We start from the raw sequence: 144,179 nt of genomic DNA, 5'->3' as shown, positions 1-144,179 counted from the left end.
CATGCTTTCAAGGATTTTCCCAATAAAGTGATAATCTCCCCAATGGTAAAAGCACTAGCAACCACTTTAATGATTTATAATTTGCCTATAGAGGACTACCGCGACATGAATGAATGCATGTATAATTACTCAGAGAACTTCATGAACCATCGTATTACTTCATTCATGATTACATTTCTTGTATCTACATGAGAGAGATGATTGTGATTACGATATGAAAAGGTGAAATTGAATGGGTCCAAAGTACAAACCCACATAAATGCAAAGGCATGCTAGAAATAAAATCCCATGAGGTACATGTAATGCCATACTATATCATACAATATGAATATATGGAACCATGAATCAATAATGAGATCCACGCTCCAAGATCAAGGAGTGAAACATTAGAATCTACATGAAGCACTAGCATTTGCATCATAGGCTAAAAATAGCATGTCACCAAAAAGATATGTCAATGAAGAACCACCAGTAGAGGGAACATATGAAACAACAAAGTAACGTGTCGAGATGACTCGGACATGTACCCAAGCTGGCACAACACTAAGAAAATATATCGACAAAGCAAAAAATCATCACCATAAAACCATGCCAAATACAATCTTAGCAAACTACATCAATCAAGCATGGATGGTCGATAATCCTCCAAAGAGAACACCATCATATCGAAATGATCCACCATAGGTACTAGAGCAAGAGTATGCTTATAATGATGCATTACAAAAAGTTGCTCACCCCATGACTGGTCATGTTGTTAGAAGCACCTAAATCAATATTGTTACGATCCTTACACGTGGCAACATGTGGGACTTGTACATTGTTACGTGAGATTTACATGCCAATAATGCGTGGGAAAACCAACGTCGCCATACTATTGCACATCATCGCTTATAATAATAAGTGTGAATGGGTAACGTTCGTGGGTGACGGTTGTAGGCCAAAGACCTAATGATCTGTAGCACAGCGAGGACAGAGGGGCATGTGCGTGGTGTGTGGCCGAGAAGGCACACACTGGATACTCGAGGTCACTGGTATATATAATGGTTGGGTGGTTAAACATGGTATGCCAAGCTAGGTTTATTTTGGCTATTCTTGAGGTCTTGTTCTTCTCTCTTAGGTTTTTTTGCATGAGGCTAGATAGAAAGACCTTGCCTACTTTGCATGGAGATCTTACATTTGGTATCAGAGCCTAGACTTTGATTCTTGGTTATGGGGGAAGCTTTTGAGAAGCAGATTGAAGGAGCTGGAAAAAGCAGAAGAATCCATCGCTGCTGCAGCCGTTTTCGTTTTCGTTAGTTTCGTCAACGCTGCCGGAAATCTGTCCGTCCATCGACATCTGTCGCTGCATCCGTCCGTCGCCATCGTCAAGCTTCCTCCAGGTAATCACCTACAGGTCGTGGTGTGGTGGCCAAGCCACATAATAGCCAAGACTCCTCACGACTTTGCTGCAGCCGACGCTCACGCTACCAACCGGACGTCGCCTGTCCGGTAACGAGGTGCTACTCTTCTTCTTTGACTGCAACACCACACAGCAAAAGCCGACGCCACGCCTTCGCCGCCTCCGTCTGCAGCGCAAAAGAAAAAGAGAGAGAGAGAGAGAGAGAGAGAGAGAGAGATATGAGAAAACCCACGATTTTGTCGCCTGCAGCGCATAATCAAAGCCTAAGGTCATATTTCAAAGGTTTCTTGGAGGTAGGTCACACGCATAGTTTTTCGACCACAAATTCCTCTTGTGTGGACCGTTTCTTCAGGGTCTTGGCCTGATCTTCTAAGTTGTTGCTCTCCATGGCGTAGACCCACATCGGCTTCAATATTTTTATCATCACGGGGCTCACTTATCCCTTCTCTTTTATATTCTATGTCGTTTTGGTGTTTTTTTTTGCATATTCATGATTTAAAAATGGATTCTGACCATTACCATTAACTAATTATGTTCCTCTTTGCCAACAAATACATGATTTGTGGGAGAAAATGAATTCATTTATGAATGATATCTCTACCATGATAACACCTACAGTACCTCAACCCACCGACTTCAGATTCTCATCCCTTGGGTAATAATCGTCGTGAGGGTACTCCAAAAAAGGGATAAAAGCAAAAACTTACATTTAAAAGATTTGAAGCCACTGAAGTACACTAGCACTTTACCTTCTCGCACAATTGATGCAACATATTAGTGGCTTTCTAAGTGGGAGCAATGCTTTTCTTTATTTGATATATCATAAATGAGCACATCAGAATCCAGCATGCTACATATAATTTATAGGATATGGTTCATTGTTGGTGGAGAAAAATTAAAAAGGACAAGGCAATTTCAAAAACTTGGGAGGAGTTTCAAGATGTTTTTATTCATAATTTTGTGCCTCCAGATGAGCAAAGTAGAGTACTTGATACTTGGTTTTTTATTTCTTAGAAGAAACTCATAGTTCAGGAGTATGCAAATAAGTATCGATAGGTGCTTATGAAGATTACACAAGTTTGTCTTTGGTTTAAATGAGAAACTTTGACCACTAGTCTGCCGTGAGAAGTGTCAAACATTATCTAGAGCTATACAGATGGCTTTAGTTTATAAAAATGGTCGAAAAGGTCAAAGTCAGGCAGTGGGTCAAGGTTCAAAGTCTCATTTTATGCGACCTACTTATGAAGCTTCTAGGTACACTAGTGGGAAAAAGGGAAAGGCATCTATGTCTAGTGTACATTCATCTACAAAAGACTCTTGTAGGAGTTAAGAGAAAGGTGTCAGCAAAGAATGACCACACATCTTCTCTCACTCCCGAGTAGTTCGAGAAAGCAAAGAATGAGGGCTTATGCTATGCTTGTATGGGAAAGCATCAAAGGCATGATTGTCCATTAAAGAAGCAGCGCATAGCTGTAAATATGAACATTGAGCCTATAAATTCAAATCACAGAGATGATCTCGAGGAGGATTTATTGGATGATACTCGAGAGCAGACACCCCAACATTCTACTAGGATACTCTCAGTGTCCATTGAGAAACGGGTACCCGGCTGTAGATAGTCTTCAGAGGCTAGTGTTTACCAGTTTTCATTTACATAACTTATTGTAATGAAGGGTTTGGTTGAAGGGAAACCAATGAGGGTACTCTTCGATATGTGCTCTAGTCATAATGTGGTTAGTTCTCGACTTATCAAGAAGATAAAGGATCAACAGGTTGTAGGCCTTGGTCTCATCATTCAATCCTACTTTGAGGAGCTCATTACTCGACTAGCACGTTTTGATGCTGTGCTAGGGAAAGAATGGCATGCATGGAAGAAGCCTCTTATCGACTTTGCAACAACGCATGTCTATCAATTTATGCATGAGGGGAGGACTCATCACATAAGAGGTGAGCGAGATCTGCTTAAGAATGCATTAATTACTGCTACAAAAATGCTAAGAATATCTTATAAGTATCTCTTTTTAGGTTGGGTTCCAAAAGTTCCAAGTGTAATAGAAACGCATGAAAATGGAACTCCAACTTGTAATGCCACAAAATTTTTGCAAGAGAAAATTCTAACGGATTTTTTTGATGTTTTCAAATTTGACCTGCCCTCTTCCTTGCCTCCGCGTAGAAATGTGGAGCATGAAATAGAGCTTGTTCTTGATGCAACTGCGGTTAATAGACCTCCATGCGGGATGCTTTTGGTCGAGGGGAGAACAAGGTGTCGAAGGTGATTGAGGAGTACCTAGTGAAAGGTCTCATTCACCCCAGTAGGTCTTCAATAAGATAGATTTAAAAAGCGGATATCATTAGATTCATATTAAAGAAGAAGATGTATCTAAGACTACTTTTTTGTACTTGTTTTGGTCATTATGAGTACCTTGTAATGCCATTTGGGCTTACTAATGCACCTATCACATTTATGATGTTAATGAATGATGTCTTTAGGCCATTCATGGGTAAATTTGTGGTGGATTTTATTGATGATATTTTGTTTTATAGTAAATCTTTACTGGAGCATGAACCACACTGGTTTTCAGTATTTGGCATGCTCAGGGAAAATGTGTTATATGCCAATAAACAAAAGACTTTCCTTTGTAAAGAGGAAGTTGAGTATTTGGGACACTTTATAAGCATAAAGATGGATCCAAATAAAGTAGTAGTGATCTTGGCATGGCCTCTTCCACAAGATATCGCTACGCTGAGATCTTTCTTAGGACTATCTGGTTTTCATAGAAAGTTTATTATTTTGTGTTCTGAAATAACAGCGCCATTGACTAATGTGTTACAAGTTACTATTGTTTATGTCTGGACTGACATTCAATAGCAAGCAGTTGCAATTGCACCCGTGTTGAAGATTGTGGATCCATCATTACCTTTTGTTGTTGAGACAGATGCTAGTAGCATTGCCATAGGAGCTATGATGAGCCAAGAAGACCGACTAGTAGCTTTTAAAAGTAAGAAACTCAGTAGTTCACAACAAGTGGTCCACACATGAACTTGGATTGTATGAAGTTATACATGCACTAAAGGTGTGGATACATTACTTGTATGGAGCTGAGTTTAAGGTATACATGGATCATGATACACTAAAGTATTTTTATAACCAGTCGGATTTAAGAGGCAGTCACGCAGCAAGATAGGCCAAATTGATGCAAGAATTTCACATGGAAATCTTGTATAGATGAGGAAAATTAAATTTTGTTTTTGCCGATGCATTGTCTCGGGTAATGTATCAGATGAATTTCTGTATAGTCGAGAATGAGATCATTCATAGAATACGTGAAGCTCAAAAGATAGATATGTATATTCAATCGTTATGGAAAAAGGCTAGCCAAGTACATGAGGAATCAGCTTCGTCTGATTTATTATCTGGTAAATGTAGATTACCATTGAGAATGGAATTCTCAAGAGGAACGACAAGATATATGTTTTGGACTTAGATAATTTGAGGGTATTAGTGATGCGAGAATGTCACGATAGTCCATGTGCTACTCAGGAATAAAGAAAATAGTTGAGCTCATTAGACGTGTCTACTAGTGGCCATAGTTAAAGAAACATGTTAATCATTATGTGACACATTTTTTACAGTGTCAGGTTACTAAATTCGTGTGTGAAGTCACCCGGATTGTTACATTTGTTGCCTATTCCAGAGAAAAAATGGCAGAGTATTTCCATGGATTTCATTACGGGTTTGCCTAGAACTAGTTGCCTAGCCAATGATTTTCTTTGCTTTGCCTCTTGAGCTCTCTTCATGTGAACCAACGCTTTGATACCATGAGAAGGATATGGGGGAGAGGCCCTAATCTTAAGCTCCTTGCAAGCAAACACACAAGAGTAGACAAGCACACACAAGAGAGATGGATGACTGAATTTTTTTCTCTTCTCTTCTCTTCTCTTCTCAACAACTATAACATAAAGATAAGAGTACATACTATATGAGAAATTACTCTCCTTCTAAAATGTATAAAGGTCGCTCCCATATTTACATGAGTTGGTGCTATAACTATACTATAATTCTAGTGAGCCAATGTGGTAGACTGTAAACCACTAATGGCACATAACCCATAATCATGGCAGTGGCATATGTGTGGAGGTGTCACCTTGGTGTGTCACCCATATTCGCACTAGCTAAAGAGCTCAAAGAACCTTAATTTGTTTTTGATAATTTTCATCAATCTTGTGATCTTTGGCCTTTCTCTCTTTGGGGCCAAACTGCTTCACGAGATCTTCCTCTTCGTAGCATGATCGATTTTCATTACTCATTCTCTATCGGTGCTTGAAGACCTTGACATACATGGGTGAACTTGAATACCTCGACATATGTTGGTGTGAACTGTTGCTCTGATGGTAGAGTGATTATGCTAATTTTTGTAGCTATGCCTCTTTGCCTGCAGGTTGTGATGTAGTTCTTCCCATGGCAAATCTACAAACTCTTTCAAGCTGGCTCTTGCAGCCATCATTCAGTTACATGTGGAAGTTGCATGTGTCACATGGGATACAAATTTGTGATCACATCCAAGGAACAATAGGGCTATAATGTTTCAAAACTCGTAACTTAAACCATGAATGATTTTCACTGAGTACATATGATGAAGTCTTAATAGAGATTATACAGAGCAAAAGCTAAATTTCACAGTCTCAAGTAGTATTTAATTGATAATATAATGTGGCATGGAATGGTGTCTCTTAATCTCGACACTAAAGGACTCTGGCTAGAATGTTAATCTCTTATTCAAGTTTGATGATCATGTTACTTATATAACATTCTCAATAAAACACATAAGGTCCATGATCATGTTACTTATATATCGTGTGACTGTTGGATAGGAACGACTCGTAGTAACCGAGATGGCACATGCCTGCCAGTGGCAACCTACCGCACCTATGTTACTTATATATCAGTCTCTAGCTAAAATGTTTATCTCTTATTCAAATTTCATGATCATGTTACGTATATATCATTCTCAAAAGTCACATAAGTGTTGTGAATGAAAGATCATATGTGAGGAGGATATGCAGTTGGTGTTCTTGAGAAGTTTGGAGCAAATTGTATACAAAGATGAATGCATGGAAAAATCCTCAAGACATTTTGAGGAGCATCAGCATCCACATGCAAGTGTTATCGGCGGAAGGTTTGGATAAAATTTTATATAAGGATGCATGCATGGAAAAATCCTCTAGAATTACTGAAGAAATTTTGATGGGCATTGACATATCTACTTCGACTTTATAACCATGAGATGAGAGGGGGTGGTGGATTGAGTGTGCTCGGGCATATGTGACAAACATCTCCATGTTGTTGTGAGTTCCTCTGAGGTAATTTGATATCTTGCATGTTTGCCTCCCTATGCGATGTGGTCCTTTATGCATTGTTAAGGTGTGGATAAGTTGCTTTAATCTTGGGCATTTGTGCATAAGCTTATGTGTGGGGAACCAATGTTGGGGCACATGAGCAAGTCTATGGGTAGACTAGTGTAGACTCAACTAGGATGTCCCTAGTAAAGTTGGCTACTCTAACCCCCCACCCCCCCAATTCACTCATGAGAGTCATGTGAGGCAAATTGGTGAGGAGCTCATTCACCAACTGACTCTTCTCAAAAGCTTGCAGCTCCCAATGAGGAGGTGTCGGGTGCGAATCTACCCACTCCCTATAGGGAAGTGCTGGCATGTAATTTCAATACCAAACCTAGCAATAAGAAAAAGAGAGAGAGAGAGAGAGAGAGAGAGAGAGAGAGAGAGAAAGCCATGCAAATACATATTCCAAACCCAAAGTTCTCATTTTCTAGTGCAAGGATGTGTCAATGTTCAAGGCTTGTACCTTGAAAAGTACAACAATTGAACCCTTAGCAAAATAATAAGACAATGTGCAGGCTACCAGTTACCCTTCAAAAGCTAGAGCAGTAAATTTCAAATGGATCTGAACTTGTTGTTATTATTATCATTATTAGAGCTGGCTGTACAATGCAGGATTCATCAGTGCTTGAGGCCTTCACCCAGGTGGTCTAAAAACCACATACAGAGCACAAGCACCTTTGTTGTTACAAATTCAGAATTACACTTACCATGTGTTTCCACCAGAAACCTGGCTCTGACAAAGCAATTCAAGTACTTAAAAAAGCAACCACATTGCCACTGTGGGGGGCAATCTGACAAAGCAATTCAAGTACTTAAAAAAGCAACACTGTGGGGGGCAACATTAGTTGGCTAAGGATGAAGGTCGGAGAGGTGGACGTCCATCCTTTGACAAAGACCTCCTAAATGATTCTGAAAACTGTGCAGGCTCTAATTGTTCCAGCCTCCTACTGTGTACACCGCCACCATGTTTACCAGCCTCCAGGAAGCTATCCCTCTCACGATGCCGGTGACTCGGTTTCTCCTTGCGTGAATCCCTTGTCACCACTTCCCTGTTTGCTATCATGCTCGATAAGTGGGATAAGTCCCCACTCTGAGAATTAAATGCAGAAACTGACATAGATTTTGCTGCACGAGGTACAGGTCGAGCTGGAGCCATACGAACATCTTCACCACCACCAAGCTTTTTCCTCCGTGATCCAGCTCCCATGGGACCTGAGCGTGAAGATACAGTTGAGGGTGCAACATGCCGTGAGGCCTGCACAAAGGAGCTGCTTTGATTTTCAGCAGATATCTGAACTTGTCCAGGAGGCTCCATTAGAAATCCCACTGCACCATCCTCATGCGGAGGAGGAAACTTCTCGCTCTTGCTTTTGATATTTGAACTTTGATTAGCATGAAGAGCAGCGATACGCCTCTTCTGCAGAAGAAAATTAGACCACCCTTAGGCATCTCTCTCTCTCTCTCTCTCTCTCACACACACACACACACATACTAGGCATGTGGTGTATTCTCATGAATCATACCTGAAGGTTGGCTTGCAGCTCTGCATTGGCCTCAGGGGCAGGAATGGCTCGGCTTGTGCGATCCCTATTGCTTGCTCTTTTAGGAGCATCACCACGAGTTTTACCAGCTACATTTCTTTGCCTGACAAACATGCAATAAAGCCTCTAACATGAGAAGTAGTAATTTGTCCATATCATGGAGGATCAGGCTTGGCAAGAAACAATTACCTCCTATTCTCTTCATCGCGTAGTTTTGCATCCATTTCCTTGCTTGGTGGGTATTGAGGCAGACTTGAAGGATCACATGCATATGGCTTTGTGGTGAAAAACTGGATGCATCAACGCACAAGACCATCAGTAAGCCTTCTATACAAGAAAAACAGTTCAAAGGCTAGCAAATGAAATTTAGATATAGGCGCCCAGGTTCATTCTGAGCTCATTGAGCTGTGAAGGGCTGCTGAGACCAAGCTATGCTTTTCATGCAAACCAACAGGGAATTACTTCGCTCTTCAATGCATCCGATGCAGTTCCACGATTCACTGGTTCAATGGCAAGAAGCTTGTGAAGGAGAGCTAAAGAAGAAGCTGGAAAATCTTTAAATGTTTCTGCAATAGAGCGTTTATAAGGCTGCTGAGGCTTGAAAATAGTTGCGTGTGGCAGCTTTGACTTCTTCCAAAAATCTTCTGATGGTGAGCCACACAATTTAAAAATCTTATGCAACTGCTCAACCTACAGAAAGGGCAGTAAAAGAATCACTTTAAAATACAAAATAGCCACATTTTCCTATTGACATAACCCTCGTCTCTCTCTCTCTCTCTCTCTCTCTCTATATATATATATATATATATATATTTGGTAGCAGAAGCTAGACAATTGCTAGCGGCGGATTGACGTGGCTGCAGTCATTCGACCTCCCCATGCTATATGAGTGGATGCACCTCACCTCACCCTTCCACTGGGCTTCCACCAAGGGGACTGGACCAATGTGATCTCGCCTTGACGTTGGCAGTCCGGCTTATGGAGAAGAGACCAAGGCCTTCTCCAACCAAGAGCCACACCTTCATTCAAATATTGCATATATATATATATATATATATATATATATATATATATAGTTGCAGTAATATTTAGGGGATAAAACTATCTCAAATCAAGTATAGACTTGAAACCCAAGTCTCAAGCAAATACAGCTTTACAAATAAAATGGGGATGCAACTGATGGTGAGCCACACAATTTAAAAATCTTATGCAACTGCTCAACCTACAGAAAGGGCAGTAAAAGAATCACTTTAAAATACAAAATAGCCACATTTTCCTATTGACATAACCCTTCTCTCTCTCTCTCTCTCTCTCTCTCTATATATATATATATATATATATATATATATATATATATATATATATATATATATATATATATATATATATATATATATATATATATATATATATATATATATATATATAGTGGCAGTAATATTTAGGGGATAAAACCATCTCAAATCAAGTATAGACTTGAAACCCAAGTTCTCAAGCAAATACAGCTTTACAAATAAAATGGGGATGCAAGGAAAGCACCTCTGTTCTTCCTGGCATGATAGGTTTCCCTGCTAGTAACTCTGCTAGAATACAACCTGTGCTCCACAGGTCTATACCTACTCCATATTCGGTAGCACCAAGTAAAAGCTCAGGAGGCCGGTACCATAGTGTTACGACCCGACTTGTCAAAGGCTGGTTTTGATCAGGGCGAAAGAAAGTCGCAAGACCAAAATCAGCAATTTTTAGAAGCCCAGAATTATCTAGTAGGAGATTGGAGCCTTTGATGTCCCGATGCAACACTCCTTGTGTATGGCAGTGCTCTAGTCCCGAAAGCAACTGATGTAAGTAGCATTTCACCTGTTACAAACCAAAACTATGTCTTTACATCAAATGCACAGCACTCTCATCTTTGTCTCATTTTGTACTTCATGCACACAAACAACAGTGCTGCTCTACTTTGCAGCAGTACAAACCTGTGGCTCTGTAAACATAATTCCCGGACACGCAGCAAGTCCAGCAAGATCATGCTCCATATACTCGAAAACAAGGTAAAGACTGCAGGACATCCTGGATGTTACAAGACCCTCTAGTTTGATAACATTAGGATGATCAAGACGTCGCAAAACTAGAATCTCCCTTGCCATGAACCGCACACTCTCAGGCTCTAGATTGTCAAAGCGGACTTTTTTTAAAGCAACAATTTTCCTGGACTCCAGATCCCGGGCCTTGTACACATTGCTGTACGTCCCTTGTCCAATCTACAAAAACAATACAAATAAAGTTAACAGCACCTTTGTTGCATTGCCCACTATTCTTAAATGCAGTGCAAGAAAAAGGTGCTACATACAGTCTCATTGATAATCCAATGCATCAATACCCTTAAGCATAGTGCATATGGTGCCATCCAATATCCCAAGAATAATGCATGTGTACCATCAATAGCTCTAGCATAATGCACGTGTGCCGTTAGTAATGCAAGCATAATGCATGTGACATAATTATTCTATCCGCATCAATCCCACCGGTGTGTTCTCATGCAAGCAACCCTACAATAATATTAATGTTCTAAGAAGTACCCCCAACCCTTAGTTCTTACAATACAATTGAGTACCCATTACCAACACACCATGGCATGCATCCTAAGCATCCTGGCATGCTTCTGTTATAATTGTCAGAATCCTAGCATCCTAAGCATGACATTTGTCTCCTGCTCCATAGCCTAAAAATTGTTCTGCTCAGCACCCCATACAAACAAACCTCTTCAAACAAGACTTATCTCATCAATTTAGATTAACTACATACATAGTGATACACAGAATGTCAAATTAGGCAATGAAGATGCTTCAGCAAGGACTTTGAAGTTTCACCTTGTCTAGCTTCTCAAAGGAGTCAGCGCGCCTCGGGATCCAGCCGTGAATGGCCTCTCCTGCAAAAGCAGAGAGCCAGGCAGGCCATCCTGCAGCAACCTGCTCTCCTTCATGGTGTTTGGGGAGGTTGCTCAGCCAGGGATTTTCCACATGGGAGGGTGCCCGCCTTTCCCTTCTTCTAGCAAGGGAAGGGTCAGTTACTTGCACAAGGGGGCCTGAGGTCGGCGGATTGACCTGACCGCTGCTATGGTGTTGCTGCTGTTGATGTTGTTGTTGTTGTTGTTGTTGTTGTTGTTGTTGTTGTTGTTGATGATGATGATGATGATGATGATGCCTTCTTCTCTCTCTCTCTTGATCTGCCACCGCTATCCCACCATTGCAATTCAAGGGCTGCGAGACATTGAGTTTTCCAGAATACCTTGCTGATGCTTGGCGGGAAGATTTGATCTTTGGGCTAGGTACCGGCTCCTCTGCCACCTCTGGCTTACTGCACAGGCATCCCATCGCTACCTTCTTTGGATCACACGCAACGATTGGGCGCAAAAACCTTGGAAAACCTCATCATGGGCGCCAAAACATTTGCCCAAATCATGAATATCTGATAATGGGCACTCAAGAGCTGGGCCGAATTAGCTTGATTGGCTCTCTAATTTCGCCCAGAAAGCTCAGATATCTCCCAAAACACACGTCAAGAAGCTCAGAATGACTCTCTCTGCGCCACTTTAACCGATTCTTGAGTTAACTCCGACGATGATCTAACTGGCAACGCGAAATTGAGATGCAAGATGAGGTGTCGAGCGTCGGATTAGAGACCTAATTGGCCACAGAGTGGAGGATTAGTGAGGAAATTAGGAAGTTGTGAACCAGGCGCGAGCTGCAAAAAATCGGATTTCAACGCTGGCCTGTCAAAAATGCAATGTCATGCTCAGCGTCATGCCATGCCAAATGCCCCACGGCCGCACCTTCCAAGCACTTAATTAAAAGCTCCTGCATTTACCACCCCTCCTTTACGTGCATTTGACCCTTGAGGTCCTTGGGTGTGTAATTCCTTGGCGAGCTTTACATTTATATGTGTATGCCCTTTCATATGCGGTGTGCATTGTGTATCTTGGCCCATGTGTACATACATACATGTATGCCCTTTCATATAAAGTGTGCATTGTGTTCTCGAAGCTCAGCCCGTGTGTACATATATACAAGCGTGTATTTGTGTGTGCACAGTACCTATAATGTGTGTGTGTGTTCATGTATGCATTCGTATCATGCATATACGTGTGTGTGTGTGTGTATGCACGCGCTCGTGTATGCATTCGTATGTGTATATGTATGCATGTGTATCATGTGTATACGTGCCCAGTGCACATGCATACATATATGCCCTTATTCTTCCATTCCATTTGCACACAAGACAAATTGAGCTTCTAAAGGACTCCTTATTTTGCTAATGTGTTACCGTGGGCTTTTTACAAGTCAACAATAACTTTCACGATCAAAGCTTCCTCCAACTCTCTTTGTGGGGACAAAGACTCAATTCACCTCTTCAAAGTTCCCTTCCACCTCCCCTCCACTCATGGCAATACTCCATATGTGGCAGATGCTTCTCCATGAGGTTTCTAAGTGCTAGGCCATAGTAGTGACTATCCTTCTTCACCTAATACCGATAATAGTGCTAGAAAAAGGCAAGATTTTTTGTTGTTCTTAATTTAGGGAGATGATACTTTTACATTGTAGTTTAAAAAAACCATCATTTTTAGCATGTGGTCTTATAACAAAAACTAGTTCATTTATTGAATTGCCTTATTTAATTCATTTTAAGAAATAGTTTTTTATTAAGCATAGAAGCCAAGCCCTTTATAGCGGGCCAACTTCTCCAACATAACAAGCCTTACAATGACTTGTCTCACCCACCCTCACTTAGAAACTTTAAGGACAAGTACTAGGTTTAGACTCTTCAAAGTACATTCTACTAGAGCTAAAATTAAAATTGATTGAGATTTTACCTCACTTTGAATTTAAAGAAATGTCCAACATATGTATATTTTTCAATGTTCTCTAATGGTGAAAACCAAGTTGCTTAAAGATTTTTTGTCTTTAAACTTGTCTACAAAAGTCTTACTTAGAGCATCAATAAGGATGCTCAAAGTAATGACATAGTATAAGAAACCAAGTGCCCTTGTACTTTTTTACTTGGACCCTACTTCCACACCTAGAAATTGTAAATGTGCTTGGAAAAATTATATTTCATAAGGAACTACGTATTCTTCTTTTTTACTCCCACTTGTCCTCCATGCACGTCTTGAGTTCCTTCTATGCCCAAAAAGTTTCATGGCATGTGCAAGGAGCACAAGAAATTCTATACATCCACATTGACCAATTGAGGCGCACCATTGGGGATCACATAGGTAGCTAGATAAATATTAATATGTTGTGCCCCTTCTATAAAAGATCTCGATAAGATGTTTTTCATCTCTTGTGGAGGCTCATTGATTAGTCCTCTTTCAAGGGTATATCAAGATTTGGCTTGACAGAGCAAGAATAGAAGAGGCTTTCAATTGAGGAAACAAGCCCTCCTAGGAGAGGCACCAAGAAGTTGAATCGTGCTTTAGTGAAAGTGTGGCAATGGTACAAAGAAATTGCCATGAACACCATTTGGGAAGCTCACAATTACATGGTGGTTGCAAAAAAATCATGAGTACAATGTGAGAGGATGGTCCAAGTGGAGAGAATATCCAAAAGAAAAAGTAAAGAATTCTCCATAGGAACTTTTGGAAACAATGTTGCAGCTATGTCTACAAGGAATCTGCTAGTAAGAGTAGCCACTCTTGAAGCTATGTCTACAAGGAATCTGCTAGTAAGAGCAGCCACTCTTGAAGGAGACACATGCTTTAAACCTAATGTGATGTAAATATCCCTTTTTTCCTTAAATAAAGTATACTTCCTTTGGAAAAAACAGGAATCTATTTATCAACACACCACTTACTTTTCATCTTAGATTATTCTTTTAAGTAAAAAAAGGAATCTATTCACCCACCAAGCCACTTAATTAGTGCGCTTTTCACCTTAGATCATTCTTTAAGAAATAAATTATGCTTTTTTGGCTCAACAAATGGTCTCTTCAATCAATCTCAAAGTAGATATACTTAAAAAGATGCAAGCACCAAACCTCTACTTTGTTTCTAAATCTTTTTGAATAAACTCATTTGTGAGTTGAATATATTACAAGGCTCTTTGAACACATGATAAAGTCATCAGAGGTGGTATCAAGATGAAAGCTAATATGCATATCACACATCATGTAACAGCTACATACAAACCACTTCATAAGAAAAATGATGCAAACATCTTCCAACGTTTTGAATAGCTCAAAGGTATCAAACTTTGTTCTCGTGGTGGGGGATTTTACATTCATCACAAGTGATGTACTTTTTACATTATATCGTCAAATCATGATCACCCACATGGCCAATAAGTTTTTCAGCCCACCATCTTGCTTGGCCACTTTAAGTTGCTACCTATAACCTTGATGAGGACACTCATGACCATTCCATTTATGAAAGAGCGTTACATGAGGGGTGGCTATAGTGCTTGAAAATGAGCACAATGCCATTACATGGTGCAAAAGTTTTCCACAGATAGGGGAAATATAATAATATCTTAGGTCACTAAAAGATAAACACTAATCCCACACAAGGAAATACTTCTTAGACATAAAGCTTACATTTTTCTGTATAATAAAATTAATCTCATTATTACCACCTCTTTTTAGTTGTGTGGGTGAGCATTGATTGAGGCAACCAAATGTAGTGGAAGCAGAGGCAGATGGTAACTTGGTCATTGATAGTAATGCCTCATAGCACATAAATTAACAATTTTCCATCTTAGTATCCACGAGAGATTCATGTGTGTGACGGAGGGGAAGGGGTGACAAAGAGGTACTTGCAATCTAACCAATGCACCCTCTAATTGGTGGTGTCGGCTATGGTCAAGAAAGTATTAAAGTATCCTTCAATGCATCCTCTTTGTTCATGCTAGCTTGTAAGTCTTGCAATCTAACCAATGTCACCCTCTAATATAGTCAAGAAAGTATTAAAACTAATTGGTGGTGTCGGCTATGGTTTGCCACCGTTCATGACCCTATGGAGGGAGAGGCTTGAAGGTTGTTGGATCCCGAAGGAGGTGGTTATGTGGGGTTTTGGGGTGGAGAGGAAGGAGGGGTGCTGGGTGGGATGGTGGAAATGAGGAAGTTGTATTTTGGCACCACTCGATGCCTTCTGGCGCTATGCTCATTCCCTATGGACACTTTTTTTCATGCTTGGGATTGGCTGAGGCTTCTTTGTCACCCTTTGGGTCCTCATACCTAGGGGACTTATTCTAAGCATTCTTATCATCCACCAAGGCGATGTCATCATCAAGCTCTTTGCCTTCAGGCCCATGGCTCAAGAGAAGAAGGCATAAGACGACTTTGTGGCTTCATCCTCCCCTCGAAGAGATCTTCGAGGTATGCCACATGGAAGGTTTCAATGGTTGGCCTCTCTAATGGCTAGGGCTTGCTTGAAGTGTAAATAATTTGGTATAGTCGGAGGATTCCCTTTGGGTGGTATTGGTTGTTGTGGTCATGTGTTGCAACAACTAAGCTAACTTCACACCTTGCCGAATGAAGTTTTTCATGTCTACCAAGGCAAAGTGGAGTAGATCTTCTTCAATTGGTGGATAGTTAAAGTCAAGGGTGGATGTCACTTAATTGGTTGTTGGTTAGGGCATGTGCTGGACTGGTGGTTAGGGTGACTTCACACCTCACCGAATGAGGGTTTTCATGTGTGTCAAGGTGAAGTGGAGTAGATCTTCAAGTGGATAGTTAAGGTCTAGGGTGGGCATCAATTCAAGAAAGTGGTCTTCCTCTCTTCCTTCCTCTGTAAAATCAGATGTCACCAAGTGGCGAGGTTGGGCATGATCTGATGGGATGCAATGGAGTAGATGAGTGTAGGATCCACGAATCTAATTAATTCATCAAAGGAGAGGAGGGTAGCCAGGGTAGCCTTGAGGTGTTGATGTACTTAAGGATGTGCTAGAGAAGGTGGGGATGGAGATTGGTAAGAAGATGTTTAATTACAGCAGGTATAGGGAAAGAGTGTGCTGAATAAGGGTATGTAGCCTCAACAATTATGTGCTCATGCTTAAGTTTGTAGACTTCTTCTTTGGCTTTCTTGAGCTCGCTTCTTACATAGCCACTTTATCCTTAGCTTTATAAGTTGACAGCTATTACGGGAGTGAGATTTTTGAAATATTTTATTATCTAATTTTTTTAAAAGAAAGCTTGTAGAGAAAGCTTGGGCTTAATAAGGGTATGTAGCCTCAACAATTATGTGCTCATGCTTAAGCTTGTAGACTTCTTTGGCTTTCTTGAGCTCGCTTCTTACATAGCCACTTTATCCTTAGCTTTATAAGTTGACAGCTATTGCGGGGGTGAGATTTTTGAAATATTTTATCATCTCATTTTTTAAAAAGAAAGCTTGTAGAGAAAGCTTGGGCTTAAAATAGCCATGTAATCTATTTTTGATGGAATAAAATACTATAAAAATACTCAAGTGGGGATGCTTTTGGCATACGCTTGGGGGGGCAATTGGGACCCAATCTGGTGTTCTCTTCAATTTTATGTATTTGTGGTTGCATGCACTTCTCGAGGTTTGTGTATTCCCGTTTCAGTGGTATCAGAGCTTGGCTATGCCGCTCCAGGCACAAGTCCCAACTACGAGACACTGGTCAGAGCAACAACAAGGGCACTCAACGCATCGTCACACCGGGCATCGACCGACGATGGCACATGTGCCATAGGTTTGTGTATTCCCATTTCAGTGGTATCAGAGCTGATCTGTTCGTAAAAAGTTGTGTGTGGGGCACTTAGACGGCTCGGGACCAACAAGTCCATGTGTTTAAGTACTCAGAGCAACGTTGGCATGATCCAACTACTACGAGACACTGGTCAGAGCAACAACAAGGCACTCAACACACTGTCACTGGGCACCGACCGACAATGGCACATGCGCCATAGGTCGACGGAAAACGTTCAACACACCCATTGAATACGGCAGCACATAATGGTGACGGACGTTGATAGCACGCCTCAAGGCCATCACAAGACGCGTGGATGTCTCCTCGAGAGAAGAAAACAAAAGTTGAACTTTTCTCCTCTTATACCCTTACGCCAGGTGCCAAAAAACATCATGTGGGATAAAAAGCAAGTTGTGTGTGACAATGTGAGATGAACTGCGAGAGAGGAGAAAAAGGAGAAGAAGAAAAGGAGGAGGAGGAGGAGGAGGAGAGAGAAGAAAGACAAGGAAAGGAGAAGGAGAGAGAAAAAAGAGGAGAGAAGAACAAGGAGAAGGAGAGAGAAGAAAGAGGAGAGAGAAAAAGAGAAAAAGAAGAAGGAGAGAGGAGAAGAAAAATAAGAAGAAGAAGAAGAAAAATGAGAACAAGAGGAGAGAGAAGGAGAGGAAGAAGAAGAAGAAGAAGAAGAAGAAGAAAAATAACAAGAGAGACAAAAAGGAAAAGAAGAAGAAAAAGAGAGAGAAAGAGCTATACTTTCATCATTTAAACGTTGACTCTAGATGTGTTGATAGATATGTGGATCACTCTAGTGGCATCATGAGAGGAGATCAATTTGAGCGTTATTGTCAAACGATTATAATCATTGTTATATGCTTTTGATCAATCGTTTGATTCCATGCTTTTAGTTATTTTCTCACCTCCATTAGGGTAGACTTTCAAATTATACACCTAACCTGGACAAACATTATTCTAGGCTGTGTGATTATTACTTAAGCAGTTTATGTCGTAATCATGAAAATAATAGTCTTGAGTTTATGCATGAGTGTAGGCCTCATGTTATGTGTGGTGTATGCATGATGTGCCAATGATCTCTACCATGGAGCTTCCAACAATTTTCATCTCGACTTACACACGATAAGTCCTTATCTTTATTGAGAATACGTTTTTAGTTATTCACAAATTATTTTAAATTCTCTATTTCTCTTAGCCTTTTCATTTTGTAGCCAACAATGCATCAAGCTAAAACTCTCTTACTTTTGGATTTTATTTTTCGCCATCAAGTTTTATTTAATATTTATTATTTCACTTGGACTCCATGATGATAAAGAACAAGACTACCACGACGACTACTCCGACTCTTAGGGTAACATATTCATTTGTTTATCTTTGTAATGAATTTATTTAAGACTTTTTGCAAATTTCAAGGAGAGTTCTAATGTATCAAAAGTAGAACTTCTCGGAGGAACTGGCCCTTCCATCTTGAAATATACTTTATGAATTTTTCACTCTATGAATTAGTCTTGTGGTATGGGACATGAGATTAATCCCGTGTGAAGTATTTCAATGCATTCTTATCTCTAGATTTGTGTGGGATAATTTTTGGTGGTATGGGGGACACTAGAATTAATTACACATAGAAGTCCTTGATACAATGTCTTTTTTACGTCTACGAGTGATATTTATTTGTGGATGGATAAATTATCACAAATTGAGTGTTGGTTATGAGTGAATCCAATCAACTGTAACATGTGTGAGTTTGATTGTGAGTGAATCCGATCAACTCTTTTGAATTAATTCTTGATGATGGTAACCCAATGTGATATAAGAATTGAGAGTGAATCTGATTCTTTAGAGGGTGACCCTAGTTGGTTGTGATTGAAACCAGTTGTGACATGTGTGACATGTGTGGTATACACTGTGAATACGTGTGACGCGTATGAAAACATTGTGAGTGAATCCAATGTAGAAGTTTGATTGTGAGTGAATCCGATCAACTCTAAGACATGTGTGATGTATGTAAAGGTTATGGAAGTTTGATTGTGAGTGAATCCAATCAACTCTAAGACATGTGTGACATGTGCAAAGGTTCTATGAGTTTTGATTATTGTGAGTGAATCTGATCAACTCTAAGGCAAGTGCGACGCATGTGAGGACATTGGGAGTGAATCCAATTAATTGTTCAATGTGGGAGTGAATCCAATTAATTATTGAGAGTGAATCCATTGTGGGAGTGAATCCACTTAAATATGTAATGACATTGTGAGTGAATCCCAATGTGGGAGTGAATCCACTTAAATATGTAATGACATTGTGAGTGAATCCAATGTGGGAACGATTAATGTGATTGATCACTCGTATGTGCTGATAGTTACAAACTGAGGATGATTGTCTCCTAAATCAGGAGGACTATCATGGGAGTGAGATTTTTGAAATATTTTACTATCTAATTTTTGTAAAAAGAAAGCTTGTAAAGCAAGCTTTGGCTAAAAATAGCCATGTAATCTATTTTTGATGGAATAAAATACTAAAGTGAGGATGCTTTTGGCATATGCTTGGGGGGGAAGTTGGGACCCAATCTAGTGTTATCTTCAGTTTTTTGTATTTGTGGTTGTATGTGCTTCCTGAGGTCTACGTATTCCTGTTTCAATAGCGAACGCGAGAGGTTACTACTCTTAAATGAGCTTGTCACATGGAACTTGGGTTATTCTTGTTGGTGAAGCATGTGTTTCTTCAAAGATTCAACTACATGGCTAATAAGGGTGACCCCCACTGACTTAGTGTCAATTTGGGAAATGATTAGGTAGCTGATGGAATCAATAGTGTCCATAGTGAAAACTTGACTACATGACCTGGCATTATAACTATGCCATAACTCTAGTACACCAAAGTGGCATGTTATCATACATCTTGTAAACCACAAGCAGCATATCAATTGTAATCTCACCAGCCATGCCACCGGCATAAGTATGGAGTTGTCATCCTGGCATGTCACCCATATCCACACTATAGTTGAGCTTGATATCTCAACACTCCCCCCAGCTCAGCTCCATGCCATGCACTCTAAGTTTCTGAACCTACGGAGCTTCTCTGTATTACCCAAGTTTTCTCAAAAGGTTAACCCCCCCAATATTATTTCTCAAGTTCTTATTATACAAATATCTTGCATGTGCACCCACAACATTCAGGCAAAATTCTTAGGATGGTTACGGGGATATTCAAACCACCTCTCTATGGCTAATAGAGATGATTGATTCCTCCTCAGATGATAAAAAATTACTCATTTTAAACCCTCATTGATTTTAAACCAATAGAGTAATCCTTTCTTTATTTTCCCTTATCGCTTATAGTCCAATGTTGGTACAAAGTTGCTAAAAGGAGTGTGAGGCCCCAATGGCATAGGTCTCAATGTGGCTGCATAAGGTTGGCTTCAAGGTCTAAATCAGACATTTGCATGTGTAGGGGTAAGCTTTGTCTTTCAAGATTAGCCATTCTTTTCTTTTTTAACCTTGTGCTTATACCATGATTTTTTAGGTTTAAGTTTTCACGGCCGTAATTTAAGAAGTGTGATTGAAGACGTGATGGAAGTGATCATGGACATGAACTTTAATGTTTTTTCACATCATGATTAGTGACATGGCAATCATGCCCTGATTATGGTGACATGGTCACGACCGTGATCGGTGATGTGGCATCGTGATTTTTTACTTTTATCTTTGCACAACGTGATTGGTGACGTTGTAGCATGACCATGATCAGTGACATAGCACCGTTAAATTTTTTATTTTTTCAAGATTTTTTTGACATAATTAGTGATGTGGCAATAATCACATCGTGATTGATGATGTGGTAATCACGGCCGTGATTGGTAGCATTACCATGAATTTTTTTTTCACAACATGATTGGTGACATGGCAATCATGGCAATCATGGCAATCATGGCATTCTTGGTGATATAGCAGTCAACTAGGCGTGATCGGTGACATGACACCGTGATTTCTTTTTTTTAATAGAATTTTCTTTTCATGGCATGATTGGTGACGTGGTAGTAACATTGTGATTAGTGACGTGTGGTAATCATCACAGTTGTGATCGGTGATGTGGCATTGTGATTTTTTAATTTTTTGAGATTTTTTTTTCACGACATGATTGGTGGCATGCCATCGTGAAATTTTTTTCAAGATTTTTTTTCTAGGTTGTCACATGGCATGCACGACCCTACTTGTGAGTAGTTTCCATTTTGGTTAAGGTGGTTTCTTGGTTTTCACAAGTGGGAAAGTTCAAAAGGTGGTTTTCCCAAAAAGGTGAGTAGGACAAGAGTCAACACTCCCTCTTATACCTCATTCAATGCACGTGACAACTTGCAACCTTTTCTTAGTTTATGCTCATTCCCCTCTTACACATCTCTTACACACCTCTTACTAATCTCTTACTCATCTCTTACACATGAATTGAATACATAACAACTAAGCTCCAATTAATACTAATGAGTTGTGTAAAAAATTAGCTTAAGCACTAATCAAAGATTAACACATGCTAATTTTTTCCTCTTTGTGGCTCAATTTTTAGGCTTTAATTAATCCTTAATCATGCATTAATTTACACAATGTTATATATCATTAAATTAATAATGAAATTACTAAATTGTTTGCATAGTTTATTGTGTCATTAACTTAATAATAAAATATTAATTAAGGATTAATTTATTAGTGTAATGAAGCAAAAGAGAGTAAAATCCACCAAATGATAAAGAAAATGATGTAATTGGGTATTTTGATGTATGTAAACGCTCTCAAAACACTAATTTCGACACCCTATATGATCACAATGGACATAAACACTAATTTCGACACCCTATATGATCACAATGGACATAAACAATGGACATAAACACTAATTTCGACACCCTATATGATCGAAATGGACGTAAACAATACATTGTTTCAAATTTTCAGCTCTTGAGATTCATTAATCACTCCTTAATGGAAAAAAACATTCCATTAAGAGTAATTAGTGAATTTCAAGAGTATTTTCATGGTTTTTTGAAATTTTTATGATGATTAAGCTTCTTACAATAGTTGCTAAACATAACAAAAAACATAAAATTAAGCAAAAAGCTCTATGTTTATCACAAAAAGAAGGGTAATAAACACAAGCCAATGCATTCCTCCATGTAATGAGGACGTAATTGACCTTAAAAATTACTACTCTTAACAAACACAAGTCTACCACTCTAATAATTTATATGCCAATGCATTCCTCCATGCAATGAGGATGCCATTGACACTAGTTTAGCATGCTTCTAAACACACACAAAAAAAGAGAGTGAAAGAAAGAAAAAATTACACCATTTCCACACAAATCTCCATCAAATCCCACTCTGTTTTTTGTGGCACCCCACTATTCAAGAGTGTGAGCGCAATGGGTAAACTGTAGATTAGACAAAAACAAATGATAAAGCCAAGGGATTGCTCCCCAGCAAAACGATGCCAAAAATGATTGGTGATGTTAGAAAGTATGGTGCCCTTGGCCCATAATGAGACCAAACAAGGGGTACAAATTGTTGAGGATATGACAAGACCATCACTCCTATGCATTTACTCTCGTTTACCACAAAGCTAGTAGATTTCTCCAAGACCATCACTCCAGTGCTTTTACTCTTGTGTACCACACAAGGTAGTAGATTTCTCTGTCTGGAATACCTTGTCTACACCTGTCGACACTTTGAAACCCCTATGTGTGTAATGTGCATTATGCCACTTGTTCAAAGACTATCCGAAACTTAAAGTTACAGAACCAAAAAGTTTATTCATTATGTGTTTTTTTGTGAGTGCATTTTGGTGCACTAGAAGAAGTCATGTTTGTGTGCTATAAGGAGAACCAAGCAACTATTTTTATATCACCTAGTTTTCCCATTTTTTATATATCTCTAAACCACTCACCATGCGAAGTATCATGATTGAGATCATGGCCTAATTATTTGAGGGGAAGAGGGAGAGAGAGAGAGAGAGAGAGAGAGAGAGAGAGAGAGAGAGAGAGGGAGTGAGAGAGATAAGAACATGATGCTACTATTCAAAACATACAATAAACCAAGACTTTGACATAATTAATCAGAAAAACAACATCCCAAAATTTACCAAGATAATTAATACAAAAGACAAGGTGATCTATAGTTGAGACCACTTTATTCCAAAAACGGTTATTCCATGGGCTACTGCAATCTAACATTGTTTAAAATTGAAAACATACTATAACTACTTACGGATCCTACAGCTATACACTTTTTTCAACTACTCTATTCTTTTAACTCCTCATGTAGGGGCTTCTCCTTCTCTTCAGCAATATATCCGAAACTTCTCCAAGTGCCGATAACGCTTCCAATCTTCATGTTCTACACGAACAAATCTTTAGAATCAATAGGCTCATTCGCTAGCATCTTTGTCCAAAGATTGCGGGCCTCTGCAGTGATGTTGAGATGTTTTGTTGCATCTCCGCCCGTTTTGTTGTATAAATCTTTGCAAACCCTTTCTAGGATTTCCTTCATAGTATATCTAGGGCCATTAGAAGAAGCCATTAGAGATGAACAAAGGTAGTTGATGGGGTGGTGAGAGTTGTAAGGAAGAGAACGATAGTGAGGGAGAGAAATACAATGAGAGGGAGAGGGAGGCAACAAGATTTGGAAGTGGGGATTAGAGTAAGAGACAGGGGTCAAATTTATAGATACACAAAGCAAAAAGAAAAAAGCAAAAAGCTACTTTGCATGGTTATCTAATAAATTTAGAAAAGTAGATACATGGCTTTTCCCTAAATTTAGAAAAGTAGATGCATGTCTATTCACTTTATTTAAAAAAGTAGATGAATGGAATGAACGCATTCAAGCCATTGACATATAACCATATTAATTGTCCTGCTAAAACATTAAAAAAACGAAAAGTAAATAGTCCTTGCTAGAGAATTGAGACATCGAACATTTTATTATTGTAACATTAAGGATCTTTTCAAAACTACAGTACAATGTCATCAACAGTACTAGGTCCTTTTCACATTGTTCTTTTGCTTGAACATTCTCATTAAGGCCTCCTTTTTTAGAGTGGGTTGATGTATAAACATATTGTGGTTCACATCTAACCTAAAGATACGCAAATATACAAAGTAAAGGTGCTTGCATGCACAATATGGTCGTCTAGAACCTACCCTAATTTGAAAATCGGGACATGTGCATGATGGATTCTTTCCCATAGTCACCCGATATTTTTCATTGTGTACTAGTGATTCCTCAGTCATCTCAATTACAAACACTTCCATTTGCCCGATCTTAATGACCAAATGCTCAAAGACCGTAGCTATACTTGAAATTGCTGAATCTATTCTCTTGGATGCCATATCTGATATGCCACTTTTGTACCTTGTTGACCATTGGCCTACATCATTTGCTTCCTGACATTGTCCTTTTACAACACAAACCCACCAGCCTCCAATTCTCAGATCTCATCCATAGTCAAGTTTGTACCTCGTTCCACTGGCCAAACAACCGCCGGGGGTCTAACAGGTGATTTACAAATGGTGTTACATACTCTCCAAGTATGATCCACACTGATGTTACAAAACCACATGAATTGATGCCTTTTCCCCCCAAACCATTCTCTCATGCCATAGAAAGAAGGAGCTAGAATACCTTGCTCGTAGTTCTTGGTGCTCTTTTTACACTTACCATCTTGGCCACCTAACCATCCTTGGCAAGTTACCTTGCTGTGTAGGGATGTTCGACGTATAGCCCACATTGAATCCTGTATGTCACTCTCCACAATTTCCTACACCTTTGCTTAAGTTGTCTCTCCCTCTGCATTGTGTTGACCACCTCTAGTTAAAGGAATAGTGGGTGGAAAGCTTAATCTCCTGCCTTGTTTCTTACATGGCTGGTCTTCTGTGACATACTCTGGACGATGTGATGAGTTATCTTCCTCAAGATTTATAACTGTGGGTTTTCGATGTGCGGGCTAACAGTAATGTTATCACAAAAAAAGTTTGGTTGCACGTGCATTGGTGTGCCTACTCACTGCTTCCCCTACCAATCTGCTAGTGCTTGACGAACTTGGAGCTTTTGATCTTTTTGCCTTCTCCATCGACTTTGTTATTGTAGGGCCTACTCCGTGATATTTACCTTGCATGAATGCATGCTTCATTGTGGATTGCAAGGGGGAATTAGCGAGGTCTAAAATAGTTTTATCATATAAACAAATGGTTCTCCTAAAATCCTCTCTTGCTAACGAACTTGCATGTTTTGTTTCTGCTAGATTGGTGGTCGGCATGTGTGGCACACAAGCATCGTCGACATCCCATAATAAGAAATTAAGTTAATTGCAAGATCCAACCACATTCTATAACCAAATGGTTAAGTTGATAATTTAGATTCAAAATACAACCTATTCTTTTCGAGAACCAAGAAAATAATACTTACCCCTATAAGATGTTTCCTCCAATGGGAATATCTAGTATGCCACCAACTAAGCCAACAATCCATGGTGGCTAGTAAGTTTGTATCAGTGACTTTGTCATTTGTCCACCACCACGATCTAATGTGTCTATATTTTAAAAGTGCCTCTTCCTCACTCAATGCACAATGCCACTGATGACATAGTCAGTTGTTCCCTTCCTGAAAATTTCTAACTACATCATGTACTGAATGGATGTTCAAGCTTTGTTCCCAATCAAAGAGACGTGAACGATCACGACCTTCCAATATATTCTCTGGTCCATTATCATAGACTGTCCTAACTGCCCTCCAGTTGGCTTGAGCCTCATTAGCCCCATGAAGCCGAAAATTTTTGGCTTCTTGGAGAAGCCTTTTTGGACCATAACATTGTTAATCATCTCCTAGAAAAATACTTGTGCCACTGTGTCCTCCTCTTTCATTTCACAAGTTGCAATTGTCATGAGCTCTTGCAGGCTGCATGCCATCATATGACAATTGGAAAAGTACTAAAAACAAGATCAAAATTTTTCAAGAACTTTACAAGACCAAACTCTACCTTGGATCATATATATGTGCATCCATTGTTGTCCATCCTTGCATATGTGATCAAAACAAACCCAAGCCTTTCTCAAATCCCTGTCGCATGTTTGGCGCATATAGTTTACCATATCTAAACCTAATGCAGGCCCTGTGGTTGACATTTTAAACACATAACACTAGTCTGACTCATCCAAAGCTTGCCCAGGAAAATGACTACCATGGAAGAACTCAAAAGCATATTGTCTCTTTAATTTTAGGATACTTGACTCTTCTCCTTGCACTAAACTGTTAATCTTAGACGCACGCACCATCCTCTTGAATCTATAAGAGAATCGGACAACTTAACAAACTATGTAAATGTCCATTCACAAGAATTACCAAACAATTAAAATCAATATGGAAAGAACATTACCTTTGACATTGAATTAGGGAATGCATGTGTTCCAATAATAGTGACAACTCCATGTTGCTAATATTTGATTCATTCTTCGTATGCTTCCTGAGACAACTACATCCAAAATGAGTTGTTTGGTGATATCCATTTGTATCTTCCTTGGCCACTTGCAGCAACCTTTGAAACTACCTCTTGCACAAGTTCTCTTATCTTTTGCAATGTCTGCCTTGATGTGCCCTTTTGCACCTCATGCAGATGTTCCCCTTGATGTATCATCAATCTTGACATATGTGGATTAACAGAGGCATACAATAGTACACCATAGCACTACACATTCTTCTATATACATGTTTGTTCTTACAATAGAAACAAGCTAGTGATCCATATCCATCCGTTGTTAAACCCAGAGAGGGAAGTTTTTGTGTGAGCTTGCCTATTATGTGAAAAATTACAAAGTTTCAATAAATACTCTTATAAATCAAAGTTTACTTGAATTAAGCCAACACAATAAGCTTACCAATCCATGGTGTTATATTCAGTGTGGTGTTCATAGTTTTGCTTCCACACCAGGCATAAGTGCACTCAAATAAGCCTCCATAAGAACTCTTCCGTACAACTCTAGGAAACTTCACATGACTCTCTACTACAGGTTTCACCCAACAATGGCCATCATGTGCTGCTTGCTCCATTCCTTTCATTTGAGAGGCCTAAGGATCACGTACATTTGGCAACTCAAAAGCCACATTACCATTATAGATTTGAGGAATCTCTTCTACTTTCTCAATATGTGTGCTTGCTAATAAATATAAAGAACACCAGCATGAGATTCCTCAAACAATAAGTATTTGACCACACTCTTCTGAAGTGGTGTCCCTGTGGGAGAATCTTCTATTATAAGGTTAATAATGACTTCTTTTAGGGTGCTTATTACTGTGGTGTTGCTTGACTCTCCTATTATATATTTGGAATAACAAGGTATTCTGTTGTTATATCTTTATCAAGGATATAACATGGTTCCTCTCCAGCGGGTCTAGCTGACTGGATAGATATAAGATGATCTACACCATTATCTTGTGGTTTGATTGCAAAAACTTTCAATCTAGAGTGAGGACATAATATTTCATCAAAATCATCAGCTTAGTAATATAATAATGACCTTGTGCAGTTCTAACAATAGGATCGCTCTCTAAACCTCCCACAAAAATGTGAAAACAAGTGCTCTCCATGGCAAGAAAAGCTCTCAGAAAACCAGCTCAAAAACACACAAGCTCTCAAAAAACTCACAAATATACAACAAACTAATGACAACAAATTCAAAATCTAAACATGAATTCTATACATATTAGAATTTTTTTAAAAAATTATACTCATTTTCTAAAAATAATCATTATAAATAATGTCATTAATACACAAAATCTAAAATTTGTTTTCAATAATTATACTATACAATAAATACCTGCATAACTACCTCTCATTTAATGATTATTCCATAATTAACTCCTATATAATGATTATTCCATAACTAACTCGCATATAATGATTGTATAACCTTTATATCTCTGTTGTGATCCCAATTTAAGTTATAACCTTTTTGTCATCTCTTTTTATGATTCCATCCATTTTTATTTCAAATACAAAGCACATCCTTGTATTGCCCAACAATGTATGGGAGAATTTGAAAAGTTTCAAAATTTAACATCTGGGCATGTCTATCATCATTATGGTCATTGTCATCATCATCATAATAAGGGTCTCTCCTTTAGGTTTTGCCACAGTTTTTATGTAGGTTGGGCGTTAGTAGCCTTCCAAACGTTCTTATGCTTACAACATACAAACTTATAAAGGCCTTCACTTATTTTCGACATAGAGATACAAAAAGGCTAATCGGTCCCATCATACTCTTCCATTCTTCGAAGGTCCTCAAGTTTGTAACTCAATACAGCATCACCATGTGCACATGCATAATTGCAACTATACATGTCATGCTTAGCATGTTTGTGTAAGTATGAAAAACATCAAGCATTTTCAAAATATCATAACTTAGAAGTATGGGGGGGGGACTAAGGGTGACCTCTCCCACGTAAGGGCGACCATCGTCCTTAAGTGGGAGGGTACCCCTAGTTTTGGAGACCCCCACCCCCCACTAAAAGGGCGATCGTCGCACTGGGGGGGGTGACCCCCACCCCCCCACTAAAAGGGCAACCATTGACCTTAGTGGGGGTTGGACTAAGGGTGACTGTTGCCCTTAGTCACCCACATGTTGCCCTACTAAGGGCGACCGTCACCCTTATTGGGGGTGTCTACTTAAGGGTGACCATCGTAATTAGTAGGGGTGCCCACTAAGGGCGACGATCGCCCTTAGTGGACACCCCTACTAAGGGCGACGATCGCCCTTAGTGGACACCCCCCACTAAGGGTGACGATGCCCACTAAGGGCAACAGGGGTGACTAACTGGGGGGAGGACACCCCTCCCCTCTCCCCCTCCATTAAATGCTTGAAGCCTCTCTCCTTCCCCCCTTCTTTTTTGCAATGCAGCAGCCCTCCCCCCCTCCCCCCCTAAAAGCAGCGCGGCATTCCCCTCTCCCCCCTAAATAAAACGTCCCCCCCCCACTTTGCAATGCGACAGTCCCCCCTCTCTCTCTCTCTCTCTCTCTCTCTCTCTCTCTCTCTCTCTCTCTCTCTCTCTCTCTCTCTCTCTCCCCTAAAGTAATGTGGCAGTACCATCTCCCCTCTCCCCCCTTAAAATCGAAACGCCCTCTCCCTCCCCCCTCTCTCCTAACAGCAAAATGCCCCTCCCTCTTGCCCTCTCTCTCTCACAGACTCTCTCCCTCCCTAAATCCTAAAAGGATAGCCATCTCTCTCTCTCACGGAACTCCCCTTCTTTCTCTCCCTCTCACCAACCCTTCCTTCACTCTCTTATTTCCTCTCTCTCTATACCTTTTCCTCTAATCTCTTTTTTGCATTGTTTCTTCTCTTCTTCTTTGTTTGTTCCTTCTTTCTCTTCTTTCAAAACCATAATTTTTTTAATTTAATATTTTTTCCTTTATTTATATCTATCCCTCTATTTATATCTATTGCTTTTTTGCTCTATTTTATCTTTTAGGACTCTTTCTTCCTTGTTCAATCTCCTTCTCATGTTACTTGTCCGTCCTCATGGTGTCTCCCCAATTTCAAAGAGGGACACAAGTATCCTTGATGTTCAGTGATACCAAGGTAGCTACTGGGACCGTCTTGCATGTAGACCCCACCATGCATACTATCCATGGAATTGCTTTACCACTTGGTCATGTTGGCGTGTCGATAGAAGATGTTGAGGTGGGAGAAGTTTCTCTTCCTTTTCCGCTCAAAGATGGTGATATCAACAAGTTAAATTAAACCAAAGGATATATCATTGTGTGGCCAACCAGAGATTGTGTAAGTCTTATTCTATCTCTCTCCACCTTTCCAATTATGCTCTTTTTTAGTGATTTTTTTGAGAGCAATCTGTCTTGTATATGTCGATGTGTTTAGACTGTTACAAACACATCAAAGGAAACCCCACAACCAAAGTATGCAAAACGTGTAATAAGCTTGCTTGCCAGGTAAGCAAGCCAAGAAGTGACAGGTGTACCAAGAAGAGGAAGAAAGTGCAAGAGGAAGATGATGATTGGAGTCCTCCTTGAAGATGATGATTGGAGTCCTCCTTGAAGAATCCAAGTTAAGTTGCTAAGTCTTCAAAGAAAGGTGCCTCTTCAAAAACCATTAAAGAAACTAAGGAAGTAGGAGAGGTGGATGAGGGAATTGAAAAAGAAGGAAATAATGAAGAGGGTTTCATGGTGACTCCTACAACTCACTTGCGACGATTAGAACTCCTACAAGATAGTCTTAACAGAGTGAAGGTAATTGTTAACCACTTTTTTATCAAATCTTACATAAGGTATCTTTTGGATTACCAAGCATAACATGTATGTGTGTGTGTGCATTGCAAGTGGTGAAATCCACTCCTTTTCCACCTATTCCCTTGTGCAGACTTGTACCTAACCCCTCTATACAAAGAGTGCGGTTTAGATACAAGAAGCTGGCAAGGGAATTTTATACGAATTGCTATGTTGCCGACAGATGCAGATTCATTTTCTCCATCTCCTCATTCCATAATACTGTTAGAGAAGTGACTTAAGATGATGTTATTTCATGGGATGACATTTGGCGATTAAAAAACAAGGATTTCAAGAATATGATCAAAGGCATAGAGTGGAAATTCATGAGCAACAAGATGTTGTATATGTGGGACGGAAATCATCGAGTTGTAGCATGGATGGAGGAGATTAATAAATGCGAGTCTACTTAAATTGCCTACTTTTTTGAATGCGGTCTTTTGTTTTATAAAATAGTTTTGGGACTAATTGTATTTGCATTATCTAACTGTAGCATTCAAGAATGTCACATCAAGACATCCTTGTGTTGATGCTATCCTTATTCAATGAGGATAGTGAGAGGGAGGTTCTCACAGCAGTGATCTCTTGCTTAAACAGGTAAGAGAATATCAGCAGTGATCTCTCGCTTAAACAGGTAAGAGAATATATGTTGTAAGACTCTTTGAATAAGGAATATTTGACATATTATATTTCAATCTTTCATCATAACCTTAAATTTGTTACCATAGGATGAATGAAGTGGGCTATGTTTCTTCTTCCCTTGTGGACAAAGTGTGTCTCATTAGGGGGCTTAGGCTGGCAAACAAAGAAAAAATTATGAAGCACACTAGAGAGATGAACAAGGGATGGATGGACAAGCATGCCTCGACACACAGAAAAAAAAGGTCCACTCATCCTCGTATAATTACGAGCTTTCGGAACTTTCCCAAATAGTATTCCATGTAAACCTTCAATCTTTAGACACTTGCAATATATGATAAACATTTTCATATCATCCACTAATGTTTTAATTCGTGAATAATAGGATGAGTACCTTGCAGTCACCTGAGATATTGAGCTGCTCTAGTAGATAGTTTGCCTGCATAAGAGTCTGAAGAGAAATGGAGAATCGCATTTTATAAAGATGAAAGAAAGTGGAGGCATGCTATTAGCGGTGATTGTAAACCCTGCACAAGGGGAAGGTTTCTTTGAGTAAGAAATCCCACACTTTTTCCTTTGTCTATTTTGTAGGCAACAACATTTTATGGTTTTAATGTTGCAGTTTAATTATGGTGTTGTGTTGCAAAATGACTAGTGCAAGTTAATTGGGACAAGAAATCGGATTGTTTAACAAAGGATAGGCTATATAGCTTGGCATCTAGCTCGTTGTTGCCAAATGGCCACAAAGAACAAATTTTGGATATTTTTATTGATGATTATTTGCAGAGGCTGAAGAATTCACAAATCCCTAAAAATATGTAATAATTACTTTTCTTATCTTCTTGATATTTACAAAGTACTCTATTTTGTTGTTTGAATAACAATTACAATAGCAATGCAGCAAATACAAGTTTATTCAAGGATTGGCTTCAAAGAGAAGTCATATGGCATGAGATTGGAGCACTGGGTGTAGCCATCCTTGCAAAAATATAAAAAAAGTACAAGGTAATTTTTCCAGATACATTCCTGGATTACCTCGCCGATCTTAAGAGAATGTATTTTGGGAAGCTGTTCGAGAAAATGGTGGGATTCCTAAAGAAACAAGGTGTGGTAGCTTCAAACCCTACTATTATCAAGGCTACCAAATGTGTTGTGTTCAGGTGCATAACATTCTATAAAGCGTACTTACTACTTGGTTGTACTCTTATAGTTGTAAACTGAATGAATATAATAATGTGTAGATGGATTTGTAACTGCCATGCGGAGAGATCTATTACAGATGTGCCTGCAATCTTAAAAGAATGGCATAATCCAAAACATGAAAGCACTATGTATACACAGCACGACTTCAAGACCTTTGGAATGTAAAGATATACAAGAGATTCACATTGTTCCTTGACTTTCCAAGTGGCAAATTTCCCAAGAGCAAGAAGGAGATGTATACTTGGGCTTGTAAAGCAAAGCAATCAATCATGGTATGAACTATACAATTAGATATTTCACTTTAATTTAAATATTGTTTCTTATATCTTTTCAAATGGTGAATTCTATTGTGAAGCCTAGAAGTCTATGTGACAAATGTTCAAGACAAAGGTAAAGGTCTTATGAAAGATGAAGGGGATGATGAAGATTAAGAGGATGATAATGATAAAGGGAAAAAAGTGCCAAAAGGATGCAACAAAGGGAAATGGAAAAGGAAAGTCACTACTATAGGAAGAGGATGACTCTAATACCTCTCCATTAGAATATGACGAAAGCGATTCTGATGATAGCACACGCAAGATTGAGGTAACCCCAAAAGTTGAAGAAGTTGGTCATGCAGCAACATAGGCAGGGCACTCTTTTACTTATGGTTCATTGGTATTATTGTTACATTGTTTACATACTAGCATAGATTAAGTTATGGATTCAAATAAGCTTGGCAAGAGGTGAAGCACCAAATGCATCATTGCGACCAATTAATCCACCTAGCCTAGGTGACTCGACTCCAATCCAAATGAATTTGCCAGGTATGCTTTTACTCATTAGTAATTATAATGTAAAGTATTTGTGTGGTGCATGCACTTACAAAATGTACACTTTGTAGGAGTGTCTTACTATTGTCGATTGTGACCACATGTGAAATGATTGTAAAGGTGTGTCTTTTATATCCTGTAATAACAATTAATGTATAATTCTACTCAACATGGTGTGGCAGGACATCATTCTACAAAGATGATGGCATGTGTTGGGGATCCTTTGAAGATAGGCCGTGCACTTCTAAACTAACAGTGTCCATCGGAGCTAGAACATGTCTTTGATATGTTGCTGAAGGCCAACATGGGAGACATGACCTTGACTATTAAAGGTGTCAATATAAACACAGTGTGTGATTGTATTGTAGTGAGGTTGCCCACAGGAGGTTCTATTTATGGTTACCCCGGTGACATTGTCCCACCATGGAATCTCTGCACATGTGAGTGATGAGATTATTTTCCCTTCATGAAGACCTTGTGTGTTTTTGTGTATATGTTGCATGTGTGTATGCCATGCTTACATTTTTTGTGAATGTCATTCTAATTAATGCCACGTAGATGGAGAGGAGCATGCATTGCTTTAGATTTGTGAGACCATCTTAGACGACAATGGCTCTATTATTGTTCATCATTACTTTGTATCAAGTGGCAGCCATTATAGCTCATGCCGAGCGTTCTAGCTTCTCCTTGGACACCTTGGTGAATGTGCCATGTAAAACGTAGATTGGAAGGGCCTTTGGATGAGAGGTAAGCAACACTAACCATAGAGGTTGCCATTGAGCATCACTTTTTGCTATACAAAAAATCATCTCATACTCTTGTGCAGATACATACCCTTGTCGCTCCTACCTTCATGAGCATAGTTGGACAAAACCATACACAACCTTTCTCACCTGATTATATTATTGATCCTTGCAACATGATGCACTAGGGCAGACGCCCAAATGGGACATCATGGCGAGGTATGAAGTTAACTCTTCATGTGCTCCTAAATAAGGGCCTTATATTTTTTGGTGGAATTAAGAGAGATATTTTCTTTGCAGGTGGATCTCACCGTGGATATGACTTTTAGGATAGCTTGTTGAGCTGTCATGTAAAGCAAGGGCAAGTGTTAGTAGAGCTTTATGCTAGATGTGGAGATTGTTTACAAAGAAAGGGGCTGAAAGAGTGAGAGAGAAGGGTAGAGAGGAAAGATAGAGAGAGTGAGCAAAAAAAAGGACTGAAAGAGAGAGAGAGAGAGAGAGAGAGAGAGAGAGAGAGAGAGAGAGAGAGAGAGAGAGCAAAGAGAAGGGTAGAGAGAGAGGGGGGGGATATAAAGAGAGAAGGAGAGCCAAGAAAAGGATAGGAGGTAAGAGAATGATAGAGAGAGAAAGAGAAGGAGATACAAAAGAGAGAAGGATAGAGAGAGTTAGCAAAGAGAAGGATAGAGAGATAGAGAGAGAGAGAGAGAGAGAGAGAGAGAGAGAGAGAGAGAGAGAGAGAGAGAGAGAGAGAGAGAGCCAAGAGAAGGATAGAGAGAGAGAGAGAGAGAGAGAGAGAGAGAGAGAGAGAGAGAGTAAAGAGAAGGATAGAGAGAGTGAGCAAAGAGATGGAGAGAGAGAGAGAGAGAGAGAGAGAGAGAGAGAGAGAGAGAGAGAGAGAGAAGGGGCATAAGAGGTAAGAGAAGGATAGAGAGGAGGATAGGAGGTAAGAGAAGGATAGAGAGGGAGGGTGGGAGAGTGAAAGAAAGGGAGAGTGAAAGAAAGGGAGGGTGGGAGAGTGAAAGAAAGGGAGAGAAATGGATGGTGGTAATAGAAGAGAGAGAGTGTGTGTTAGCAAAGAGAGACAAGGATAGAGAGAGGGAGAGAGGGAGGGTGGGAGAGGAAAAGGTAGGGAAGAGAGAGGGCGAGGGAAATTGTGGTGTGGGCTGGGCGATGGTAGGACAAGGAGAGAAAGAGAGGGAAGAGGGTGGAGAGGAGAGGGAGGGTGGGTAGGAGAGTGAAAGGGAGGGAGAGACAGGAGAGAGAGGGAGGGTGGGAGAGTGAAAGGGAGAGAGAGAGAGGGAGGGAGGGTGGGAGAAGGAGAGAGGAGGATATAAAGATGGATATAGCCCACACGAGACTCTCTCTCCTAGAGAGAGTGAGAGAGGGAAAGGGAGGGAAGAGAGAGAGGGGGAGGGTGGGAGAAGGAGAGAGAGGGTGGTGTGGGCTAGGCTAGGCTGGGCTGTGGGCTGGGCGGTGGTGGTGGTGGTCACTAGGTAGCATATCAACCATAATCTCACCAACCATGCTAGTGGCATAAGTATAAAAGCTATTACCCAGGTAAGTCATCAATATCTTACAGCACTAGTTGAGCTCGATATCTCAACATGGGTTCACGTCTCTAGGCTCACGTCTCAAGGCTCATAGCTCATGGCTCATGTGTTTAGTGTTGGCATCATAGAGTCTCATATGCATCAAGGTAAGCCATTCATATGCATGCTTCAAGTAAATAAGATCTTGAGCATGGTTAAGCATATAAGTTTAGAAAGATGATTAACATAATGACAACATGATGGAGAGGAGAATGAATCATGTTTCTTCATGAGATGTGTGCCTCTTAAATAGGCCAAGTATAATCCATAAGGAGCCAAATCAACTCCCTGATTCTCTCCCTAGAATCACTCCACACCCCACTATTCTCTCCCTAGAATCACTCCACACCCCACTATTCTCTCCCCATGATTCTAGCATCCCTAGATGCAAGGTGGGCTGATTTGGCATCTACTTGGCCACTTGCAAAAGTAGAAATTCCCTATTAACTAAGTAGCTTTTACAATGATGAAATAACCTTGGACCATATGACCCTTACATATATAAAGACCAGGGATATTTGGTGTATAATTCCAACAAATCCCCCCTTGACAAAAATCCCATTACCTCTAGTGGTCAGTTATCCCAGGTATACCACACTACGGGTTTGAAGATAGTTTGTTGCCTCCTAGTATACTCAAAGGCATATGTGAGAGCCCATGCTATAGGGTAGTCAACGATGAGGGTCATGGTCCTAGGCTTCTTTATAAAGCCTAGTCATCAGCAACATAGTTGGACTCATGTGAGGCCTCCTTCTCTTGGTCTTCTTCAGGTTCTTCTTCTCCTCTACTTGAAGAGATCTCTTACAAAAGGAGATCTCAAACCTTGTTCTTCACAGGAAGTAGTTCTCGTTGGTGTGGTTGTTCTTTCTACAAAACCAATAAGTCTTCTTATTTGAGGTGATGTAGCCCTTGGAGTTCTTGCTGGAGGAGCCTTTTTTGTCATTGTTGAAGAACTTTTTCTTTGGGTAGAATTCCTCATCATGATTGTGGATTGAGATTTTCTTCTCTTGCAATCTCTCATGCTCTTTAAGTAGTGTTGTCTCCACATCATCTAGCTTAGGTTGTGGTAAGTTCTTCAGAGTGGACATAAGATGTGGACATAAGATGTGAATAGTCCTCAATAGACATACTTTTAAGAAATACTACTATAGCATCTTCTTCATACACTAGTGCACCTATAGCTATAAGTTGAGCCATAAGGCTCTTTATTTTACAATGATGAAACTACCTTAGACCATATTACCCTTACATATATAAAGACCAGGATATTTGGTGTATAATCCTAACATCCAAGTTCACATCTATAGGTTCATGCCTTCTTTTGTATGAACTCGGCTTATGTCCTTCCCTCTGGTGTGAAATAAGCTTATCTAAACGCAAAAAATCTAGGAACTTGGAATTTATAATAGTTGGTGCAGATTTTATGATAAGAATATCTTCCAAGGACATAGGCAGTTGTGTCTGTTCAAGTTTTTATGGCTGTAATAATTGGTATGTACTATATTAGGTGTACCTACCTCCAAGCTCACGGCTCACGTGTCCAAGCTCACGGCTCACATCCCCCAGACTCATGGCTCACGTGGAGTAGGCTCATGCATCATGTGTCTAGGCTCATAGCTCATGGCTTACGTGTCTAGAATCATGCCTTTTTACACGAGACTGTGGACTCACATCCCCTACTAGAGAGCTGGTTTGGCTTGTTTTTTGTGATTTTTTGGCCTTGATGGGGTGTGCTTAGTATCTCTAATCTTTAAAAAAGGATTGTAATGTAACCAATTAAGTGTTTATTATTATTTTTAGATGATTTAGCATGCATTTATCTACCAATTCCACAATGCATCAACAAATTATGAAAATTTATGAAATGTATAAATAAAAATTATCAATTTCGAACTAATTTAACCTAATGGAGCTATAATCCAACCTAATAGAGCTCAATGCTCATGTTTTCAAAGTGGATTTCACTCCTAATAACAATTGCTAAGCTAATTCTTGGATCAAAGCAATGAAATCCAAGCCTCTTGGGCTTCAATTTCATGTAAATCACCAAAAAACCAGGGTTTTTCCTACCAATAGATAAAATAGAATGCCCTAATGCAAAATAAACTTTAAATGGAAATCAAAAGTCAACAAAAAACACATCCAAGTATTTAAAACCACATATGTTTTGGAGTGTGACCTCTCAGCATCGGGTGATATTGGGTGATCCTAGTTTCTTGGAATGGAGAAAAAAATGGAGCTAAACCATAGGCTAGTCCCCAGCATCGGTGCCAAATATGTTCAAGTCGGGAGCTTACCTTAGCCTTGCCAAAGCATGTGTCATTGGGTCTTGCCTTACATAATCTGTAACTTCCTACATGGTTGTGCTAGCTCAACCATCACATCCTCACTATGCTCCTTTCCAAAGGGGTGAAGGGAGAGCTCTTCAATGCCTAGATGGAGGTAAGAAAATATGGTCCTTCGCGATGGTTCTCTCTCATAAAAGACAAGAAAAGAAGAAACTAATGCAAGAGAAAAACCTACAATTACATGTATCCAAACAAGCATTCATTAAGCAAGTAAGAACACAAAAGCATGCAAGCAAGTAAGAAGAGGGAAGGAGAAGAGCTCACAACTATTACAAGGGAATGATTGTGTATTCCTTGTTGCCAAAAATGACTTTTATATAAATGACTAGTTTTCACACTAGGTTGGCCAAACTTCAAAATGGTATGGCCTCTATTACTAGTCCTTAAGCAACTATGTACACTAAGTCTATAGACTTAGTGTACATAGTTTTCACACTAGGTTGGCCAAACTTAAAAATGGTATGGCCTCTATTACTAGTCTTAAGCAACTATGTACACTAAGTCTATAGACTTTTCATATTTGACATTAAGCACATAGTAAGGCCACTTTATATATTCCAATGTTGTCTTACAATAATTATGTGTCCATTCTCATGTGGGTAAGATGGTAAGGCACCTTACAATAGATCAAGTGAGTGAAACTATATTAACCAAACAGAGTGATTAACACATGTCTCTAGTGACCATAGTGTCTTTACAAGTTTTTCAAAAAAGGGGTTTGTTGGTCTAATTAGCTGTGAAGAAAAATCTACCCATGCAAGGTATATCATTATGGCTACTAGTTATTGTTCTAAATGGGCAAAGGCCAAAGCCACTAGCAAAGTTGCTACATGGAGTACGACTAAGTTTCTTTATGAGTACATTATCTTGAGATATGGATGCTCACTTGAACTAGTAAGTGATAGTGGAACTCATGTCATTAATGACGTAAGATCCCAACCCCTCAACAGGTATGGCCAAATTCTTCTAATATCAATCCCACGCATATCATTAATGATATGTAAGATCCTAACCCCTTAACAAGTATAGCCAAATTCTTCTAATATTTATTAATTGTGTAGAGAGTGAGAGAGTAATAACTAAGAGAGAGAAATAAATTTTTATTAACTATCTAAATAGAAAGTTTTCCTTTGATCCTAGAAAATCAAAAGGGCAAGCAAATTGCAAAACTAAGACTGGATTAGTAATATCTTGAATACTGTGTTGTAGGTACTGCTTATAAGGAGCAAGGTTTTTTATTAAATTACTTAAATATCACTTTTGAAGTTTTGTAAGCTATTAAACTCTTTATCAATATAATATAGAAATTTTTAAAGCATTCCAGCCAAATAAACATTATATTTACCCTATAGAAAAAGCTAGAGAGAGAAAAATATTCTAGAGAGAGAATGTGAGTTTGACAATATGTCTTAGCAAGATTCTTCTTCTTGATTTTAAGAACTTAAGTGTCTAGTTAGAATTCAAATAAAAATCCATCAAGCAAGGAAAGCTAGAGATAGTCTTTCCACAAAATCACCACCCTTGTGCCTTCATTTCAAAAAATGTTTTAATTTGGCTTGGAATAGGCATTTTTTAAGGTTCCCAATGGATAATTTGTTATCTATCTTTTTTTAGGGGGAGAATTTAAAAAGGGAAGCTTACCATTCCCTTGAATCATGGTATGAGAATCACCCAAGGTTGTTCAACTTATGAGTAAGTTGGGCCAATTAAGTGGAACTATAGGTTGTATATTAAATATGAATTATCGAGTCCTTGCATTCAAATACCAATAAATCTTGGATGTCATAATATTTAGGGCAAACCATTGATTCATAAGTTAAAGCAAACCCCCTCAAATTTAAGTTCTTACATCAATGCACTGCTAACTTATTACAACATACATCAACTCTCTAGAACGTGTAAATCCATTTCCAAGTAGAGGTCTAGGTTATGTGTACATCCCAAAATAGTAAATACCATGCAAAATCAAAGGGCATTACTTTTAAATGGCAAGACAATGAAATGCACTTGCACTTATGTGGTCATAACTTTTACGAAAGACTGCTACTAATATCAATGAGTGAATCACCTAAATTACATAAGAACTTTTACAATAGCACTTTCAAACAGCTTTGCCATCCACCTCCACATTTCTAGTGAATTATTTGGTGCAAAACTTGAGAAAAATGACGTGTCACTTATGTAGTCAGAAAAATGATGGATCACTTATGTAGTCATAACTATTGTGAATGAAGAATCATTTGTGAATAAAAGACTAATACTGACGTCCAATGAGTGAATCGCCTAAATCATAAGAACTTTTACAACAACACTTCCAAATAGCTTATTGTCCACCCCCACATATCTAGTGAATTATTTGAGGCAAAACTTGAGAAATTTTATGTGTCACTCATCCCTTTATAGCTTCTTAGTAGCATTGCTTAAGGAGTTACCATCCATCCAAATATTTTATAGTGAAGGCAATGATACAAGGCCCCCAAATAAGCTCATTTCTACTACCTTTATAGTAACATACTACCTTGCCCCAACATCTTCTTTGTGATAATGATAGCATTCTACAACAGTGTAATTTGACTAAACAACATTGTCGGCTAAATTCATGTCTATATTAGATACCTATCAGTCTATAAAAGGCTTGATAGCTTGACTAAATGCTAATAGAAGAAGGCACAATAAGAATGCAAGAAGTTGAAGATATTAAAGGCGTGAAAGAAGCTATATCTAACTCCAAAGATGCATGCCTTCATGCAAAAATAGACTTTGAACAAATCAGACTTTAAGATAGATTTGTCAGTAAGATCACATTTTCAAAGCCACTAATTCATTGGCTCAAATGGACCATAAGAACTGCTTGCACCATCTCTAATGCACCATGAAGGAAGAAAGTAGAACCAAGAGCTATACTCAGAAATGGTGCACCAAATATGTATTTATCAATATTGCTCAGCACTTGTATGTCTAAACCACCCATGTCCTATGGAACGTACTCTAAGTAATACATCGGTTTTGATACCCCAAAGTCGAAACCCTAGTTGTTGTTGGTACAATCACGAAGAAACCTGTGTAACTATAAAGATACACTACTTGGCCTATCCTCCCATCATGAAGAAGATAAATCTAATGGCATGCCCTCTTGTGGTGCCTCCATGACATCAGACACTAAAGATTTTCCACCCAATGAAAACAATAGCTAAGAAGAGTCCTCTTGAATGGTGCTTGAAACTGAAGAAACTAGCACTAAAGCCAAAGATCTCCACTAAGTGAAAACGGTAATTGTGAAGACTCTCCCTCAAAGACCTATCTAAAAACTTCCTTTGCTTGAAAACGGTAATTGTGAAGACTCTCCCTCAAAGACCTAGCTAAAAACTTCCTTCGCTTGAAAACGGTAATTGTGAAGACTCTCCCTCAAAGACCTAGCTAAAAACTTCCTTCGCTTGTACCTGTGGCTTGATGTAATGAAGCACCATGGGGGGGTGTACTCAACCTGAGAAATGAAAAAAGCTAAGATGCACCCACATACATTTCCTTCACACTCATCCTCCAGTTTTGAAGGAGCCTAATCCTCAAATTTATCCTCGTATACTGAAGAAACCTCCTCCTAACACTGCTCCTCCAAAGTCTTTGGACAATCCTTAATGATGTGCTCCTCCAAGATCTTTGGACAATCCATGGTGATGTGCTCAATGGAGTCATAATATAAGCATTGTCCGAGCAGCCATCTTGCCAAGACACTCTTCAAGGGTGAGGCGAGTCACCAAGGCTCTCCCACTTGCCTTGTCCTTACCATTCTTGGCCTTGGATTGGCTACTCTTATCTTTGCCTTTTTGCTACCCTTGTTGTTGAGTCCTAGACTTGGAACTCTCTTGTGTCTTCAAGATTATATCAAGATGAACTACATCTAAAAGATCACGAGCTTGAAGGGCATGAACGTATGTGTGCAACGATGGTTTCAAACCATCTACAAGAACTATTGTTCACTCTGGGCTAGCACTTCCCCTTATAGAGAAATGCCATGTGACCTACTATTCCCTCCTATAGCTCTAGCAATTTGCCTATAGAGAAACACTCTGTGAATACAATGTTGAGGAAAGAAGAAGAATGTAATTATTTGGCTACACATGTATATGTATACACTAATGCTACTATAGTCGGCCCCATCAGTGCAGCCACTTGTACCCAACGCTGATTTTTCACTTTATGTGAAAAAGACAAATAGAGGGATCATGCTATTAGTCATCTATGTGAATAACTTGATTATCACTGGTCATAGTGATGTTAACATACAGGATGTCAGGAGGCTTTTAAAGCAGAATTTTGAGATGAAGTATTTGGGTGAGCTGCGGTATTTCTTCGGCATAGAGATGGCGAGATCACCTCATGGCATTTTGTTATTGCAGAGGCAATATGACTTGGACATATTGTCCAAGTATGGTATGACATGCTATAAGCCTATTTTAGTGCCATTGGATCATAACACAAAGCTTTCCGTAGATACATGTGAGCTTTTGGAGGACCCACTACATACATGCGCTTAGTGGGTAGCTTGATCTACATGACCATTACTAGGCCAGACTTGAGTTATGCTGTTGGACTTGTGAGTCAGTTTATGCACACCATGAGCAGCATACAATTGGCCAGTAACCCACTACCATGCTAGAACAAAGCACATTGAGGTGCACTATCACTTTATGAGGGAGAAGGTTCTAGCAAGTGATGTAGATCTGGTATATGTCAGCACAGAGAATCAAGTGGCTGACATCTTTGACAAAGGCATTGGACATAGAGAAGCTCCACAAGTTTAGGAGCTTGGAGTGTAGTGTGTGGAGTTGAGCTCGAGGGGGAGTGTTGAGATATCAAGCTCAACTAGTGCTAGGCAGACATTGATGACCCGCCTGGGTGACGCTTTCACACTTATGCCACTAGCATGGTTGGTGAGATTATCGTCGATATGCTGCCAGTGAATGACAGGCTAGTTGACAGCCACTTTGGAGTACTAGAGTTATGGCATAGTTATAGCGCCATCTCATATAGTTAGGTTCACACTATAGACCGACCACTTTGCATGTTGTTTTAGGAGAGTACTTACCCTTTATGTATATACTCTTATCTTTTAGTTATATGGTTGTAGAGAAGAGAAGAAGATAGAAGAAAATTTAGCCATCCGTCTCTCTCTTGCAAGGAACTCAAGCTCTCTCTCTCTCCCACATTCTCTTTATCTACACCTACTAGTATACATGTGTATGTGATGCCGACATTACACTTAGCTCGGACATCCCTTGTTTACATTGTGATGCACTCATTTGAGTGGGAAAAAAATTAATACATGAAGTGCTAAAAAACCCACTCAAGCGGACAAAACATTGCAAGTGATCCAATTACAGTAATCTGATGATGTCAATCATTTGTTACGCTTAGACGGCCTTTGAAAAATTAATTGGTGGGACTGTCTAAGCCAATTGCCATTGGAGATAAGATTAACATTATATAAGAAAAGATGAATTTGCAAATATCTTAGAAGTGCAATTCCGAATAGCATGACATTTTGCTGCAATGTGACTGCAGCAAGGTTCTCCAAGTAGTAGGACTACAATAGGTAATTGCTCACAAGGTTCTCCAAGTAGGACTATAGTAGGTAACATTGTTTGATGATAATATAGAATTTGTAAAAAAAATGAGAGGAATGTCAAAGACTTGTTGTACCATAGCAAAAAGATCAAACTTCCCTCACACTAGTCATAGTCACATGACCCTTTATGAATTAGGGAATTGAATTTGTGTGACCTATCAATCTTGCCACATGACAAACCCATGCACCGACATTACATTATTATGGCTATAGATACTATTTCACTCAATGGGTGTAGAAGCTAAGGCCTCAAGGAAAGTGTACGCCATATGTACATAATAAAATTTTTGAATGAGCAAGTCATTTCTAGATTTGGTTTCCCCTTATAGTGATCAAGGATCACACTTCATCACCAAAGAAAGGTGCTATTATTGTAAAAATTGTTGAGGTTAGCCGAAATGATTGGGAACATAAGCTTAAGGCTATGTGCTTTGGGCCTACCGACAAATGCCTTACAAAGTTACAACTATATACACCACTTCGATTAGCATATGAAGTAGACATAGTGATGCCAATGGAGTAGTACATTATGCCAAACTTGAGGATTGCCAAATCACTGAACAACTACCAAGAATGCAAGCTAAAAGGTTGATTAACCTTGAGAAACTAGATGAAACCAAATTGGTAGCATCACACAAGTTGATGTTTGAGAAGTTTTGTAGGACAAATGGTTTAACAAAAATATCAAAAATAATGAATTTTAGGAAGAAAACCTAGTCCTTATGTTTGGGATTAGTTCAAAAAAGAAAAAGAAATTAAAATATTGGGTATGGGAAGCTCACTTCACAAGCCACAGTGAGAATTGAAACCCTTGACATTGTCGAAATGGAATGATACATCAATAGGAATAAGCTAAAAAAGCATTATGGACCCTTGACCCAAGACATGCTAGTCCAAGTACACACAAGAAAAGGCTATAAAAATAAGAAAAGCAATGAAGAAAAACATGCCAGAGACGAAGCTAAGCCCCATGAAGCTATTGCTAAACAAAGCTATACATATGAACATGGTTGCACTCACATCACTAAAAGATGAGGACTTGAAAATTGAACCAGCTAGGCTAAAAGTTTAACTCTCCACATCTAGTAACCAAGTCTCTAGCACAGCATTTATTGATATGGGAGAAACCCCATTTATGGCATGTAGATGATGTGAGATCCCTGTCTCCACTGCGCAACGAATTCAGGGTGCTAGCAGCGAAAGTAGCACTTCTTGCACCGGGCAGGGTCCCACACTCGGGGCCTCGCCCACGGATATTCGGACAAGAGACTAATCCATCGGTTCTCCCAAAACCGAACCCTAAAAAACTTCGGGCAATTCCTCTAGGATAACTTTTCTCTAACATAGTCAAAAGCCTTAACTAACTGAACTGATCTGACCGAACCCATAAGTCCCATAGTCAGATCACGGAAAAGATTATACTTAGATCATAGAGACCAACGCTTTTTTCTTCATTGAGAGGCACAGCCATTGATTCTTTTCCATAGAACAATTTTTATCCGAGATTTACTTCATCTATTGTACCATAACAGAATTGAGTCTCAATTTAGGGATCCATCAGTCCAGCCTAACCCCATCCAGTCCTATGGGTTAGCCAACTGCCCAACCACTGTAGTGATGGGATCCAATTAAGAATTTGGTTAGGTTTTGTCCCGGGTACCATCAGGGAAAAGAGTTCCCAGGCCCCCTAGCCGGATATTCATGCAAACTTAAAACTAGTCACACCACTTATACACCCAATATGAAATTGCCTTTTTCACAGATTCAGTTGTCTTTAAAACAATCATTTAATGAAATCATAGTCACTGATCATAATCCTCCAAAAAAAATTTCGGTTGAATTCTAATTTCCAATCATTCCTTCCTCGGTGTACCTTTGGCATCATTGGCAACAACCAAAACACTCACCACCTGTCCACTCAGGGGTCTTTTCGATGGTTCCTAGCTCATAGTACTCGGAAATATTCACATATCAAAATGGAATATTCGTTGAAGATCAGCAAGATCAACCAACAGATCCATATAAAAGAACCATGAACTCATTCGTTGAGTACCAACAAGGTCAATCAACCAGATCCATGCCCAAATTCAGAAAACAACTCTTACTCCTTGTTCCAATATCCTCCACGACGCATGTGTGGGTATCTTCGGTGACCCAGAGCCCGAGCACCGTATGGTCAGCATCCTCTAGGATCCTTCGCAGGTGACCTAGTGCTTCACTCATAGGCCGCTTCCTTGGTCCCTCATCCACCGTACCGGAAGCTCACCATTTTAATTGAACCGAGGCTGGTCAAGACCTCGGCCAACCTTGCTAGGCGAGACGTCCTCCATTGACTCTCCGTCAGCTGTTGCAACATAATTGATTAGGTCTCCACGACCTCATTCATAAGATGGTCAAAATGCTTCCCCAACATTCTTGGCATAAAACATTCATTTAAAAACAAGTCATAAATACAGTTTCTATAACGAACTCTCGTCTTTCCACATTGTTCCACATCAACCACATTATTTAATTCCACAACCATTTCACAAGTATTCTTATTCTCATCCAATCACATCATTTTCATCTCATCACATCTTTCCTCAATTTATCCTCATCAGATTCGCATCTACGCATATCCACATCTCATCACATCACATCACATTCATTCACATCACATTCACTCACAACTCATCCATTTATTTTACCTCACATCTCATTCATTCACATCTATCCCGATTCACATCCCATCACAGCACATTCATTCACATCTCATCCATTCAGGCCACATCACATTCACTCACAACTTATCCATTCATTTTACCTCACATCTCATTCATTCACATCTATCCCGATTCACATCCCATCACATCACATTCATTCATATCGATCACATTCATTCTCATCACCATTATATCACATCACTTCTATCCACATCTCATCTCATTCATACACATCTCATCTCATTCATCCACATCCATCCAATCGTTCACGTGTACGACTACTCATATCTATCCATACATTCATATCTATCACTTCACATCCACATATATTCATGTCACATCGCATCACATCCTTTCACATACACATCTATATCCGTTCTTTCACATACATCCACATCATACACATTCACATTCATTATCATCACATACATTCACTCACATCCCATATCATTCATTTATATTCTGATTCACATGACATGACATCTCATCCATTCATTCACATTTATCTGATTCACATCGCATCTCATCACATCTATCCACCTCACATTCTCATCACCTCTATTCAAGTCACATCCTCATCACCTCTATTCAAGTCACATCCATCCATCCATCCATTCCCATCTATCTGATTCACATCACATCTCATCACATCTATCCACATCACATTCTCATCACTTCTATTCATATCACATCCATCCATCCATTCATTCACATCTATCTGATTCTCATCACATCTATTCTCATCACATTCGTTTAAACATAGAATTTAAGAGAATTCTAATTTTTGATATAAAGATTCTTTACGCATCTATTTATGCATAAAATCAAATTCAGTGGGAATAACACTTTTAACAAAATCCTTTTATGCATCTATTTATGCATAAATTTAATTTTTAAGAAAAATAACACTTTTAAAATAAAAATAAATCCTTTATGCATCTTTCTATGCATAAAATCAATTTTAATGAAATTAACACTTTTGGAATAAAAATAAATCCTTTATGCATCTTTCTATGCATAAATTCAATTTTAATGGGAATAACACTTTTGAAATAAAAATAATTCTTTTATGCATCTTTCTATGCATAAATTCAATTTTGATGAAAATAACACTTTTGGAATAAAAATAAATTCCTTTATGCATCTTTCTATGCATAAAGTCAAAATTAATGAGAATAACTCTTTTGAAATAAAAATAAATTCCTTTATGCATCTTTCTATGCGGCATAAAATCAAAATTAATGAGAATAACTCTTTTGAAAAAAAAAATTTCTTTTATGCATCTTTCTATGCATAAATTCAATTTTAATGGGAATAACACTTTTTGAAATAAAAATAATTCTTTTATGCATCTTTCTATGCATAAATTCAATTTTAATGAGAATAACACTTTTGAAATAAAAATAAATTTCTTTATGCATCTTTCTATGCATAAAATCAAAATTAATGAGACGGAAGAAATTACTCTTTTAGAATAACCTAATGATAAACTTTAGTTCCACAAAATTTAAGAAATTTTTACCATAACCTCCTTTGTATGGCTGACCATTTCTCAATTTTAACATTCAATTTATTACTTGAATTAATCCAATTTGAGTTCTAATATCTCTAATCTACTCTATTTTCTAAAAATTAAGAGAGTAAACAATGAAAAGAGTTTAATCAATCATTTAATTAAACTTTCTAGGATTAAGAAGGGCTGAATTGTTAAGAAGAGAAGGGGGTGGCCTTTCCATCAAGGCATAGCATCAGATTTTAATTCAAACATTTTCAAAGCATAAAATTTAAGAGAACCATAGATTTAAAATTCACAATAAGTAAGAATTAAGCTTACATGGAGTTTGTAAGCTTTCCTTTGGCTTGAGGGATTGAGGGTTCTACTCTTGTTTGCAACAAGAGTGGCCACCAGTTCTTTTGGAGAGGATTTAGTCAAAAACAATTGAATTATCAAGTGAATTCAATGTATTTGACTCTTGGGAGGAGTAGAGTAACAGTGCATAAACACTATTAATCTTTTACAAGGCAAGGAGGCTTCTATTTATAGGAAAAAGTGATCCTCTAACCAAGTAAACTGATTCTAGAATTTTTCAGATCAGTTTGGTCACTTTTTGACTATTTTTAGGCCAGTGTAGCTTACTTTTTGGATCTAGTTGAAACAGGAGAGAGGAGAGATGAAAATATCTCATTATTTGTGAGTTTAAAACTCATCCACACATGTGAAATAGGCGCCTCCTTCATGAGGGAAATTCCCCACACTGAGGTGTCAAGAATGCATCATTTTCTCTAAATATCTCTTCTTTCTTAACTAATAAACCTTGTCCTTAGTCAACTCTTCATCTTATGTGAGTATTTACTCATTTTTGGGAGATTTTTCTTTTATTCTTCAATTTATCTCCTCCCCTACATTTAGATTAATCTTATTGGTCCATAGGAACCTTAATCCAAAATTTTCAAAAAATCTGGACCCTGAGGCTAAGGTCCTTTTTACCTATTTTCAATTTATTCCAATTGCACACTGGAAAGTTCTTTTTGAATTTCTGTTTCAGGGGAAATCATTTTAATAAGAAGGGATATTTTTCCATCCAAAGATATCTAAAAACTGAATTATCTCTCTCTAGAATATTTTCTCTCTCTAAGTGCCAAAACAGAGAGAAACAAGATCTATTATTATTCTGAAAAGGGGATTGATTATAAGGAGAGAAACTGGACATCTTGAGGGGCTGGAGGAGGAATCTTACAGATGAATACGGGGGAGAGGGAGAGCTTGAGCTCCTTCTAAGTAAAGACATACAAACAAAGAATAGACAAGCACACAAGATAGATGGATGGATGAATTTTCTTCTATTCTATTCTCTTCTCTTCACTACAACCATAAACTAAAGAGATAAAGAGTACATGCTATAAGAGAAATTACTCTCCTACTCTAACATACAAAGGTTAGTCCATAGTGTGAACTCGACTACATGAGATGGCACTATAACTATGCCATAGTGTGAACCCGACTACATGAGATGGCACTATAACTATGCCATAACTCTAACCATAAACTAAAGAGATAAAGAGTACATGCTATAAGAGAAAGTACTCTCCTAGTGTGAACCCGACTACATGAGATGGCACTATAACTATGCCTACTCTAACATACAAAGGTTAGTCCATAGTGTGAACTCGACTACATGAGATGGCACTATAACTATGCCATAACTCTAATACAGTAAAGTGGTTATCACATAGCCTGTAAACCATTGGCCACATATCACCCATAATCTCACCAACCATGCCAAATGGCGTGATTATAAAAGCTATCACTCAAGCAAGTCATCAACACTAGTTGAGCTTGATATCTCAATGGAACCCACCAACAATTTTTATATATCAACATACTATTTATAAATGGTGTGCATTATTAATTTATTTATTTAACATCACTTTATAAATTAGCATATTTGATTGAGTTTTTGGCACTTTAATATATATCAATTAATTTTTTTCTCTAATGAGCTCATAGAAATGTAAACAAGGGATGATCGAGCTAAGTGTAATGTAAAAAAGGGATGATCGAGCTAAGTGTAATGCTGTCATCAATGGGATATACATTAGTTAGCCTAGTACACACATATACATAGTTTAGGCTAAGATCGACTGCCTAAGTCTAGGTGCCATAGCACTTAGAAAGTTGTAGAAACTCAATTAATGAAAGTGGGACTTTCCCTTATGTGAGATAGAGAGCGCTTATTTGTTGATTATTAAGTCTAGGTGCCCTAGCACTTAGTCAGTTGTAGAAGATAACTCAATTAATGAAAATGGGACTTTCCCTTGTGTGAGATAGAGAGCTCTTTTTTGTTGCTTACTTGTTACCTTATCCTTGCTTTATCCTTTTCTCTAGCGTGTGTGTGAGAGAGTGGGTGTGTTATTGCTTATGTCTTGCAAGTTATCCATATCTGCTAGTGGCCTAACTGTGAGGAGTCATTCCTTAGGATTCATCAACTACTACTTAGGTGACATAAGTAGGAAATCTCTATAAAAGCTAGCTACTATTTATGGTTAGGTAACCTCCCTTTGGAAGCTACAACTAGGTTTCATCTCCATACCCATGGAAGAAAAGTAAGTATTATCACAAGTGGGTATGCTGTTGTAACCTATTTGTAGCCTTCCTTTGGTGGAAGAAGCTGCAAATAGGTTGCACTACAAACAAGTGAGTATTATCAAAAGTTTTAGTTGACAAGCTTCTGTGTGGGTACAATGGTTTAGCTTATCCCTTAGTCCTATGAGTTTGGCCTTACATTGGGAGGCACAATTGTTTCCTTAGCCCTTGTGGTAGTGTGAGTGATTTCTTATCTTTTCTTGGATTTTCCTACACTTGTGGTGTGGTGGGTATTAGGCTTGGCATAATGAGTTTCTTTGTGCTTCTTAGTCACTCCCACTTTTTTAAAGAGAAGGCTTCTCATAGTAGTGATGATGAGATAAACAAATAGGGGCAACCATTATCAGTATAGAAAGATGAAAATAATCTAGTATAGGCACCATTTAAATTAAAAAAATCTCACCGGTATTCTAATGAGGGTATGTGTGGATATGATTTTATGTAGTTGGTAGTCCATGTGCACATGATTTTACATGGTGTAATTCAAGATGGTGGTGTAGCTTTTTAACAAGGCCATACATGAGATACAAGTAGGAAATATTCTTTGAGAGCCTCCTAATGATGGTGATGGTCGTGTCAATGGCTCTAATGGTATAAAGGTTATATACTGATTGTCAAAATAATGCTTGCCGGATTTCATTTAGTGGCCTCAAAAGACCCTAATCATGTCTTAAAGTTGTGTTTATCTACTGTCCATTCAAGGATTATCCTGGATTAAGCATGTCCATATGCATGCACATGACATCATCATAGGCCTCAAGGTATATTCTTGTTTCCATGTTTGCACATTAGTTTTGGCTTTAACAAAGGGTTATCTATTTTGATGATCTCTTCATAATCTTTATTTGACAAGGCTTACATCATTGCTTGTGTGGGATCCCTAATGAGGAGCTTGCTATTATTGAACATCATGTAATGAACTCACCATATTTTTATGACTTTGCACGAGATCCTAAACCAATAGCTCGTTGGGGTGAGAAGGAAAATCCGAATGTGGAGGAGAACAGGAAATTACACATGGCATTTGCTACGCCACCTGTAATGCTGCCCAAACACGAGCATTACACATGGAAAAGCATTACACGTGCCATTTGCCATATTGTTAACCCTTATTGGACACCTCTTGACACTATCCATTGGCAACTATCACTCCATTTGGCCATTGGCATTAGAAATGCTAATATTGTATATTTTACGTGTGCGATTGTCGCTTGTCTATGAAAGGCACGCCATGGGATTAATTATTGAGATTGCATGCTTAGATTAAGTGTTTGCAAAGCCTAGAAGGCAACAATGTGTGAATGCTTGGGTCCAAGGTAAGGGTCAATTTGTATTCTCACCATTCATTCTCTTATGCAACAATAAAGTGCTCTTCTTCTTCATTCTCTTGGTTCTTGCCTAACCCGATTAGAGCTGTTATATGCTCATTGTGTACGTGTGAGTGTATGTGTGTGAGAGAGATTGAGTGAGAGGAGGGTCGAGCTTCCATTGGAGTGCAGTAGGTGGTGGAGTGGAGCTCTCAGGTGCTCCTACAGACGGCAACCATGAGAATCCCAGCCACCAACATTTAACGAGGTGAGTGGCATATTGTGCATAGGTCATGGTACATTGGCTTCCTAGTTGAGCTATTTGTGCTCCCGAGTGCAATTGGGTGAAGCCCCATGACATTTGGTTGTTCCCTGTGCTTTCTTGTGGCGTAAGGTCCCTCCATAAGTGGTGCCACCTGTGGAATAGCCCCATTGCATAGGCACTGTGCATTTTGAATACATATGTGTCTATGGTTAATTTCTATTATGTTTCTGTTTTCCTGTTTTTTTTTCAAGAATGGAAAAAATGAAAGAATTAAAATCTGTGAAAGATGTTTCTTTTCCTGATTTGTTGCATTTTCCATTACAAATTTATGTTTTTCATTACAATTTCTACTCTTTCTATAATTTCTAGTTTTTTTGCATTTTTTCTCGTTTTCTATATTTTTACATTTTTGAAATTGAAAAAAAAACACTCAAATGAGCATATAATGAAAAGAATTTGGTTAAACGGACCTTTGAATTGGCCTCATCTTCTAGTGATGTGAGTGCAACCATGTTCACATGTATAGTTTTGTTTTGGAACTTTTGTTTGGCATAAACCTCATGGGCCTTAGATTCATCTCTGGCCTATTTTGCTATCCTTTCTTTTTCTTATTTTATAGACTTTTGTTGTGTGTACTTGGGCTAGCATGTCTTGGATCAAGCATCTATAATGCTTTTTATTATTTTTATATTTGGGCTATCATGTCTTGGGTCAAGGGTTAATATAATGCCTTTTCAACTTATTTATTCCCATTGATGTATCCCTCCATTTTGACAACATCAAGGGTTTTGATTCTGGGTTTCAATTGTCATTGAGCCTTGAGGAGTGAGATTCTCAACTCTTAATGTCCCATACCCTGATATTTTAAGTTCTTTTTTCTTGTTTGAACTAACCTTGAACATAAGGACTAAGTTCACTTCATGAAGTTCCTTGTTTTTAATATTTTTGTCAAACCATTTTTTCCTACGGAACTTCTCAACCACCAACCCATTTGATGCTACCAATTTGGTTTCATCTAGTTTTCTGAAGGTCAATCAATCTTTCAACCATTACATTTTTGCTGGTTAGTTGTTTACTGATTGTAATCCTCAAGTTTAGCATCCATTAGCACATCAATGTGTGTCTACTTGTATGCCAAGCAAAATAGTGTGTATCTAGTTACAACTTTGTAAGACATTTGTTTGTGATGTAACTACTTGTCACACAAGGTTCTTCAACTAGGAATATGGTGGCCAACATTGTTTGGTGATGCTATAGAATTTGTAAAATGATGTGAGGAATATTAAAGATTTGTTGTACCATATCAAAACGATCCAATGCCCTTCATACCAATCATTTGGAGAATTGAGGAATTGAACTCGTGTGACTTATCAGGCTTGCCACATGAAAAGCTTATGCATGACGTTACATTATTATGGCTATAAGATTATTTCACTAAATGGGCGTAGAAAGCAGACGTCATACCACAATAAAATTCTTGAATGAGTATTTCATTACTAGATTTGGTTGCCAATTATAATTGGTAAGTGATCAAGGATCACATTTCATCAAACGAAGAAATTAAGCGCCCCATGAAGGGGTTTTTTGGTGGTTCAAATAAAAATTTCACCAATGGTCACACCGCACCACTAACAAGATGTTATATGCTATTATTACAAAAACTATTGAGGCTAGCCAAAATGATTGGGAACATATGATGTGATTTGGGCCTTACTAAGTGTCAAAAATAAAGATTCATCAAGCTATGCACAAGATGATTGGGCATTCATTGTGCACTATAGTTATGATCCTTTTGTCATGTTATTGATATATCAGCATGTCTTATACTTTAATAGTGGTGCTAGCATGCACATTTCATCTTAGCATGATTTATTTTTCTCCCTTGAGTTTTCTCCTTAAGGAGGCATAGTCATATGTGCAAATATCTCCTTATATCTAGTGAAAAAAGTTGGTAAGGTTGTGCTGACTTCTACTGCAAATTATGGGATAATCACTTGAGTCTCTAAAGTCATGTTTGTTCCATGCATAAAAAAGAACTTACTGTCAAGCCTAGTGGTCAGACTTGTTGATGATAGGTGTATAATTCATAAGCAAAGTGATGGAGACATTACTATTGTATTCGGTACTCTAAGCCATGAGCTTTACAGGTTAGATAGGTATGAGAGATTGGCACATACTTCTTGTTCAATTACTGTGACACGTGTTATGAGTGACACAGAGCTATGGCATGCCCACTTTGGTCACTTAAATTTGGCAGTTTGTAAAGATGATGGTAAAGTTAAGACCGATACAAGGCAAGGCTTGTTGTTGCATAGGGTTATGCTCAAGAGAAGGGCATAGATTATGATGAGACCTTTGCACCCAGGTCTTATTAGAGTGTCATGACTTGGTTCTTAAGCCGATGTAGACTCTATTGTTTTCTCTATACTTGTATAAAAGTAGCCTTTTCTCCACCAATCCCTTAAAATATCTATATAGAACTAGATTATCCTCAAATAAGGTACCTATGGTGGGTAGTTGACTTCAAAGTATAAGAGTGAGGTAAGTCTAACTATGTCTTAATGTTTATACTCCCTCTTCATACATGTGTGTGTAGTAACCCAAACAATATCTTCTTTTAAAGAAACTTCCAAGTTATCACTAAATATTTTTTAGAATAAAATATGTTGACCTACTAAAGGTCCATCAAATCCTTATTTGGTTCTTCCTTGGTGCCCTCTACAACCTACTTTATTCTAAACATCGACCTGCTTAGTTAATTGATAAAGCATTAGGTGTGTTGGTGCCCTTGCTAGCCCTCGGGTCACTTTTAAACTTCTCTCGGCATTCCTAGACCAAGTTTTTTGTTTCCTCTCATTAACATTTTCTCTAGAGGGTTTGGACATTTGCTTAGACCCTTCGCTATTTGTGTTCCAACTCAGTGCTCATCTTCAATCCGCATGGCACGGTTTAGCATAGATGGCATGTGGGCTTCATTCTGAAAGGATAAGAATGTGGAATCAGATGTTGTTTCCTCCCTAGATCTACTTTTGACTACTATAGCTCATATGTCACCCTTCCCCATGTGTTTAGCTTTGTGTCTGCCACTTTTGGCAAATTATCCTCTTGATAGCCTTGCTTGTGCTACTATTTCCTTGTGGAAGTTAAAGCTTTGGGTGCCTCAACCGTAATGGAACTTCTTGTTGCATGTAGTCACATAACCACATTAAGAGCTAAGCCTCTCAAAACACTCAAGAGGTTGATGCTTGTGGTATGAGCACCTTCTTTTGATGTGGTCATGGTTTATCATAAAAGATAGTCTTTCTATAAGGGATCCATGCCACATACATTGCACAAGGAGTAAGGGTGGGATTCATTGATAGCTTGAGTGTGCTCTACATGTAATTGAAAACCTAGATCCATCAATGGAAGCTTGGCGTGCGTTGAGTTTTCAATTGTCCAAACGGGTATGTAGTGAGGATGAGTTGTCAATTCTAAGGTTCTTATGTGTCAAGTTTGTTCATGTGCTTGTGTGTACATTAGTTTGGTGCTCTAAACCTAGAAGGTTATTACAAAGTGAAATTTGTGATATGTATGTAGGAAAGTATATTAGGCTACTTTTAGGCGATCGAAGATTACATTACCTAGAGCCAATGGCCTATGAGATGGTGCAAGCCAAGAATAATATATTACATAAAGTGGACATCAATTGCAGCGTGAAAATAATCATACAAGTGTTATGTAAGTTTGGATTAGGAAATTAAAGGGTTGTGTGTGGATAGTAACGCAAGACTAGTCTGGGTATAGCCTAAGTAAAGGAGGAGGAGGTGTAGCTTCAACAATAGCATAGGAGGAGTAAGAGGAGGAGACACAACAATGTTAGTAGACACTCAATGCCCACCTCTCAACATGTATCTCACATCTATGTTTGGTGCACATTTGTAAAGTGGACCCCAGCTTAGTTGATGGGGTTGTTATTGTGACCAGTGATGGTTAGGAGATGGTCAGGGGTTCGAACGTTAGTAGCTGGGGCCTGAGGCGGAGCCCCAACTAGGGGGTTCAGCGCCCCCCATGGGTGGGAGCCCTTAGTCCACCAATGGTATTGGTTCATTATTAGTGGATGGTGGTTGGTTGGCTGCATTTTGAGGGTAGTGGTTGGTTGCCCGTGTTTTGAGTTTAGTGACTGTATCTACGCCACATAACCACCCACATTGTACCACATCATCTACAACACTATATATGGACATAGTTATCATGACCTAAGGTATCCAATGCTTGTGAGTATCCACACTCTCTGCACTTAGTACATCCTCCAATCTAGAGTCTAGGAGGAGTAAGAGGAGGAGCAACAACAATATTAGGAGGAGGAGCAAATACAATATTAGGAGGAGGAGGAGGAGAAATAATATGACTAGCATTACTAATAGTAGATAAGGAGGAGGAGGAGCAATAACATGGCTAGCACTAGTAATAGTAGATAAGGAGGAGGAGGAGCAACAGTTGGATGAGTAGTATTGACAAACATAGAAGGAGGAACAAAACAAGTAGTATGACGGTATGTCCATGGCATGTATGGTTTATCCATGATGGTGATATGTATAGTATGCCAATGTGTTTATCACGCCATTATGTGGCACATGAGATGTTGAATTAGAAACAACATTGCCACATCAAATAAAAGCTATGTGGTGGTGGAACATAAGGAGGTGGTTGCGTGAGACCCTCTATTTAAGGGTACGAGATCTCTATTGGAGAAAGGCCAATAACCATCCATGTTGTGAAGATCTGGCAAATACTTAGTTTTGGTTAAAGTATTTCGACATGGGAGTCTTTTGATGTCACCTTTAAGTGCCTCTATAAAGGCCAATTTTCTAATGGAGAAGTATTTCGACATGGGAGTCTTTTGATGTCACCTTTAAGTGCCTCTATAAAGGCCAATTTTCTAATGGAGAAGTAACTCAATCTTTTGGTCATTTGACATATTCTCACTTATGTGCAACTCTCTCTCTCTCTCTCTCTCTCTCTCTCTCTCTCTCATGTTAATCACATTATTAGTGATAATATCTTTTCTAATCACCATGGCTAAACATCATTACTTTCTACCCTAAGAGCCTCACCCCATATTTCCTACATGGTATCAAAGCCTTGATGCCTAATTAATCCATAATCTTCACTAATCTCTCCTCTCCCTTTTCTTGCAAAAATGCAGCCTGTAGTTTTTTGGTCCATTCTCCCTCCATAGTACATCAAATCCATAACATTTTAGCTCATCTTGTAGCTAACATAGAGGGCTATCTACACCTAAGAGGGCTATCTATATCTCTTTACAAAAGCATAATTTCATGCTATAGAGCAGGCTGCCTGAAAAACATAAAAATTGGTGGCATCCCTCACAATTGGTACAAGGCCTAAGACCTACTTACTCATGACATTTCTTGCTAATTGGTGCACTGTAGCAACTAGGAGTAGCATAACAATAAAAACACAGAAGATATAGAAATTGCCATCTCACCTTCAAATTGGTTGAAGTCCTTTGAGGTGCCTACTAGACATGGTCTGAGCTACTCATAGTTCAAATTTCTAGGCAATCCATCTACATATTGGTGACATTACAGTGTTGCCCCAAATTTTGGTATTTTTTTGGTAATTATAAAAATTATCACTAATTATAGCACTAATACTTAATCTTGCCAACACATTGGGATAGTGCTCCATCATTATATTACCTTATTGCATAAAACCCCTTTGATTTGGTGCGTGATTTGCATCCTCTAAAACCCATAGTTTTCTCCCTCTAATCAAGGGAGAGAAATTGCATAATCATAGATCCCATCCAAGAGTAAGAAACCTAAAATCAAGGGCAAGCCTTACTACTATCGTCATGCTTGAGCAATGGGCTTCTCAAAGTTTCCAAGCACCAACATGCATCTATATGGTGAAGGTGTATTTATGTAGGCAAAATAAGAAGCAGCCTCAGAGTCCAAGAGAGAGTATGAGACAAAGAACATTAAGAAGAAATCTACTTCAACAAACGAAGACAAGAAGTCCAGCAAAGAAGAAGTCAACAAAGTCATCAACAAATCAGGCCTTCAAAGAAGATGCCAACTTTGTTAAAAGTGAATGGGCCTTTTAAAGGCTTGGGTGATCTTGGTCATCGTCACTTCTCCCTACTCCTTGTTTGTCCAAGTTGTCTGTTGTACTCCTTGTTTGGTGAAGGTGAAACCAAAGCAAAAAGTGTGCTTGGTATATCTAAATAGGCCTTGTTGTCTGTCCAATATCTAGAGTACTTCTTGTTTAGTGGTGGTTGTGGATAATTATTTGAGGGGGAGTGTTGGAGAAAGGAAAATAACCATCCATGTTGTGGGGGTAAGCAATGGTCCTTAGTTTTGGTCAAAGTATTTGTCCCACATGGGAGTCTTCTGATGTAACCTTTTGGTGCCAATATAAAGGCCAATTTTCTAATGAAGTAACTTAGTCTTTTGTGATCATTTGACATATGCTCACTTGTGTTTAGCTCTCTCTCTCTCTCTCTCTCTCTCTCTCTCATGTTAATCACATCATTAGTGATAATCTCTTTACTAATCACCATGGCTAAACATTACTGTCCAAGCTAAGACCCCCACCCCATTTTTCTTACAATCTCTTTCCCTACGGCACTTGTCCTCTGCCAACCTAGCCTTGTGGCTGCAGAGGCTCATTGCTACTGAGGTAGTCTCGGACATTAGCTCTTTACCATTCCTCGTGTTCCCTATTCCTTGTCCAAATAGAGAAGAACTTGAACTTGGTTCTGTGGTAAGAACACTTCTATGATGGAACCGGCTCCTATGGAGAGCGAGACCCCTACTTGCATAGCTTGCCAAATTTAAAAAAGCTTTGTTGCCAAATGCTTATGAAAATCAATTCTCATTGATTTCAAGAAGAATGTTTTTTAACACCTAAAAAATTGTCACTCTAAGTGAACATTTCTCATTGATTCTAAGAAGAATTTCTCTTAATGCCTTAAAAATTGTCACTCTAAGTGAATGTTCAAAGCATTTACTATAGCACTCTCTCTTATGTATGCTTGTCTCATTATTTCAAAAAGCATGAATAAGAAATCATGTTTTTTTCATAGTTATCAACAAAAAAATTTGTTCTTTTTTAAACTATTCGCTCACAAAATTTGCAACTGTGCATGAGCTAGCATGCAACAAAAAGTTATCATCAAATTAGGCCTTCAAAGAAGAGGCCAACTTTGTTGAAAGTGAATGGGCCTTTTAAAGGCTCGTGTGGTCTTGGCAACCCTTAGTTTTGCCTACTCCTTGTCTATACAAGTTGTTTGTGAAACCCAAGCGAAAAGTATGCTTGGCATATCCTTATTGTTTGTCCAATATCTAGAGCACTTCTTGTTTGGTTGCTATTGTGGATAATTATTTAAGGGGAAATGTTGGAGAAAGGCAAATAACCATCCATATTGCGGGGGTGAGCCAGGGTCCTTAGTTTTGGTCAAAGTTTAATTTCATGAGTCCATGATAAAAACCCAAGATATTAAAGACATGATATAAAGATATGGACAATCTTGAGAGTCTAGAGGGAAGTCTAGAGTTAGTGTTCACAAAAAACATTTTTCTTGTAAAACTTTCAAGTACAACATTTTACAAGGTGATTTTGTAGCTTCAATTTAAAATTGACTTTACGAGAAAAAATGAGAATCTTGGAGGTCCATTGTATATAGTCTCGATAGGTTTTCTTTGAACATTGGTCTAGACTATCGTGAGCCTCCATCATAATTTATAGCATCACTTTTTTAAAACCAATAAAGAATTTGGTTTCTTTTTATTTTTTCAATTGAACTTCCTTTCATCCATTAGAAGAGAAACTATGGCTTAGGCCTTAGAGCTCCTTTCCATGAGTTGGACACACAGTGAAACTCGCATAATAATTTTCAATAAAGCAGCAAAAATGCGCCTTCTAATCTTCTCCTTGAGAGAGTAGAGGGTCTTAACATTGGGCGCTTGTTCAAGTAGTCGATGGGATGGCTTGTAACTGGGTTCGATCCCCTGCTAGACACCCGATAGTTACGTTGCCCTCTCTTTGTAGTAGAGGACGTGGTCAAATTTTTAAAAAAGAAAAAGAAAATAGAGGGTATGGAAGGCGCTCTTAAGAATTTCACCAACATAAATGCCCAACTGCCAAAACCCTCCCTGTGTGGCTGTGCCGGGATGCAGTGCGATGGCTTCTATATCCGAATGGCGGAGCCTTGCGATTCGCCTGCAGTGGAGGCATCTTTCCGGTCCGCTCTGCCTCGCCTTCGTGCCGCCTTCGGCTTCCTCGATTTCTCCAATCTCATGTAACTAGCTTTCCTGCCTTTTACCCAATTTGCAAACGAGAATGTTTACAGTCCGCTAATGGGCGCCCTCATTCATTTCAGTGAGAATTCGCTTTACCCGCTGGTGGGTCTATCGCCTGATGATGAAGTTATCGCCTTTGCTGCTTTCAATGACGCCCCTTCTGTGCCAGGAGGGGTGTTTGGGAAGAGGGCTGCCGAAGCAAAGATGTGGGCTGCAAAGGAAGCATCAAGCCATGGGTTCAGTGTATAATCCGCAAACTGGTTCAATCTTCAGCATTGCTGTACATGGCTGCTTACAGAGCTTCTTAGTAATTAAAGGTTCAGCATTGGGCAGGGCAAGAATTTCCCGCCCTTGAACATGTCCATAGAGTAGCCTTTGAACATGCCCATAGGACAACCTTTAATGTGCTAGGGCCCTTATGATAAATGGATCAAAACGTTGAATACAGAACATTACCTGCCGGTCTGATGGGGGCGAGTTGCAGGGCAATCAAGATTGCCCTTCCACCCCGGTCACGATGGGCCCTTACTGACAGGTGGTGGTGTTCTGTAACCAACCAGCTAATTAGCAGCAGAAGGAAGCTGAAAAGCGTACAAGACTGTCTTTGCTTTGTAATTATTTGTTTGATACGGCAGGTGGAGAATTCATTGTGGATTGATGTCTGCGTTGCATCTTCGTTCGAGTCTGATGCTGAAGAGAAACATTTAAAGGCCTTTCTATCTGCTGTTTTCAAGCTTTCTCCAGAAACTAAAGTTATTCTTGATCTAAGTAAGGCAGAAGCTTCTCATCTTGTTTAGAGTAGAACTCCTGACTTTCAATTTTTAAGGTCTACAGAAAAGAAGATGAGATTTTGTATGCTTGATATTCCTACAACATAATGTATCTCCCAACAAAACCTCCTATCAAGCACCTCTTGAGGAAGTATCTGCCATTGGTCTAGCACCTCTGGATGAAGTATGGCTTCTTGATGAGAATTCTCGCATTGAAGACACTCCCGATAAACTCCCTTCTAGAAGTCTTGCAAACATCACTATTCCCTAGTCCATTGCATCAGAGGAGTGTTCATGGTGGCAACCACCTTAGCTAATATTTTACAACATTGTGATAGGTCTCCAATGAGAAAAATTGAGACAGGCAGTCTGTTTAGGTACCAGCTTGAAAAGGCCCTCTTTGATTCTGGTCTCCACCTCTTCCTCCGGAAGACCAAGGGGCTTGTGCTTTCTACTCTCTTCAGCCGGGTGGCGAGACTGACTAGATGTGATATATAGGATATTATACCTGGCTTCGTGCTTCATTCAATGAGAGTAGTGGGCCACTCAGGGAAGCATTGGTACCCATCTGTCTGCCAATGAAGCACTGCCCAGGAGAGACCTGAATACTCCACGCGCTGCAGAATTGGCCCCTCCTAAAGGGGCGATGACCTGCGGGAGAGCCTTTGGGGAGGCAATGCATACTATGATGGAGGAAATCCCAGCTGGTGGCTGGGCCTTCACGGAGGTGGCACTCTGGGGGACTCCAAGACATGTTCAATGGATCGACCAATCGACTGCAAGGGGGGTTATACTCCTTTTGTAGGCTTGGGAAGCAAACTGTGACAGGGAAGCCATCAATCATGCAAGGGAGTCGGATGCGGGGACGAAGCGGTGATGCTATCGAGCGAAAAATGCCTGAGCTGTGCATACTGCGATGGGACTCCCTGCAGCACTCAGGAAACCATTCCAGGAGAGTTAAACTCTACTTGGGTGTAGCCATGCCCAAGAAAATGATTATCGGTGATTTTGCCAGGCTTCCAATGAGGGCTGCCTGGAGCAAATCCTGAATCTGACCATGTGCTAGCCTCTAGGCGGCTCCCCGTGAGCTTGCAAACCAATGAAGAGGCCATGAGGGAGGATACTATCGATGCCAAGAGCTGGAGGTCCGCGTTGGAGAATAGGCAAGGGGCGGTGGTCTCGGGGATGACAAAGCAGATTCCATGGAGTCCTCTTGAGGGGGTGAAGACTAGAGTAAGCCGACACTCACCAATAGAACTGCAACCCTAACGTTGGAGCCTAAAGAGGGAGGGGCTGGAGAGGATAGTGCGCAAGACAGTGCCGAGGGACGGATGAAGGGTGGGACACAGGAAGACGAAGGCAAAAAGGGGGGGGGAGGAAGGTGGGCTGGCAGATGGACGGTGGACAAAGAAGAGGCGGACAAAAGAGGCTTCCAGGGGTGGGTGGGGGGAGGTGGGGTGGGGCAGGGGGAGGCGGAGGATGGGCAGGAGGAAGGCGGCCAAGTGGGCAGAAGAGGAGAGGGCCTATGGGCTGGAAGGGGAGGAGGGAGCAGGGGCGTGAAGGGCGGGGGCTTCGGAGATGGCGGGCTAAAGAGCAGGTGATCACGGGAAGGAAGATTGGGACGCTGGGGGGGCACAACAGGGTGCACAGGGGATGAGCAGGAGGGAGGGCGACAGGCATAAGGGGGGAGCTCCAGCTCTCTGCGAGAATCCCCCTTAATGGGGTAGTTTATTTTTCTCTAGCGGCAGTGTTTAAGGCTCCACATACTTTGCTTGTACATAGTTGAAAAAATGTTCAAAATTTCCATAGTTAGTCTTGAGTGCTGCAAGTTGGTGTTGCACTTATTACGCCTTTGGTCTCAATTTTCAAGTTTAAAGAGCTCTTATGAGAAAGGACTTAATGTGAATGAACCTGTTTTTTACATGATCTGTTTTTCTTTTCTTCTGATAGATTAGAGATTAACTTGTTGGTTGATTGGCAGGTCCCTTTGAGCATGTGGCACTCCTTGGAATCTTGAAGGCAGTATCTCGTTCACAAGAAATGGACCTTGTCTTGTCAGTGTGCATGCAAAGGTGGAACCTTTTGAACTTTATTTTACTCCATTCAAATAACTTTTTATTTGAAGTACATAATGCTATGCATCTTTGCTATTTTCTTTCTTATTAACTTTTTTAGAGTCTCCAAGCATTGTAACATGAAGTTGCCGTTTTCTAGCAAAAAACATGGAAATACAAGTCCCCGGTTATCCGGAGTGGCCATATCCGTTTCCGTTACTTTTCCCATTTTGTAATCTCCTTTCAAGATATGCCCCACTGATTTTCTCCAAATCCCTTCAGATCTCCTCCAAGTTCTGATTTACCCCAAGTTTCCCTCCCTTTCTGATTTACCCTGATTTTGCTTCTCTTTTTTATCTTTTTTTTGGCCATGCAAAGATTTCTCTATTAGACTACAACAAGGTGGTAAGGTACATAGTGTACGGCACGCTATCAGTACGTACGGAACGTACTTCTGTACGGAACAAATTTTAAGGTACATAAACAGTACGTACCATTTGTAAACAGTCCTAGAAACCTGAATATTTTGTAGACATAGCAACCAAAATACTTAAAATAAAGACTGAACCTCATTACTTAAAGTTTAAATCAATTATCAGTTACCAAGCCCATTACACAATACCTCATGTTAACAGTCATAGTGATATAAGCAAGAACCATGAAAGTCATAGATGATAAAAGAGAGTACAAATATCATGTCTACAGCACATGTCCTGGTCCACAAGTGCAAAAAGCAAAACAATGAAACACTGCAGTTGTCTAGACTCTAGAGTCTAGACGCAAGAGTCTCAAATCTCATCATCAGATGAAGATGATGAGTCTTCTGAAGAGAGCATGCCTCCATCATTGATACCATTGCCCTCTTCATCGAACTCTGGCTCAACAGCAACAAGCTCCAGTGCATCCTCGTCATGTGCCTCGGGAATCTGAGTGTGAATGAGTTTGACAGCCTCATTTGCACGCCTCTGCTGGGTGCGACGAACCGGAAGCTTTCCCCTACGAATGCTCTCTCATCTCGCAGAGCCTGGATCTGGAGCTGCTTGGCGTAGAGGAATGCTGAGAGATCGTGCACGTGAGCGGGTCACACAACGATCCACGCTCTCAAGCTCTCTATGTAAAGCTCTCAAAATCTCCTCTTGCTCATCTCTAATCTGCCGATCCACAAGCTCCGGGCTGGGTTCATCTACCATTTTGAGTAGTGTTGGATCAACCTGTTTAAACATGCCACAAATTGCATATTGGACAATGGATATTCATTGAACTAGAAAAAAATTTCTACTTCTAAGTTCTTCTTGAGTCCAAATTTCAATTTATACCTACTTCGATGACTCCAAAGCATGGTAGCTTCGCACGAGCCTCATGTTAGCTCTGCAATACACCAACTTCTCTAATTGAGAAGTACTAAGGCGATTCCGAATCTTAGTGTGTATAAGAGAGTATGAGCTCCAGTTCCGCTCACATGCTCCAGCTGAGCAATCCTGTGCAAAAATGAGTGCAATGCGAGCAAATTTGTAAATCTTTTAATGCTAAAACATCAATCTTCATTTCCGAAGACTATACTTTAGAGATTAATTACAAGTTACCTTAGATAGAACACGAAGAGCAACTCGTGAAAGGTTTGGAAGACCAACCCTTCCATAAGAGTGCCACCATGTCAAAGGGAATTTCATGGCTTCCTTCCTCAATGACACAGGTCTCGCAAATGAAGCACCAATACCACTCATGTAAGTGGTGAACTCTCTATCGATCTGAAGTTGCTCCTCCTCTGAGAACATCCTTCCAACATACTCTGACTGCTTCATGCTTAAAGCAGTATTATTTCATAGCTCTGGCGACCTGTAGAGAGGATGGAGCATGGCAGCCATCGCATGGATGGGACGGCTCATGAATGTCCACCGTTTGTCTACAATGTCCAAGATCTCACCTCGGCTGAAAATGAGAGATTGAAAATACATGTCTTAGGTTATAGTGCTAAGTGTACACATGTCAGTCCTGACTCCTGACATGTCATGAGAATCGAGAATCGAGAAGTCATAAAAATCAAAGAAAGAGGAAGAAATTAGAACTATTGCTTACCGTTGAGTAGTCATCATGGAGCACTGAGCAGTATGGTCTTTCATTTGCATAAACAAATGAAAGACCAGCCCCAAAGTTGAGCCCTCCATGTCTGTAAGTCGGAGAAGGACATACACGGGCTTAAGTGCAACTGAAAGGCTATGAACTTGTTGCCAAAAATCATCATCTAGGATCCGCCTCTGCAAGTATTTTGTACGCTCATCCTCTGAATGATGCATCTGTCGCCACCTTGGATCCAACTGTTGATGATAGTGAATCTCTTATCTTGTAGAGCATATCCAAGACCAAGAATATGTAGGCAAACCTGGTCTTGGAGGGTCTCACTATATCCAAAGAGCTATGGCTCCAAAAGATGGCAAGAGCCTGATGCTTCTTGCGGAAGAAGGTGGTGATCTTTACAGCATCTGCAACAATGGGCTGCACCCAAACAAGCTTCCCAATGTCTTCCATAAGTAAATCAAGACAATGGGCAGCACATGGAGTCCACACTATATGTGGAAACTCTGCCTCGACCATTTGACCCATTGCCTTGCAGTTAGAGGTGTTGTCGGTCACCACCTGCACAACATTGTCCTCCCCAACCTCAAGGATAGCCTGTCGAATGTGGCCATAAATGAACTCCCCTGTGATCCTGTCGCCTGCTCTCCCTGCATCCACGGCACGCAAGAAATAGGTGCCCAAGCAAGATGACACAAGGATATTGATTATGTGCCTCTTGCGAATGTCTGCCCACCCATCTGAAATAATAGTGCATCCAAACTCCTGCCAACCTGCTTTCACAGGAGTGAGCGCCTTGTCTATCAAGGCCTTCTGCTCATCCAACATGGATGTACGCATCTTCGTATACTCAAGACCTGTCCATGTCTCAGTAGGCCCTACCTGCGCAATTGCTTTCACTATTCTTTTTCATTGGTCTATCCTTAACACATTGAAGGATATATTACACTCAATAAGAGTACGACAAATCTCCATTTCTGCCACCCTTTGCCGCTCCTTTACCCAAGCTTGTGATGAGATACAAGAACGGAGAGTGGATTGCTTTGATGCCTCCCCTGTACCTCTCGCATCTTGTGGCAGGAGGTCCTCATCATCGGCAATACGTACCCTCTTCCTGCCTGTGGTGGATTGGGCTGAAGCCGAAAGACTTTCACCCTCATTTACTGTACCTGAACCTATAACATCTCCAATAAAAGCATCATGGAGAGCATCTTGCGTACTTTCACCACCTCTAACACTGCTTGCACCACCCATTGCAGGACAATTCTCTGCAATCAATTGGTCCCTCACAGCTTGTGGTATTTTATCACATGAACCACATTGATTGGTGCACCCGATAAATGTCATGTGCTTGATGACGCGAGTTATGGTGCTAGTGTACTGCTCCCCGCAATACTTGCATGCCCATAGCCGAGTACCTGACCCTTGCTGAGAAGGGGTGTTAACAACCCTCAGGACATTGGTGTGGATTGCCCAGTTCGGGTTAGTCTTGCGCGGCATGATGAAGCCTGGGCGTGAGAGAGAGTGAAGAAGTTTGCTCTGCAGAGTTTTGCAGGTACACACAGGGGACACGATTTTGCAAGTACACACAAATGCCCAAATTTTGGTCGCTTATCTACAATCGCATGGTCGCCACACGCCCCACAATTTTTTATTTTTTATAAAATGTTTCCGTATGGATCCGTACAGCACGGTACCGTACCGTATGGCTGTACCGTACTGTACGGATCCGTACGTACGTACGGCATCAACCTTGGACTACAACCCTCTCATGAGCTCAAGAGCAAACTGTAGCCGTGTGGGCATTACAGCCCATGCAATAGTCCCCCAAGTGATTGTCCTGCAAATGCCGCCCCGCGTGCCCGCCAGGGGGGGGGTGTAAAGAGCTGCAGGATTTGCCACCAAACCTCTAATGATGCTCATCTTGTATTATCCTCCTGTATAACAGTATACATGAAGGAAATGTCCACCAATGCAGGCAGAGGTGCTCTCTCACACTAGAGGATGTCCCAGATCTGCAACTAGCACAGAAGAGGGTCCAGATCTTGGAGGATGGACAAATGGCCCTCTGAGGGGTCTCGGATAACTCCATGTGTGCAAGGTTTCAATGGGTCTTGGGTTTCTGTCACATTCACTTGATGAGGTCCAAAGAAGTTAGTCATGGACAATTGAGTGGTATCCTGCTGAGCATGGAGAATGGCTGTCGCCTTAGTAAGGCCTCTTGGGGATGACAGCTCTCTAGTAAATAAAGGCCTGAGCATCTCTGGTCTTTGTAGTATACAACATGAGAGAGAGAGAGACGATTTTCATGTTCTAGAAAGGCCCAAGCAAGACATGCATTCGGTACCCTTTTGTCGGCAAAAGTGTGCTGGGAAGGGTGCTAGTCAATTGAGTTTATGCATAGTTAGGCAATCAGTGACTCTCTCTTGATTGAATGATGGCTGCATATTTAGGTGACTATATTGTAATATTGCTTCAAAGAGTTCTTTCTTGGCAAAAGGGTCCTTGGAAGAATAGGAGGGTCTCTTATGAACATGCTGTGTTAGTCCCTATAACTGTGGAACAAGTTGATGCCTTGGATTCTTTCACCAGCGCAAGGTCAAAGATGAGGAAATTGAGGGCCACAAATAATCACCATGCTCATCAACATGATGAAATTTAGGGCCTTTTGGTGGTGGAAGGGACCTAAGAGGCTAAGAGAAATGGTCACCATGCCAAACCCCAAGATCATGAACAAACGTCATGATCACCATGTTCATCACCATGAAGAAATTGAGGGTCTCTAGGGACCTTTTGCTAGTGAAAGGTTCTTGGGAGAAATGGTGACTATGATACGTCGTGTATTTTGTAATTCTTTGCACCAAAAAAGGCATTGATTGTCTCTTTGAGAAACTGTTGTGTCTGTTGGAATAGTCCGAGTCTCAGTAGTGTGAAAGGGTTATTGAGTCTTTTGGTGTGAACTGTAAAGTCCTTGTGTGAAAATATACCCAAAAGGGTATTTTACCCAGCCCAAAAAGGGCTATTTAGTCATTTAAACTTCACTTTTATCTGCTGGCCAACCAGCACCCTCCCTTTCCATATAAATATGAGGCGCATCCTTATGAACACATCAGTCACGAGTACCTTCTCTGCTGGTCGCCTACTTCAGGACTGAACCTCAGCGTTTTTCCTCCTCCGCCTGCTGCTGTTGGTACAGGCTGCCTACGACAGGTGGAACCTACTCCCTGCTGCTGCTGGATTGGTCGCCTACATCAGGGCAGATCATCTACATTTTTCTTCTCCGGTTGCTGCTGTTGGTACAGGCCGCCTACGACAGGTGGAACCTACTCTCTGCTGCTGCTGAATTGGTCGCCTACATTAGGGGTGATCATCAGCGTTTTTCCTCTCCGGTTGCTGCTGCTGGTACAGGCCGCATACATCTGCGTTTCACTTCAGCATACTACTGCGTTTTACTTCAGCAGTCATCAGGACATCAGTGCTCGCATCAGCCTTCATATATCGGCGCTTACATCAGGCTTACTTCGGGACTGTCATCTGTGTTTTTTGGGACAACAGCCTTCTCTGCTCGTTCGGAGTCTCACATAGAGCTCCTGTACTAGACTTTATCATTTATATACATATCACCATTGCATGCTGTGTGATTTGCTCTGATCTCTCATATATTTGGTCCTTTGGTCTCTTTTGCCCTCACATGGTATCAGAGCTATCGTGAGCAAAAGGATTGAAGACCTTGAGAGCGCACAGCATGGATCGCCTACCCACGATTCCGGAGGATCAGCCTTTCATACCAGATATTGATTCTCCTTATTTAGATATAGATCACATGGAGGATGGGACTCCTCATTCATTGGAGAGCCCTGTTCGAGGTCTTTCATTGGGAGATGACCAACCTACTTTTACCTACTCACCCTCTACACCCTTCGCATATCTCCGAGCTCATCAGCTGTTACTTCCAGAGGAGGATACATGCCCACAGCCAGTGTGCTAGTATTGGACCTCAACTAGAGAGCCCTGCTTCTCATTCTAGCCGACAAATTGGACTTCGGTATGGGACTTTTTCTCAGGAAGGACACGTACCTCCTCTTCTTTCAGCCCTAAACACTCCTAGAAACATACTGATGCAAAACACAGATATGGAGAGAGAGTAGAGAGAGAGAGAGATGCTGGAAATTCAGTATATTCATATAGTACAAAAAGGGTACTCTGCTACAGCCCTAGGCTGTCTTCATAAAAAGGGTGATAAACACCAAAATTCTGGTCCCTACTTGGACCCTAAGGATCCAATCCCTAAAGGACTGAATGATTCAAGCTATGAGCACTCTTTGGCTTTTATAGTGTTTTGGGACACTCGGTATACTGGCCGATTGCTGGTCGGCCAGTCATTTATGCCTTAAATACCCCTTCTGTCAGAATATGCAGCGGATATGATATCCAAACTTGGGTAGACAAGAGCAAGTAGACTGCAGAAAATAATCAGCACAAGAAACACAGAGAGATGTGTGTAAACTCTTCTCTATACACAAGATCCCGAAGATACTGAATGAGAAAGTGGAGGAGGATGGGGGGCAATATATACAAGCCCATGAGGGCAGTCGGCCAGCACTAAAAAGGGCCCACGACTGAGCAAAACTCCCACGACTGCTGAATATAGCAGTCGGCCAGCATCTGATGCCCCACGCCTGGACAGAACAAGTCGGCCAGCACTCAGACAGCCCACGACTGATATAGATGCAGTCGGCCAGCTTCAGAGTGCTCCTGGCATCAACTGGCAGCCCTCCAGCCACTAGAAAAAAATGGGAAAAATAGGGAAAAAATACGGGGAGTGTGGAAAAATGATATACGGGCGGGCACACCCACAACAGAGGCCCTGGTGTATACAAATAGACAGGAGATGACTTCTGACACCCCCTCTCAGCTCCTGGCTGTGTAACCAACCCCAGGGAGCTGGAGTGCCGCCTGAGCGTAGCCTGAGGTAGAGACTTCGTGAAGAGGTCTGCCGCATTGTCCTCCGTCGAACAATAAAGTAGCAAGATGTCACCCGCCAAGATCTTCTCACGAACAAAGTGATACTGTATCTCTATATGCTTGGTCCGGGCATGGAAAACCGGGTTCCGAGCAATAGCTATACAACTCTGGTTATCACACTGGATGACTGTGGGCTCCCTCTGTGGAAACCCCATCTCGCCAAGCAGCCTCCGCAGCCATACAACCTCACAAGCAGCACCACAAGCAGCCCGATACTCTGCCTCTGTCGAAGAAAGGGCAATAGTCGGCTGCTTCTTCCTGTTCCAAGAAACCGCTCCTGAGCCGAGGGTAAAAGTGTATCCTGAAGTAGATCTCCTCGTGTCTGGATCTCCTCCCCAATCTGAGTCACTCCAACCTTGGAGCTTGACTCCATTCCCTCCTGTGTAAAAGAGTCCCAGATCCTTCGTACTCTGCAGATACCGCAAGATCCGCAATCCTGCGTCCCAATGAGTCTTCAATGGCGTCTGCATAAAAGAGCTCAACAGCCCCACGAAGAAGCTCAAGTCCAATCTGGTGTTCAGCAACCAGATCAATGAACCAACCAACTTCCGGTACTGCGAGGCATCAACTGGCTCACAAGGATCTGTAACGGTTAACTTTGTGTTCGGGTCCATCGGCGAAGTAATAGGCTTGCAGTTCTCCATCCCAAAGGCCTCAAGCAACTCATGAACATACCGCTGCTGAGAGACGAAAAACCCCCTCTGGGTCTGCCAGATCTCCAATCCCAAGAAGAAGTGGAGTAAGCCTAAGTCGGTCATCTCAAACTCCTTTGACAAGGCAGCCTTCGTCACTCCAATGTGCTCCACATGACCGCCGGTGAGAATGAGATCATCCACATAAAGGATGATGAGTGTGACCATGCCGCGTTCCCGAAAGAGATACAGGTTCGGATCTGCAACCGATCTCTGGAATCCAGTCCGAATAAAGAAGGAATCAATCTTCTGATTCCAAGCCCGCGGAGCCTGCTTAAGACCATACAAGGCCTTACGTAACCTGTAAACCATCCCTTCCGATCCTGGAACAAGGAAGCCTGGAGGCTGCTCAACGTACACCTCCTCCTGCAGGTCACCATTAAGGAACGCCGATTTTACATCCATCTGGTACACGGGCCACCTCTGAGAAGAAGCAAGGGCAAGAACGGTCCGAATCGTGGTCATCCGCGCTGTCGGTGCAAAGGTATCCTCGTAGTCGATGCCTGGCCGCTGAGCATAACCCTTAGCCACGAGCCTGGCTTTGTGTTTGTCCACCGACCCATCAGCCGCGTACTTGGTCTTAAAGACCCATTTGACACCAATGACTGACCGCTTCGACGGCCTCGGTACCATCTCCCAAGTGTTGTTCTTCTCGATGGCGTCAAGTTCCACCTGCATGGCTTCCCTCCAAGTATCCTGTGAAAGGGCTTCCTTTACGGAAGTGGGCTCTTTATCCCGCATGATATGAGACATAAGAGCATAGTTCACCTGAAGAAGCTCCGCCGTGTTGCTTTTATCTCGAACTCGATGTGATCTTCGAGGGCCGTCCTCTGTGGTCCACTCGAAGGGTAGCTCCGTGACACCTGACTCCCGAAGGGTGTCCATCAACCACCTAGGTACTCGAACAGATCGTGGAGCCTCCTGTGGTCGCGGGGGCTCAACTCTAGCTGCGGGCTCAACCTCCTGTGATGACTGAGGTGGATCAACTGGAGTGGTAGACTGGGAATCATCATCAGACTCTGGATCTCCAAGAAGTGGCGGCTCCTCGACAGTGGATGCTGGAACATGCTCGTCAAAGACCACATCCCGGCTGACAACAATCTCGTTCCTCTCTGGATCATACAACCTGTATCCTTTGGAAAGAGAGTTATACCCCACAAATACCAGCTTGCGGGACTTGGAGTCAAGCTTCCCCCTCTGCTTCTTCGGAATATGTACATACGCGTCACTCCCAAAGACACGGAAGTGCGAGACATCGGGTTTCCTGCCAAAATATGCCTCAAATGGAGTCATATGGGGTGAAAGCGGAATACTGACCAGGCAAGTGGGAAAGTAACGTGATGGCCATATCTTCGGACGATATCTCTTTCCCAGCTTGAAGGACTTCCTGCTGAAGGGCCTGGAGCTTGTTAATGTGTTCCCGCATCGTCGAAGACTTTGCAGGGTTCATAACCCGCATCTGCACTTCCAAGGATATCCGCTTCATGGGTGACACCCTGTTGTACAAAGAAGCCAAGTGCTCCCATATGCCTCTCGCCAGCGTCATGTGCTTCACATGGTTGATCACCTGTGGAGTGCAATTGAGGAATATAAACGACCGGACCCTGGCGTTGACACGGTCCCACATTTGTGCCTGTGCCTCTCGGTCCTTCCTCGTCGATAAAACCTCCCCTTCCTCAGCTTCCGGCCTTGGCACCCCTTTGATAATAAAATCAGCAAGATCATATGACTCCAGAACTGACTCCATCATGACCTTCCAGATGCCATAATTGGACCCGTCCAACTGCCGATCCACTGGGAACGTGGGGAGAGTCGGAATCTTCACGTGCTTCTCAGCCATCTCGAGTAAATCCGCCATCTCGGAGAGTAACCTGAAAGGGTGGGTGGGTGGGAAAAATCTGAAAATCTGAAAATATGCAAGTGGCTGTCCAGCCCCTCTGCCCGCCTTCCTCTTGCACCTTCACTTCCCGTTCAGCCCGAAACAGTCCACCGATCAGCAACCTGTTGCTCCCCCTCTTGCTCAGAAAAACGCCCAAGATCTCCTAGAGCCTAGGGCTCTGATACCATGTCAGAATATGCAGCGGAAATGATATCCAAACTTGGGTAGACAAGAGCAAGTAGACTGCAGAAAATAATCAGCACAAGAACCACAGAGAGATGTGTGTAAACTCTTCTCTATACACAAGATCCTGAAGATACTGAATGAGAAAGTGGAGGAGGATGGGGGGCAATATATACAAGCCCATGAGGGCAGTCGGCCAGCACTGAAAAGGGCCCACGACTGAGCAAAACTCCCACGACTGCTGAATATAGCAGTCGGCCAGCATCTGATGCCCCACGCCTGGACAGAACAAGTCGGCCAGCACTCAGACAGCCCACGACTGATACAGATGCAGTCGGCCAGCTTCAGAGTGCTCTTGGCATCAACTGGTAGCCCTCCAGCCACTAGAAAAAAATGGGAAAAATAGGGAAAAAATACGGGGAGTGTGGAAAAATGATATACGGGCGGGCACACCCACAACAGAGGCCCTGGTGTATACAAATAGACAGGAGATGACTTCTAACACCTTCAGCGCTGCCCGACTGGATATTCCTCCTTGATCATGATGCGCTTGTTGCCGCCCTATCCTCTGGTTCAGCCGACTAGTTCTGTGAGTAGCCGACAGCCTATCTTTGCTTCTAACGCACTGTCAAGACACCCTCTTCATGCCCTCCAGGCCTTGCTCTGAGTCCACACTTGTCCTCTTCTGTATTTATCATGCACATGACATTTCTTTACTTTTGTCACACAGATCATTAGTTTAGAACCTATGCCTAACCTATGTGAGTGTGAGTGCCAACTCTTGAGCTTCGCATGACCAATTTCATCCCAAGAAGTCATCCTCTTCCTCCACTCAAGAGGGGGCCCTTGTGTCCAATACCACCTCTACTCAAAAAGGACAGCAAGGGAAGGGGAACAACAACTCAGGAAATCAAGGCAAACCTCCCGGCAACAATACTGATTCCAAAAACCCTGCCTCAACACCCATTCCCCATTGGCAAAATATTCCCAAAAAGAAAAGATTTTGCCAAAAGGGCAATGGTTCAACTTGGTCGTGTTCCCTCAGTGGCGATCCATTGGTCAGGTTGCTCAAGCCCCACCCTCCCAGTTAGTTTCTTTCACCACCCCTGAAGAGATGTCTGACTAGTCTTCCCTTACACCTCATCCCGGCCCCTCGGCCAATATCGCTCAGGTCACATTTAAGGTTGGCTCTGACCACTCCTCCAGAAAGAAGAAGAAACAAAGGCCTAAACGAGGCCATCCGCGGGGGAAAGCCTTTGCCTTCATTCAGATCTGTCAGTTACCTGACAATCCTTCTGTGCCCATCATTGAGGCCCATCCAACTCTTCCCTGTGGTCATCCAGTCACTTGGGTAGTTGATAGTGGAGCTACTTACCATATGGCACGCAATGCTGACATTTTCATCTCTCAGCGTCCTGTTAAGGGAGAAGCTCGATGTGGCAACAACACAATGATGTCCATAAAATCCTTTGGCACCGTCTTATTTGACACCAACACTGGCCCCAACCAGGCTACCTTGCACAGTGTCTATCTGTCCCTAATTTAGGTCTCGACTCACGTTCTGTATCCCAGCTGATCCAACTCGATCGTGGAGTTTACTTCAACAAACGAGTTGTCGAGGTAATTGATGAGACTACCGGTCTTGTTGTTGCCAGAGGTCAAGCTCAGAAGGATGGTTTGTACTGGATGTCTACTTTTTTAACTGAGCCATCTTCGGCTGGTTTAGAGTTTCATCGGGTTCGTGCCTATGTGACCTTAGCTCCATCCGACATTGAACGACTATGGCACTTTCGCTATGGTCATCTACCCTATGCCACACTCTACGAGCTATCTCGAGACCAGTTAGTTGAAGGCATACCCAGCCTCAAATTGACAAAGGATGTCTGTCAGCCCTGTCAAATGGGTAAGCAGCATCGCTCCCCATTCCCACAACATGCTACTCATCGTGCTTCGGGAATCCTCAATGCCAAGGAAATATGAGAGAAGACCGAGATCAATCATATCAAAAGTTCGTCTGAGCTATGCCATGATATCAGCCATTTTGGCTTGGTGTGAACCAGAAATAATGAGGTCATCGACATACAGTACTAGGTAGCAAACCATCCTCTGATCAATGTGAATATAGATATTGGGGTCACAGTGAGATGGTTGAAAACCTTGGCTGCGAAAAATTTTGTCGATGCAATGATACCACGGCCAGGAGGCTTGCTTAAGCCCATAACGAGCTTTATGCAAGCGAAAGACTTTGTCCTCAAAACGGGGGAGCGGGAAACCCGGAGGTTGGTCAACGTAGACCTCCTCTTCGTCGAGAATGCCATTTAAAAAGGCACTCTTAACATCCATCTGATAGACTGGCCATTTGTGGTGGGCAACCAGATTGAGTAAAAGACGGATTGTCGTCATTCGAGCAGTGGGTGCAACTTCGCGATCAGATCGTCATCGGTCCACCACGATCATCCTCCGCACATTGAGAGGGGGATCTTCCTCTCCCTTCACATTTTTTTTATCATTTTTGTATCGGGCACATGAGTCAGTGAAAACCCCATGAGGGCACAGCTCATGTGAAAACCCACTGCATTGCATTTTTTTTCATCTTGCATTCCCTATGCACAACATTCTATTTTTGTGTTTGGGGCGCATGTATGAATGAAAACCCAAAAATGGGCGTTCATGCATGTGAAAACCTCTTGCATTGTGGCATTCTTCCAGTACCTCCCAAACTCAGAAGCCTCTACTCCGGTCTCAAATCACATGATCCTCATCTTCGACAACCAAAGTTGTTTTTCCCCTCATCTTCTCTCATAATCCCTTTTTAGTCTAAGAGGGGGTGTGTGAAAATATACCCAAAAGGGTATTTTACCCAGCCCAAAAAAGGCTATTTAGTCATTTAAACTTCACTTTTATCTGCTGGCCAACCAGCACCCTCCCTTTCCATATAAATATGAGGCGCATCCTTATGAACACATCAATCACGAGTACCTTCTCTGCTGGTCGCCTACTATAGGACTGAACCTCAGCGTTTTTCCTCCTCTGGCTGCTACTGTTGGTATAGGCCGCCTAGGACAGGTGGAACCTACTCCCTGCTGCTGCTGGATTGGTCGCCTGCATCAGGGCAGATCATCTGCGTTTTTCTTCTCCGGCTGCTGCTGTTGGTACAGGCCGCCTACGACAGGTGGAACCTACTCTTTGCTGCTGCTGAATTGGTCGCCTACATCAGGGGTGATCATCAGCGTTTTTCCTCTCCGGTTGCTGCTACTGGTACAGGTCGCATACATTTGCGTTTTGTTAAAATATGGAAACAAGAGCTAGAAACTAGAAGACTAGAAGTGAAATGAGAACAAGATTGAAGGACAAAGAGTTACCTTGAGATGAGTGTAGACAAGACACAAGCTTGATACTTCTTATGATGTGACACCCACAATATATAGGTGTGTAGTACAAGAGATAGTAGCCATGCTGATATGTGGGACAAATAAGATGCCACATGGCAGACACACAAGACTCAAGACAAAAGTTTATACTAGACTAGGAAAAGAGTACACCTAGTGTGCACTTATTTCCAACACCCTCCTTAAGTGGACACTAGGTGGAAGACAAAAGACAAGACTGAAAGACAGACAAGACAAGACCAAGACTGAAAGACAAGATAGAAGACAAGATAGAAAAGATCCTGAGACACCCCTCCTCAAGTGATATCCTCATATGGGTCCACAAGGGTAGGGACAAGATGGATCTAAAACAAGACATAGTCAGATTGATAGACAAATAGACAGACAGACAAGACTAGATAGACAGAAGACTGACTGTAGACAAATAGATGGACCTTGAAGACATCCCCTCCTCAAGGGCAATCTCTGCCTCTTGGGTAGGGACAAGAGAGAGGTCCAAAAGCAGAATGAGTAAGACACTAGAACCCCTTGACCTACATCATCGGTGGTCAAAGTGGTAGACAAGAAAGATGAAGTAATCAGAAAGCCCACGTTTCATCATATGAGGAATGAACAGCAAGATCTGCTGATGGAGATGCTGCAGCAACATGGGCTGAGGTAGATGTAGGGGCTGATGTAGAGGGTTTAGAGTAGCAGTCCTTCTCCCGGTGATTATCACGGCCACAAATGGTGCATGGATGAGCCTTGAAGCAGTCCTTCTCCATATGATTAGTTTTGCCACAATGGGTGCAAGGCTTTCTTACCTTAGAACTTCCTTTCTTTGCTAAAAATGCAGTGTCAGTTACCTTTTGTTGTTGAGTTCTTTCCTCTTCTTGGAGAGCATTGATGATACCTTCAAGAGTAGGAGTATTGTGATACTTGAAGGTAGTGTGTCATGGCCCTGTGAAAATGGAGCAGGACAAGTGTGGGCATGGTGGTTGCAGAGTCAGAATATTTTATGATTCACATGGGGGGTGCCCGGACATTAAGTTTTAATGTTTATTGAAGTTTGCCCCTAGGCCTTAGTGGCCCTAGGAACTTATTTAAGTTGGGGCCCTAGGGATTAAATTGGGGAGGAGTTTTCTCTCTCTTCTCTCTCTCTCTTCCCTTTTTGGGGAATCGTGTAGCAAAAGGAGAAGTTCCTTCATGCGCTTGAATCCTAGCGTGGAAAAGCACAGGAAGAAGGAGGCGGCTGCTGAAGACCAGTCGGGTTGCTGTTTTTCTGAGTGGAACCAGCCGTACAGCACTGTACGGCCAGAACTGGGCAAACACTCTCTCTCTCTTTCTTCTCTGTGGCTGGCTGCGCACAGACTGCTGCTGGAAACTCTGCGCATAGGCCAGTACAGGCTGTACCAGCAAGTACACAGGCCGTACAGCCCTGTACGACAGCCGTATAGTGTACGGACAGGGCTGACGCATGCTTTTCTGAATTCTGTAGCTGCAGGCGGCGCTTTTCAGGGTGCTGGACAGAACTGTGTATGCTGATTCAGGCAGGTACAGAAGTGGACAGCAGGCTGTTATGCAAGTACAACGCATGGCACGTATCCTGAGGCGGTACAGACGGGTACTGTGCTGATTTTCAGATCTGTATTTTTCAAGGACAGCATAAGAGTGAGCATCAGGAGGAGGATACAGGCAAGTGCAAGCACACGTGTGAAGCAGGGTTGTGGATTCAAGTGCCTGCAAGCACAGATTGGTGCTGTTGCTTCCTCCAGTGTTGTTTCACGAGCTGAACTTGGTAAGCTCTGTTTCTGTTCATCCATCTCTCTTTCTACTGCTTGATGTCTGCTGCAGGTATGTGTTATCTGGCTCCTTGTGAGAGGAGGAGTTTGGCAGATTGACAAGGGATTAAGACAGAGATTGGACAGCACATGTATGTTTGAGCTGAGAAGATGTATCATGCTCTTGAGTTATGCCAGATGTATGCCCATGGCTGGCCTGCTTTGTGATCTTGGCTGATCAGAGGGAGGCACAGTGTGTTGCTTGAGGACACAGATCTGTGTGCATAGATCCTCTGTGCTGAGAAGGATTTGTGGGCCGTCAGATTGGACTTACAGGTGTAAACTCTTGGCTGGTCTTTGTGTTGTACTCAGCCATACATATTATTATAATTGAATAAAGAAATACCGCAAGGGGCGCCAAGCTTTGGGGCCAACAGGTGTCGCTGTGTTTTCAGATTTGGGCACTCTAGCCCCAATCTGTGTTTTGTTTCTCATCTAGACTACAAGTGGACGGGTGGTTGCTCCTACCGCACTCTGGTTTTCTATCAGAGGCCGGGTGACAAGAGTAGCATAGGTGTCAGGTAAGCTTTTGAGAAGCACATCAATAGCAATATCTTCGGAGATGGGGGACTTCACTGATGCAAGCTGAACCATAAGACTGCGAAGATAATTGACATGAGAGGCTATAGTAGCTTCCTCCTACATATATAGATCAAAGAATGAGATCATAAGTGCAATCTTAGAGTTTTTAGAGCGGGGTCCAAAAAGGGTATCCAAAGTGATCCATGCTCGAGAAGTAGACTATATGTCGGAGATGTGATGAATGTAATCATCTCCAAGACCGAGCAAGATGATAGCATAGGCTTTGTCATTCTTGGCACTGGGAACATAAGTGACAACTTGCTCAATGTCGGAATCTTCGGGAGCAGCATGGTGAACAACGTCCCAAAGACTTTCTTTCATAAGATGGCACTTGATTTTGATTTGCCAAGTATGAAAGTTGGACCCATTGAATTTGTCGATAGACATGAGAGAATGAGTAGAAGAGGCCATGTGGGAAGGTCTTACCTCTTGCTAAAATGCAAGGGTAGTGTCTATTCCCTTACAAGATTGCAAAAATGAATGAAAGAAGAGATCCAAATTGTTTTTAGAAGCCGGCTCTCTCACCACTTGTCAAGGCCATAGCATGTGACAGCCCATCGAAGCATGAGGAACCAGCAGTTTGCAGATATGAGGATAACAAAAGGACTGACCAGCAAACTGAAGGAGACAATGCACAGTACCTTGTAGACTCTTCAAGAGGAAGTGATGGCAGAACTGAATGCAGCAAATAGCTCGTCAACAGGAGGAAAGTCGATCTGCAGCTGCCTCTAGATGATGCGCAATAAATCCGAGGCAGAGACAGTCCCTTGAGTCGATGAAGAAGGTAGCCAAAGGAGAGCAGCAACAGTACAGCGGGCTGTAGCAGTTCCAATATGACGGGCAGCAGCAGCTCCAAGAGAGAATAGTAGCAGCTCCACGAAAACTTTGAATAAGGACAGCCTGATGGCTGAGATGAAGGCAATGGGTTGAAGAGGCTAGGAGGAACCTCGCTCTGATACCATGTTAAAATATGTAAACAAGAGCTAGAAACTAGAAGACTAGAAGTGAAATGAGAACAAGATTGAAGGACAAAGAGTTACCTTGAGATGAGTGTAGACAAGACACAAGCTTGATACTTCTTATGATGTGACACCCACAATATATAGGTGTGTAGTACAAGAGATAGTAGCCACGCTGATATGTGGGACAAATAAGATGCCACATGGCAGACACAAGACTCAAGACAAAAGTTTATACTAGACTAGGAAAAGAGTACACCTAGTGTGCACTTATTTCCAACACGTTTCACTTCAGCATACTTCTGCATTTTACTTCAGCAGTCATCAGGACATCAGCGCTTACATCTCAGTTCACATCAGCCTTACATCAGGCATATATCGGTGGTACATCTGTGTTTCACTTCAGCATACTTTTGCGTTTTACTTCAGCAGTCATCAGGACATCAGCGCTTACATCTGTGCTTACATCAGCGCCTACATCTCAGTTCACATCAGCCTTACATCAGGCATATATCGGCGCTTACATCAGGCTTACTTCGGGACTGTTATCTAGGTTTTTGGAACAGCAGCCTTCTCTGCTCGTTCGGAGTCTCACATAGAACTCCTGTACTGGACTTTATCATTTATATACATATCACCATTGCATGCTGTGTGATTTGCTCTGATCTCTCATATATTTGGTCCTTTGGTCTCTTTTGCTATCACAGTCCTTCTATCAAATCCCGACAGTCAAGCATAAACATGGAACATAGAGAGATTGGCATCTAGCTCGCTGCCCAACCATAGAGCTATTCAGGCTCACCCCCGAGTACGGGGGGATAGTAGCATTAGAGACATGGCTCCACGCGCAAAGTCCTTGGCATCCCACACCACCAGAGCACACCTGTAGGATGTAAGCAGCTCAAGGCCTCGAGTCGAGGTCTGAGGAGCTCTCCCTCACATAAAGTCACTTATATAAGCCTCCTATAAACTAGGAGCCAAATATAGCACGTCTCATAATAGCTCCTTAACCCCACTTAAGATGCCTTACCCATAGGCTATGGTTAACCTAACTTGAGGGTCTTAACCCTGGTTAACCTTGGGGATGTAACATTCTTCCCCCCTTAAGAACTATTGATTTCCTTAGGAATGAATCCGGGGAAGCGACTCTTTAGACTGCGCACTGACTCCCATGTAGCTTTGACCTCAGATAGTCCTTTCCATTTGATCAAGTACTTTGAATAGATGGTATGCCGAGACCGTCTAGTACGTTGATCTAGAACCCAACTCTGGCTCCATTGGAATATACCTAGTCATGTCCTCGAGATTAGTGATCTCCTCCACTGGCACAATCTCATCACCTTCCCATACGTTCCTTTTGAAACATAGGCTTGCTTGCATCCAAAGGAGTGAAACATCCTCCTACAGATAGTTTTGCCACTTTGTCCTCGGAATTGTCTAACACTTGCTCTAAAGCATGGGCTCTTATAGATTCCAAAACTGGAATACTGGGTGCTCAAGGTGCCGACTCTTATTTGAAAAGTATTTTGAATATTTTTATCAAGATGTGAAGATTAGAATTGAAAGATATCAATTTGTGTATTATTTACACATTACCAAAATTTTATGTTCAAGGTGTTGCAATTATTTTGCTAAAGATACTTATGGGATTGGATGACCAGTACAGTTCTTCCCACTTTCAACATCAAGCAGGCAGTTGTGGAGAATTATGATGATCTTTTCCCAATAATTGAGAATGCTCAAAAGAAAGGAGCTCCTCTATCCAAGATTCCTGATTCAGCAGCTCCTGCATATCCCTATGCTTTGGCTCGGCTTATTGCAGCTCAAGATGGACACAACAGTGTCCTTGTTGCGGAGGTAAGCAAAGTGTTATGGGGTACACGATGGTGGTTTATTCAATAAAAAATGCTCCTTTGAACACTTAAAAAAATTGGATGTCGTTAGCAGGACCTTGCCCAAGTGGCTATCAAACGTTCCCATCCAAAAGGGGGGGTGAATTTGAATCCTGACACCCATGTGTGTGTGTGTGTGTGCACATGAGACACAGTTGGTGGGTTGCTGGTGTGGTTGTCACACTCCGCTCCCAGATGGGGCGCTTCCCCACACCTATATGTGTGTATGCATGTCTGTGTATGGTCTATACACACACGTATATGAGATGTAGTTGGTGGGCATATAGATATATGTATACAAATAAATAGATAAACAAACAAACAAACAAATCAATAAATAAGTAAATAAATAAACAAGTAATAAATCGATAAATAATTGATTATATTTATAATGTATGTATATGTATACATGTGTGTGTGAGTCTATCACCCTATCTCACATTTCAAACGATGAGACCTAGTCACATGGCAGCAATCATGCCAATTGCGTATTGTGCCACTGGCTCTGTCAAATAGACTAGCGTTTCCCACACACAACTGTGACATAGCAGAAATAATATAAAAAGTTCAATACACATGGTTTGGATGATGAGTGCTTTGACATTCATAAAAAGCATTCAACAAACTATATATCACATCAATTAGTAAATTAAAGAAAACAAGGCTGAAATTGTTTCCCTGGCAAATGAACATATTTTTTCCCCCCTTATGTGTGTAAGCATTTTACTACACTTCTTGGCAGGTTGAGAATAAGCTAGTTGGCATGATTGCTGTCACAAACAAATTGGATTCGACTCTTTTGTCCCATTTCAAGCTAGATATTTACGATGGGCTTACATCTCTGCAGGTAAATCTCAAATCCAGGTCTGTAAGTCTAGTCCACTGTACATGGTCATTTGTGTAATGTTGTTAGAGATGAGAAAAAGGTTGCATCCTTTTTTGTTGCTATTTTCCCACCATGACTGATATTCAGCAGGGAGACTTGCTGTCTGCAGCATGAAAAGAAAGTTCTAGATAGGTGCAATGGAAACAAAGGTGCAGGTCCACCAAATAATGGAACGTGTCAAGCTGATAGCACTGGCATCAGTCCCCCTGTTAATCGTGGTAACAACTCCTAGTTATAATGTCCCGTGCAGTAAGAAGATACATACAGGAATCATGTAAACTATAAATATAAATATAAATGTAAATATAAATGCAAATGTAAATATAAATAATAAATGAAGGCATTGAGCTGCTGGAGCTCCCCCCGTATTTGCACCTGCCCTCCGCCTCCTAGCCTCTGCTCGCCACCCCTGCCCCTCCTGTACTCAGCCACCCCTCCCTCACCGCAGTCGGCTGTCTCCTCCCCGCTGCCTCCTGCCTTGCTGCCCTCTGCCTCCCCCCTGTGTGCGCCTCCCGCCTGAGCTCTCCTCCTCCGCCCTCTCCTTCCATCGTGCCACCCTGCCCTCGTGTCCTCTTCCTCGCCGCCTCCTACGGACTGTGAGCGGCCCTGTTCCTGTGCCCCTTCATTCAGCGCCTCCTTCTGCCTCTCTAGCCTGTTTCCACCACACAACCCAACCCGCCCAACCCACCCCCCCCCCCCTTCCCTGCCCCCGCGCGCGCAAAAAAAATCCTCTTCATCATCTCTTTGGGCATGTGTTTTTAGCTTTCAGGAAGTTTCTTTCTTCAGTAAGTGTGTCGGCAACTTCTGGTCTTCGAACCTCCAAGAGGACTCCATGGCAGGCGCTCCGTCATCCCTGACCGAGGCTGCCGTCCTGTGCCTTTCTTTCTCAGAAGTGGAGACCTAGGCTCGGTTGGATTGAGAGTCTCGTGTGTGAACCTTTGTTGTGTTCCACATGGAGGGCAGAATTCGTGCCCATCTGGCACGGCTTCACCCCATGACAGATAGTGATTACTCTCCGTCCAAACCCACGCCCAAGATTCTTCGAGTGGAGGGCAGTTCTGACAATTCTGCCTAGTTATGCGGATTGTCTCATGGAACATTCAGGGTTTGGGACGAATGTAGTGCTTTCAGAGGCGTAGGGTCCGTAGAGGGGAGCCTCACAGAGCAGTAGTTGGTGGGCCGAACATTCTCTTTCTCCAGGAGCATCATCTTTCTAATAAGGGGCATACTCGCCATTGTGGGAAGATCCGTCAGGGCAGGAGTCACCTTTTGGTCCCATGCTTTTGGCCCCTCCGGGACCGAGAGTGGAGTATGCATTTCCATCAGCGAGCAACTATTACCTGCAGTGGTCGAATCAAGCACCATTGTCACTGGCAAAGCTCAGTGGGTGACCATCAAGATTGGAGAGGACAGAGTGGGCTTTTTGAACGTTTATGTGCCGAATGCCACAGTAGGCAGAGCCACTTTCTGGAGTACAGTTTGCTAGTCTCTCCCACAAGCGGATTTCTGTTTCATGGGTGGGGATTTCAACATGTTAAGAGTCGATAGAAGATAGACTTGGAGGTGGCATGGCTAGGAGGAGTTGATTTTGGCTTTGAGGGGGCAGGACCCTTGGCAGTTACCGGAGTTTGGGGAGTTTGTGTTTCTCGAGATCGGACAGGAGGAGTACATGCCCTAACATCTCCAGTTTTATGTAGATGAGTGGGCTTGTGGACGTGGTGGCATGATTGGTATTCTGGCAGGTACTGCTTTCTCCGATCATGCACCTGTCATTTCATCCCTGGAGGACCCCTAGAGACAGGACATACATTTGAGCACTTGGATCCCTGATAACCTCATTCAGGACTCCGAGATATGCAACAGCATAAAAGAGATATGGGAGAGCCTAGATTTTCACTTAGGTTCAGCTGTAGGCGCCTTGGATGCAGGCCTTGGAGAGATTAGCAATTTATAAGAAGAGGCATCGCAGAGAAAACTGGCTGGCTTCCGAGAGCAAGAGAGGAGCATCCATTGAAGCCTAGACTCCCTGCAGTGGCTCCAAGAGAGTACCCCAGATAGCATGTGGATTGAGGCCTAGTTGGGTGCAGCCTGTACAGAGCTTAGTTCCATCAAGGACCGGAGGGTGGAGTATAGATATCATGCCAAGGAAATATCGTCCCATGATAGATTATACGTGAGTGCCAGAAGATAAAATGCTAGAACTGGCATGTCCACTTGTTTTGTAGTTCTACGATATCCCGCCCATGGCGGATGAACCCATGCAGGATTAAAAGCTTGAAAGAGGCTTCAAGCTCTCCAGAAGGGGGGTGTATGTGAGGCTTGGGATTTCTATCCGAGGGGAGCTTGCTTGTACCGAATATGTTGCCTCTATATGGGAGCACCTTGAGGTGGAGTAACGTGGCCTAGCCTGACCTCTCCTACCTACGTTTTGATACATGCCGGCTTGTGGGACAAGGGATCCCGTGCCTCGAACACCCATAAGCTTACTCTCATCACTTTTGTGATTTGTCTTCTAATTGTGTCGTATCTTGGAATAAAAGCAACATATCATTTTGTGGGTTGAACATCTCTCTTTTATGTGATTATAGTTTTCTGTTTTGGTAAGGCAACCCATCACCGTTTTGGTCATAACTCTCACATACGCAGTCCGTTTTCAGTGTTCTATAGCTAGAAACGATTGGTTCGTCGCCTCTTTGAGAAGAGCTATAGACCATCCCATGCAGCATTGAGCAACCTTTCTCCGTGTTTAGTTGTAGCCTGTAAATTTTAGTCTGGTGCGAGCAACCCAGACCTGGGATGCATCCCGAGCAAATTGGCCCATGAGAGAGAAAGAAAGAAAGAAAGTTATATTAAACGTCTTTAAAAGACCCAGTGGGTCTATGAGACCAAGAGTGATACAATAGTGTCCATGTATTCTTATCATGGTACAAAAGAAAACAAAGACTAGAGCTATGAGCTGAGAATGTCAAATCTGAGCCATATGATACAAAGTGGGACCATCATCATCATCATACAACCTCTGGAGCTACCCCTTGGTAAGGGGAGGGGGCCGTCAAGGATATCAACCATGGGGTTAGCTTGTAGAAGGCTCTGCAGATCCGTCGGGCGTGGCAAGGTGGCTTTGTGTCTCTCCAAGATCTCCTCAAGCTGGGGCTAATGTCTGTGTTGCTGGTGAGGTCTAGGGAGTCTGAAGGTCGGGCTCGTTGTAGTGCCGTGGCCCGGTCTAGAGTCACGCTAGAGTGGGGTCTGGGAGGGCGTCAGGCACTCAAGAATGTGTTGCTCGATGAGGCTGTGGGTATTTCATCCATTGCTGGTGGGGCATCCTCTCGTGGTCGGAAGAACTGAGTGATGGTCGCCTGGGGCTGGGGTGGGTGTCTCCCATGGGGTCCCGAGTAAATTGGCCCGTGAAAGAGAAAGAAAGAAAGAAAGTTATATTAAATGTCTTCAAAAGACCCAGTGGGTAAAAGTGATACAATAGTGTCCATGTAATCTCATCATGGTACAAAAGAAAACAAAGACTAGAGCTATGAGCTGAGAATGTCAAATCTGAGCCATATGATACAAAGTGGGACCATCATCATCATCATACAACCTATGGAGCTACCCCTTGGTAAGGGGAGGGGGCCGTCAAGGATATCGTCCATGGGGTTAGCCTGTAGAAGGCTCTGTAGATCCGTCGGAAGGTGGCTTTGTGCCTCTCCAAGATCTCCTCAAGCTGGGGCTAATGTCTGTGTTGCTGGCGAGGTCCAGGGAGTCTGAGGCGTCGGGCTCGTTGTAGTGCCGTGGCCCGGTCTAGAGTCACACTAGAGTGGGGTCTGGGAGGGCGTCGGGCACTCAAGAATGTGTTGCTCGATGAGGCTGTGGGTATTTCATCCATTGCTGGTGGGGCATCCTCTTGTGGTCGGAAGAACTGAGTGATGGTCGCTGGGGCCGGGGTGGGTGTCTCCCATGGGGTCTCGACTCCCTAATCAGTGAGTCTCTGTGGCGATGAAGCTCTGGTAGGAAGAGGCATGGGCAGTGCTAATCTGGGTAATCCATGTCCTAGATAAGGGTCCAAACCCCTCTTTGAAGAGACAGTGGAACCTCCCTTGAATCTCATAATATATGGTGCACCTGCATATGAAGTGCTCCTCTAACTTGACCTCGTGCTAGCACATAGTGCATATCCTCTCCTCACGAGGTATCTGCATGGCTCTCCCTGTCTCTATCCTCAGGTGGTGCGATGACACCTGCAACTGGTCCACCGCAATCTGCATGGTATGTGACATGTATATGTCAAGATATCTGGCCCTCAGTATGAAACCATCCTTTGTAAGCCTCATGAAAGTATCCATGTAGTACTGCCATTTGTGTGAGAGTGCCTCATTTGTGATCCAGGTATCCTGTATGTATAGTCCCAATAAAGCATATCTGATTACCCAGTTCCTGTCATCCTAAGAGAGTTTGATGAATGGGGAGTCCGGGTCATACTGGAGTGGGGGGAGGCAATCCATCTTGAGACCTTGCCTCGTGAACCAGGTGCATACTTGGCTATACCATGACTTGTGCCCATCGACTGCTAGCTACTGGGAGGACTGTAGGGCGAGTCTCGGGAGTCTCCAAGGGGGCATGGCATTGATCCTGTGAATGGGGAGTCCGGGTCATACTGGAGTGGGGGGAGGCAATCCATCTTGAGACCTTGCCTCGTGAACCAGGTGCATACTTGGCTATACCATGACTTGTGCCCATCGACTGCTAGCTACTGGGAGGATTGTAGGGCGAGTCTCGGGAGTCTCCAAGGGGGCATGGCATTGATCCTGTGCATCGGTACTATAGTTTTCGCTGACCAACGGGCAGGGAAACCTTCGCAAAGGGCCCGATTGAACAGGTGGGCTAAGAGTGGCATGAGCACATCCCTCGCATGTGAAAGGTGCTCTGCCACTAATCCATCATGATCCTGGGCTCGGCCATTCTGCAACCTGTCAATGGCGTCGCGGATCATGCCGACGGAGAAGAAAGTGGAGGAGGTGAGTCGGCTCTCTGGTGGTCGGGGGAGAGGTGGCTGTCCGGGTATCTGGTAGAGCGAGGTAGCATAAGCATGTCATGTCTTCGGTTATGTAATAGGTGTCTGGGCTTTGGGTGTCTGGAAAACCCGCCACGCCTCCTTGTTGTCCTGTCCCAAGAAAAGATGGTACAACTTATGCTCCAACTTCGCCAGGTAGGCTCGCTTCTTCCTCTGCATGGGGCGGTGAAAGATCACGCACGCCTGGCGATGTGTAGAGATCCCCTGTGCTTTCTCTCGGATGAGGTAGGCACGGGTTTCCCCGCATTCATCATCGTACCAGCCTTTCTGTGGGACATTTTTTTTTCCAGAAAGAGACTTCTATTAAGTATGAGAAAAACATACAACAATCACAGCTATAAGCCGGAAGAGAATAGAATCACCCCAATATGTAAGGTGATTTCAACCACTGAGGAGCATCATGATGCCATGTAAGACCTGTGGTACTAGAGGAAAAGAAGATGCCATGGTCCCATTCCCGCATAAATATCACACACTTCGCCTGCGCAGAATGAGTGAGGAATGGCTGAGTGTGAGGGAAGTACATGGCAGCTGACGGGTGGAGTGTCGAGGCGAACTGTGTCGTGAAGTCCTCCAGCTGTACATGTGGGTCCATGTCTTGCAGAGCACTGTACAAGTGGTTGGCGTAGCTGGATGCCGTCTCTTTGGTGAAGTGGTATCGGGGGTGTCTCTCTGGGGGCCGCTCGGTGGTGGCATCGGATCAAAGCGGCATGCAATGCTGAAGGAAAGGTATGCATGATCGGCAACTACAACAATGGGGCGAGGTGAGACTGTAAAAGACTGTATGTCTGGTATGAGAGATAATGGTCTCAACAAGTAGTCCACTGAACTCGCACCGGGTCTATCTGTCGTGGAGTGTGCTCTTGGCCGTCTGCTGTGTGCATGCTTATGTGAAAAGCATGTGAAGGCTCCTGAACCTGGCCATCGAGCGAGGCCATTGAGTATGGCCAATCCGTGCGTTCCTCCTAGCTCCAACAGATGATCTCCATAATCTGAATCCTCCATGTCCTGAGAAGTCCTGTCAAGTCCCAACTCCTCTGGTGCTAGATCTTTGTACATGGGCTCATCACTCTCAAAAAAGGGCACCTGATGTTTCATACGCATGTTGAAGTCACCTGCCAACAGTACATCTCCAATGCTAGAATAGTGCATGACATCCTCATAAAGTGGGAGGTATGGTGACTCGCCCTTTGCATGGGTGGCGTAGGTGGAGCCTTTGGGTGCGAAGTAGCATATGGCAACATAAAAATCATGTGGCCGATCAGTATGTATGTGGATCCACATGAAATGGGCCTCCTCATCTCTCCTCATGACCTGCATGAGATGCTATAGCTCCTCCCTGTAAAGGACAGCAACCCCTCCAGATCCTCTAGTACCTCCACGTGACCTTGCCTGAGGGCAGCAAGTGGACTCCCACCTGTAGCCTCTGACCTCTGGTAAGCGGGTGCCCGGGGCCTGGTGTGTCTCCGTATAAAGTACAATGTCTGCCTCTGAAAGTCTCCTCAAACATCCCCACATCTGTCCTCATCACCCCATTGCAGTTCCACACTGCAAATCTCAGGTGTGTCTCATAGGCCGCGCCCCGTCATGGGCGCCTCTCTGTGATGATCACACAACCATCCCGATAAATCGCCCACTTGCCCGCCTTGCAGGCCTGTAGAATCCGCGGCATACATTCCCTCCGATGTGCTACCTGAGCTGGTGTGAGATCGTCCTCAAGGTAGATTTTGTCTCCCTTGAGGGCTCTCCTCTTGGAGAGAAACCCTCGCTGTGTCTCTAGGTCCATGAACTTGAGGATAAGTGGCCGCTCCTCGGCAATGTCTTTCCCTACTCTCCATGCACCAACAATAATAGAGGTGTCGGCCACTCCCATATGCCCGCAAATGCCGTGGCATCCTGCAATGGGCAATCCTTCTCCGTCCATCCCACCACCCGCACGTGAAGTGCGCGGATCTTCCTCTTCCTCTCCTCCTCCATGGCCGCATTGACGAACTCCTCCTTGTTCGTTGGTGGCTTGCGCTTCTTCTCTACCTCAATCCACTCGGATGTGGCTTGCACCTCCTCTTGGGCCTTCTTGGCCACTGCCGCCCATGTTTGGATCTCCTTTGCTACATGTGTTTTGATGTCTTCAAGCTCCTTAGTGACGTGTACGGGCATGGCCTATTTGATTTCTCCTTCCTCCCCCTTGAGGAGCTCGATCTCCTCCTTTGCAAGCGGCCACTTCGTCCCGCAACTCTGCAATGACCTTGTTGCGCTCATGCAAGCACTCTTCAATATCCGCTTTCCACGAGGCAAAATGCGCTCACATCTCCTCATAAACTTCCTCTTTCCACTCCATTTTCCGCTGGAGCTTTTCGGCAAGCTCGGTGTACATCGTTGCCATGGCGTCTTGTGTGGTCTTTTGGGTCCCCTCGACTTCGTTTTCGTGGGTCTTACAGATGTCCCGCAACGCCTCTATTGCTTTCTTTTGCTTGCTGTCCGGTGCCACTTCGAGGTAGGTCCATACGGCGGAGTACTTCCCGCCACGCTCACCACGTGTACGGCCTTTCGGGGTTGTTCCGCGAGTCTTCCCCTCGGGTGTTGATCGTGCCATTGTAACCCCTGGATTGAAGGGCTCTCCTGCTGTTCAGACCATGTTGCTGCCTTGTGGGCCTGAGCAAAGGGCAGGTGGGATATGGGAGGCGGAGGGGCCCAGCACACAGGCAGGAAAGAGCAAAGAGCAGAGAGAGTAAATTATGTTGCTGCCTTGGGGGCCTGAGGAAGCATGGGTTGGATAACGGAGGCGGGGGGAACAACGCAGGTGTGCAGGCAGGTGGGCGGGGAGACGGGCAGCGCAACGTGCAAGAGGCGGGGGGGAGCTGGGCAGCGCAGGTGGATGCGAAGTGGGCAGGCAAGGAGGGAGACGGGTAGTGCAGCGCGCAGGTGGGTGCGAAGCGGGCACGTGCGGCAGCGTACGGGCAGCAATGTGCAAACGCGAGCAGGGGTGCGAACAGGTTCATGCCATTGATGCGAGCAGGGCAGAGAGAGAGAGAGAGAGAGAGAGAGAGAGAGAGAGAGAGAGAGATTAACGTCTGCAAAAGGCCAAAATTGGCCTATGAGACAAACAAGTAGTACAAAGATGTTCCTCCAGTCATCAAGAGGAAAATGTGGAGTGAGAATAAAATGTACAAGTATGACAACACGACCATAGGGGACTCAATGGTGGTGTACAAACGAGAGGGTGTGGATGGAGTACTAGGGCTACTAATGCATCTCTATATGCTAAAGGGGTGATACAAGTATGATTTATTATCTACTCCTAACTCCATCCAGTCCAATAGTCTGGGTACAATATGTCATACATCCGATCTCAGGATGCCGTAAATGTCTGGAACATGCGTCCTGGATCAGAGCGAAAATGCGCCAGCTACTCCTCGACCTCCTGCTGGTGTCGAGACCGGATGGCCGCGATCTCTCTGTGGTGTAGCCGTGGTGTCTGGTAGCCGGCTAGTCTGGGTCGTCGCCTAGCTCGAATCTCCTCCGCTCGCTGAGATATCACTCCCAATGTGTGTGGCTGGGCTACTGGTGCCAATCTTTGGAAGAAGTCAGTCAACTGGGACTGTCTTCCTCCGCTAGGATGTGGGGGTGTCTGAAGGAAGATCTCCCTGTGTCTCTGTAGTGCTAGTAGTAGTCTGCCTAGCTGTCTCTGGACCGATCTCTCCCAGATCTGTCTAAGTGATGTGGTCCCTCTAAAAACCTCAGGATAGTATGCCCCTATCTCCTGCAAAGCACCACACTGGCAAACAAAATGCTCCTCTGTCTCTACCCCGTCTGGCATAATTTGCAAATGCGCTCTGCTCGAGGGATGCATGTTGCTCTCCCAGTCTCGATCTCTAGTTGGTGTGATGAGACCCTTAGTCGCCCAATGGCTACCCTGGCTCCATGTGATAAGTGGACCTCCAAGTATCGTGGTCGCTGGATGAAGCCGTCTGTGGAGGTGCTCAAGAAGTGGTCTCTGTAGTAGAGCATCTTCGTCGGGAGTGGCTGACTGGGAGATAGCCAAGTCTCCTGTATGTGGCCCTGCCAAATGTCATGTCTCATGACTCTGTTCCTCTCTGTCTGAGAGAGGCGTCCGTGTGGTGCAGCTAGGTCATACTGTAAGGGTGGTAATCTGTCAATATCAATCCTGTGTGAGCGAACCAACGAGAAAGAAAGAAAGAAAGAAAGTTATATTAACGTCCACGGGAGGCCGAATCCGACCTATGGGACAGATCAGGTACATCCATTTACATTCCATTCTGGGTATCGATGCCAAAGAGGCATAAAACTGAAAAAAAATAACTCAAAATAAACTCTTAAGACTCTTAAGAGTTTAAGTTACAATGGGTTCTATTGCATCTAGTTCGAAATTGAGGTTCAAAATAAAAATAGCTATATTTCATCCATGGATGGATTTGCTCTTGAGGGGGGTGGGGTACGGAATTCTTTAATGATTGCTTGACCTCCTCTGTATATTGCCCATTTGCCATTCTTTCTTGCTTCTTTAACTTTATTCAGCTCTGCCGATTTGTTCTTGAGTTGTAGCGAGGTGAGTTCATCAGCTATCCATACCTTTGTCCCTTGGAGAGACCTTGTTTGCTTCATCACTGCTATTTTCTCATTGTTGTCCATATAGGAGACTTTTGCCTGTGTACCCTTTACTATAATAGAGATAGGGTCTCCTAAGTCCACGAAGGGGACTACTTTGCTCAGTTGTGCTGTAAGTACATCTGTATCTAATATGTAGTCTTCTCGAAGCTCTTGAGCTATGTCTGCCCTATCCCATCCTTGAGGAAGACCACCGACTCTGATTACTTTTTTGTTACTTTCCATTCGTTCCTTTTCTTTGACCGCTGATATGACTTCTTTAACAAAATCTTGTGAGTTAACTGAATTTACCTTTGAAACATGGTTTGTCGTTTTTGTTTGTAGTGTTGTAGGTATGGGTCCTTCTCGTGCTTCCTCTTGCTTCGTCTTCATGGCTTGCACTTGCACTTTCAGTTCGTTGATTTGTTCGTCTTTCTTGATAGTCTCGTGTTTCAGTGCTGCTAATTCTCCCTGGAGTTTCTTCGGTTCTTGCATGAGGTAGGCTTCCCATGGTGTCGGCTTGCTCACGGGTGGAGGAATGGGCGGTAATCGTGAAGCGGTGACTGAGGCAAAAGGCTTCTTACTTTCCATGTTTTGCTGCTGATAAAGGAGAGGGCTGTTGGTGGAACGAGCCCCCCCTCAAGGGTACCCTCTCCCCTTTGGGGGAGACTTAGAAAATGCGACCTACAAGATGCTCAGCTACAGGTGCAGGGGAGAGTTATGTTGTTGCCTTGGGGGCCTAGCAAGGGTCGGTGGGAAAATGGGACACAGAGGTGTAGGCGAGCGAAATGCAGGCAGAGAGAGAGAGAAGCGAAGAGAAAGGGGGCGAAGAGAGAGAGAGAGAGAGAGAGCTGTATTAACGTCTGCTAGAGGCCGAACTCGACCTATGAGACAAATCAATGTACAACTGTCAATGTCTTCTGGATGTCCAGAAAAAAAGGGACAAACTGGCCAAATTTGCGCTGGTCTGTGGACTCCATGATCTGGTTGAGTGAGGGATGTCCCCTGAAGATGGTGGTGTATCTCTCTAATGACACTATATGCTCTGCATCTGCATACATAATGTTCCTCACTCTCAACCTCCTCCTGGCATAGTCTGCATATCCTCTCTGCTGCTGCTCTGGGGTTCCGTGCTGCCCTACCTGCCTCAATCTCAAGCTGGTGTGATGACACTCTGAGCTGGCCAATCACCATTCGGGCACTGTGAGGCATGTACACATCCATGTATCCAGGTCTCTGCATGAATCCATCCGTTGAGATATGCATAAACTGATCTCTGTAGTATAGCATCTTCGGCGGTAGAGGCTGACTGGGTGTAATCCAAGTCTCTTGCGTGTATCGTTGCCATAAATCCTGTCAAAGGACTCTGTTCCTCTCACTGTGAGAGAGCTGGATGTGTGGTGCATGTATATCATACTGGAAAGGTGGTAGGTGATCTATGTCAAGACCATGGTGAGTGAGCCAGTGTATCATCTATGAATACCATGATCTCCTATCTCCACTCTCTGCGAGCTGCCCGGACGCCTCAAAAGCTCTATGTGAGAGTCGATCTGATGGCATATCTCTGATCCTCTGTATGAAGCAGATCGTCTGGAAGAGGGCCTCTACTAGCATAGGAGGTGCAGCAAACTCCGTTCGGACAATGTCATGTGGGACGGAGGGTTTGCTGCGGATCATCCGTGAGAGCATGAGAATCTGAGGCCCCTCTGTTTGAGACCATGTGGAGGTGGCGAGCCCAGGTGCCCATACTGCTGCAGCATACATCAAAGCAGGGGTGACTTGTGTGTCAAACAACCACCCCTTCGTGAAGTGTGCGTGGTGACACTGTCTCTCTAGCATGGCCAGAGCTGCATACCCTCGTGTGAGTCTATCCCTGGCTACCTGTGCCATAGTAAATCTTCTTGACGGAGTCGTAAATGTAATCCAGAGGTACTTATATGAGTCTACCACCTCTACCTGTCCTCCTACTAGTGTGAAGATGGCCTGTCTCGTCGAACTGGCCCTGAGGTGTGGAAAATCATGGCCTTGGTTTTCCCAAGGTTCACTGTAAACCCCCTCTTGTGTGCAGAAGTCATCGAGTGCATGGAGATGGTGCTGTAGTCCCATCTGCGACTCAGAGACCAGAATAATATCATCTGCATATAGCATAATGTGGACTGTGGTACCTGAGATGTCTACCCCGTCCCCACCACCGTGACCAATGAAGTCAGCCACCTCATCGATGTATAGCCCAAATAGTGTAGGAGAGAGTGGGCATCGTTGCTTCATACCTATGGTGCTAGCAATAACATCAAATAGCCCTGCGGGGCATCGTATGCGCCCGAAGACCTGCTCATATAAAGCATAGATGCCCCAAACCATCTCTGATGGGATCCCGAATGAGCGTAGGTGCTGGAAGAGTCTCTCTCGTGGCAGTGTGTCAAATGCTTTGCGGAAATCCACAAAGCAGCAGTATAATCTCTTCTCCCGCGCCCTAGCCTGGTCAATCAGACATCTCAGAGTGAATATATGGTCAATAGTGGAGAAAGCTCGTCGGAATCCAGCCTGCCCTGGTGCTCGCAGTCCCTCCTTCTCTGCATATGAGCTCAACTTTGCCTCGAGCACTGTGCCATAAAGTTTGGCCAATGTATGACCAATCATGATAGTCCTGTAGTTGTTGGGGTCTAGCATGTCTCCCGCTTTGTGGAGAGGCACGATGGTGTGCATAGTCCACTCAGCTGGTAGGCCCTCCACTAGTGCCCTATTAAAGAGGTGAGCAACAAAGGGTCCCAGTGTGTCAATTGCATAAATAAGATGCTCACTCTGTATACCTGTGTGGTCAGCCGATCTCCCATGCTGTAACCGGCGGATAGCTCTCTCTACCATCAAGGCGGTAAAGAAAGTAGAGGTGGTAGGGCGGGATTCTTGTGGCTGTGGTATGGGTGGCTGCTGAGGGATACGGTAGAGGCTCTTTGCATATGTGTGCCATCTGTGTGGATCCTCAATCGGGGTATGAGGGCGAGGCTCTCTTATCCTGCGCCATGCAGTGGCTGCATCTCTGCTCATGAGTAGGTGGTATATATCCCAGTATCGTGCCTCCTCATATGCATGCCTCTTACGGCGTGTGAGGATCCTCATCTGTCGACTCGCCTGTCTCTGTGTAATGGTCCTCAGTGCTCTCTGGGCACGGAGGTGTCTATATAGCTCTCTGCACTCATCATCATACCACCGATTTTGGGGCATGCTCCCAGATCTATCTGTGTGTGCAATGTGTGTATGATGGGGGAAGCTGCGGGTGGCCGCCGTATGTAGTAGAGATGACAGCTGGGTGGTGAGTGTGTCTAGAGGTGACAGGGGATCCATCTAGAATAGCTCGTCATATACATGATGCTCATATATGTCTGCCAAGTCATGGGTGAAGTAGAAGGTTGTATGCGATGCCTGTGTGGGCTGTGTGGGTGCTGGTGTGGAGCTCGCCAGTGACAGTAAGAGGTACGTGTGATCCGCACCAATAGGACAGGGGGGGTGGTGAAAGATGTCACTGCCTGTGTGGTCTCCATGGACCCCATGATGTAGTCCACTGTGCTACCCCCCTTGATCGTGGAAAGCATGTCAGTGCTCCTGAATCTTGCCACTGTCTCATCCCGTTATAAATAACGAGATGGTGTTGCGCTCCCAGCTCAAGTAAGTGATGACCATATCTGGTGTTATCCGGCCCCATGTCCTCTGACACCCTGCAGGCTCTCGTGTCCTCCACCTCTAGTGTGTGCATCACCTCGGGGTGCTCGAAATCATAAATGTCGCACTGTCGGCTCTGTGTCCGTACATTGAAGTCCCCCATAACGAGGACTTCCCCCAGGTTGGAGTAGTGTATGTGATGGGGAAGAAACAGTTAGGGTTTCACTTGTGGGAGACACACACAGAGAAGAACAAGGGAGAGAGAGAGAGAGAGAGAGTTGTGGGGATAAGTCAACTCATCAATAGCATGAGTGTGTGACTCCCCTATCACACATGTATATTGCACTAGTACACATAGTGCACTTAGTACATTAAAAGTACTAAGTGTACTATGTACTATAACTTATGGGCTTGTACACACTATAAGGGTGGGCATAACGCCTTTACCCCAACAACCTCCCACTTAAAGGCAAAGTGCCCTTAAATGAAGGAAAAGAAAAAATCAGCATGTACATATAATATACAAGGCCATATCAAGGCTGAAACTGGCCTCATCCAATGCCCATCAAGTGTCTGCAATGAGCAAACCGCTCCGGAGTCAAACTCTTTGTCAACAGATCAGCCGGGTTGTCATCCGTGTGAATCTTAACAAGCTGAATTTGCTTGTTCTCTATCACCTCTCTGATGAAGTGATACTTCACATCCACATGCTTCGTCTTTGCATGAAAGACAGGGTTCTTTGCCAACTGGATGGCACTCTGACTGTCACAATGCAACAATGGAATATCCCCTGTATAGCCCAAATCAACCACTAACCGAGATAGCCATAATGCCTCCTTGCAAGCCTCTGTGGCTGCAATATACTCGGCCTCTGTAGTAGATAAGGCTGTGCACTTCTGCATCCTGGATATCCATGACACAGCACCTCCTGTGAATGTAAACACATAACCGGTAGTAGACTTCCGGTTATCTGGATGACCGGCATAATCCGAATCCGTGTAACCATGCACTAATGCATCCTGTTTGCCAAAACAAATGCACAAATCCTGTGTGCCCTTCAGGTATCTCATGACACCTTTCACTACTTCCCAATGCTTCTTGCCAGGGTTGGCCATGTATCTAGAAACCACTCCCACTGCAAATGCAATGTCCGGCCTAGTAGCAACCATAGCATACATGAGACTGCCACAAGCTGAAGCATACGGAATCTTGGCCATATCAGCCCTGTCTCTATCCGACTGTGGGCTGTCCATAGCACCGAGTTTCACATATGGAGGCAAAGGAGTACTAGTCTTCTTCCCCCCGTCCATATTGAACCTCTGCAAGACTTTGCCAATGTATTCCTTCTGAGACAAATACAACACATGCTGATTTCTGTCCCGAAGTATCCGCATACCCAAGATGTGATTTGCATCACCCAAATCCTTCATATCAAAGGTTTCATGCAGCCTCTTTTTCAAAGCATCCATCTCTTTACGAGATTTCCCGGCAATCAACATATCATCAACATACAAGATGAGGATCAATAGACTGCCATCCAAAGCTTTCTTGGTGTACAAGCAGTGATCTATGTCACTTCTCTTGAATTTCTGAGATTTCATGAATGTATCAAATTTATGATACCATTCTCTTGGTGCCTGTTTGAGTCCATAAAGACTCTTTTTCAGCTTGCATACAAGCTTCTCCTTTCCACTTACTGCATAACCCTCTGGTTGCTGCATATATATCTCCTCATGGAGATCACCGTGAAGAAAAGCAGTCTTCACATCCATCTGAATCAAGTCCAGATCATCATGCGCAACCAAAGCCAACACAGCTCTAAGTGTGGTCATTTTGACCATTGGAGAGAAGATCTCATCAAAGTCCACACCATATTCCTGCTTGAAGCCCTTAGCCACTAACCTGGCTTTGTATCTTGGCTTTGCATCTGATGCAACTTTGAGCCTGTATACCCACTTGCATGGCAAAACCTTCTTGCCTGCAGGCAAAGGCACCAACATCCAAGTTCCATTTTTATGCAGAGAATCCATCTCTGACTTCATGGCACGCTCCCATAGAGCTTTGTCTGCCCTCTGTAAAGCCTCCTTATAACATGAGGGCTCCCCACAGTCAGTAAGCATCAAATAGTCAACCCCTGGAACAAACCTGTCAGGGGCTCGGGAGGGTCTTGTGGACCTCCGTACCCAATGACCATCATTTGCAGGTTGCTGTCCAGCCTGCATATCACCCATTGGTGGCTCCTGTTCCATGCCATAAGGCTGAAAAATCATGCCCGGTATCTCCTCTAACTGTGGCATATCCATAGGGATATCTTCTGCCATCTCTGGCTGTCCATTTGGACCATTTTCAGCACCATTTAAGGGCTGGTTTTCCTGCTGTAATGCCTGATTTATAGCCCTTTGTTGTTGTCCATGATGTCCATCATCATCAAAGATGACTCTGCCAGGCTCCTGTTAGGCTCCTTATACATGCATGTTTTATCAAAAATGACATCATTGCTGCGTATGATCTTTCTATTCATGGGATCCCAAAGTCTATACCCCATTTCACCTCTGTCACCATATCCTAGGAATATGCATTTGTGAGACTTAGGATCAAGTTTGGTGCGCATTTCCCTGCGTATGTGCACGTACGCAACGCAACCAAACACTCTCAAGTGCTTGTATGACGGAGGCTTCCCTGTCCATACTTCTGGCACTTTCCCACCAAGCCTCGTGTTAGGTGACCTGTTTGTAAGGTGAACGGCTGTCATAACAGCTTCAGCCCAAAAACCATGAGGTAATGTAGCATGTGACAACATAGAACGGACCTTCTCCTGAATGGTCCTGTTCATCCTCTCTGCTGTCCCGTTTTGTGGAGGATCATAAGGAGTAGAGAGCTCCCTCTTGATGCCTTTAGCATCACAAAAGTCCTGAAACTGTTTGGACATGTACTCTCCACCATTGTCGGAACGCAAAGCTTTCAGTGTTTTGCCAGATTGATTCTCAACAAGAGCAACAAACTTCTCAAACACTGAGAATGTATCACTCTTCAAACGAAGAGGATAGACCCACACCTTGCGTGTGGCATCATCAATAAAAGACACAAAATATTTTGCCCCTCCCAAAGAAAGCTGAGGCATCTCACATACATCTGTATGCACAAGCTCTAACTGAGCATCTTTCTGTCCAAGAGCTTTCTTGTGGGGGCACTGTAGTTGCCTACCATATATACAATGCTCACAAAATTGAAAACTTGAAAACTTTAGAGAAGGCAAGTAACCCAAACGAGACAATTGCTCCATTCCCTTGACACTCATGTGTCCCAACCGGCTATGCCACATAGAAATTTCCGGCAGCTCGGTTGCATTTACATTAGCATGGTGACAAACACCTGCATGCATAAAGTAAAGAGTGTCCACCTTAGAGCCTCTGGCAACAACCAGTGAGCCCTTACTAATCTTCCACTTTCCACGACCAAATGTGGTAACATAATCAGCATCATCAAGCTGTCCAGTAGAAAGCAGATTCTTCTTGATCTCAGGCACATGCCTGACATCATGGAGCATAAGCTGTGAGCCATCTGAAAACACAAGCCTCACATCACCTCTACCAAGAATCTTGCATTCATGGTTATCACCCAAATAAACCACTCCTTCATTGCCAGCAGTATACCTGACAAACAAGTCTCTGCAACCTGTGACATGAAAGGAGGCACCTGAATCAATGATCCATGAGTGCATACCATGACTACCTGTAAGAAGTGAATGGGCATCAAGTGAAGAAGTAAATAGGACCTCATCCTCACTGCCACCTGCATGTGACACATTGATTTCTTCAATCTTGACTCCACTTTTGTCCTTTGGCTTTACATCTTTGGCTTCATCTTTCTCTTTGTCTTTGCCTTTTCCCTTTTCCTTTTGATCATTTTTCCATTTGTAGCATTGCTTTTTAATGTGTCCCTTCTTGCCACAATAATGGCATTCCAAATCCTTTTTGGAGCGAGACTTGCTCCTTCCCCTTTCTTGGCTTTTCTCCCTTTGCTGGGATCTCCCACGTGCATTCATTGCATTGGACTTTCCAACAGAGTTGTTTTTCATGTTCATCTCTTCTTGAAGAAGAGCACCCTCAACATCTGCATATGACAGCATAGCATTCGAATTGCTAGTGGCTGTCCTAAATGTGTCCCAACTCTCTGGCAAAGTGCATAACAAAAAAGTGGCTTTGAACTCATCGTCCATTGCCAACTTTTGATTAATGACCTGGCTGACAATACCATTAAACTCATTTAGATGGGCTGTCATAGATGCCCCTTCCTTCATCTGAAGACCTATGAGTTTCTTCAGCCAATACACTTTGCTTGAGGCACTTTGTTGGGCATACAAGTCCTGCAATCTCTGCCACATTCCCCAAGCTGTCTTCTCTTCACGAATGCTGAAAAGTAATGAGTCTGACACAGACAACATGATAGTAGATCTTGCCAGCTCATCCATATCTTCCCACTCTTCAGCAGTAAGAGAAGCGGGCATCACACCCCTTTCTTTGATAGGCTTGTGCTGCTTTTTCTGGAGCAACACATTGTAGCACTGGGTTTGCCAAATATCATAATTATGCGAGCCTTCAAGCTTCTTGATATGAAGCAATGAAGAGCTCTCACTTGTGGTTGCCATAGCAATATGCAACCTGTCAATGCCTGACTCCCTGCAAATGTGCAAACACTGCACCCAAGATGTGCAAACACTGCACCCAAAGCACACAAAGTGCTCACAAATGTTCTCCCAAAGTTTATCTCCCACTACGGAAGCACAAATGCAACTTTTCTCCCACTTTATGTGATGAAAACACCAAAATCTGGTTGCTGCAGATTTTGGACAGCACCTCAAATGTGCTCTTTTGCCCTTCCAAAGTACTGTACAGCAGTACCAAGTGCTCACCAATGATGTACCAAACCTGTCCCGGCAAGTATAGCAGCTGAAATTGAACCTTTTGGTCACTCAAAACAGTGTACAGCCATGCAAAAACATGCACAAAGCTGTGCCAAATCTGTACCAGCAGGTACAATAGCAATAAATGCTCTCCTGGCTGTCCAAATGAGTGAAAATCAGACTTTTACAGTCCCGAACACTGCATACAACAGTCCCGAACAGAAATTGGGCAAAAGCCCCTTGACTGCAAGCTGATTTTTGAGGATTCAAGGCATAAATGTCTTGCCTGCTGCTTTGCCAAGCTCAACAAGCATACAAACTTGAAAAGCCCCTTGATTTAAGATCAATTTCTGATCATACATGGTACATTGACGCACATGAAGGCATCCAGAGTGTTCACGATGCTTCCCCCTGGCCACATATACATCCAATACATGAAAGCCCCTTGATTTACAGGCACATTGAGTGCTTGTAAGGCATCAACACATTATCCACAGCATCAAATGCGATCGCCTGCATGCAAATCAACCAAATCGGCACAAAAGCCCCTTGATTTGCACTGCAATTTGCTGCAATTTTGCCCAAATGTGCGATTTCTCACATCATACAGCATGTATGAGTGCTTAATTGCACAATTACATCAAAAGCCCCAAATTTAGACATCCAATTTCCTGCAAATTGATCCTGATTGTGACCAATTTCCTGCAAATTGATCCTGATTGTGACCAATGTTACCCAATTTTGCCAATTTTGCTCAAAATTGAGCAATTCGACACCTGTACCTGCTCAATTGCAAATAATGGACATAAAAATTCCCGAAATTGAAGCAAAATACCTCTAATTTGGGCTGAATTTGAGGGGCAATTCTGATTTGAGTGCTGATGCTGCTGCAGAAAGCTATTGCTGCCTATTGCTCTCTTCTGCTGCTGCCACGAGGAAGGAAGAAACACCGCCTTCAATAAGTGCAGCTGGTTAATTTTGATCCAGGTGCTTGTCTGTAAAGATGAAGGACGAACACTTCTCCAGCCACGTTATGGCGTTCAGGAATGAAGTCAGTAAAACCACTCTCCAAGTCCACGAGATCCCAGGCAGCGGCACTTGGAGAAGATGGTGAGGAAGAACAAGTTGAGCACTGATTGGGTCTGCGCTAAGGGAAACGCCAAAGGCTGACTTGAGCTCGGCTACCTCCGACTTCGCTCGTTTCTTCGCTTAGCGCTGGCGCCTTCGCCTAATTATGTTGACGCCCAGCCTTACACTCCTTATCGCTGGTAGCGGGATACCAGGTATGCGATGGACGCCCGCTTATGCTGCCTTGGCTAATGCTTCGCCGTGCGCCTTCTATACGCTTGAAGTCGACGGGCTTGCTGCTTTCCCTTTGCTTCGCCGTGCGCCTTCTACACGCCTGAAGTCGACTCAAGTAGCCAGCCGACGACTGTGTATCCACTCGCTGCTCACGCTGAAGGGCCAGCGCTGCTTCACCGTGTAGAGCTACCACACTCGCCTGCGTGCCTGTACTGCAGAAACGCTGACACGACTGCAGACTTGTGGCTTATGCTACACGTAGATTGCTGCCTGTTGCGCTGCCTTGCTGCGCCTGACTCCTTGCTACCATCAAGGAGAAGAGGAAGGGAGGGATCACTAAGGGCTCTGATACCAGTTGATGGGGAAGAAACAGTTAGGGTTTCACTTGTGGGAGACACACACAGAGAAGAACAAGGGAGAGAGAGAGAGAGAGAGAGAGAGTTGTGGGGATAAGTCAACTCATGAGGCATGAGTGTGTGACTCCCCTATCACACATGTATATTGCACTAGTACACATAGTGCACTTAGTACATTAAAAGTACTAAGTGTACTATGTACTATAACTTATGGGCTTGTACACACTAAAAGGGTGGGCATAACGCCTTTACCCCAACAGTATGATCTCATTTGAAAGGGCTGCATATGGTGACTCTCCCAATGGCCATGTGTCCTCCTCCTCGCCTCTACTCTCATCCTCTGCTGTCATGGCATATCTCGATCCTCTAGGAGAGAAGTAGCATAGAGCAATGTATAACACGATGTCTGCTGAGAGGTGCAGTCTAATCCACATGTATCTAGCCTCCTGGTCACGTGCTACCACCTGTAGGCGCTCTTGTAGCTCTCGCTTGAAGAGTACCGCTATACCTCCAGATCCTCTCGATGTGCTCTGCCGTGTGGCCCCCCTGTATGTAAACTCCCACTGATAGCCCTCTACTTTGGGTAGCCCCCTCTCTGGGCTCTGGTGCGTCTCTGTAAGTAGTATGATGTCCCCTCCCTCCATGACCTCCTCCATCCCCCCAGGATGTGTCCAAAGTGCTCCATTGTAGTTCCAAACTGCTATGTGTATCTGTGAATCTGGATCCTCCATAGCTGATGTCCCATAGGCCGCCTGGCGCTAATCGGTGGCCTTGCCATTGATGATGACACGGCCATCGCGATAGAATGCTCTCTTGCCCTCTTTCCGGGCCTGTAGGACTCTCGGCATGCATGTTTTCCTGTGTTCTATCTGCATCCTTGTAAGGTTGTCATCCAAATAGATGGGATCTCCCTGTAATCCTCGTAGAATCACCCTCTTTCTCATGAAGGTGACCCTCTCCGTCTCTCCTGCAAACTGTAGGATGAGGGCTCGCTTGCGTGTTGAGTCTTTCCCGGCCCTCCATGCTTTGGTGAAGGGGAGAGGGTCCTCTTCCCTATAGTCGAGCTTCATGCATAGAAGCTGTCCATCTTTCTCGGGAGTGGAGTCGGGTGTCTCGGCTATACCTGTGACTCGAATGTTGAGGCGGCGGGCATGCCTCATCTTCTCCTCCTCAATGGTGGTGTGAATGATTTGGTGTTCTTCCCTCTGAGTCTCCTCCCTTAGTTCTTTACGGATGTTCTTCTTCACCACTTCAACCCATCCTGACTACTTGGCTTCGAGTTTTCCCTCCATGTTCTTTGTAATCTCCTTGGAGATCTCTTCTTTGATGGCCGTGAGAGTGTTGTCATTGATCTCCCCTTCTTCCTTCTCGGTGTTCTTGACGGCTACCAGTTCCACTTTCAATGCACTCACCTCCTTCTTGAGTGCTGTGTTCTCTTGGTCAAGGTCTGTGACCCGTGCTTCGAGGGCCATGATGTGCCGGTGTAGTTTGTTCTCCACCTCATTGAGGTTGGAATCGGATGTTTTCTTGTTCTCCTTGATTAGTGCCTTCATTGCCGTCTCGAGGGCCTCAAGCTTCTCTTAGAGACTCGGAGCCATTCCTCGAGCTTACTCTGCAGTACTTCCCACAGGCAGGGAGGAGAGAGAGAGAGAGAGAGAGTTATGTTGCTGCCTTGGGGGCCTGAGGAAGGGTGAGTGGGAAAAGCGAGGCCTAGCATAGCGAGCTAGCCCAGGCGGGAGAGAGGCGAAGAATGAAGCGAAGAGAGAGAGAGAGAGAGGCGGGCGAACATTGAAGCGAAGAGAGAGAGAGAGAGAGAGAGAGAGAGAGAGAGAGAGAGAGAGAGAGAGAGAGAGAGAGAGAGAGAGAGAGAGAAATGAAATGAAATGAAATGAAATGTTATATTAACGTCTTCAAAAGGCCATAATGACCTATGAGACCAAAAGTTACATCATAGAGAGAGAGAGAGAGAGAGAGAGAGAGGCGGGCGAATAGTGAAGCGAATAGAGAGAGACAGGCGGGCGAACAGTGAAGCGAAGAGAGAGAGAGAGAGAGAGAGAGAGAGAGAGAGAGAGAGAGAGAGAGAAATGAAATGATGTATTAACGTCTCTAAGAGGCCATAGTGGCCTATGAGACCAAAACTGAGAGTACATCTGAAGTTGGTGTCTCATCAAAGAGAACAACTAAATGAGACTAAAAAGTACAATAAACTGATTGTCCTACAGTTATAAGAACAGAACTGTAAGACTCCCAGATGATACTGAGTAGAAAATACTGGAAAATACTGAAAAATGTATATCAGGTAGATCCTTAGATCAAGTATCTCCGCCATGGGGCTGTCTAGAATGGAGAGGTCGTAGGAGCGAGGTAGGCACCTCCGATGCTGAGCAATAATGGCTCTGATCTGGTGGTGGTGAGGATGCCGTGGTCGGGATCCTGGTGGGCGTGGCCGACGAGCACGACATAAGATAATTGCTCTATCCGTGGTGACTCCCTGGGAGCGTGGTCGGTGCCCTGATGGCCCAATGGAGGAGGTATCAGGAGGTGTGTGGGCTGGGTTGCTGGTGCTGGTGCCGAAGAAATCTATCACGGTCCTCTGTCTAGGTACATCATGGCCCGGCCTCCTGTCTGCCAAGAGGGTTTCTCTGTCTCCTGAGCTCAAGTAGAAACAATCCCAGGCATCTCTGATCCTCAAAACTCCATGACCCTGCGTAACGGCCCAAAACCCTCTCGGAAGAGGTAGTGATATCTCCCTCGGATCTCATAATAGACTGTACATCGGCAAATGTAGTGTTCCTCTGTCTCTACCTCCTGGTAGCATAGCTGACAAATGCGGTCATCCACGATCTGATGCACATATTGCCCTGTCTCAATCCGCAGCTGGTGTGATGAGGTCCGGATTTGTCCAATGGCACAACGTATCCCATGTGATAGGTCTACATCCATGTACGCCGGGCGGGTGATAAAATCATCCGGTGAGAGGTGTAGAAAATGGCTCTTGTAATGAGCCATTTTCGTGCCCAAGGGCTCAAGGGGGCTAGTCCATGTCCTCTCTGTGTCCACTCTGATGATATCCATCCTGATCACGCGGTTTTGCTCTGAGCGGGTGAGATCCAAAAATGGACAATCCAGACTGTAGTGAAAGGGTGGTAGTGCCTCTATGCGCAAACCATGTAGGTCAAACCATGATCTCATCTGAGCGTACCAACAATGAGTATCTCCATCCTCTGCCAACTGTATGGATGAGGTCAATACCAATTGGGAGTACCTCTGCTGAGGGAGCTTCCATAGCAGTTGTAAAAAGGTAACTGCCTGGAATAGGGCCTCGGTTACTACTGGTGGGGCACCCAGCTCAGCCTGAACAATCTCATGTGGTACTAATGATTTGCTTCGAATCATGCGGGCAATCATCATAATCAGTGGTCTCTCCATATGCCTCCAACCCTCATCTGTCCCTCTCTGAGATCTGTGATGTATACTGGGTCCCCAAATTGGAGCTCCGTACAGGAGGGTCGGTGTGACAAGCATATCAAATAGCCACAATTTGGTGCGTGGCTCTTGAAACTGTATGTGTGCACACTGCCTGCCCCTCAAGTGCCCCCAAGGCTGCATGCCCTGGAGCTAATCTAGCTGCTGCTACCTCCTTCAGGGAGAAACCGGTGAAAGTAACTCCCAAGTAGACATATGACTTGACGTACTCTACCGGCTTCCCTTTGAAAGTGAACTTAGGCTCTGATCTCGTCACCCATGCGTGTGTGGTGTTAAACACCATAACCTTGGTTTTCCCAAGGTTCATTGTCAGATCTCTATCAGCACGGAAAGCTTGTAATGCATCCAGGTGTCTCTATAATCCCTCCGGAGAGTCTGAGATTAGAACAATATCATCAGCATATAACAAGATGGGTATCAACACCCCTGCCAGGCATGCCCCTGGGCCTCCCAATCTGTCTACATAATTAGAGACCGCATCAATGTACAGTCCAAAGAGGGTGGGCGATAGCGGGCATCCCTGCTTCACCCCTATCGTTCTGGTCACCCTATTAGATAGTCCGCTTGGAGCTCGGACTCTGCCTGTCACACAGACTCATACAAAGCATATATCCCCCAGTGCATATCCTCGGGTACCTCAATGTCATGCAATCTGTGCATAAGCCTGGCACGTGGTACGGTATCGAAGGCTTTGCGGAAGTCCACAAAGCAGCAGTATATCCTTCTCTTCTATGCCCTACCCTCTTCAATAAGTATGCGAAGTGTCAGTATGTGATCCAAGATAGTAAATCCTCTCCTGAAGCCAGCCTGTCCATGTGCTCGATGACCATGCCTGTCTGCCCATCGGCTCAGCTCCGACTCCAATATAGAGCCATATAATTTGGCCAAGTAATGACCAATCATGATCGTCCTGTAGTTGCCTGGTACCATGGGGTCCCCACTCTTAAAGAGTGGTACAATGATATGCTCTGTCAATCTTGTCGGGAAACCCTCACAAATGGCACGATTAAACACATGTACGATGAGTGGAGCCAAAGTGTCTCGTGCATATGAGAAGTGCTCTCCAACTAGCCCATCATGATCGTGTGCCTTTCCATTCTGTAACCTGTCTATCGCATCTAGCACCATCCGCATAGTAAAAAAGGTGCTGCTAGCCGGTCTAGCTCCCAGTGGAGGGGGGGTGGGGGGCTGTCCTGGTGCATCATATAGCTCTCTAGCATAAGTATGCCATGCCTCAGGTGCAGTAATCGGAGTACCGGGCTGTCTCTCGTGAAACATCTTCCATGCCCTCTTGCTGTCCTTCCCTAGGAAGAGTTGGTAGATCTCCTCCTCTAGCTTAGCCAGATAGGCTTGTTTCTTCCTCCGCACAAGGCGCCGAAAGATCATCCTAGCTTGTCTATGCGTGTGAGCAATCTCACGCTGTAGCTGTGCTCATGCCTAAGACACTCATCATCATACCAACTGTTCTGTGGGGCAGTTCTGCGGGGGTGGGTGGAAGGGATCATAGTGCAGGGAAACGCATATGAGGTGGGTGCATGTAGTACACCTGCCAATCCTCTCGTGATCTCGTCTAGAGGGCTATGCGGGTCTAAAGCGAACAAGCCATCAGATAGTGCATCTCGATAAACCCCAACTGTCTCACGTGTAAAGTGATATCTCAGGTACCTAGGTAGATGAGTGGCTGGCCCATCTCTCGGGGATCTACCTACTAGTGTGAAACTCAGGTATGCATGATCGGCTGCTAAGCCAATGGGCCTACTGAAAATCGTGAAACCCCGCACATCAGGTATCAGTGAAGGAGATCCCATCAAGTAGTCCACTGTGCTCGCTTCCCCTTTAGAGTTCGAGTGTGTGAGAGCATCTGATCCTTGCCATCTCGATAAGCCATTGTATATGACCAACCCATGTGCACTCCTGAGTGTGAGGAAATGCCTGCCATAATCTGTAATCTCCCCCTCATCCTGTGCTGATCTCTGCAACCCTACATCCTCTGCTGTGATCTCCCGGTACATAGCCTCTTGAGTATCATACAACTCTGTCTGCTCTATGTGTGTACGTGCATTAAAGTCTCCCAATAGTAATATGTCTCCCATGCTGGCAAACCTCATGATATCATCATATAGTGGTATATAGGGCGACTCTCCTGATGGTGCAAACCTGGAGTGGGCTGGGGGAAAGTTGCATACCGCCACATATAGCTCGCGGAGCCCCTCTTTGCATATTCGGACCCACATGTACCTCGCATCTGCATCTTTATGTACGTCACGAAGCTCCTCCCTGTAAAGTATTGCCACTCCTCCAGATCCTCTGGTACCTCCCACTGTGCGTGGCTGAGGGCGGAAAACTGATTCCCATCTATAACCCCGGACGTCAGGAAGCCTCTTGTTTGTGCACTGATGGGTTCCGTATACATAGCAATATCATTGTGTCTGAAAGTATCCTCAAGGTATCCTGCATCTGTTCTAAGGGTTCCGTTGCAATTCCACACCACGAATCGCAAGGTCTCATAGGCTGTGCACCGTCAAGCGGGCCTCCTCTCCGTAATGATGACTCGGTCATCTCTGTATACCGCCCATTTCCCCTCTTTCCTTGCCTCAAGCACACGCGGCATGTGTTCCTTCCGGTGTGCTATCTATGCCGGTGTAAGATCCTCATCCAAATAAATCTTTTCCCCCTTAAGGGCCATCCTTTTGGAGAGAGAGAGAGAGAGAGAGAGAGAGAGAGAGAGAGAGAGAGAGAGAGAGAGAGAGAGAGAGAGAGTCAATGATCTCTAGAATCGACAAGCGCATGGTATTTTGGCAGATGAAGTAAAAAATCAAAAGCAAGGCTGTCCTGATAATCAGGCAAATATGAAGACAAATTGTATAAATGCTTTCCAAATAACAATGTTTTGCTTAGAGGAGGAGTTTGGAAATAGGGCGGTTGACCTATTAATTGCGGCATTCATTGTAAGAGTGTTTGAACTTTGAACTAAGAAAATTCTGCTGATGTTGGTATTCTTTGTTGTGCTGAGTACTTCGGGTATCTAAACTTGTTCAAAATGACTGAAGTATGAAGGGAAAGATTATTGCATAATGGAATTGCCATACAACAATTCTGCACCAGATTTCCTTCGGTATTTCATGCGCGTACTGAAGAATGGATGCGCACAAGATGCCACCAAAGAACATGATGTGCTGCTTTATATTCTTCATAAGCAGTCTTTGGCTTCTGTAAGGATTCATCTCTCTTATTATGTAGCTTTGTGATTTTTTATTTTTATTTTTTGTTTTGAGGCATTGTCTTGATAGTCTACGATGGTGATAATATTTACTTTTCTCTTGGAAAACACTACTTTGCTATTACTTAGATTTGTGATTAAGGCTTATTGCATCAATAACTAGACATAATTCTAAGTGGAAATCATGTGCACTGCGCACACGCACACCCGTGTACGCTTCAGCATCACACACACACACACACACACATCACACATCACACACACACACACACACACACACACACACACACACACACACTCACTCACTCACTCACTCAGCTTTTCCAATTCGAACGCAAGCACTTGTGCACTTTTGTTTGCATGGGCATCCTCTGTGTGGGCTCATGTGACAGTGTGTGACTGGTTAGTTTGTGGATGCCTGCATTCGCACGTGTATGTGGGTTTTTTCTTTTCCAGGTGGGGGGGAGGGCATTGTTCAATGCCACCACTGCCATCATTCAAGTGATCAAACAAGCTGCATTGCAGGATGAAAAAAGAAATGGGAGATTCTTCCTAATTTTTCTATCCACAAAAATGGATGTTAGTTTAAGTAGTCACCTTTTTGTCCTTGTTTGAAGGCCTTCATAGAAATTTCTTCTTATGTGTCCATATCTTGGAGTGCTTTTCTTAGGACTGAGGTTCACTGTCAACAGTTGGGCTTAATCCTTTGTCGCTATGCTTGAGTCAGAGTGCTCTCAAGTACCAAGGTTAATTTCTAAGATTCACTGATGACGATTGTTTTTTAAGTCATTCCTATGCATGGCTGTTATATACGGAGCATAGGTATCCAAGAACCCCTTTCCAAGCTTTGAAATCTTGAAATAGTTTCACGCAAACTTTGGAAACAAGTGGGCGAATTCTCATCTCAGTATGCCTTGGAATCAAGGTTCTTTTTTCTTAGGACGTTTTTGTATGAAAAAGGCATGTGAAAAAAGAATATATGAAAGAAAGAATATGAAAAGTAGCTTTGAAAAGGAAGAAGATCAAAAGGATTGGAGGAAGGGGACGGTTTGGGTTCCCTTCATTGTTGGAGAGAGGACATGTCTCGGGGTTGGGGGAAGCTTCACAACACTTAATAAACAGATATCGATTGGAGTTGGACATACCAAGCAATAGGCAAAGGGAGGCTGGGCATACAAGGAGATGATGGACATGTGAACAACCCTTACAAAGAAGTTAAGTCTAAGTCTTTCCTAAAAAGAAAAGTCGCCATATTTCAACTCTAATTTAGTCTTTCCACCTCATTCCTGCATTGTCCTGGAATTACCAAGAGGGTCCCGGGAGCATGTGAATAAGATTTGCCAAATGATGTCAATAAGACTCCACTGGTGTAGTGGCAGACCCCTCTATAGTGACCAGGCTGCTGATCATGTCACAACTGGAGTCTTGGCGTGCGGCAGGTGGACCTTGCAAGGCGGAAGCTGCTGCAGAGACATCTCTAAATCTCAGTAGGTGTCTAGCGTCTCATAGCCAGTGTGTGTTACTTTTGTGTGGAAGGTTATTGGCTGGTGAGTAGATGTGTCGCCCAAGTCTCGTCAAGTAGGTGAAGAAGGTGTTGCTGGAATATACTCGTCATGCTGCCAGATCCCACCAGTTCTGCTCTCTGGGCTGCTGCTACAGTAGATCAAGTGTCCTGTTCTCCGGAGAACAAATCAGTGGCTACAACAAGGATGGAGGAATTCGTTGCGAGGTGTGACCATGAAAGCCAATCACTGGTCTCCAATGGCCTCCTGGGAGATAAGCAGGTGGTCCTCTTGCCCTAATGAGAAGACCAATTGCAAGAGAACATCACAGAGTGCAATAACCCACAAACAAATGGCATGTGGCTAGAAAAGGGACAGTCAAAAAGGAGGAAATGGGAAATCAATTGGTGGAGACCACTCTCTGGAGTTGTTGACATAATAATCAGGATGTGATCCTGGCTCTACTGCACAACCCTTGGGGCACTGTGGTTGTTGCTCTGTGATGAGCTGTGAGAAGAAAAGCCAGGAGCTAAAGAACTATGCAGGACCAGATTTCAGGCCTACCATGAGACATGGGAGGGCAGACCCAGCTGATGTACGGCTGGTAGATGTTTCAAATGAGCGTTGCCCACAGCCTGTAAGGTTGAAGTTATCCACTGGAGGAGACTAACTGTAAACGAGGAACTGAAGGTGTCTGGCATATCACGGGTGACGGAATCCAATTGCTGCCAAGTTTGAGCATGCGGCCTATTTTCCAGGTGCCTTGTAAATACCATGCGTATGATTTATAAATACATTGGTATGGGTTATACTGCTCAATGTATATAGAATTGGTGATGAGTCATAGAATAGGTCTTATGTCTACATGGCATGGTATTTCTAGTAGAATAAGATGCATAACACATACCAAGCTTGTGGAGGCGTGTGGAGAGCATGTGCAGGAATGTAGAAGTATGCACAATAGAGAAGCATCCTTCTAGAAGTCTTATGTGGATCAGGAGATTTCTGACTTTGAGATAAAGCCTATCTTCCAAGTCAACGAATCTTTGGATTAAGAGATCAAGAAAACACATTTCAAAACTAGCCAAGAAGGATGAGTGATAGTGGCATCCGTGCTTAGGCAATCCAAAGTTGAATGCTTCTTCTATCTCTTAATGTAGTTCTTGAGAAGAGGTTGAGAAATCTCCTGTATAAGGAGCCTTTTGCTCACTTGTGAGGATATTAGCATATTAGCATATTGAGCTATAGATCTTTCTTAGATGATAGAGTTACTCTCACTCTTGTAGCTTATTGCTTTCCTACTTGATAAGGTTTAATTATTAGTAATGTTATTCTAGTTTCCTTGGGTCTTAATGGAGATGTTCTAACTTAGTAAGCGTGTCTAGATCATATGATGTGACTAATACTTATGTTAATATTCTCTCTTATTGTCTACTCCATTACCTCTTCTAGCATGTATATAATATATTATAATTAAGTCTTGTCTCTCCCTTTCCATTGTATTTCAACAATTGTGCACCCAACAAAGTCACAAATAGTCCTAGCATTTAGAGTGGTGAGAGTGTACATATTTTGGTTCTGTTGTCGAGACCTTATCAAATTTAATGGAGAAGGTGAGGAGCTTTACTTCAAAGTCTTTGATTTTGGGTTCTTCACCGCCATCGATTGAAGCGAACTTCTTCCAAATTGGTGTAGGAGATTTAAAGGCATTACAAAGGCTAAATTACATCAACCAAGATCATTCTCAATAAGTGGGTATAATGTGAGTAATCTTCTTCACATGTGAAAGGAAAAAGTCCGGTTTCATGGTTTTGATCATATCTCAAACTATGAATAATTTTAAGGAGCTTCAAAAAGCAAAGACATAGTACTTTTTGAGAGCTTTCAAATGAGTCTATGGATGCGACTTTTTAAGTTTATATGCAGAATATACTGAGCTCTGAATTGAGAGGAGTGAGGATTCTTCCTTGCGAGTGTGACTCATGGATACTACATTGTATGCTTGATATGCCCAATAGACTTGCAGGTGTGCATGATGCTTCTACTGTTCCTTATCCATCTTCTTGAAGCATTGAGCTTCTTGTGCCCAAGTCTTTTGCAGTAATGATACCTGATCTTGCTTTCTTTCTTGTCTTTCCATTTGCTTAACATAGCTCTGTCAAGATTAATGCTGCTGTCACTCTGCTCTTTGAGCCTTTTGTCTTCTTCGGTGAGCATTGTCACTATGTCTTCATAAGATGTATCTTTGGCTAGCCGGAGAACAGTTAGAATTTGGGAAAAGCGTGATACCTTTTGTATGCTCATGAGAAGCAATGCAACTTTGTCATCATCTTCAACAACCACCCCAAGATTGGAGAGAGTTGAGTGACAGACCCAATATATTGCGTAAATGTTCACCAAGGTCATCACTTTCATTCATCTTTAAATCAAAGAGTGTATGCTGGCACGGATGGGTTTCTCTCAGGAGTGGATCAGAGGAGTCTCTTGCATGTATAGGGAGGCCCACATCACAGTTTTAGCGTGCGGGGGGCGTAGTGAGCGCTTTCAGATCTCCCGTTCAATGAGGCAGGGATGCCCCTTAGCTCCACTACTTCACCTTGTAGTAGCGGAGGCTATGAGCAGGTTTTTCAGAGTTAACCCAGGGGTCTCGAGCCTCAGGCCACCTCTTCGCATAGAGGAGTAGTTACTTGACTTTGAGTTAGTGGATGATATTGCTATGTTTTTGAAGGCTTCGTAGGCATGCCTCTTTGCTTTTCGCACTGCTTTGGAGATGTTTTGTTTGGCAACAGGTGCCTCCATTAACTGGCACAAATCAGCGGGATTTTGGATTAGTTACTCTCTGCAGATAGATTTTGGGTTTGGATGTGGGGTTTGCTTGGATTGAGAGAGGATGCACTACCAGATACCTTGGTTGTTAGGTTGGCATTGACATTTGGCCTACACAAGAGTTCGCCCCTGTGCTCATGAGCATTAAAAGCAAACTTCAGCATTGGAGTAGCAGGAAGCTTGATTTGGCCTCTAGAGCCTTGGTAGCTAGCCAAGTGCTATTGGCAACTGCTTGGTTTGTCACATCGTGCTGGGTTTTTCATAAGGGATGCATTGGGTTAGCTTCATCGGCTCATTCGAAACTTCCTTTGGTCAGGATTAGATGGCATTGTACACACCAGGGCGAGAGTGGCTTGGGATACCATTATTATGCCTAAGCAAGAGGGAGGATTGAACATCATTGACCCAGAGATGCAGTGTAGGGCTTTACTTTGTAAGCTGGTAGTCAGAGGATTTCTTCCTGGCACTAAGCCTTAGGAGGACTTTCTTTTGCAACAGATTACGAGGTGCATTCCGATTAGGGGAGGTGATTGGATTTACAGCCCACGTTTTACCTTCTTGGATGCAAAGCACCAACCACCTTTCTTTGTTGCCCTTGGTGAGATCTCTTCTGCAAGCCTAGGATTGCATGAGGAGCTTCTTGGTTCATATTCCTCCGTGGTCTGTTGAGGAGGCTCACAGGCAGGCCATTGTGTGGAATGACTTTATCTTGGATGAATTTGGTAGACCTGAGCAGCCACACATATCCAATGGGCTGTGTGGGCAATTCTTCTCCCCTAAGTGTTGGATTAGAAGAGGCTGACGAGTCTCACGGAGGATGAGAATGCTTCGCACCCAGCACTTGAGAGACACTAGTCAGAAGATTACGCAGATGAATGCAGCCATACCTAACCATTGGATCATAGGGAACTTCGTGGAAGGGCCTCATCACTTATGGTTTGGGAATCGGAATACCTATTCAGGTCATGTGCCTTCCCACTTCGGGTGAGGATGATGTACAGGAAAAAAAGAATGGGATAATCTGGAACATCCTCTGGGTATCTGTACACTTCCAACTCACATCATCAATCCAGATCTGATCCACAGTCTCCACCATGAACCATCAACTATATGCAGAGGAGGGACTATATACTAGTGCTTCCCATGCTGATATGATTCCTAATATTAAAAAGCTCCGTGTCAACCAAGGGTTTCGAAACATCATATTTCCTCAATCTTCACTTTTTCAATATTGAGAAGAGTGAAGTGTTTTTTGCTGCATTATGATGAAGATCAATAACCTGTAGGAGTGAAAATGTTATAAATTACGAGGTGACCTTGCGTGAATCCAATTTGAGTGTCATGAATTGAATACTGCAATAATGGCTGCAAACTCAGGTTGATGGCATTGGCCAAGATTCTATAAGAAGTGCCAAGAAAGGTGGTCTCTCCATTATCACCATCTTGAGGGTGACGTGAATTACACTATATCTGATCAGGGCTCATGCATCATACCTGTATTCCAAATATCAGTACCAAAAGAGGACCATAAGAGCATAGGGAAAAGACTATCCTCTTGTGGGTGTCTACCCTTGGACTTGTTATTCAGACAATCGTATCAGTAAGACTAATAGATTGGAATGTAATGATTTGTCTTATATTTTTTCTTGACAGGGCTTTGAAGTGTGTTCGGCAAAGCCTCAGGATACAGGAAGCATAAAAGACCTTCTAGAAGGTTTTCAAGACTGCAATAACATTCTAGATTATGTGGAACATCCAAGAAAAGGATGTAAGTTAAAAAATTCAAACATTATCTTAGTTTAATATGTACAATGCCTCCATTTTTAGCTTAAGCCTTATGAATCTTATGTATTCAGTTCGGTAGTATTATACAGGCATGGCACTGGTGGCAACTTCACACAGGCAAGTGGTGGGTTTCGCTTTGGTGGAGGCCAATTGCCCGACTGAAGCATTGTATAGCCACTTTGACCTTAGCCCACTTGTGAACATAAATCAACAGCACGAAGTAAACCAGGCAGTGGTTGTTCTCTTTGTCTTGAACCCTCTTTTTGTGAACCGTCAAAGGCTATTTCTCAAGGAGATCATGCGGCAAATGGGGAAAACTGTACTCTTTTTTCCAGTCTTTCCATCTCATGATTTCTCGAATGTGATTGAAGACATGATTCTTGTTCCTGGTAGATGGCATGTGTCTATGTACCCCCCATGCATGTGGGGGCAAGCTTCGTATCCTGCCTCATTGGGACCACCCAGCCTACGGCCTAGTCTACATGGCAACATACAACAGACTACGATGAATTCTGCAGCAGCTCCCAAGATCGGGCATTACTTTGGCTTTGGGTGTGCATTGTTTACAATGACGCACAGGCTCATCAGCAGACACAGAGCCATTGTGAACTCCCGTATTATCGTGGTCGGGGCATCCCAAACAGCTGCAGCCTGTCTTAGTAAACTCACCACTTGTGCCAACTTCAAATTCTCTAATCTTACACTTGTTTCACCCTTTGGCTTCAAGGGTCTTTCTTCCAATGGGAAAATGCTCCTTGATGTCGAACAAGGTCCTGCCAACTCCTTTCAAAAGATGGGGATCGATTGTCTAATAAATGTGGTGGCAGATTCAGTCATTGGCCTTGATAGAAAAGCAAAGTGCATTCACCTCTCAAATGGAAAAAGCATGCACTATGATTATTTGATACTTTCAACAGGTTTGCAGGATCAAACAAGGTGTAAGCTCCAAGTGGGTCAAGATAAGGGAGTTGTTCGGATGGATGAACTCTTTGTGATGCTAGATGAGAATGTGATTTGTTTAAGTGTTCCAGAGATGGATTTGCCGGTGGTTATCTATGGTTTATCTCTAGAGACTTTCTGCTCTATTCAGCTTCTCTTGTCAAAGGGTATACCAGGAAGCCTCTTGGTTGTGGTCTACTCTGAACTTGAGCCTCTGGAATCATTCGCGGAGAAGTGTTTTGGAGACAAATATATTGCTGCACTTGTGATAAAAGAAGTGAGAGGAGCAGGTGTTACTGTAAGATCAGGGTTGAGACTATTGGAAGTTAATTGTGGAGAAGCACAAGGTTTTTTGCAAAGCATAGTTTTGGAAGATGTGGCGAAACCATATCGAGCCTCCTATAACTTTCAAGATCAAAGTGCTGACGGTGAAGCTAGAAACGGAAAATGCATTAAGCAGCCGTGCATGTTGGTTGTAGCATGCACACAAAGACATGTGGATCATGGCCTACTTCAAGCCATTAGAAAGGTCTCTCTCTCTCTCTCTCTCTCTCTCTCTCTCTCTCTCTAGTCATGAAAGTAAATTAGCATATAATTGAACATAAATTACTTGCACACAGTCTTTTCACATTCATGGCTTGTTTTCTCATTTACTATTTATAGACAGGGCGAAAACCACCCCAGGCGGCCCAAAGGATGCTCTTGCCATTGCATAGCCTCCCCCTTCAGAACAAGGAAGCTCGACCTACCTCCTTAACTGCCCTGCATCCAGTCCCCTGTTGGAGGTCCTATTATGTACCTGGACACTAATCTATGGATTAGGGATCTAATCCAATAGGGTTAGAACTTAGGCAGCCCTGGGATTAGGGCTTAGCAGGCAGATACTTGGCTAGGGTTCCTAGATTGATAAAACAAGCGTAATGGTCTTTTATAGCACGTTAGCTATTATGGCATAGTGATCACTATATAAGTGAGAGCTTGGGTTATTATGAGACATAGTTGTGCGGATGCGCCGCTGAAGGTCTGGCTTGGACCAAGTGCTCATGCCACGCACATGGCCAGTACGTAGGTTGGCGTGTCAAAGGCCTACGGGCAGGCTTCAGTAGTATGGGATGCCGGGGTTAGACGGGCCTATGGGACTGTATAGGAGATGATGGAGGAGGTTTAGCCCTCGTGCTCTCCCACCACCGCATTTCAGTGGTGTCAATGGTCAGAGCCCCTGTGCGACATTGGACCCCAGAGACTGGCACATGACACTGCTGGGAGCTCATATGGAATTTGGCCGCCTAGCACATTTGGTGAGGGCTCTGCATTGATATCATTGGAGGTGAACCCACTCCCCCTGCGGAGACCATTCATGCTATAGTATATATGGGTTGATCTTATCCACACCTTGCAGGGATGCCTGAAGTGCCTCTGATAGGGGATATAGAGCACATGCAGAGGAGACAGTGGGCTACTTTCTTCCGCACTTAGAGCACTAGACCCTTCTTCTCCAGAGAGGAGGGTACGGTCACAGGGATATACAGGCCACCGATCCCTCCCCCCCTCCCTCCCCCCCCTTACCTTTCTCCCTCTCTGATGTAGCCTTCCTCCGAGAGCGGGAGCCTCCCCTTCATTTTTTCAGTTTTCTCTGTCATGGAGAGGGTTGTGCTACGCCCTTTGGCGGATTTTCTATTAACTAATGGATCTCTTTTTTGGGGAATAAACTATGTTTTGAGTGTGTACATGTGTGGGGCGTGGAGGGGGGCCTATTGTGACATATTCTGTTGCAAGGAAATGCAGCCACATATGACATTGTGTACCGCATCTTCCTTTTTTTCCATAGTATTTGCTGATAATTTCTAGATAATGCTGGATGTGAAACGCAGGAGGGCCTTGTATTCAATGGCAGGGTTGTGGTAGTTGGCAACTTCCAAACCGATGATCCCTTCATCTTTGCTTGTGGAAGCCTTTCCAAGTTCAGCCGTCAATGTGGAAAGCGCCCCCCCCCCCCCCCCCTCCCCCCTCGCCCCTCGCCCACACCCTCCCTTTCTCCCTCTCTGATGTAGCCTCCCTCCGAGAGCGGGAGCCTCCCCTTCATTTTTTCAGTTTTCTCTGTCATGGAGAGGGTTGTGTTATGCCCTTTTGGCGGATTTTCTTTTAACTAATGGATCTCTTTTTTGGGGAATAAACTATGTTTTGAGTGTGTACGCGTGTGGGGCGTGGAGGGGGGCCTATTGTGACATATTCTGTTGCAAGGAAATACAGCCACATATGACATTGTGTACCGCATCTTCCTTTTTTTCCATAGTATTTGCTGATAATTTCTAGATAATGCTGGATGTGAAATGCAGGAGGGCCTTGTATTCAATGGCAGGGTTGTGGTGGATGGCAACTTCCAAACCAATGATCCCTTCATCTTTGCTTGTGGAAGCCTTTCCAAGTTCAGCCGTCAATGTGGAAAGCACCCAAATCTTGAATCATTCAACTCGTGTGAGCTGGGAAGAAATCTAGCCGATGCCATCATCTCCTTATTCAGTAATCACCTTCCTGATCAACATAAGCTTCGGGGTGGCCTCCTGCCTGTCCCTCTTGAGGTAGTGCCACAAGCAAGACCTATACAAAGATGGCCCAGAACCTCTGTACCAAAGCTCATTCAAGCAAAAGGTGTGGGAGCGCTGCTTCCGGGGAGTTTAGTTTATTTTAACATCGAATGCCCTACCCTCCAGTTTGATGACTCTAAGGATAAATCTATCCAGCCTCTTACTATGAAGAGAGATGACTCCTTATTGAGAATAGATTTGACAAAGGCTCGAGAAATTGGAAAGGTAACTTACTGTGGAAAAGCGAGCCTGGAGGCATGGAAATTTATCAGACTCGTTGGGTCTCATGATCCTTTGATAAGCAATATGGTTTGTGGGTAAGGCGTTTCTTTTGAACTTTTTAATTTCCCACTGCAAAGGATTTGTTGAGGGTTTTCTGAAAAATAAAGCTACAGGCAGCTTACACATACAGCCTGCCAGTTCCCAGAAATCGATGATGGGGATGGGGGACTGGTGCTCATGGGCAAACATCAAGCTTGTCCACTGCCCTCATCCATCTGGAAAACATGGGCTGTGTGTAATCTGCCTCATTGTTCTCTCAGAAAAGACATTTCCAATACTTCATTTTTGAATGATCATGGATGGACATGGTTAATGGCTTTGGTTGATCTGTTTTGCAGTCATGCCAAGGCTAATATCAACATGATGGATTTCTTCTCACAATCATGGTTCACACTGATCTTTCATGACAAGTACTTCGATCTCTACAATCAATTGTGCCTACAGGTCTCTGAAATTCTTAAAGACTCGCCTCAAGAGGAAAAATTGGTCCAAGAGGTGATCAAAGATGGGTTCATCATGTTCTTGAATGCTTATAAAGCGGACTTTCCGGGACTCAGTATCAAATGCCCCAGGCTTTCTAGTAACTCTGAGCAAATTCAAAGAAAAATCAAGGAGGATGTGTCAAGTGCCTTAAGGAGATATCCTATTGCAAGAACAAAGAAGGTAGACCATCGAAATAAAGAATCAAATGAAAAACAGAATGAGTTAGTATGTATGCCGATTGAGGAGATTGATAAAGAGCTTGAAAATGAGTCTGCTCATAGGTGGGAACGTACAATGGAGAAGATAACTACAGAAACACCAAGACAAGGAAGTAATTCCGCTGTTAAGGCAAGAAAAATTGTAGTTGTGGAAAGTGATAAGGGTGGTAAACCTTCAGAAAAAGCAGAATTAGAGTTGGCAGTGGAAAAAATAGTGGAAGAGCTATCTATAGCAGCACAAGCTAAAGATGGAAGTTGTTCTGCTATGAGAACAGTTATTGGAGGTGACAAATCTGTCAAACCTTTGGAAAAGGCGGAAGTAGAGCTTGCTGTGGAAAGAATAATGGAGAAGATAGCTGGTGGACAGCAGGATAAAGAAGACAGTGATCCAGTGGTGATCGCAAAAATCACAGTTTTTGAGAGTGAAGAAGCTGGCATACATGTAGAAAAGGCAAAAGTAGAATTACTAGTAGCAAGTCAAACCTCAAAGCCAAGCTTTGTGATCTCTCCATGTGTAGATGCATGCCATCTTTCTGAAGAAAAAAGGGTGAAAGTATGGCTTCAAGATGGAGATGGTGACAAAGTGAATGTGAGGCAATAACACTTTGGCTACCCATGTTAGTATTGCAAATTAGATGCGCATGTTTCGATTTTTAGACAACTGTAACTTCTTAGACCAATTACAAAAGGCTTAATTTTTTCCTAAATCAAAAGAAGAGGACAAGCATTGTTCAGTAAGCTGCATGCTTTGATGAATAGAACTGGCCATAGTTGCATCCAAACTACATTTGGATATAATCCAAACGTTTGGAACGTTCACTAACGTTTGGAAACGTTAGTGAACGTGCACTTCTGATTTTACAAGTTAAAAAAACAAACGCAAGTCAACATCGTTTTTTTGTTTGCTTTTCCTTACGTGCGTGTGGCAGCCTCTGTGTGGCGCTCAAGTCTTCTCTTGCGGGCGTCTCTATGCGGCGCTGAAGTCTCTCTCTCTCCCCCTCTCCCGCACACGCTCAAGTCTCTCTCTCTCTCTCTCTCTCTCTCTCTCCCCCCCTCCCGCAAAATTGAAACTAAAGGTTGTATAGTATTAGTAAGTGCTTTAATGTTCATTGATGAATCTTCAAACTTCATATTTCAAAATTTTACAAGTAAACTATTAATTTTGTATATATATATATATATATATATCGGGGGCAACGTTCAGTACGTTTGGAATCTTTTCAGCACGTTTTCCAAACGAACTAAATGTATCGTTCACTACGTTCGGAACCACCTTGGAATTGATAGCTTTTTAAGATGTTTGTAAGTTAGAAAATGCAACGATGAAAGATGCCTTGGATAAGCATACTGCTAATGCATACACAGAACGAGAAGTTTTTAAGTGATGGGCAGGATTTCCTAGAAATGGTTCATTGGGGTAATAAAAATTGACCACTTGAAAATTTATTTTTCATTGTAATGGGTAAATTAGTAGGTTGCAAATGCATTATTAAGGCATATCATCAGCTTAGAAGATTGTGTTAGTAAAAAAGTGAGAATTTGGGATGTTGGAAGGCTTAATGATATAGATACTCAGTAATCATGCCACCTTTTCCTGTCTCTTCTGACAGTACTACCCCCAATGAGACTTGAACACCAAAAGGATCATCCTCACTTACAATGCCAAGGTCTATGGAGAATATTTGAAGTGAAAGAGGGCAAGATGGGTTAAGATTAGCTAGGCTAATTCAAGCAGGAATCATGTCATGACCACAGTCAACTCGCTAGGCATGTACAACAAAAAATAAGTTGTTACATTGGATTCACACATCCCACATTTTTTGTTGATGGATTGAATTTTAGGTGTAGTCATTTAAGGCATGGCAATTGGTCACATTTTAGTCTCTATCTACACGAGTATTTGTGTATTCATACATTTTATTCAAGGAGCAAGGGTGGCAAATCTTATTCCTAGTTCTAACAACTTCAACTTTACCTTAGTAGTACACATGCAGGGCATCTAGCTGGCAAAGCATCGTTGTGGTAATGGAAGTGTAGATTTTTTCATCAATAGATTGACAAATCTACAAGCCCATTTTTGTAAGTAAATGATAAAAGCAACCCCTTGTGAATGAAGCTCTTGTGTTAATGATATTGTCAAGTACACACTTAATCCAAGGTGAAATTATCTGTAGGTCGTGAGAAGGGCTTTGTGTTGCCTACTTACAAGCACTTTTTGTTTGTTTGTTTGTTTGTTTTGCAAAGGATTCTCTTTGGCCCTACATGGTTTGTTATCTTATTCTTCTAAATCATTATTGACGTTAATGTATTCCACCTTATTATGTCATTTTATAGCTAGGGAACTATTTGTTCTCTTTCAATTTTTTCTTATTGCCTTGCAAAGATAGGCATAGTGACAACTTCTCTCTTTGCCTTTTGATGTTAAATCAATGCCATCGAACAAGTTGGCTCATTGTGCTATGATGGTAGGTGTCTACCTAGTAGCCAAAGTGCTATAAGGCAAAAATAACCTTTACATGTTAGGTATTCCTAACAATGTGTCTAGGCTAATTCTATTGCTATTAGTTACTGAAAGAATAAGCGAATGTATGAGAAGCTAAGGTATAAGTGATATATGAATGTAGTTCATATCTGAAAGTGCACCTATTTCATCACTTCGTATTAAAGTCAAATTTTCCACATCCTAATTGACTTCTACCTCCTTTCCCTTTTGTGCTCTGTATTGTGGCATGTTCTCATTGATTTGCAAGTACTATGGAGTTTGGGAGTATTCCAGATCTTCAATGAGCCCAATGAGCCTATGGTGTGTAAATTGTGAAAGAAATCTCTATATAATTGTGCGGTTATGAAATGTTTAAAAACATGTAAAATGAGCACTCTTTTGAAAGGAATCTTTCGGTATTATGATTCGAATGTGCTTGTATGGATCAGAGGATCTAGGTTAGATATTTATGCAAAGTGCTAGAGAACAAGAGGTCCAAAGAAAAGCAAACACAAATATGATGCTAGATTGCGCATTACCCCTTACAAGAATTAAGTGTAAATGTGTTTCTAGAAAGATCATGTTCTTTAGAGTTGGCCAAAAGGCTAGGGAGTGTAGCATGAGGGACCAAATGGAGAGATGGGTGTGAGTATGGTTTGGTTGGTTGGGTTCAATTTGAGCATCTCTCTCTCTCTCTCTCTCTCTCTCTCTCTCTCTCTCTCTCTCTCTCTCTCTCTCTTCGCTGCTTTGTGGATTTCTGCAAAGCCTTTGACTCCGTCCCTCGATCTTGTCTAATAGGACGCTTGCATGAGCTCCACTTCTCCCATGAGATGATATGGGGTGTGATGGCACTATATGAGGCAGTACTTGGCCGAGTACGTGTACCCGATGGGGCTTCAGGAGAGATATGTGGCACTATTGGGATTAAGTAGGGATGCCCACTCTCACCTACACTCTTTGGCCTATACATTGATGAGATCACAATATTTGTGGATAGTTTCGGAGGTAGAGGTTCACCATTGGCTTAGATAGTAGTGCCCATATTGCTATATGTTGATGACATTTTCTTGATCTCAGATTCAGCTAAGGGTTTACAAAAACACTTAAATGCATTGGATAGATTTTTGCAAGGAGAGAGACCTTACGATCAATTTGGGAAAAACCAAGGTTATGGTCTTCAACACATCTTATGCAGTCACCTCACGATTTTCTTTCATATACAGAGATGCCTTAGTGGAGATTGTGAGTCACTTTTACAAACCCTTTGTTTTGCATGACCACAGCTGGCACTGACCGACTTGCAAGGGGGCATGCCTCCCTAGCCCGTATGGAGAGACAATATTTCCAGGCACATTTCCAAGAACCTCGCACTAAGTGATGTCTCTTTGATACTCTAGCACGATGACAAACGGTTATGTATGGTGCAACCTTTTGGGGGCCAGGCCTAGGAAAGGATCATTGGAGGAGCATAGGAGCAGTAGAGAGGATGAGGCCTATTATATGTTCAGTTGCCCAGCTTACTACGAGATACGGGGGAGATTCCACTGCCTCTTCTGAGAGGGATTCGGACCACTCACATGGGTGATACAGTTTGAGGATCAGAGGTGCTTGGGCATGTACTTGATGGAGCTCAGACGACACACGGATGTAGTGTTGAGGTAGTAGGCTGAGAGAACCCTGGCTCCTATAGGACACCTTACAGAGAGCCATCACAGATTTCTTTGTGGTACACACATCTACATCGGAATCCACTGCCCACAAACAGTTTCTCTACTATGACATCAGAGCCCACCACCCATACCCACGCTCTAGCTTCACGCCCCAGAGGAGTTCTTAGCAAGAGAGCTCAATCCATTTTGCGAGCCAGACATCCCCAGAGCATCAAGTCCCTCCATCACACAAAGACAAATTCGTGAGGTTCTTCGCCGACATGACACGTTTCCATCACAGAGGCCTGGCATTCACCCCACCATCAGATCGGTTCTAGCCGAGGCAGGTATCGTCATTAGTTGATCACAAAATATCTCACTCTGCACAAGACCATCTGTTGATCACATGTACTGTCAGATGTTTTCGTTTTACTTTTTCTTTCAGTTTTCCATGGCTCAGTATATCCATGGTACCATTATATTACTTTCGGTCGCATAGGCTCTTAATATAACTTTGTCTCTCTCTCTCTCTCTCTCTCTCTCTCTCTCTCTCACACACACACACATGCGTGCGCACGCACGTGTGTTGAAACGAACATAATTGGATTGAGACATGGTTAAAGGGAGCAATAGGCCAAAGACTGAGAGAGACAACAAAATTGTTAGATAAAACACAAAAATTAATAGTGCAAAATGTAACTGATTACAACAAAATGAAACAAAGTATCTTTACAACTAAATAAGCCAAATAAAATAAGACCTAAAAGTGCAGAATCAAAGGTCCCACTTCCATGTTACTTGTTGCATCCATGCAAGAAAGTTTTTTAATTTGTAAAAAACCTTAAAGGGTATTACAGGCATGTAGTAGGGTTGGTTGCTTGGCACACTAAAGTTGTGGTTCTCCTCTAGACATTATCTCCGGCTTATGACACAAGGAACACACGAATAGGCAGGTTAGAAAACTAGCATAGCACAATGACAAGAATATTGAAGCAACACTTGCGTTACTCCAAGATGTTGTTACATGCCCTTCCCTGTACCCTGCACACCCAACAGTGGTCATAGTGAGTAGGATGGCACACATACGGTAAGTCCTCAATGCTCATGACACAATGAGCACACGAATAGGCAAGTTAGAATACCAGCGTAGCACAGTACACTTCCATTACTCCAAGACATTGTTACATGCCCTTTTCTGTATCCTGCATACCCTGCAGTGGTCACAGTGAGTAGAACAACACATATGCGACAATGACAAGTGACTACAACACTCATGGAGTAGACTCAATGAACATAAAACCATATGGGAAGGTTAAGGATACGGATGTAGTATGAAGGATGTAGGATGAAGGATCCTCTAGGAAGAGGTGAGGGCCATGTAATTCTTGCAAGATGTGGTGGATTCTGTGGAGTCGGTGGCTTCGGTGACATCTCCTATCTCTGGTTAGATGCCATTGGAGTGACAGGCCTTTGGTGGAGTCTCCTATCTCTGGTAGATGCCATCGGAGTGATAGTGCAGTGCCTTAAATTCTCGTGCATGCAGCACTGGTCCACCGAATGCTCGGATATGGTCCGTCCAACGTCGGAGTGATCCACTGTGGCGGTGTCAGGGTGATCCACTGTGGTTGGGGTGATCCACTATAGTGTGGGTGAGACACTCAAAAAGGCCAATACGGAGGGAGGCGAGAAGGATTAGCAGAAAAGAGGGGGGGCAAAGGGGAGTATGAAAGATGGATGTGTATGATTTTGAATTTATTTTTTTTTCCAAAAAAACGAAAGACGAAGAGAATGAAAAATTTTGTCAAAAAGAATTTACCGTCTGGAGTATGAGAAGGCATGAGTATGTAAGATGCCATGGGGGAGGCGAGTATGAGCAGTGCCCATGGACAGGCGAGTATGAAAAAAGAGGGGAAAACAAGTGGGGGGGGGAGTATGGAAGAAAGGGGGGCGAGTATGAAAGGAGGAGGGGGTGAGCATGAAAAATACCAAGAAAGGGGCGAGTGTGAAAAATAACAAGAAGGGAGTGAGTATGAAAGGAGGAGGGGGGCGAGCATGAAATGTGGCACGGAAAGCGAGCATGAAAAAGTCCAAAAAGGGGGCGAGCATGAAAGGAGGGGGAGGTGAGTATGTAAGATTGAAGTTCCCACAACCTCAGAGGCAAAGAACGGAGAGAAAGGGAGAGGGGTTTAGAGGTCACACATGTCTTGGAGAGGAGTGGGATTGTGAGCCGATTATTGATAAATTGAAAAGGTTCCGTATTGTTCTTCTATCCAAGACTTAGGACACTCCCCTATGCGGATGGTAGGCTCTTCCATGAGCACTTGTGTAGATTCTTAGGGATGGGGGATCGGTCGAGCTTAGGTTCCCTTAGTCCTACTGCCTAATAGTGCTTTGATTGAGAATTGGTGGAATCGTTTGTGATGTCCACCATGTAGGATGTCAAGCCTTCTTCCACTTGGAGCCAATCAAGTAGTTCTGACTCATCACCATGGGAAACAAGGCCTTCTTCAGACATGGGCCAAGACGTGGTCGGGTGAGGGGTGGGAGATGAAGTGGGGGCTATTGTGGCACCACGGATCCCTTGGTCCATACCTTCTTCCAATTTCAATTCCTATGGACCGTGCTCCTGGGGAATCCACAAACGGTCAAAACCCTAGTCATGTAGTACTCTTGTACTTCTAAGCCACGATCACGACCAATGTGTAATGAGTAGGCCCCTTTGACTTCAAGGAGCCGGATCACCACAAAGTCAAGCAAGAATGGGATCTGCCAGATCACCACAAAGTTAAGCAAGAATGGGATTCCCTGGATTACTACCATGACACCCTCCACTAGGCCTATGTGAGTCACCTCCTGTTGTTGGTAGACCATCTCGACATAGAAGGTGGCTGGTCTTGTTACATGGAGACCCATTGCATCAAGTGTGAATTATGGCATTAGGTTTACCCCAAAGCCACCATCAACAATTGCACCTGAAAGTGGGGTGCCATGGATCTCCATAAAGAGGCGAGGGGCTCCTTTAGTCATCAATAAGGGAGAGGTTGGTGTGGCAACACTCATGCAATCGGCAATGTGTGACCCTGTAGTAGGAAGTGGGAACCCACCATACTACCCACCACTAGAATTTGGCTTCTTACCATCTAGGTGCTCTAGTAGTGCATGAGGCATTGTTAGACACGGGGGCTAATCTGGAGGAGATCAAGGAGGTTCATTGCCATTTTTTCTCCCTAGAGAGTAGATCTTCCACGGAGAGAATGGTGGAAGCTATGATTTGGATTGTAAGAGGGGAGTTGGTTTAGAGGGATGGTTGTGAAGGTCCTTGAAGGCTTGCAAGAAGAACTGGTCTATGACCGTGCGGGGAAGTGAAAGATTGGTATCATTGGGCTTATCCCCTACTGCATGGGTTGGTTCTTTTGGCATTGCCTTCTTTTGTGCATGGGTGACCACTATGGCTGAGGGTGGATCCCCTTGAATAATTGGTGTGGGTGTGACAACAAACACACCAAGGGTGGGGGAGGAAGGGTTGTCTGTAGCCCCTCCTCCAAGGGTGGGGAAGGAAAGGCTATGTGCAATAGAGCAAGCAGATGGACGATTTCCTAGTGAAACCAAGTGGGTGGCCGAAACTGGTTGGAATGTGAAGTCAGTTGAAGTGGATGCCCATTGTTTGGGACAATCCCGGATGTAATGATCCTTAGATTTTGAACAATGTCTACAAGGTGGTGCACCTTCAGGAAGGGGGCACCGGCTTTGGTTGTGGCCATACTCCCCACATCTGTAGCAAAGTATGAGGTGATCATGGTGTGGGGGAGGGCAAGTTAGACAGTTCATGTGGGTTACTGCCATAGTGTTTGGTGGTGCAAGAGGGTTGGGAATGAGTGGTGGAAGGTAGGTCACTTGAGGAGTAGGTTGGCAAAGGCGAGTCTGGCAGTGTGGAAGGTTGGCAGATCGATAAGAGAAGCAATAGCATAATGGGCGGGGTTAGGGGCTGTTGAGGAGGGGTGAGGGGCTTGTTGCTAATGAAGTTGATGGAATCCCTTCAAATAGTAATAGTCTTTATCTTCATATCCTCCCTTTTTATAGAAGGAGCGATACCTCCTCTTTGGGCATTCCTGGACGATGTGTCCTAGAGACTGTCATATGGTGCACCCACAACCCCTTAATGGCTTCTTGTTAGGTCTTCACTTCCTCAATCTCCTTCTTGAGTTGGAGCATAGTGCTCTCCTCACTTTAAGATTTCTAGATCACTTTCAGTGCCTCCAGCTCCTGCTTCAGCTGAGCCACTGGGTTCATCTAGTGGTGTTGTTGTTGGATGTATAGAGCTCACATCATATGCAAACATGAGATTGATGCACCATGAAGTCACCTAGGTAGGCTAGCCACTAGCACTGTGTTCTGTGTGGTCATGAGTTCTGACACACTCTTCCTAGGTAGCAGTTGGCCTTAGCTCTTGGAGAAGGTGGTATTCATAGTTACCTTGAAGGATGATGCAGAGGAAGGTGTTCCTTGAGCTGGCCCAATCCGCAAAGTGGTCGATTGGGAAGTGACTGAACCACTTGTTTGCAGAGCCTTCTATCGTGGACAATTGACCACTTGTTCGCAAAGTGGTCAATTGGGAAACTGATTGAACCACTTGTTTGTAGAGCCTTCTATAGTAGAAAAAAAGAAAAGCATGACATAAACAATTGTGAAAAGCATGATTATGAAAATCATGATGGAAATTGACTTTTGAGTACAACATATGTATAAAGAATAGTTATGCTTTGTTTATCTCTTTTAAAAAAATACTTTTGGTCAATTTATATCCCTATAATAAAACCTTTGTAATAAAATGCTCAGACAAATTTTTGTATAAAGAACAATTACGTTGTGTTTATCTTTGTTTTTATGTAATTTTGGCTAGTTTTTATACCCCTTTTAATAAAATATTCATAAATTTTTACCTCGTTATTCTTTTTTATGTAGGTGTGAAGCTCTGTTCAAGTTTTAAGGTAGATGGTGTACATAAAGCGCATGCAATAGGTGTAATTGGCAGGTATTGATATATGGCATAAGCTTATAGGACAAGTGCCATTGTAGATATTGACATATGGCATAAGCGCATTGGTCATATGAATATACCGTGTGGCTAAGTCTATGTAGGCCCAAAATATTATTGTAGGTTTGCCAAAGTTTAAGGTTGATGATATGCACAAAGCATCAAAGCATGTAAAGCATGCCAGCTTAACATGATTTCCTGCATGAGAAACATGTGAGTGCATGGCCATTGGATGTTATACATTTAGATGTATAGGACCGACCAAGATTGCAACAATATACACACAACACCACGATTACATCTCTCAAGAGATGGAAATCTTTATAGCTTGTCTAGAAGGCTATCTCCATCATGTCTTCAAAGGTCTGAAGGTGCCAGAGTGGCATCCACTGTATGCACTCATAGTAGTAGCCGAATAGTTTCTTGAGTGTGGGGCCTTTATTGATGTCAAAGGCAAGGCCTTGGGCTCCTTAATCATACTGGTGCCAACAAGTAGGAAATGCTGCCAAGAGGGTGAGGATCAGGTTGAAGAAGCAGATGGTGGCGATGATGGCGGGGTTGGGCATTTGCTTAGACCTTGTGTTGAATGCATGCATCGGGGTGTTCATACGTTCTTTTATGTAGGGAGGACTGACGGAAGTGGGGGGATGAACCATGGGAATTTAAACTAAAGCTTTGGGTTGTGTTGTTGTTCATTGCAAAACAAACCCCAGGCCCATCGATGAGACGGATGGGGAGATATGCTAGGTTGAGGTAGAGGTGGCATGGAGCTTTGTAATATCCGGCCTAGATGTGAGGCTTGAAGAGGAAGGGGCACCTCTAGACAGGCTATTCTTCCATGAGATCGAACATGATGGGTGGGGCATCTAGGTTGGGTCGCAAGTAGCCTCCGTGTTGTTAGTGCGGGTGTTGTCATTTCTAGGTGTCCTGATTAGCATTAATGTAAAGTCGAAGGATATGATTGTCCATGCAGTCCGGTGACCTTCATCAGTGACCTTCATCAACGGTGCTTATTGCAGCCTTCATCAACGGTGCTTATTGGAGTTGGTGGTGGCCAAGCAGGATTTGGATGGTTTGTTTGAATTCAGTGCAATCCAGAGGGTCATGTCGGTTGAGGGGATTACGTGGAGGATCCACCTCATCCTTTTCTTGTGGGGGCTAGGGAGGAATTTTTCCTTCTTATAGGGGAATGGGGGTAGCGAGGGTGGAGGGTTAGGGTTTTTGGTGGGGAGGGATTTTTGATGTAGAGGGTGTGGTGCCGAGAGAGGCTGTGAGGAGGGGTTTTCGGGCATGCCAATGATGAAGGTTGATCATTGGGGAGTAGTGGCGGGATTTATAGATGGTATAGCCTGATGTATAGTACAAGAAGGAGGGATTTCTAGGCCATGTAAATATATGTCCATCTTTGGCATTCCAGGTAGGCTAGGGCAGTAAATGATTTGGATATGAAGAATATGGGTATACAGGCAGAGGCCAGGGGGTACAATGAGCTTGATGGAGATGTTGGCAGCTATGGTATGTCTGTACTCTAAGAGATAAGCCCAAGTGGAGAGGTTGGCGGTGGTGAGAGGGTAGATGGGGAGGGTGAAGAGGATTGTGGGGTTGTTGAAAGAGATTTGGCTCTAGAACAAGAAGGTGATGAGTAGGTTAATGGAGGGGGGAGGGATTTTGGTGATGAGGTAGGAGAGGGTAGACATGATGATGGGCTCATCTAGAAAAATATTGTGTTGGAGAAGGTTTAGCTGGAGGGCCTGCAAGTTGAGCTTGAGGATGTGGGTAGTAGGTAGCTTGGTGGTAGCATCCATCAAGGTGTCAACCTTGCGTTCTATTGTGATGGATGCCTGCCCCAAAGCTGAGCTTGACTAGATCATTTCTTGGCTGATCATAGTTGCGCATCCTTTTTCACCATTGTTTTCTCCATGACATCTTTATAGGCCTCCAAGGATGTGTGGATCTAGTCTCGCAAGCCATCTTGGGTGATTTGGGTGATGCGGCACATTTCTTGTGCTTCCCACCGGGCAAGAGAGTAGTCATCATGGCCTAACTTGGCTTCTTCTTGGGCTATGTGGACCTGCGCCGCATGTAGATGTTTGATAGCATGCAGGGCTTCGGCAAGGCTTCGCTCCCAATCCACAAGCAAGGCTTGCGTTTGGGAAATGGCGTGTAGAGCGGCTTGGAGGTTTTGCTAGCTTTGGATAACATCTTCCTTGTCTAGGAGCATGGTTGACTATGAGGTTGTTACCTTCTCATATTGGCACTGCATATAATCCATTATGGAATTAAGGAGCTCTCTAGCTTGGTTGGAGAAGCCTACTCCAAAATTAGGGAGACCACCCTGGTTGGTGCGAATACCCTCGAAAAAGCCATGCTGGGAGTGGAAGCATCCAACCTGCACCCAACAGAATGTATCCATGGTATGGCATTGGGATGTAGAGGGTGAGGTAGAGGGGCCTTTATTGGGGTAAGCTCATGAGGGTGAGGGGAGGGGTTGGGAACTTGGGTTGCTGGGTGTGGAGTGGAGTAGGGTCTCCTTCCCCACTAGGATTGGGAGGTCCTGTGAAGCTCCTCCTCTTCGTCTCGATAGCTTTACGACGTGCCTCTTCCTTCACAGGAGAACTGGGAGGTCCTGTGAAGCTCCTTCTCTTTTGCAACTTTACGACGTGCCTCTTCCTCTTGAGTGTTCAAGTGTTGGTGCTTCGATAAGGGAGTGGTGGGGAAGGTTGGGGCTCATGAATGTGGCGAGGAATAGGGGTGTTGCCTCGTAAGAAGACGGGCTTGGGCAACTCTTCCCATCATGCGGCATGATATAAAAATTTAGTGAGTAGGGAGGAGGTTTCCAACTTACCTTGTGGGTTCGAGCATATGGCATGGAGCTCTTTGTGCAAGTACTCAGCCCAATTAATGGGCACACCCTGATGAACTTGGGCGAGGGTGAAGAGGACGTAGCTAGTGGTTGAAGCGGTCTACCTAGCGTGTGATGAGGAGGAAGGAAAGGGCTTATGCTGGCATCACCAATTTGTGGCAAGTGATGTTGTGCCATTCCATGCCATCTTTGGTCATGGGGCCTTGGAAAGTGTTGTGCACATGCCGCATGACACTATGGTGCACGTAGGGCTTCTTGATTCTGGGGAGTTGTAGACCAAATCTAGACTAAGGTACACTATGAGGGGAGCTCCTTCTGAGTCTAGTACTTGCTAGGTCGCCTAGCTTGGGTTGTAAGCCTTGATGAAGTATAGACAGTTTAAGAGGTTGATGAAGTATAGGCATTTTAGGAGGTTGAGTACCTATAATAAACAGTCCTCGAGGTCGATGAAGTATAGGCAGTTTAGGAGGTTGAGTACCTATAATAAACTTTTCTTTGTCTTTATCCCACTGTTAATGCCACATAAATAAAGATTGATAAGGCTATCTGAAATAAATTTATCAATAATTGAGATAAAATTTGTTATTGTCACTCTATCACTAGATAGATGCTCAAAAGCAACCCTGATCCCTTATCCTTCCAAGGAAGAAGATAAGTTCTAGACCATAATATATTTTAATTTTTCACAACATTACTCAAAATAAAAAACAAGATTCAAATAAAAAATAAGATAACATGTATTTTATTCTAAAATGTTGAATTTGAATACGTCAAAGGAAGGTCATAAACAACCAAGCCTAACTCTCATGGAGCAACGATACATCCAAACAAGCATTTCATAGTATACTTAATCAGAGGCTTGCCTAATAGTGGAGATCCTATATAGTGTCTAAGAGTCATATACATTAATCTATGAACCCGAAGATCTCACGAAGTAGACCATAAAGAACTATGCCTCTTACAACATCTAGTTAAGTAAGGATCATTGCAAGGGCAATGTTCTCTTAATAGCCACTCATCTTGGTTGCAAGTGGCCATGATCCACAATATTTTAATAACATAAATTTGTTTCATTTTGGAAAGTACCCACTTCTCAGGTCCACCCAACCACCCACTTTCCAATATTTAATCCTTTTTCTACTTTGACTAGATCCATAGGCTCATCCTAGCATCGTCTAATCCCATGGGTCTAGCCTTCCATCCTCCATTCAACCTATGAATCTGTTGTGAACTCACACACCCATAATTGAAAATTTTTACTTTACTCACACACACCTCTTAGAAACAAGAGTTCACATGCACACCTCTTAGAAACAACCTTTCACTCACATTCCTTTATAAAAATAGTCCTTTCAAAAGAAAACATACATCACACTATTCTTTTTTTCGATTTATGCATATACATATGTCTACATTACACAACAAATATTCAAGTAGAACATTAGTGTTACCTCAATATTATAAATCTCCTTACACCGTGACCGTGATATTATTAGACTAGGACAATATGTACCAATGAGCCCAAACAAGCCTGGACCACCGTGATAATCAGAGGAGTCCTATAATGTCTCACATCTACCTCAACATAAGTGCCAAATAATATTAGGAGAATCCTAAGAGTTGCTTCTATTGGTTGTCACCTATCCCAAAATCATGAACACTCTAGGTACTAGTGTTAGGAGCCACCTATGTCTAGATCCAACATACATACTTAGCCACCATTAGGCACTACCTTGCTCGTTTCACTCTAGAGTTGCTTTCTGTGTCCTCACACCAACCATGCCAAGAGTACGCCCACATTTGGAAAAAAAGGCCAAGGTCTCGGACTGCCGCCTTCATGTGATGCATCTCGTGGATGATACCTACATGATAATCCATAAACCTATGTGGTATATTAAGAGCTACACATAAACATATATGTATCACATGAATATAGTTTTCTAAATAAATAAGTAGTATTTCAATCAAAATACACCATAATCACATTCAAAGTAGTGTAAATCATCACAAGCTCGATGAAGCATCATAGCTTTCCAGTTGAAACTTCAAACCATAGAGTCCTCTAGCCATAACCTATCATTGCAAGGTCTTCTCAAGAATCTACCCTTATTGGGATCATTTCAAAATCAATCAAAATTTTCTTGAAGTCTTTTTTCATAGGAAGATGATCGTCCTAAATTCATTGATTTAGCTCTTATTTTTAGGATTTTTTATCTATCAAGAATCCTTTTAAGTAATCTTGTTCATTCTTAAGGATATCTCTCCTTGAATGTCCCTTAATTTTATTTCATTTCTCAAGTCCTATCATCATTATATTTCTTAAGGATTAGGCTTCTTTGAATTAAGCACATCAATCCTTATATTTCTTAAGGATTAGGCTTCTTTGAATTAAGCACATCAATCCTTATATTTCTTAAGAATCCTTCTAATAAGGAATCTTGGTCATTCTTAAGGATCTTAAGGATGGCTCTCCTTGAAGCTCCCTTAATTTTATTTCATTTCTCAAGTCCTATCATTATTATATTTCTTAAGGATTGGGCTTCTTTGAATTAAGCACATCAATCCCTATATTTCTTAAGGATTGGTTTTCTTTGAATTAAGCACATTAATCCCTATATTTTTTAACTTGATTTTAATCATGATCCTTATTCTCCATCAAAAGTTACTTAATGTAACCTTTTCAAGGTACCTTAGATTTTTTTTAAAAAATACACCCCTTCTCTTAATTAGAGTGCTCTCAATCTTTTGAATTAAGGGTTATTTTTTTAAATACACCCCTTCTCTTAATTAGAGTGCTCTCAATCTTTTGAATTAAGGGTTATTTTTTTTAAATACACCCCTTCTCTTAATTAGAGTGCTCTCAATCTTTTGAATTAAGGGTTATTTGGGTCTTTCCCTCTCTAAAATTCTTATTTTCTTGAGAGAGAGACTTAATCTAATCATATTTGGGATTTTCTCTCTCTAAAAATCTTATTTTCTTGAGAGAGATAGACTTAATCTAATCATATTCAGGATAAACTTAGTTTTCTTAAGCTAATTCTAGAGTTTTAACCAATCTTATACTTAATCTTATTTGCTTAGAAGGTCAATTCTATTTCTTTCACTAGAATCATGTCTTCTCTTTTAGAATCCTCCTTGTAGAATCCTTCTCTTTCCACAACTCCTTGCATTAATTCTTAAAAAGGATTCTAAACATTTCTTTAAACAATTTCTAATTAATCTAGGGATATTTTCCTTTACTTAAAGCTCTTTTCTCTCTTTGTAAGCTTAATTCCACTTTCTCTGTCTAGGAATAGGGGTGGGCGTATGGCTCAGAGGTAATAATGATGTGCTAAGTTACCGCTCCGCTCGATCAGATAGTGCACTAGCAATGTCTTGGGATAGCTCTAGGATCTTATACTGTGAAGCTCGTGCTAGCATTCTCTTAAGTCTCTTCATGGCTTATGGGACAGAAGATATGGGTGGGTCCATGGTATAGGCGGGTGATACTATAAAAGTAGGATCCGCTCGGCTCATAGGGGGTGTTACCATTTCACTCATTGTGGGTGCTCTTGCTTTGGATGTCTCGACTTGCATCATAGGTATTTAGATCCTTTAATGTTCGATGATCCTATGTATGTAATCGCAAATTCCCTACCATGGTAGAGGTAAAAAGACCGATTTCAAACTTGGTGGAGCTCCTTCAAAGGAACCCATTGGTGATGGGAAAGCTTCTAATGGGTGAACAAAAGCAAATTTGTTAAAGAGGACTACATTGATGATTTGAGAAGTAAGGGCTTGTGCTAAAAGTGTAGGGAAAAGTGGAGCAAAGGACACCCAAAGTCATGTAAAGCAATATGACACTCAACATGGTGCTCTTCGAAGTTGTTGAGGATGAGCACAAGGATGAAGTGGAGATATTTGATGAGTGCATTGACTCTTTGGGTGATGATGAGGGTCATGAGCCTGATGGTGAGTTTCCTTTTTATTTGGGGGAAATGAAGACATTCATGGATGGTGATGGATATCCTACAACCATGTGTGTTATAAGAGCAACAAGACATGATGCAAAATTGTGCACTCTTTCTTATGATGCTTATGTAGGATGCAAGGGTGCCAAGACTTTGAGGATTAAGGCTCTCCTTTCCATACAATGCATCCATCTCCTCATTCATAGCTTTCTCCCAACACATATTTCCAATAGCCTCATAAAAATCTGTGGGTTTCTACAACTTGCACAACTTTTGCCATATAAGCATAGTGATATGCCACATAACTATCATAAGTCAACCTCTGCACAGGTTTTTTGACCCTTCCATATCTTCGTAACTTTGCATTCATGGCTTCCATAGCCTTCTTCACACTAGGTGTCCTCATAGCTAGAATCCCAAGCTCCTCATCAAGGCTCATCTCCGAGCCACTAGAATCTCCATCTAGAATGTCCTGTAGAAATATCAGGCATACCAAGGGGCTCAACCACTTTTTCTTGCCTTTATGTGATGTACCAACTACATTTTTAGGACTGGTATTATGACGCAACCTGCCACTCTGGTCTATCAATAGAACCACTGGATGAGGACTCTCTTGGGTCCACTTAATGACTGTGATTGCTGACTTGCATTCTGTGCAACCACATTTCCACTTACATCAGTCCCAATAACATCTTTTTTAGAAGCATACCACCTACTCATCTCATCAAATACATCCCTGCCTACCCTCAACTCACGTGTAGCAAGATTATAACATCTATATCCCTTTTGCTTAAGGGAATACCCAATAAATACACATTTTTCTGCTTTTGATCCAGCTTAGTACGCAACTCATCTGGCACATGCACATATGCATGAAAAATACATCCAAAAACTTTCAAGTGAGACAAATCAGGTTTCTTGCCAGTAAACTTCTCCTCTGGCATTACATCATGTATGGCAGTAGGAGTCCCGTTCATAATATAACCTGCTGCTGTAGACACAGCCTCAACCCAATAGCTATGCGGCATATTCTTTTCTGCCATCAATGCTCGTGCAACTCCATTTTGTTGTTGCGGAGTGTATCTACATGTAAATTATCTCTGAATGCCATTCTTTCACAAGAATTCAGAGAAGTGAGAAGTATTCTCCCCCTCCATCTGACCTTAGGCAGCACTTCACATGCTTTCCTGTCTGTTTTTCAACCACCACCGTAACTCTGAAATTCTAAAAATGAGTGAACACTTCACTCTTCTCCTTCATGAAATACACCCACACGTTTCTCGTGTGGTCATCAATGATTGTTACGTAGTACCTGCAGCCACCCATAGACATAGTCTTCGCAGGACCCCATACATCCAAAGGCACAACATCTAGTACATTCCTGCTCACATTTCTGTCATGTGAAAATACATGTTTTGTTTGCTTTCCAAATTGACAAGCTTCACATACTTTTTGCATACCTTCAACTTTAAACTTAAGCAATCCTATCACAATTTCTTTAGTCTACATGGACTTCATTCTTTGCACATTTACATGCCCAATTCTCTTATGCCAAATGTCTATATCTGTAACAACTCTTAAACCATTTGCAAACATTGCAGCACTCACTTCAGGCATATTTACATTCAATGTAAACATTCTACCATACTCTATTGCCTTTTGCAAACCAACCTACACTTATCTTTAAAGTCTTCTACATAACAGCCATCAGGGTTAAACCGGACCTGCAAACCCTGCTCAATCATTTGGCCAACAGAAACCTAATTCTTTGTAATGTTCAGAACATGGAGTATATTTGCAAGGCACTTCACTTTAGTATCCTGCATAAACAATGGCACATCTCCAAAATGGGCAATCAGATGAGTAATGTCATCCCCTGCTTTAACAAAACTTGGTCTTTCAAGACTCTTCATTTCCTTAAACCACTCACCATGACTTGTCATATGGTTTGAAGCACCTGAATCAACATACCATACGTCATCCTTACATGGTGCTACATCATTTCCAGACACAACACTAACCACACGTTGCATAACAAACCATCTCCTCATTATTTCTTCTGGAGGATGCATAGTTGTTTTGCTGCACTCTTCCATTTCGCATGTCACTTTGCTTCTCATAGTAATCTTCTTGCATATGCCCCACGCTTACACAGTAAAAATAGCCTCGTGTATCATTATGCTAACTTTGCCAATTACCACAGTAAAAATAGCCTCGTGTATCATTATGCTACCTTTGCCAATTACCACACGACCTCTTTGACTCCCCCTGCCTCTAAACTGGCCTCTTCCACCTCTGTGTTGTGAATCCTGGGACTGTTGCTGCTATTGACCATAATTCTGATTACTTGTTTGGCCACCACCTTGGCCACATCCAGGACCTCTACCTCGTCCTCTACCTGCACTTGTGTAGAAGGCCTGCTGCTTTGAACTATTTTTGTTTTGTGAGACGAAGACTGTTGATCTTCAGCCAAGTTCTTCTCTTCAATGATCAGCATTGACACCAAATCTAAGAAGTTGAGAATGTTCTTCTAAGTCTGAATAGACGTCTTGAATGCCTTGTATTGTGGCCCGAGACCACATAGACACACTTACACCTTATCATCATCATCAACAGAAACACCAACAATTGATGCAAGGGATTCCACAATGCCCTTGATCTTCAAGGCATAATCATTTCACAGACATATTCTTCTTCTCCACAGTATGAAGCTCATTCTTCAACTGAATCTTTCGTGTCTTGGTATTAGTTTCATTCAGCTTCACCAAGGTGTCCCATGCCTTCTTAGGTGACTTGGCATCTTGTATATGCCCAATTATGGTGTTCCGTATACTAATAGAAAGCTAATACATGACTTTTCTTGGTCCTTGATTCCAATCCTTAAACTCTTTTACATCTGCAGTAGTTGGATTAATCTCTGGTGCCTCCTCATGTTCACCTTCACTCAATGTAGTCCCCAGTAACCTTTCCATCAAGCTAAACCTCCAAGCATGGAAGTTGTTCTTGTTAAGCTTCTCTGCAAATAATCTAGTTTATTCCATCATTCAACATATTTTCTTCAACACAAATTTACCAAAAACAACACTCTTGTTTAACCTGCACAAATTGTTGTATTCTCTACAGGTGATACTATACTGCACCCAAACTATCACAACGAGTGACCTCAATTTGCATACATACAACCAATGGCAACTTTGAGACCTCTTTACAGTACACACAATGTCTACACAACCAATTGCTCTTCCTATAGTTCCAAAAACAACACTCTTGTTTAACCTGCACAAATTGTTGTATTCTCTACAGGTGATACTATACTGCACCCAAACTATCACAACGAGTGACCTCAATTTGCATACATACAACCAATGGCAACTTTGAGACCTCTTTACAGTACACACAATGTCTACACAACCAATTGCTCTTCCTATAGTTCCAAAAATAGAGTTCTGCAGGAGAATCGAAACTTACCCGTAGTGCTTGTGAACGCCTGTAAACTAAAAAAGGAGGTCTAGACGCGCCCGAAATGCGTTTTCGGCCCTGTGGCTCTCCTCCCGTGAAGAAAGCCCTTCAATCGGAGTTCGTTTGCTGGTACCTCCCGAAGAGCTACCGATAAGGTGTAGTAGCCAACACAAAGGGGGAAGAGTAGATGAAGCTCTTACCCTCGTACCGCTTCATGTGCTTCTCTTGCTTGCCGCTCAACTCTTAGCATGAACCAGGCTTTGATACCATGAAAAGATGCAAAGGAGAAGAGAGCTTGAACTCTTGCAAGCACATACACACTCAAACAAACCCTATAAGAGAACACACAAGATGAGAGGCTGAAAATTCTTCTTCTTCTTCAGACAACAAAAGAGGTCTACAAAGAAAATAAGATGACTAACACACATAATAGAGTATATACAAGAGGTCCATAATGTGAACACGTTAAGAGGAGTGGGTAGATGTGGACTGGTCAGTGTAGTCTAGCTATAGAATCTCTAGTGAAGATATGTCAGTGCTAGCTACCAAACCCACCACTGATATAAATGTCGAATGGTCATGCAGGCGCCTCATGAGTGTCACCTCATGTTGAGCTTGACATCTCAACAATACCCTAGGGTACCACATGGGACCACAAGGGGTACAACCTAACCCACCCATAAGACAAGGGCCTCCAATGGTCTATTATCCGCTTGGCCCTACTCTTCCTCTAATCATTCCTCAACCAACACCCGTGCTCCAGGGCTAACACTAGAAATGTTTAGATTAGCCCCAAGGAACTAGGAGGGGTGGCTACGGGTATCACGCCCCCTGTAAGATTCCTCCCCAGCCCCTCAAGATGTCCAGTTTCTTCCCCTGTTAATCAATCCCCTTTTCAGAATAATAAAAGATCTTGTCTCTACCTGTTTTGGCCTAGAGAGAGAAAATATTCTAGAGAGAGATAATTCAATTTTTAGATATCTTTGGATGGAAAAATATCCCTTCTTATTAAAATAAATTTTCCCAAAACATAAGTTTACAAAGAAATTCCTAAGGTGCATTGGAAATAAATTATAATGTGCACAAAAGACCTTAGCCTAAGGACCCCTGTTTTTTTAGAAAATTTTGGATTAAGGTCCAAACAAAGGTTTGACAGGCCAATGAGATTAATCCAAATGTAGGGAGGAGCAGATAAATTGAAGAATAAAAGAAAACCCCTCCAAAAATGAGTAAATGCTTACATAAGTTGAAGAGTGGACTAAGGACCAAAGAAAAGAATTAAAAAACTGAATTTTGACACCTCAGTGTGGGGATCTCCCCTCATGAAGTAGGTGCCTTTTTGTCATCACATTATCCCTAATTTTTAATCAATAAAATGAGATATTTTCATCTCTCCTCTCTCCTATTTCAAATCTAGATCCAAAAAGTAAGCTGAACTGACCCAAAAATGGTCAAAAATTATCAAAAATTGACCAAACTGATCTGGAAAATTCTAGAATCAGTTTGCTTGGTTAGAGGCTCACTTTTTCCTATAAATAGAAGCCTCTCCCTTTGTAAAAGCTTAATGGTGTTTATGCACTGTTACTCTACTCCTGTCTTGAGCCATCCACATTGAATTTTTTCCTATAAATAGAAGCCTCTCCCTTTGTAAAAGCTTAATGGTGTTTATGCACTATAACTCTACTCGTGTCTTGAGCCATCTACATTGAATTTTTTAATAATTCAATTGTTTTTGGCCTAATCCTCTCCAAAGTGAATTGGTGGCCACTATTGCTTCCAACAAGAGTAGAACCCTCAATCCCTCAAGCCAAAGGAGAGCTTACAAGCTCCATGATGTAAGCTAATTTTCTTACTTTGTTTACAAAATTTAATGAAAAATCTATGGTTTTCTTGATTTTTATGTTTTGCAAATGATTAAATTAAATTCAAATGCTATGCCTTTGATGAAAAGGCCACCCCCTTCTCTTCTTTACATTCCAACCTTTCTTAATCTTAGAAAGATTAACTAAGTGATTAATTCAACTCTTCTTCTTGTTTACTCTCTTTGAATTTAGAAAATTGTGTAGATTAGAGTTCTATAATTCTAAATTGGGTTAATTGTTGAGATTCAAGCTCGATGTCAGTGTGAGCCAGCTGTGCTATGTGCTGACAGATTAGGTAGGAACATGTGTGAGACATAAATGACCGTGTGTCCAGCTGGTCATAGTGTGTGGACATTAGCTAGGGTTAGATGTGTGTGGACACAACTCATAGAGTGTTGTGTGTATTAGGGATTATGGCTTTATGCATTGTGTGAGAAGGGAGATGGCTTCCCTCTATGGTTAGGGTTTGCAATATACATTAGGGTTTGCTCCTGTGTGTGTGTCTCCTCCCCCTCTACCGTTCTTTCAACATGGTATCAGAGCCTTGTGCTATCTATTAGGGTTTATGAGTGAGTGAGTGAGTGAGTGAGTGAAGAGGGAGAAGAAGCTGTGAAGCTTGCCATTGAAGCTGTGAAGCTTGGAGCACACCGATTACTATCAGATTTGAGAGCTTGGCCTACCGGGTAAGGTCTTTTAAACATCCTTGAGCGGATTGCAGGTGATTCAGGCAAAAGCAAAGCAAATTAGAGCAACTCAAAGCAAAGAAAATTTCTGGTTTTTGGAAGCTTTCCATTAAAGCTCGAAAACACCGATGTATGGTGGAAATACATGTAAATTTGGCAAAAGACACATGTATCTGACAAGGAGAGATGTATTGGCAACTCCTATGCAAGCCTTAAACTAATTTTGGAGCAATTTGGATGCATTTCAATGTGTGAAAAATTCTGGTTTTTGAGCTCTCACAAAACAGAGAAAAGCAAGTCAAAAATTGATGCATTTGGAGCATGTTTTTGGCAAAAATACAAGCATTGACTGGTTGCACACATACCTAGGTGTGTTGGGGACTTAATTACCTCATCAATTATCACTTAAATCACTTCCAAATCCCTCAAATGCAGGCGGCGCATTTTGGACAGAAAAACAGAGCAGCATTTTGATCATTTTGAAGCGAGGAGATAGATTTCCACTTGGTTGCTTGATTACTTTCATAATTTCTTTAGCAATTGGTTGCTACACATACTAGAGAAGAGGGCTACATGGTTGGTTTGATCAATTATGCTTAATTGGGCAGGGAATGAGCTACAGAGAAACTGTGTGATTTTAATTGAGCAATTAATCTTTGGTCTTAAACAATTGGACAAATTCCTCTTACATGGAGTTAGTGGACATCATTGCTAAGCTAATGAATGCCTAGTTTCTCAATTTGGACAAATATTGAAGAAATTAGAGCCATTTTACTACTGGTTTTTTCAGGTTTTTCTGGTTTTTCCCAAAACAGAGAAAGGGGTTTTCAAAAATTGATCTGTACACATGTCAGATGGTGTTGATATTCAACATTGAGGTTGTTTAGGTGTCAATGCAAGTTGTCCATACTTGATTGCACCACTACATTGTGATTTGGAGCCTTGGAAAGCGCATCAAAGCAGGGTATCTCGGACTGCGTGAGCCAGTTCATTTTGGATGCATACAGGTTGATTTTCTACATCAAATTTGAAGATTGTTGGCTACTTTGGAGTATCTGGAACACTCATTGGAGTGTGGTTGAGCTAAGGAAGGCTCATTTACAGATTTGGAATTGTGTGGAAGGTGTTTTGCATTGAGCAAACATGTCAGATAATCCAGTACAGATTGTTGGTGGTGAAAAGCTGGATGTGAAAAGCTGGATAGGAAGAACTTCTAGGCATGGAAGTACAGGATCAAGAGTTTCTTGAAAGGAAAAGGTTTTTGGAATCTCATTACAGGTGCTGAGCCAGAGCCTGAGCTACCCTGACAACCTACACAGCAGAGCAGGTTATTGCTCATAAAAAGCAATGGTCAGAAAGAGCATTCAAAGTGTTGCATTATCCGTCTATATGTATTTATGATGCTATGCTCATACACATACACGATGCTGAGAATCCCAAAGATGCATGGGATACTTTGGTAAAGATGTTTGATACAGAGTTTGATACAGACACGAGTGCTCGTCGCAAGTCTCAGTTGCGACAGTAGATACATAATGTGAAGCGGAATAAAAGGAGCATCCATGATTATGTGCAAGAAATAAAGAAGTTTGCAGATGCATTGGCAACAGTAAATGTCCCCATGCCTGATGATGATTTGGTGGATATTACCTTGCGTGGTCTTGGCAAGGAGTATAAATCATTTGATACATCCATCTCAGTTCGAAGTACAGGTTTACCAGACTTTGATGAGTTGGTTTCACTCTTGCTTATTGAGGAAATCAAACTCAGTGATTCTTTTCTGGATGCATCTACTAGCCATGATGATAATGGCAGAAATCAGGCTTTCTATTCGCAAAAAGGTTTTAGAGGTAGGGGGAGATTCACATCACGTGGCCCGTGGTGGTAATGGTCATGGATGGCAGGACAGGTCACCACAACAGAATTTTCAGCCCTCATATGGTGCTAGAGGTGGTCGTGGATATACCCCTCAGAGAGGCCGAGGTAATCCTCGTGGTAGAGAACGTTGGCAAGGCCAACAAACATCTATGCAAGATGTGGAATGCCATTACTGTGGGAAATATGGTCATATGGCAAGAGATTGTTTTCGCAAACAGAATGATTTGAGAGGGGGTAGAGCACAACGTGGTGGTCATTATGGTGGAAATTATGCACAACATGGTGGAAACTATGCATCAAGCAGTAATGATGGCACTGCAAATCACTTGTTTGCCATGAAACATGTTGTGGGATCAATGATGACAAATGCTGAGAATGATGATACATGGTATATGGACTCTGGAGCATCAAACCATATGACTTGTCATGGTGAATGGTTTGAGCATATGAAGCCTATGGATGTGAAAGGCTATGTGGAGACAGGTGATGATACCCAGCATGTCATTACACATGTTGGAAGTGTACCATTGGTTATGCACAATGGTCAAGCAAAGTCTATGTCAGATATATTGTATGTGCCTTCGATCACAAAAAGCTTGGCCTTAGTTGGTCAAATGGTGGAGCAGGGATTATAGGTTCGTTTCAACGAGCATGGTTGCTTCGTTGAGGATTTCAAACATGGATGTAGAGTCATTGCTAAAGGCAAGAAAGAAGGCAAGTTGTTTAGGCTGGATGCTGGAATTCTTGAGTTAAAATCAACCATGTTCTCTAAAAGCAGAAATGTGGTACAGGACATTGATATGTGGCATAAGAGGATTGGACATGTCAATATACAAAGGTTAAAGAACATGCAGGCAAGAGGCA

The 144,179-nt window shown here is 42.7% G+C and overlaps 2 protein-coding genes and 1 long non-coding RNA gene across 6 annotated transcripts; 1 reads left to right on the top strand and 2 right to left on the bottom strand.

Annotated features, from left to right (window-relative positions):
* Positions 1–7,356: 7,356 nt before the first annotated feature.
* LOC147635981 (putative serine/threonine-protein kinase At1g54610) lies at positions 7,357–12,250 on the bottom strand. The gene is made up of 7 exons (XM_086801409.1): positions 11,208–12,250; positions 10,314–10,598; positions 9,880–10,197; positions 8,803–9,030; positions 8,530–8,630; positions 8,323–8,443; positions 7,357–8,216 (listed from the first exon to the last, which is right to left on the bottom strand). The coding sequence occupies exons 1-7, from the start codon at positions 11,709–11,711 to the stop codon at positions 7,641–7,643; spliced, it is 2,133 nt and encodes a 710-aa protein (XP_086657535.1). The 5' UTR covers positions 11,712–12,250; the 3' UTR covers positions 7,357–7,640.
* Positions 12,251–59,816: 47,566 nt separating this feature from the next.
* On the top strand, positions 59,817–120,161 carry LOC147635980 (cilia- and flagella-associated protein 61-like). Of its 4 annotated transcripts, none has more exons than XM_086801406.1 (13): positions 59,817–60,038; positions 60,120–60,282; positions 60,675–60,807; positions 62,791–62,881; positions 81,127–81,322; positions 82,100–82,204; positions 82,334–82,461; positions 108,417–108,562; positions 108,665–108,826; positions 114,816–114,930; positions 115,037–116,415; positions 118,223–118,788; positions 119,092–120,161. In XM_086801406.1, the coding sequence occupies exons 6-13, from the start codon at positions 82,185–82,187 to the stop codon at positions 120,053–120,055; spliced, it is 3,480 nt and encodes a 1,159-aa protein (XP_086657532.1). In that variant the 5' UTR covers positions 59,817–60,038; positions 60,120–60,282; positions 60,675–60,807; positions 62,791–62,881; positions 81,127–81,322; positions 82,100–82,184; the 3' UTR covers positions 120,056–120,161. The 4 variants fall into 4 exon arrangements, with proteins under 4 accessions (XP_086657532.1, XP_086657530.1, XP_086657531.1 ...); XM_086801404.1 differs by having other exon boundaries at positions 59,823–60,038; positions 82,353–82,461; XM_086801405.1 differs by lacking the exon at positions 60,675–60,807 and having other exon boundaries at positions 59,865–60,038; positions 82,353–82,461.
* Positions 120,162–124,299: 4,138 nt separating this feature from the next.
* On the bottom strand, positions 124,300–125,500 carry LOC147635979 (uncharacterized). The gene is made up of 3 exons (XR_015266383.1): positions 125,402–125,500; positions 124,728–124,796; positions 124,300–124,626 (listed from the first exon to the last, which is right to left on the bottom strand). It is a non-coding gene; the product is annotated as an uncharacterized LOC147635979 (long non-coding RNA).
* Between the last annotated feature and the right edge of the window lie 18,679 nt (positions 125,501–144,179).

This window comes from Cibotium barometz, chromosome 8 (assembly GCF_041138505.1).
Source record: "Cibotium barometz isolate CiBa-2024 chromosome 8, ASM4113850v1, whole genome shotgun sequence".
Taxonomy (NCBI): Eukaryota; Viridiplantae; Streptophyta; class Polypodiopsida; order Cyatheales; family Cibotiaceae; genus Cibotium; species Cibotium barometz.
Note: the sequence above shows the minus strand (reverse complement) of the source record. Positions and strands in the feature narration are given on the sequence as shown.

What these genes read in the sequence shown, in the direction of transcription:
- LOC147635980 (XM_086801404.1), top strand. Translation starts at nt 59,836, where the DNA reads ATGGAAGGCGCTCTTAAGAATTTCACCAACATAAATGCCCAACTGCCA. An exon ending in CATCAAGCCATGGGTTCAGT is followed by an intron (nt 60,283 to 60,674) that starts GTATAATCCGCA and finishes TTGATACGGCAG; the next exon opens with GTGGAGAATTCATTGTGGAT. An exon ending in TACTTCAAGCCATTAGAAAG is followed by an intron (nt 116,416 to 118,222) that starts GTCTCTCTCTCT and finishes TGTGAAATGCAG; the next exon opens with GAGGGCCTTGTATTCAATGG.
- LOC147635981 (XM_086801409.1), bottom strand. Translation starts at nt 11,711, where the DNA reads ATGGGATGCCTGTGCAGTAAGCCAGAGGTGGCAGAGGAGCCGGTACCT. An exon ending in CCTTTGAGAAGCTAGACAAG is followed by an intron (nt 10,599 to 11,207) that starts GTGAAACTTCAA and finishes TTGTTTTTGTAG; the next exon opens with ATTGGACAAGGGACGTACAG. An exon ending in CGCGATGAAGAGAATAGGAG is followed by an intron (nt 8,444 to 8,529) that starts GTAATTGTTTCT and finishes CATGTTTGTCAG; the next exon opens with GCAAAGAAATGTAGCTGGTA.